The sequence below is a fragment of the Neltuma alba genome, unplaced genomic scaffold (genome assembly GCF_004799145.2).
Source record: "Neltuma alba isolate B1F8T4 unplaced genomic scaffold, ASM479914v2 tig00012002_pilon, whole genome shotgun sequence".
Taxonomy (NCBI): domain Eukaryota; kingdom Viridiplantae; phylum Streptophyta; class Magnoliopsida; order Fabales; family Fabaceae; genus Neltuma; species Neltuma alba.
The window spans coordinates 2184-146362 of record NW_021636574.1 but is presented as its reverse complement, the minus strand read 5'-3'; the positions used below and the strand labels follow the sequence as shown (position 1 = coordinate 146362).

Here is a 144179-nt window from a genome sequence, read left to right as displayed (position 1 = left end):
TGTACGCAGATGGGATCTAATAGATATAAGAAAACTTAATCATATTTTAAATCAATAATACTGAAATTTAGATTAATATATACATAGATAGTGCTGAACGTCATATATTATAATGTTGTTACCAAAAAAAAAAGCTATAAGATGAATACAAAACAATAACTGAAATTACCTAATTCAAGACTCGAAGGGGAGGAACATGAGAAGGAAAATGGAAGAACAAGTAATCGTTCTATGCGGTCTCTCATTTCTTCTATGGTATTATGAATGGCTTCAATCCAAGACCTCACTGCATCTTCCAGTTATATATCTATTTATGGAGAAGGACTTAATTACAAGATTATGGCTTTAGGAGCAAGCTGGCTCGAATGATACCAATTACTTATTGCGCATTGAAGTTTGGTATGTTAGAGAAGAGGGGTATACATATTATAATAATGAAGTGGTTGTTAGAGTTGTTAAAACAGTTGATTAAACTGTGCAACTCAACCATTTTGTTCCTCCTTAAGAATATGTTTGGTAAGGTGGAGTTATTTTCAGACAAGTGGAAAAAGGGAGTGGCAAAGAGAGCTATGCTTGTAGGGGAATTAAAGCCAATTTTAAGCTACAAATGTGTTTGGTAGATAGCAAGAAATTATAAAGTGTTAGCTTATTATTTTGATTATGCTCCTGCTGATCCTAAATGTAAGAGTTAGATAATTAATTTGTTAATATTAAGAAAATAAATTAAATTAGTTCTTTGTAAGAAATTTGTATTGATTTTTTTAAAATATCCTTTTTAATAATCTACAATGGATACTAATCCCCGGATGAAGATTTTCGTTAATACACGCAATTAATAGGAAAAGTTAAGGAAAAAAGGAATTAACACTATTGTTAATATATGAACAAAATAATGATCTTCAACGTTTGAATTCATGCTTTGAATTCTTATGTTTAGCAAGCGCAACTCTTTTCTAGCTATATGCAATATATTTCATGTTGAAAACTTTTTACACATAGTTGAGGATAGGATATAAGTAGTTGAAGAAGAGTTATGCCTATTGAGAATGATTGCACCAAGTTCTTTCGGCTAAAAACAATTTTGCCAAATGAGGACTTTCCTTAGTTTCCCTTAAAAAAGGAGAAATTGGAGTCATTATTTTTTATCTATACTTCTAAGAGGTTTTAATTCTAGTCTTTATATTTTTAATGAGTTTTTATTTTAGTCTTTATATTTTAAAGATTTTTTATTTTGTTCTTCACATACGTAAATCCAAATCCTTATAAAATTATAAAGACTAACATTTTGGATGGGAAAAACTATAGGGACAAAAACCAAAGACTTGAAAGTTGAAACTGTAGAGACTAAGACAAAAATTCCATCAAGTTGTAAGCAATAACAAAAATATTATATTTAAATCCAAAACAAACTTTTTTTACTAATACTTTCATCTAAGAACATATGCCAAACAAAGTGGGTATGAATGACCTAGGCGCTATAATGGTACCAATAATCTCACCATAACAACAAGAATGTGTGTATGTGTTAAAAGCGTCATAAATACAATAGACTCTTTCATAATCCTTTAAAAGATCTCAAGTAGTAATGATTTTCCTATGTGAAATCAGATCCTCTCTAAATGATGCTCGCATCGCTTATGTACTACGATTTTTTTAATTATTTAAATAAATAATTAAACACGATTCACTTTTAGTTTTCATGAGTCATGATGAGCTTATTGATTTTTAAGAGTATTTTTTTTTTGTGGTTCTTATATTACTTTCATTATTCATCACCTAATTATCTGAAAAAAAAAGAGCCAATAATTGAAGCTGTCTTAACTTACGTGCCTATCCACATTCCACACCGATCGAGTAGGTTTCAAGGCAGTCCCGCAAATCAAATCCAAACACCACCATCAATTTTTCTTTCTACCCAAGTCAGCCTATTTTAGTACTAATTCTTCTTTCATATGTACACACTTCATTAAGAAAAAATATTGAATGGTTGAGATTCAATATTTTATAAATTCAATTTAGTTTTCAATTTTTTGTAGTCTACAGTGTTAGTTTGTTTAGATTAAATTTTGTTTATTTATTTTTATGTAACATTATAATTGTAATTTTATAAATTATTAAACCTAACCATTCATTTGATAATCTAGTGATGGGCATGGATGAGGAGGGAAAAAAAAGGAGGAAAAAAGACGAGGAAAGAATCCAAATTCAAGAAACACTAAGAAATAATAATTATGATTTGATTTATTGATTATCAAGTGGACACTTGGGAAGAGTTTTTTAGGAAATAAAAATAAAGACTTGAGAAAAAAAATTCAATTTGTGACACACTTAATAAGAAAAAATTAAATCAAACAACTTTTATACTAAGGGTGAGGCGGGTAATTTTGACTTGCTCTTTCCAATCTTGATTATAGGACAAAATTGCAAATTTCATATTTTCCCCAGATCTTGCCCCCCTTTTATTTATTGCTGCTCTTATTATATTTAATAAAGTTGGCATGCTTTTAATTTCAATATAAATTATTCTCTCTTATTTTTTATTCCATCCAAACAAAAAATAAGAGTTTCAAATAATTTTTTAGGATTACGTTGGTCGTTATAATTTGATCTAATTTTAGTTTTAGTCCTTGTAGTTTCAAATCATTAATTTTGATTTCTACGTTTTCATAAGGACTTAATCTGAATTTAAGGATAAAGACCAAAATCAAAACCTATTAAAAAATAAACTTAGACAAAAAAATTATAAACCTATAGAAATCAAAAACCAATAGTTTAAAATTCCAGGGATTAAAACTAAAAATTTAATCAAATGATGAGAACTAATAATGATATTGACTCCTTTTTTGTTTGATTATAAAACAAATTGGCTCATACATGATAACACAACATGCAAGACATGAGCAGCTATACAACAATAGGTGGAAACCATCTTTGCTTAGGTTTACAACACTTCACATATTGTCTGCAACTCTCTAGGCAGTTCCTGATAATTCTTTTATATATGCGCGTGTGTAATATTATGCAAGTTTGTGGGGGCAATAACTCCCACAAGATTTTTTAAATTTTTTTCCTTCATACAAATAATATAATTTCTAATTATACTTGACTTTGGCTTTCATATTTAGACATATTTATTGTCTACTTTATAGTTATCTTGTGCTCTAGCTAATTATCACTCAACCTTGCTTTAAAGAGAACAAAGAACATTTTGATTAATAACACAATAATCGCAATGGATACAATGAACTCTTCTAAGGGTTGAGATTACACATGATATAAGGACCTATTATGAACCTCCCCTTTTGATGTGGACTATGATCATCCATCACACTCAAAGCCACACAAGACCTCAAATCAACTACACCGTCCGTTCAAAATATTACTTCCGGTATTTAATATTCCTCTAATTCTAAATATAAGACCTATTTTGTAATGTAATTTGCATTACAAAATGGGTTTTATATTTAGGATTTAGGAGCAGAGGAGTATAAGATTTATCTAATTAATTTATGAAAATAAAAAAATCTAAATAAATCACTTAATTATATCATATATTACATTATCTCTTTGAAATACTTATGTGCATCATTAGATTATATATCAATTTATAAGTTAGATAAATTAGTTTGGAAAAAAAGATAAATATAAATACTTTAAAGAGAATTGTAATGAGGTACCAAAGAAAGATAATAATTATTATTAAGTCCAAATAACAAAAGAACATTTGTCATTTACTGCCTTAAAACTTGTTATTGTAAGCTGCTTTGTTATCACTAAGATTTTTTAGTAAGTATGTTCCTTACTTGAAACTTCACAGCAATTCCTTCAATAGTTTAAGCTAATTTATTTGGTTTTTCTAATGTTCTCAAATTAGTCATTTAAATATTATATTAAGGACAAGAGGTAGCGTAACATCTAATTAACTTATTTGTACAAATTAAGAAGATTAGTCAAATTAACTATTTATAAAAAAAGTGTTAATTTTTCTAAATTCTTCATATAATTATTTCCATTAGAAACTACTTCTTGATTAATATTGTTTAATATGTGTAAGAAGATTTTGGAAAAAGAATAATAAATTTGGAAGATATGGTAAATTAATATCCTATAATTAAGACTAGAAAACCTCGTCTCCTGGCTCTTATATTTGAAAGGTGAGTAGCATGTTTTTTTATGGTATCAAAGATGGGCTTAGCTAGCTTGACGTAGGCCCAATTTTGACAAGTTTGTGAGGCTTCGATTCTATGGTTTCTTTAATTTCTTAACATAAAAGTTAATATTATTATTCTTTGTTTTTTCTCTAATCAAGGAGATCTCAACTCTTAACTCTATTCTAATCCGACTTAACCACCATTAGGTATAGACTTCATAATCATATGATCCTATGATGAGTCAGATACACGTAACTTTATTTTATTTTATTTTAATTCTTTTCCCCGAAGACAGACAAACGGGTTTGCTTTTGTTTTTTGCGCCTTAAAAAATAAGAGTCAACTCCCGAAACAAACCAATAAAGATCTTACACGTGTCTCACCGTATTATTGAGCAACGCGAATCCAGCCTGTTCTTGCTTAGGAAGCACCTTCTCTGGATTTCTCTCATCATTAGTTGTCAAAATTTTTTTTTTTAAAAAAACGAAACTGTGAAATTATTTGTTTTATTATTTTAACGGTGAATGTTAGGTTCGCTTTAACAGTAACGAGTAAAATTGTTACGCTTTTAAATTTCTAAAATAAATTTGCAGTCACAAAATCTTTTAAGTGTCAAGCGTTTTCAAGATAATCTTGCAACTTAGTACTTAAAAGTTTTCTTATGTATATTATATCTAGTATGCTAATATTATTCTCAAATCACCTTTAATATCATAATCTTATTTATAGTTTATTGTATTGGATGCATAATATTAAAATGCTAAATACATCATAAATAAGATTAAAATATTAAAAAATAATACAAAGATATTGAATACTATTTTACTTTTGATATTTTACCAAAAAATTATGATATTTTAGGATTTGGAAGGTGGTTATACAGCTTTGAGCCTTCTGCTTTCGCACTTTCTGTTCCCTCATGAATGTGATGCGCAGAAGATTTTACATTAGGACGGATGTATGCTTCTCCCCAGAAATTTCTGTTAACGCAAAGCCAGTCTGTTCATGCTTAAAAGTCGATCACTTCTCTCTGACGTGGCTCCCGTCTCTGCCGTCCATCTTCCGCCCACAATTCACAGCCACGTGTATGTCGCCGACAATAACAAAAAAGAAAAAGGAAAAATAAAAAAAGCTCACCAGTTTACTTACAGCCGTCGCGGAACCACATTCCATTCTGACAAGACGCCTTCCTTCCAATTTCCTTCTCTTTCTGGCATTCCAATCAGACTCCACTATCAAACCCTCACTTTTGATTTTCAACTATTCAGTTTTATCGAGAGCTTCATTGGCTTTGGCGGCGTTACTTTGGATGAATCGAGCAATGGAGGTACCAAGAAGTGTGGCTCTATTGGTTCTTCTTGCTCTGGTATCGGTGGTTGCGAATGCGGACGAGTCTAATACGAAGCCTCTGGTGAAATATCACAAGGGGAAGAAGCTCTGTGACAAAGGGTGGGAATGTAAGGGATGGTCCATTTATTGTTGTAATCTGACGATCACTGATTACTTCCAGACCTATCAGTTTGAGAATCTCTTTGCTAAGCGGAATTCGCCTGTGGCTCACGCTGTTGGTTTCTGGGACTATCATTCTTTCATTACTGCTGCTTCTGTTTACGAGCCTTTGGGATTTGGTACCACCGGAAACAAGACCACGCAAATGAAGGAGATTGCCGCGTTCCTGGGTCATGTTGGCAGCAAAACCTCCTGTGAGTGTCGATCTTTGGTCCTTTTTTCTGTCTTTATTTGGATTTCTATTTTGTCATAATTTGCTTGTGTTGTGCTTGTGTGTTGGCTTTTTTTTTTTTTTTTCGGTGATTTGGTGTGGACTTCTGTTTGGTTTGAGAAACTGTTCGAAAGGGGGAAAACATTGGTAGTCTGGCTTTTGTTTCTGTGATGTCAAGGAGAGCACTGAAATCTGCTCCCAGATGAGGGATTTTCAGTGCAATTGGCAGAAATTTTTTTAGTTTGGAACGACTTAAATGAGCCTTGACTGTACATTTTTTGGTTAAAAGATGATCACATTGGTTAGCGTTGTGTATTGGAGGAGGTTCCAATCCTCGATGTGAAGATAAATGGGATCATTGGGGTAAACTAAATGATTTTTTTATTTTCTTTTTGTATTTTTATACTTAGATTGTTTATGTAGATATGTAGAGTTGATGCTTTTGTGGTCTATTCTCATATGGGTCCTTTTCTTCGCGACTAAACTAAAATGTGGGAATACTGAATTTCAATATATCTATCTCTGCTTAACATTTCCGTCTACATCTCATTGTTAGAGACCAATGAGGTAAAATCATTCCTTGAATTCACCCAAGAAAATAAAAAGAAGAAATTTATTCGTTGCAATGTTTGTTGAGATTTGAACTATTGTTTTTATATGTATCTGTTTTGCCCTTCTGTATTTTCAGTTCTCGTGGCTAGAGTAGAATTTCATGTCCCCCATTTCTTGTAATATTTATTTCCTTGTCATGAAATTAATTTTACCAAAAACATATCCCAGGTGGTTATGGAGTGGCCACTGGAGGACCTTTTGCCTGGGGTCTTTGTTACAATCATGAAATGAGTCCAAGTCAGTCATACTGTGATGACTACTTCAAATACACCTATCCCTGTGCTCCTGGTGCCCAATACTATGGCCGTGGTGCAATTCCCCTTTACTGGTATGTCTTAGCCCCTAGAAGTAGAATAACCTTTTTCTCATTCTTGATTATGCCTGATGTACTATTCACTCTTTGTTTAGTTGTGTGATGGTAGATGACCATACTTAAGAGCTGTATTAGGTAAGGAATGGTGCTTTTATGTGTTCTGGGCAGCATGAGCCGAATGAGGAGGCTGCTAGAGGGGTTTTCTAGAATGAATTGGTTAGGCCGCAATGGGTAAATAGGGGGCTAATAGAGAGGGAGGAGAATTCTAGAGTGAGAAGAGATTGGAGTTATGTTGCTTATTTCTGCTTTTTTCTATGATAATTTCGTATGGAGACTTGGGTTCCTGCACTTTAATGAACTTAGGGATGCCATCCGTGTTTTCATTCCATCTATGTTATTTCCTAATTGACTTTAATGAACTTTCATGATAGTCTTGTGAAGCTAATATCAGGGTTAATTTCCTAATTGACTCAGGGAACTTCAAAAACAAATCTGAATGTAACTCAGATGTGAATAGGTTATTATTTCTAATTACTGATGGTTAAATTATGAATTAACCTATTTGGATAATTACATTTTCCATATCTATGAGTAGTGACTAGGACCAAGGAGAACTAGGTGAACCATGAGACCATTTTCTAGGTCATGGAATTGCTGCCTGTATTTACAAAAATCCTTTACCATTTTATGGTTATTATTGATTCGAATCCTTTCAGGGGGTTTCATCTATTGAGCTTTTAGGATTACTTCAATGTGCATGTATACGTAGCTATGATGGCATATTGAAACACGCAGATATCATTTTCCTTGTTGAATGTTGTTGTGCTTTCATGTTGGTCCCGTACAGGAACTACAACTATGGTGAAACTGGAGAAGCATTGAAGACAGATTTACTGAACCATCCAGAATATTTAGAGCAGAATGCAACTCTTGCCTTCCAGGCCGCAATCTGGAGGTGGATGACCCCAATTAAAAAGAAGCAACCCTCGGCACATGATGTAATCGTTGGGAGCTGGAAGCCGACCAAGAACGACACTTTGGAGAAGCGGATTCCTGGGTTTGGCACTACAATGAACATTCTCTACGGTGATTCTGTTTGTGGAAAAGGCGAAATTGACTCAATGAACAACATCATCTCGCATTACCTATATTATCTTGACCTCCTAGGTGTTGGTCGAGAGGACGCAGGGCCTAATGATGTGCTAACGTGTGCTGAGCAAGTTGCTTTCAATCCATCTTCTTCAGCTTCTTCTTGAACTTCGTGGTACGAATCAAAGGGCATATGTCGAGAGTGCCTCTTCGGAAGTGGGTGATGATCGAGAGTTTTTGCAAGGTACCTTCTAGAAATAATAATTCTTTGTTGCATTTATTGTGTGGGTATTGTCATGTAAAAAGCAGAGTATTTAACAGAAAATCTAGATATGCTAGATATTAAGTTATGGACCTATTATGTGTTGTCATCTATATACCCTTTTATTTACAATAATGTAATAATAATTTTGAGATAACTAGTTGTTGTCCCTTGTCAAATCTGGTGACACATGCGATTACAAGGGACTAGGTAATTTTCACCTTGTATTTGACAATTAAAATTTAGAAATGCTACTCACCTGTATAATGGGACTAGAAACCACAAGAACGTAATTTTTAATAATATATACAAAGATAGGATTCAAAAGCTCATGAAATAAGTGTCATTCCTATCATTTCATGTGAATTGTTAATTTACAAGTAATTGCAATTTTAGGTTGGGTTTAAACTGCCCATTTTGTCTTCCAATTTTAATATTTATTTTAAAAATAGAAATACAATTTAGATAATTTATCAACTGTTAATTTACAAGTAATTGCAATTTCAAAGAAAAATGAAATTTCAAGATTTGAATATTGAGTATTGCTAAACCCATAAAGAAAATCGACCAAACGAATTTTAATTTAGACATTATTGTTGAATAATGGTTAATTCATTACTTGTCGGATCGAAATATGAAAGGGCGACTCTAATTAGCATAGCCACCCAATAGCAAGTTGGCTGGTTGGACGTGCGCATTACCAACTCTTCGTGACATCATAGTAGTGATTAAAGAACTAAACCGCATTGAATACTCATATGACCACACTTTTTAATGACTTGGTTTAAACTGAACAGTCAATTTTGTAATTAATCCATATTGGATCGAAGTTGAGCCAATCATTGAGCTGGAACCTAAAGTTAGGTCAGGAACGAAACAGTTATTTAAAAATTTCTTGCCTTGATGAAAAAATCTGGAAAAAAAATCAATCCTTTTGAAAAATTCAACATATCAAAGTTTTCGTCACCATAATGTTGTTTAATTAAAAAATACATGCAATGTTAGGGAAAATCCATATTAAATCCAGTTTAAATATCAAAATCCAAATTAAGATTTACACTTTTAACAAATTCTTAATTAGATCGAGAGGCCTTGTTAGAAATTTTAAATGTTAAAAGACTAAAATCCCTTTTTTGTGGCGACTAAAATGTCCCTTTAAGTTGGCAAGTTGGTGATTGTTCCAATCAATTTATGATCTTTTTTTTTTTGGGTCTTGAGACCAGAACAAATGATCCATTTGGCTTCACACTCTCTTGCTTGTGTGTTGAATTACTATATTATCAAATTTTCAGTGAATTTCCGATAGATTGAGAGGTAATTTCGCAATTTTCATATAATTTATCCTTGATTTGCCCACTCCCACTATACTGATTAATGGCACACAGAGTGCCAAATTTATTATAAATTCTGTAGCCTTGGCTTCTGGGGTAATAATGTTAGTGACATTCATCATCTCGTGCTTCCTCTAGTCAACACAGTGCTGCAAGTGAGCTCACATGTTGTGAAATTTTTGAGAACATCTGATGTGGAAAAAAAAATCGAATTAACGCAATGTACAGGATGCTTGACTTCATTTATTTTATAAATTCTCCTTTAAGAAATTATTAATTTAATGGTGTTAGAATCAAATAATTAAAAAAGTCCTGTTCCCATAAATTTCCTATCAATATATTAAACTTAGAATAAAATATTATATTATGCATTGTGAATTTTTCGCTCCATATTTCCAAACTTTCCCCTGCAAAACATTTTTTACAAATAAATACCATATAATGTCAATTTTTCATTGTTTAACCTTTTCTTGTCACTATAATATTATTTTAAAATATAAAAAGGCATTTTAACCTTTTAATAACATTCAAAAATTTCTCATTAGGAATTTGTAGTAAGATTCTCCCAGTGTGATCATATTAACCATTAGACTCATGAATTTATTTCTTATGTATATATTGTCATACATGCGGATGATTATTTTAAAACTTTGCACCGTACCTCGCACAAAAAACAAAACTTGGCATGAAATCACATCCGTCACCATCAAAAATGCTGATTTCATGACTTCATCCCAAATAATTCAATATAAAGAATGAGAATAAAATTTTACAACCTCCAATAAGGAAGGCTCTCCAAAACCGAAAACCAAACCAATCACCTCAATTCTCCGACTCTGCTCTCATCCCAAAGGAAAGTTACAAAACCTTTTTTTTCTCAAGCCAAAACTGTGTATAAAAGAACAGCTAATACTAAACCCTCACCAAAACTTTACCAATACATGCATTGGCAACCCCGCATTGCCCATCTATGTGACGGGCTTTAAATATTACAGACTTTTATCCCCTTCTGCTCTCATCCAAGAACAGACTAGGGCTTATAAATATATTATCAACCCAAAATTTGGAGACATGAAAAAGGCTAAAAGGTATACCCAACGTGGTAGGAACAAGAAGACAATGCAGAATAGCAGGTATAGGCACTTTCACAAAGGATTCAACTAAGACTTGAGAGGAAGTGATAATCGGCAGTTCCCAAAATTCAAGATCGTCTGATTTCGGCAGTGAGAACTTCTCTGTGAACATTGAAATAGCAAGCAGACTTTCTCAGGGCACATAGAGCGCTGCTAGTGACCAATGCCTCTACTTTGTGTAACCGACACCGGACCAAATGAATAGAGTAAGCCAAGAGCCAAAAACTTCAGAAGCAAACGAATCCCTAAGAATGTACAACCAAGACCTTAAGAAGCTGTGGCAGCTGTGGCCGCTGAAGCCTTCTCTAATTTTTCCTTTTCAATCTCTGCCCTTCTCAGTTCAGCATGCTGGGCAACACCATGAGCAAGAGCTTGAAAATGGAAGTCAAGAGCCTGGGTGAGCTTCTGGAACCGTAATGGGTCTGATGATTGCATCACTACAGGAAGATTTCATGTTGTTCAGGGGCATTTCAGACAAAACAAAAATGATAAACATTATGCCAATAATGAAGTAGCCATGTTTAGGGGCGGTGTCTGCTTTACCTTTGATAGCATCCACGAAAAACACAAAAGGATCCACCTCATCAATTGGGGACTGCAATTCTTCATCATCTGTCCAGTCATCATCTGAGTCATCGTCATCCTCATCATCAGGCCGGAATGCCTTCACCTATGAACCCATAAACACAAGAAATTACAAGATTAAGATTTAACAATAGAGAACGAACGTAGAATAATCAGGACGGAGGTATCATACTTTAAATATCCAATTACAACTCTCAGCCCACTGGTTGGGGTCAGCTACACTTGAAATTTTAAAATTCAAATGCATAATTTAGTTAGTACACTACAGCTGACTTAGTCGATCCTGACTGTTCAGAAACAAATAAAACAACTTCAAGAGGGCGATGTCTGGAAAAATCATGAAAACACAGATTTCCTAGGTTAGAGGCTCATGCATAAATACCTACATCGTATAAAGCCTTATTGCATGCAAACACTTCCTAGATTCGATTAGTTTTTTGAGGCATCATATCAACATACCTTTTCAGCCAACTTTCTAAATTTATTGCTGTCAGCTTCATCGCCATCCTCAGCATCAACTCCCATTTCCCTGTCAGATTCATTTTCATCCTCATCTGCATCATCTGTTTGAAAACCATCCATATCATCATCGTCTTCAGCTTCTTCCTCCTTTGCAGCTTCTGCAAAATACGTGCAATATATACTACAAGAATTAGGCAGCTAAGAATCAGATTGAAGAGATTACAGTAAAAATGACCGATAAAGAGAATAAAATAGGTTTATATATTCTTGGTGAATATGATTGATGAGAATGAAACATCTCTAAAACAAAGAAATGAAAGGAATAGAAACCTGCAACTTGATCTTTGTATGCAACTAGAAGATCAAGCGTGGCTCGGAACACCCGATCCAAAGCATCTTCCGGCAATTGATCAGATGGAAGTGCCAGTAATGACGTCAAACCAAGACAGCAAACTTTCTTGTCATGTTCCCTGCAAAGAGATTGTCACAACTTACAATGGTACACTAAAACCTGAGTCTCGTGTGAAGACTAACGTTACTAGATGAAAGCACAATACAAGGAAACTAGAAATTAGTGAAAGCGGGAAGTGCAGGAGCACATCTTTGATGCACTTTGAATTTTTTTTTTTTTTTTGGGGTGAGTGTGTTCATTATTTTTAAACCCTGCAGATGTCTTTATTCCCCTTCTGTAACTTTCTTCGCAGGAAAAAAAAAAATCAATAAAAGATTAAAAAAAAAATACCTTTTAAAATTAGCACGTATACCACTCTTCTTGACTTGCTGCAGCATATGGAACCATAGATTGAAGATTTCTAATGCAACACCTAGCTTTTGCAATATGCCAAGAGTCAATGCTGGATTGTAGTAAAGAGCATCTGCGATCTGCATAAATATTTAGTGCAATATGAGGAACATGGCAAACTTCAAATTGATGAAGTAAACAGCATATGGTAGTAGTCAGTCAGAATTTTTCAATCTATGTTCATTCCAAAGGGTAATGTGCGTCAATTAGAGCCCTGACGGAACTGCAACCTGAATGAACTAAAGGAACTAAGAATATAAAGAAAACCAAAATAATGATAACCCTCTATCACACCATTCATAATCCTTACAATTAAATAACAGTAGAATTTGACAGACAAAAAATTGGTTCAGACCATGCTAACTCGTTTATTTGGCCTGCAATTCCAAGTTAGCAGACATCTGAAAGCTTAGTTAACAAGCTCCAGATACAAGGGCTGCAAAGTAATTAACAGCGTAAATGGACCAAAAGGAAGCCAATGAGCTTGTCAAACTCAACAAAATAACCTAGGAAGCAATAGAAGCCAATTTTCTGCTCTTGTTCATTCATACATGCTATACTGATTCTAATAACACCTTACCACTTGCATGAGAAGACATTTCAAATATGATTTTTCAGTTCTGTGCAATCGTTCAACTGTTATTCTGAGATATGGCTCAACCCAGTGATCCACCTGTCCTCTACAATTCTGAAATAGAACTTCAATAAGCTTTGGAGCTGGCTCAATGTCACTGTCCTCCAAATTTTTGTCTGCCATAATCTACAATGTGAAATACAGAGACAAAGACATTGATAAGAAGTTGTAGACGTTAACAGTGGTTTTTAATCCCTGCGCTCTGACCTAACAGACAGTAATACAAATTACTCACAGATGAAACCACATTCCATAGACTTTGTTGATAATCAGGTTCTTTGCAGTAAGGAAATGGGCAGTCCCCCTAGAAATGTAGTTGTCCAAAGGAACCAGGATATCTGCAAAGCCTTTTTAAAATTACCATCGATCCATATATGTATCAAAATGCAAGCACAAGAAAGGAGGGTTCGACTAAAATTTAGGAATATTATGTCCAAAAGCCATAGCAATAGGTCTGCCTATGTCTCATGTATTTAAGGAGAGTGGACACCAGCTAATATCAAGTAGAGTCCCAATCCTCAGACAAAAGCAACCGCAGGTGGTCTGCACCAACAATGTAGAGCGTGTCCATGCATACAGGACTACCCACATGAGTAGATAACAACCCCAGCTCACAGGATAATTACTAGAGAGAAACTCAAAACCTAACTATGAACATAGAGCTAGCTCTGACAAATTACAATTGACAACCAAGTAAATTGACATGTACAATACAGTCATAGGAGAATTACCTAGGAAAGAACCTAAAAATTAACAATTGAAAAAAAAAAAAGGGGGGGGACCAGACCAGCCAATTCAACCGAAAAAACCGGTGAACTGGTCGGTGGTCCGGTCTGGCTTAAGTCCTAAACCAGCCAAGGATCAAACCCGTGAAAAACCAGTGTAAACTGGGTAACCCACACCAATGACGTCGTGTATTTAAAAGGAAAAAACCAAAAAAAAAAATGATTGAATTCGAATGGCAGCTCTCTTCGACCATTCATTTAGTCGATGCGTTTTCTCCCCCCCCCCCCCAAAAAAAAAAAATCTGAAATCCCTAGCATCTTGACGGCAGCATCTCATCTTCAATCATCAATCTTCACTTTGTTGCCCAAATCCTTCAATCACTGGCCGGATATTTCTGCTCTGTCACAGTCACAAGTCGCAATCTTGAACATTCAATCTTCACAGTTGCAACTCGCAAGTCACCTGTTGTGTTCTTTAATCCCAGTCGCAAGTCGTCCTGTTCTTCATGGTCATAGACTCAAAGATTCCACTTTCTCCTTCTACTTGTGAAATAGCAAATCATCTCTGCGATTTTGGTGCTTTCAGGTGCCATTTGTGTGAGATTTCAGCAACAAGTATATGTTCTCGCTCATGAGAGAGAATAGAAGGGATGAATTCGAATAAAGCAATAACTAAAGGAAAAGCCAACGAAGAAAATTCTAGGAGGTTTTCGCTGTTATCCTTCATCTCAACAAATTCTTCCAGCACAAAAATATCAGACTAGTTAGCATATCAGTTAGTATGATATCTCTGATCTTTATTTTTGTTTTTTTAGAACAGAGAAAACAAAAAAACTTATATAAATTATACCACGAGTTTAAAACAACAACAATAATCCCTCAAAGCGCATGTAATTCTATTAGGCTTGAGAGAGGGAGATTACATGAACAAACCAACATGAGCATTTTCAGCCTTGATGTATTTGGTAGCTCATACAGGATGAAGTGCATCTCTTTTGACCAAGATTGTCCATGTTCTATCTCTAATGTGCAGTTCATAAGTAATGTTATAATCTATTTAATTTGTGCACAGCTGAGTTTATCCTCAGATTGGATTTGGAGATGCCAATTAATTTAAACATATATAAATTCTTAAACATGAATAAAGCAAAAAATAAATGAGATAAACTGAGAAGAAATGTAGAGGGCATCATACTTGGAAAGAAATCAATTGCCCAATCTGCCAGCGCTTCCATCATCAATGGCCAAAGATTCCACATGTCCCGTGATATTGTTGGAGAGAAAAAGGTCATATATGATACAATTTCCAAAACTTCTTCAAAAATCTCTGTAAGCAAGCACAAGAGATTAACAATTAAATAAGCAAGACGAACAAGTAAAATTAAAAGTTCAAGCTTCATTCCGTGAGAAAACTGACAGACTCCATGGTTGCAAAATGGGATTTGGAGGTTTAATAAGCAAATATTTCATAACTTCACATTCACTGACACGGAGAAGCCTAATATGAAAAATTTCTGGCACTCTGTTGCTTGGCTGCTGTATGGTTGCCTTTCTGCATTGTATTTTCTTTTTACGTTCTCCTCTTTTTGTTTTTACTCCATTATTTTAGTCAATCAGTTTATCAGAATTAGTACTATTTTATTTTTCTATTTTCATATCATGTGAGCTTTTGGGCTTGGAGTTTTCATCTCCTGTACCCTACTTCGACTGATAAATGAAACAGTCAGAATCACATGCAACCATCCAAAAATGGTTAACATAAACAGGAAACTCGTGACAAGGAAGGCGCACAGGAATGGCTGAGACAGGACATTTGTTGTTTCATTTTGTCCACATTGAACATTCAATTTTTCAAATGCTCAGTCTCCTATCCTTCTCTTCACATACTCTTCAATTATTTTTTCAAATAATAAAATCAAATCACATCTTTTAATTAAATCACATAACTGATAAAAACATTGATAAAAATCTATTCATTCATTATATTTAAATGAAGAACATTCACGTTAGGTAGACTAATCAAAATAGGACGGGAAATTAAAAAAAATAAAAAGTCCAGACGTTGTAGGCAAATACCTTGGCCATCGGTAGTCAACATCCTACGCATTATGGGAAGCAATGTTGGTTCAACCTGAATAAAAAGGTGAGGCAGCCTGCTCACTGATTCAAGTATTGTACTAATAGCACGCAAACAGCCAACCGCAGCCAGAGCACCAGTATCATCAGCTTCATCAGCTTCAGAAGTGTTCATACACCTCCAAAATGCAGCAGCCTGTTCCATAAACAGAAAAATGAGTTACTACATTAAAGAATAACACTAAAGAACAGCATATTTTTTTCTCTTGCAGACATAAGTGTGAACAATTTTACCAAATTTTGGCATAGCCCAAGTGCGTAAGGTGCCATCTCTTCCCCAAACTTGTCCACAATTGTCTCCAAAGTAAACACAAGGTCCTCATTCTCAACCTCATCCATAAGTTTGAAGAGTTCTGTACACATTTGTATTTATTTAAACACATTTGACAAGAAAACTAGATTACAATGCCTAAGATAACAACTTTCACATCCACTTACCATCAAGGAGTTGTGGGAGAATAGGACGAATTTCATCCAGTTCTGCATCAAAAACAAAAAGAAATACATATATAGTCAACATTAACCCTTGAAATTCAAATAATCCTAAACACACAAAAGAATAAGATAGTTATAACGCACCTTCGCATGCTTCAACAAAAGAACGCAAAGCAAAGACAGAATCAACACGCACAGGAAGTTCTGGATCTCGCATTCCAGAAACAACACAGTGTAATGCCTTCCGGAAGTTGTTCTTATCTGAGAAGTTGATATGGGCATATTGTCCTGCAACCCATGCGGCCTGTTTTTAACAAGCAGGAATATTCCATGATTAGAATATGTTGGAGACCACTTGTATTATTTATTTAGCTTCCACACACCTTATCTGCCCAATGTTAGTGTCCTTATTTCTAGCGACTGAGTTTGTTTATTATCTGATTTTATCTTTTCAACTTTCAGGCGGCTGATTCAATGGGATTGAATGGCGGATCAGTTGCCTTCACCCTCCTTTATATACTCATGAATTTCACCATGAACAAGCAAGCAATCAGAAAGCCATTACTCAAGATTTTTCTTTAAAATTTGAATTAAATTCAACCTGACTTTATTTGTCGCAAGACTGATACTTAGTTTGGTTAGACATAAAAAAGCAGAGGGAGAGAATCAATTGGATTGCACCATTCCCTGGTGTGGTTGCACTTTTTTAGAGATAAAAGGAAAATTTTGGATGGATTCTAATTGATGGAGTCAGCTTTTCAATACTCTCACTAGGTGAAGTATTGCAAGGGAAATCACACGAGATCAAATTTCATGGGACAGGATCCTCTTGCAACATATAGAATTCAATTATCAACATATGTTAAATAATACTTCAAATTATAAATTATAAATTACAAAAATAAAAAGATTAGGCACATATAAATACTTTCTTTTCTTCCTACCGAAACACGACAATGAAAGAACATAATCACTCCATTAACCCACAACACCTCTCCCCCATTCCTTCCTTTCAAATAGAATTAAGAATGTGAAACCACGAAGGCCTGAAAAATGGTGTCATAATCCCACGAAGAAACATATAAACATCTTCAGGTGTACATAAAACGATTCCAGACCCAGCAGCTAGCATTATGACAAGATAGCTCAATAAAACAAATAATTCCCTAGAACTGCTGCTTCACGATGCTAACCAAATACAGAGAAAAAACTAAAAATGGTCCATGTACGAGTAAAAGTAAAATATTTAGACAGAGCTTATGCCAGCCAAAAAGAAAAATCAGATTTTTCAGAGTCAAATTGGCTTTGCCTAAGCAACCCAAAGGTATGCTGAAATCCATATGCCCATTAGAAGGAAATTATAAGTGGTCAAACAGAGACTGGGCACGACTGGGCAGAACCAAAAGAAAAAATCAGTATTAAATATGCTTCACTCAAACAATTCCCAAATAAAATTTAAAAAAAAAATCCACAGAAGACACCAGCACAATAGAGCCCTGCAATGGAGTTCACATTTTGCCAAACCACAATTAAAATGCCACTTCTTTTTTCTTTTTCTGCAGACATGTTCCTAAAATACTTGATCAGATTTTGACATCACTGTAATGTACTTCTGATAAGGACATGATGCATATAGGTTAAACCATCCTGGAAGCAGGGTCTTCTTATTATTCTCACCAATAAAGGGGGAAAAAATGCCACTAGTCACATTGGCAGAGATACTTTTACCTTCGCCCTAAGGTGGCCAACTGGACTGCTGAACTCAGGAAATACATGTTGCACTAACATACGCTCAAGTTCAGATTTGTATGGCTCAGTTTGCTTTAATTTATCACAAAGTGTTCCAATAGCAAGAAGAGCACCATCTTTCTGTCTGTAGGGCTTGTATTCTGCAGGAGCTGCATCATACCTAGCACAGCAAAAACCAATATAAGGCATCTAATTCATGAATTAGCTTTTGGCTAAAAAGCCTGAATTATCTATTATAGAAATGGGCACAAAAATTACCTTTTGAAAATTTCAACTATGAACTGAATGAACTTGTGAAGATTTTCTTTTCCACGTTTTCGAACCAACTCACTCACAAAGTCCATTGAAGCAGTCCTAGGACTGTACAAGTCCTCAATTATGTCTGTCACAAAGACGAAAGATGATATAAGCAAATGTTCCCATCTTAATTCTAACTTTATACCTACAGACCCAAAATACTTACCATATCCCTTCCTAACGTATTCATGAGGATCTTCCTCCCAAAGCTTTTGATCATTATCGTTGAAACACATAAGAGGAAAAACTATCTCAAATAGAAGAATATCCACCCGAGGTTGCAGCAGAGTATACATACTATTCTTTGAAATGCTGCATATATATATATTACCCAAAAATGGTCAAAGAGAAAATCGAGTAATAATAATTCACAATAAAAAATGTGCTAACTACCAGCAACAGAAAATAAAATGTCAAAAAAGTAATTCATTCTAAATATGATCAAGCTTCTTAACAACTAAGTTGCTTCCACATCTGATTAGAAATGAATTAGCTACAACCATGACAAATCTTCAGCAGATGTGTATTGACACCAACCATGAATTTACCCTAAAATTGGAGATGAATACATATTTTCTAAGGTCTAAACCACATGAACAAAGATGCAGACATGCCAAGCAGCCACTCAACCCAAGACCTTTAGCTGCTCAATGAGAACTTAGACTTAAGAAAGGGAACAAGTAAATGATGGACAAATGCAATACTATTTTCCCCTCTTTCTGAAGAGTTTACTTTCTGCCTTATTAGTACATACCCTTAAGATTGATGGGCATTGGCCATTGTTCAGAAAAAAATCTGTTCTTTTCATCTTTCAGATAATATATTGAAAGGGGGAGATACTCTTGCTGGATTTTAAAAAATCAATTAGTGACATTCTTCTAGCAAAATATTATTGAACTTATGACATAATTTCAAAACAAGGTGAAAGTAATGTCAATCATCTGTGCATATAACATATCTGCCTAAAAATATGTTATACAAACTTAATAATACTGGTAACATTATTTTTCTGTAAAAGAAAGGTTTATGTTAAATTCAGGTTAATAATTAGGAGGACTGTTTAAGGGAGCAGCTGCTGCCTGATGTTACTCTAAATCTTTCTAGACCTACTTCTGTTACATTCTACTCCTGTAACCCCTGGATTGTTCTGAGGTGACCATTGATATCCACCACCATGTTTTAGCCACATAATAAATCATAGAGTAACTTAGAATAGGATTGACTATTACTGTCATCAGATAGAAGGCTAATATATGATTCTATTCAGTGCTGCTAACACAAGATGGAAAGAAAACTATGTTTCTAAACGGTAAGCAATACATATATCAATCCAACAAACTTAATGAAGAGTCTTCTACTTGTAGATTACAACTCTACATAAGTTTGAAATTTCTAGTGGATACAATGGATATGCAGTAGATGACAGCAAGCTTGGATATAAATTATGCAAAGTGACTGACTGATAAGGAATGACAACAGAAATATAATGAATGAATTAAAAAAAAAACCAAAACAAAAACCCAAAAACCAAAAAAACACCTGTTGCTTAGATATTGAAGAATAAGGTTGATCACTCTGTCAGGCAGATAGCCACCCAGTCGAATGATATTCAAAAGATTTAAGTGGCACTCCAAAATCTTCCCTGCATAATGCTTCTGAAACATTTGAGCAAATGGTCTGTTTGCAGGGTTTTGTAACTTCAAGTCGCCAAAACTGTGACATGATAAATTTGACACCCATAGAAAAAGAAAATAAATAATTGAGGCAGCAAAGCTCAGATATTTCCATTAAGTGATCTAAACTTCAAACTCACCGAGTGTACAGCCTATTTAGTATGTGAACTGCCCATTTCTTCACCTTCCACCAACCCCATGATTTTCTAAGCTCAGGATCAACAGGTTGACCTTCTGATGGGACGGGACTCTCCAATACATTTAAGAACAGCATCATCCAAGCATTGAAGACATTTTGATCAAACAGCTGCTTTGGAATCTCCAGCTGAATAAATATAAACAATGAACCCAAAAATGCACGTCAATTCTATGAACTTAAGTTGAGAAAACCGCAAGCACAAATAAGAAAGCCATCTATGCCATCTCAATTGTGCAAATGGAAAGAAGACATACATAAATGGAGGACCAGAATATTTTACAGATAAGCTTGATTAAATCTGCTACTTCCAGTGAAGGGTTGACAATCTGCACAAGCCTGTTAAATATATTGAGAAGTTGTGGAAAGGTCTCCTCAACTATCCGATGAACAGGTGTCCTCTCCTCATCCGACTTGAACCTGAAAAAAGCGAAGAAAAGGGGGATAAAACCAATACTTTTCAGCAACATAAAAGGGAACATACAATCTTTGTCACCCATACAATGCTTCAGCGATAAAAAAGAAGGGAGAAAAAAAAAAAAAAAGAATACCATCTTTTGTCAAACCAGGCACTGAAATACATAAGACATTAAAATTATATCGATTGAATTTCTCAATATACAATACTTTTTATATATGTATAAAGCAGGGTAATTAGACCCATTGTGTCATTCCTTTCATTTATTTCTCTTTAACAGCTCAAAAGACATTTATAATTACTGAGCAAGTATGCAAGGTAATTATATCAAGAAAGGCTACAAGATGACATCACCAAATCAATATTTAAACCCAGCAAGAGATTACTTCTGGACAGACAAAAAATAAATAAGATAAAATACAACTGTATTAACAGAAAGCTATAAAATAAAGAGGCAACCTTAACAGCACAAAATACAATAATTACAACTCAGGATAAGACTCCTGTGGTTTGGAAAACATCGTATTTATTGCACAGCATTAGCAACTCGAGGGAAACAGTCACCAAAAGTGTATACATGTTATACCCTTGTATTCTAATTGAGAACTTAAATTATAAACAATATTGCGAACACAAGGTAGGACAATGAACAAATTCTTTCAACTAAACTAAGTTTGCATTTCAGACTTTAGAAAGAAAAGCAAAAACTTACTCATATTTCCTAGAAAGAATCCGGAGAACAAATAAAGCACCATAGACTTGTTGATCCTGTAAGTTATGTTTCACCCAGTCAAGAAGTCCTGGCCACTGCTCAGGATAATCTGAATGTATAATAGTCTTCAGGCACTCACCAAGTTGCACCCTAGACAACGTGTAAACATGGATGGTCAATACAAAGAAATTCGGACATAGAATAGAAGAGAAACACAAAATCCTCAAAGTCTCTGCCCATGTGTTTAATTGAATTAAACACACTCAGAAAGTCCTACTAAAATAAATTACATGGGATTGCACGGTAAACATGTTACAAGAAAAATTAACAAAGACCACAGTTCAACTAGTGTACCTTAACAAGGGAGGTACTTGAGCCACAAACACAAGAATATGGTCCCTCACCACTGCCTTATCACTCTGTGAGATCTTCTGCTGGGCATCTACATGAACCCAAAAAAGTGTAATGAATCAACAGAGTCAATTTTCTGATTCTAACGTGTTTACAAAAGCATACCAGAATCAAGCGGAGACCAATATTTTGCAATGAAGTTCTTGAAATGAATGCTAGCAACTTGCCGCACTCCCATGTCACAGTTGTTGTCAACGATAATTTGCAGCAGCCTCACCAGATGCTGAGGGGCATACTGAAACTGTATATAAAGAAAACCATATATAAACTAGAGCACACATCAAATCATAGCACAATTATTTGCAATGACAACACAGTTCACAACTTAAGCCAAAAGAGACACTGCTGTGGAAGTCCTCAAGCTCAAGCTCTGAAAATTACAAGTGAAAATTACAAAACACACAATGTAATTGCTAAAGACGAGTCTTCCTGGAGAAAAGAAAAATTCAATTGAGTAAAAGGGTTGTGAAAAAAAAAAAAAAAAGACCAGGCACAATTCTGACAATAAAGACGAAACTGAGTGATGATAAAGCAAACCAGAGGAACTCCAATAACATAGAGATGCACCTGATCAAGGCTTTGCTCGGCTGCCTTACGTTCATTGGGATTCGGGCTAAGAGCAGCTTGAAGTATAACAACCAGACTAGGAAGATCCATAATCTCAACGATCACAACCACAGTGAATCAAAATGAACTCGAAGATTATAAAGTAAGAAAAAATATATAGGAAAAAATATCAAAAATCTAAACCCTAGTTCCAAATTGATGACCGGAGATGGTGCGTGCTCTAGGGTTTAGACCAGCTACCTAAAGAAATAGCGGATGGAACAGAGAGCTTCAGGGAGCGACAATGATGAAGGAAGGCTCAGCTGAACAAAACACTAGGGCTTACGGGTTTTAACTTTTTAACTATACTTTTTTCCATTTAACCTGAATTAACCAACTTACCTTTCTCGTCATTTTTTTAAATATACACATGATTCTCTAATTTTTATATAAAATTTTAATTTAATTTTTAAATTTTATAAAATATTTTTTTAGTCCTAGAATTCTAAGATCTTTATGGGCATTTACCATCCTAAGAGAGACAAAATTTCTTTTATATTCATAAATTTATTTTTTAAAAACTAATCAAAACGCTTTTTAATTAGTCTCAAATGATAAGCTTTTGTGATCGGTATTGTTGTATTTTAAAATTAAACCCAACAACTCAGTATTTATGAATATTTTATCAATGTTTAAAGTTTTGATGACAGCATTTTTTTTGTTAAAAAAATTTGTATTAGAGGATTAAAAAACAATTTATAAGATTAAGGAATTAAATTAGAATATTATATCAATCAATCAATTATATTACAAAAGATGTACTTTTACCTTTTTACTTTTTACCTTTTTTTTCTTTAATTTTTTTTTTAAACCAACCTACTTTTTGTTGGCCAACAATGCACCAACCTCACTGGCGGCCTGGCGCCCATGTGTTGCGAAAAATTTGAGGATTTTTGTCTATCTGTTTACGGGTCACCTGCTCCCTTCATTGACATACGAAGGACATTAAGACTTGATAATACTACCGATTTTAAATATAAAAACTAATTGATTAATTTGAGTAAATTAAAAAAATAAGTTAAATTAGTAACTTGTAATAAATATGTGTTTTTTTTCTAAAATATTTTTGTTAATTAAGTATACTGACTAAAACTACCATTATTAAAAGAACCATTCTAGATGAATAAATAAATAAATATGAAAGATAAAATGGATTAAAGTCTTATATTTAGAATTAAAATAAAAGTTATACAAATTCTTATATTAAAAATCGAAGTTAGTATAAAATTTGGAACCCTTAATAAGGTAAGCGGTTTGGCTATGCTGCTTAACGACAAAGTTGGGATTCATCCCAAAACACCACTATTGAAGCATATGGTATCTTGAGAGGCATCAAACTTTATGGGGATTCCAACATTAAAAAGTATTAGCTATATAAACCAAGGTTTATGAGAATTTATGTGTGAGTCAAAACTCCTCTCACATAATAGAGTTCATTTGGAATGACGACTAGAACCTTCAAAAGTAGCTTTGCAACCGTAATTTGGAGTGTGCAAGGCAAGTATATTAAAAAAGTTTTGTCTTGACTTACATAAATGTGCTAATATGCAGCTCCAAGCAAGCACTTTCCTTGTAAAAGGTATGTTTGAAACTACATTTATAAGTACTTATAAGTATGTTGCACGTAAGATAAATTTATTCTTACATACTTATTTTGTCTTTCATAGATCATGATTAAGAAATTGCTTATAAATTATTTCAAATAGCTCCTAATTGCTTTTGAAGGTTACCATCACCATTTTAAAAAAAAAAAAACCTGACTCTGTGGAACCCCACAATCTATTCAAGTGTGGATCGCAACAATCATCAACTTTCATTTACCAATATTGTGAGTGAAGTATGACAACTACTAATCTAACGGCATTTCAATTTGACGATGTTTCATTGTTTTGTTTGGTGGTAATACTTGTTAGCCAGGTTTTGGCTTATAACTGCGGTTTAGGCTTTCAAAATGCTAATCCAAAGGGCAACAGCAAGAGGAAGATAAAGCAAAATTCTTCCTCTCTCGCGTCTGAGTCATTCTCATCCAAAATAGATGGATTTTATGATTGCTACACAGGGACCCACAAGGATTTTGTGATTATAATGCTTTTTTTTTTATAAAAAAAAAGACGATCATAAATTTCATTATATTCCAGGGTGACTACAAGTGCTCGTGAGCTGGGAAAACTAAGGGCCCCATTTGTTGGTCTCATTGAAAGGAAAGCAGAACTTGGAGGTTTTGCTTGTTTGGTGTGATTGTAGCTAGTTCTCCTAAGAACTGTGTATTTCATAATTAAAAATAAAATAAAATAAAATAAAAGTTACTTAAAGAAGCAGGGCCCTTCATGTGAAGTAGCAACAATGATGACTATGATTGGGGCCAAAGGTTCAACAACCACAGCATCTTTCCCATTCTTCTTCTTTTTAGGGTGTTTAATTTAATTTATCAATAGCTACTTGGGAAAAATTTTGCCTCATAAAATATAAAAATGATTTTTTGGGTATTTCCAAGCAGCAACTTTGATAGTTCATTTAATGGGTTCGATTATATTTCAACTTTTTATTTGCCCCGTGATTGTTTTTTTTTTTTGGTGAAAGAAGAGGCCTCAAGCCCAAAAAAGAAAACTCAGAATTTTAAACCAGCCTCAGCCTCGCCAAATCCGAAGCTGAAACTCAACACCTTCCACCACCGGCAACACACATCTTATCCTTCTCGATAGGGGTGTACATAGGCAAGGTTGGGTAAGGCTGGACCCTAGCCCGATACCTAGCCCGAAGTATGAACGGGCTGCATTTTGCAGGCCGCTACCCGACCCTGCTTATATAAGCCTTAACCATTTTGAACTAGGCATGGGCAGGCTTTGCTGCCCAAATAGTAATGACTTACCGATATCACATGTAAAAAAACTTTCATCCCTGAAAATTACATTTGATAATTTTACATTTTCACATATTGAAATTATCCAGAAATAATTCAAAACAGGTCTTAGCAGATATCCCAATAAATAATATTCATAATCCATTTAGAACAAAACAATTCTCAAAATTGTAATTCAAGTCTTGAAATTCAAAGGTTTTGTATCAATCTCCAGAAAGTTGAAAAAAGAATAAAACATCTAAAAAAATTGAAGAGGGGTTGAAGCACATTGAGATATTTTATTGGGAGCCAGGGATGGCAATGTAACAAAAGCTTGATTATCAATTCAAGTGGCAAAAATTAAATGTTACCTAAAAGATTATAAAAGGATATTAAAACTGAAGCAATGATTAACAGGAATAACATAGACCATATAAAAATAGGGTGAAAATAATTGTAAAAAGAAAAATAAAAAATCTTATAATCTTATAATAATTTAATATAACCACTTTTAATATGTAAATACTTATTATGCAATACAATGCAATTAACAGTTCATACAACTAAAAGACTTCTTTCTATTATATGACTTGTTCATAAAAAAAATTAATACAAAATAACTAAATATAAACTAAATAAAAAATAAAACATGTAATTCAGATAATTAAACCCCAATTTTCTCTCCATGCTCCTGCCCCAATCATGCTTTCTATCTTGTATAAATATTCAAAATTGTTGATTTATACAAATATGTAATGTATGAACTCCATTCTCTAACAAAGAAAGTTGTTAATGGCAAAGAGGGGAAGATTGATTTATAAATAGTTAACATTACAACAGCAACACACAATAGAATATACCTAATAAAGCTTACGAAGAACAAGTTAAAAGCAAGATACTACTGCTTCTTTAGAAGAATTAGATCCCTTAAAATGGAAAACTAATAGACATGTAATAATAATAAATTAAATTACAAAGAGGAGGGAAATAACTTTTTTTTAGGTAAAGAAATGTAATATATTAATATTATTTCATAAATTATAATATATATAATATGGGCAGGGCCAAATGGGTAGGGTAGCATGTCCTGCCTAATGCCTAGCCCTACCCATGAAATACCCAACCCAAAGATGCCCATTCCTTTTCGGGCTCTTTTTTTTCGAGCTGGGCTGGATAATTTTTCTTCAGGCTCGGGCGGGCTTAGCAGGCGTTTGGATTTCATGCACACCCCTACTTCTCGAGCAAATCCTTCAACTAAGCATGAGTTTCTTCCCACAAACACTCTTCCTCCTTTAAATCAAAACCCAATCTTGCTAAAGCATCAACACAACAGTTGACCTCCCTACCAATTTTCCTAATACGAACAATCCACTCTCTTCCCATCAAAATCAGGATGCGTTGAAGAATTGCTGGGATAAAAATTGACTCATCCTTGTTCCCCTTTATAACTTTGAACCAAAATTTCTGAGTCAGATTCAACAATTATCTTTCGGAAGTCACAATGCCAAGCTAGCTCTAACCCTTTTCACATCCACTGGCTTTCCACCTCTACCACCCCACAAAACCCAATCTTTTTAGCAAAGCCACAGATCCACTCTCCTTTATTGCTCAGCAACAAACCTCCGCAACTAGCCATTCCTGGGTTTCCATGACAAGAACCATAATTGTTTACTGTAATCCAACCAACATCAGGAAGAAGCCACTTGCAAGGGGGATAGAACTTAAAAAAGAGGCCAAACTAGCTCTGTGGGGATAGAACCCTCCACCTCCCCTATATAAGGGGACTAGTTTGCCACAAGCAAAGACAATGTACCAAGTGCAGTGAACAATGGTTCTAAGATCTCTAAATTAGGGCTAGGGTTTTTTTTTAATAATACCATATACACAAGAATCAAATGAAAATAACACAAGTTGTTGTAGCTATCAAATAGATTTGGGTTAAAATGCAAATATACACATGAATTTTTTCCAAATATATGCTTGGTACCATAAACATATCTTGAGTGTAAAAATACACATGAAGTTTTCAAAAGGTTGCAAAAATTTTCAGACCATTAACTATTGCAATGTTGATCATTTGTTTGACTTAAGACTATGACATGGATGCTGATTTGGCTTAGAGAGTCGATAGCAAATGGGTGAAGATACAAATATAAACATTTTTCTAAATATGCCCTTGCCACCATAAACAAACCTTAAGTGCAAAAATACTAAAAGAGAAAATATTTCTTTTCCTATTCTATTTTTGTTTTCGTTTTGTTATTCCATAGCTTTCACAAACTCTTTTTTGGTCTCTGATTCTATACGGAAAGAGGAAATCTTACATTAATTACAAGACCTAGGTCTCCTAGTAGCATCTTGTTAATTTACTTTTCTCATGTAACGAAAGGAGATATGGATGTGATGCTTTTAGAAGGCATAAAAACTAATGGGGTCCTAACACCAAATGGTTTTAATCCTCAATTTTTTTCAGTCTCTATGTCATGTGTTGAGAAATGGTACTTTTGAGATGGTCCAATGTTTCTAATAATCTCAATTCCATCTCAAGTTCTACCTCTCTCCTTGAGTCAAACCTTCATCACTTTGATTCCAAAGGGTAAAGCACCTCAATTTTTTAATGGCTTCCGCCCCATTAGTCTTTGTAGTGTTCCGTGTAAGGTAATTACCATTGTCATGTGCAATAGGCTGCAATCTATAATTCAACAACTCATCACCCCATTCCAAAATCATGTCTTGAATTGAACCCAAAACCTCTTAAAACATTCATAAAGAATGTTGCAGAAGGCCACGAGGGAGATTGGTAAAATGCTCTCATTATTAGTATCAAGAAATTGTGCATTTTAATGAAAGTATAAACTTGGCTTTGATTTGGAAGTATTTCCAAGTACTTTAAAATCTTAGAGTAACGCATAATTTCATTAAAACTCTTAGTTGAGGGGAAATTAATTAAGTTTTATAAAGTATAAAGGGGAGAGATAATTCTAAGTTTCATTATTCTTGAAGTCAAAGTTTTAATTTAATTTTGATTGCAGGCAAACTTTTAATTTTCAAAATTTTCTCTAGTTTATTTAAAATTCTCAAAATGATGTTGCTTAACTTAATTGCTTTTTTTTTAACTCTTTTTTGCCTTAATCCTCATATGAATGATATATCATTTTCTTTACTACTTGTGACGACTCGTATGCTTGCAGAATACACTTAGCGGCAGAGAAAGCTCTTAGTGTTGTTGATAGGGTTAACATCAAAATCTTTTTTGGCCAATTTTTGCAATTGTGTTGTGTTGGATTAAATGTTTTGATAATGAAAAAAGGTAGACATTTATTTAAGTCGGTATTTGAATAATGGGTAGAGGATTCTTTTGCCCAAAGGATTTATTCGAGCCATTAATCAAGTCAGTTTTTTTTTTATTAAAAGCTTTTGTGTTTGAGTTATTATTTCAGTTAAAGTTTTTCTAGCCAAAGTTTAAGTACTATATTCTAGTCAAAAAACTTTTTTAAACAAACGAGTTATTCGAGTTAACTTCACTTTAACTTAGGAGGTGTTTGGTAAGCTTCAAAAAAGCACTTGTGCGCCTAAAACTATAGTTTGGTTTGGAAACTATCTAAACACCACCTATTTTAAGAAAACCATGATTTGGCTGAAAATCATGGTTTCAACCTAAGAAATTAAGGTTTCAGAAAAAGTGAAAAATTTTCGCTTTTCCATGGCTATTGGGACAAGGTGAAGAGAGAAAATGTGATCAGTATGTATAGTGCTATGTTTTTTCTTCACTATAATAGCAAGATTCTAATGCTCATGAAGGAAAAAGGAGGAAAGGCTCAATAGAATTATTCACAATACTCGGTGTCTATAATTTTGATATGGAATTATCAATTTTCTAAAAATATATTTAATTTTCTATTTTATATACCCACTAATTATTCATTTATCATATAACTAATAAATTGCTCTTATGTATGTTTATTCAATTTTTCACAAAATATTATGAGATTTCATATTTAAAATCTGTAAGATAAGATAACCATTTTTATAAAATCATATTTAATCTTATATTTTATAAATATATACACATTAATTATATTTTTCATATATGATTTACTATGTTGGCCAAAAAAAAATATTATTCGCAAATTTATTATTTCAAACAAAAATATAAATTAAAATATACTTTTTTGTAATTATCATATCAACTTATGTCCTTTTTAATAATTTGCACATAAAAAAATACTTCTAATAACAACTATTTAAATATTCTTATTTTGTCAAAATTACTTTTTTTTTTAACAAAATCTATTCTCAAAATGATTATTCTTTCTAGAAGTTATTCTCTAAATCATGGTTTGGTTCTATCTGACCACCACCTTAGTACTTTATTTTGTTGATTTCAATTAAGAGAAAAACAAGTTTTTATTCGCTCTCTTACTCGAATAAACTTCAAAGAATTCTTTATTTTTAAACATTACCGATTCGGGTGCTTATTCAAATAAACTGCTCTAGTTTGTTCAAGTCTTACTTCAAGTCAAGGCTTGAAAGTTTGTGTTGATCTTTTATGTGTCCAAGTCACTATTTGGATGGCGCCTTCAATTTTATTCGAATAATACTTCAAGTCACTATTTAAGAATTCTCATATTTTTTATGTGGGTTTATAATTAAAAAACTTGACATAATAAATATAAAAAACTTAATGTAAGTATTATCCCAAAAATAATTATCATAAGTTGATGATGTAAAATAATTATGGCCTTAAATTTATCTCAATTAACCTTATCAATGAAAAATAAAACCAATAAAATGGATTGGGACTCACGGGCCAGCTTACCAACTAGCCAGTCATAAAGAGATGGGTTAGGGTTTTGTTAGCCCGCCAAGGTATGAGCTACTCGAACTTGCACAGCATAACTTGCGTATTAGCATATGGGCCCACCTAACCCACTACTGGGGGTGCACAATAGACAGATCAGATTAGACCAGAACCTTACCCGAAATCTAGTCTAATTTTTTATCAGGCTGAGTTTAGCAATCTGTGATCTGGTTCAATCCAATGGTAACTCGAGATCGAGTTGGACTGGACTTGGTGTACTAGACTGGTAGATTGGTCCAAGTAGTTCCGGTTCTCAATTTTTTTTTAATCTTTTTAATGGGGAGCATGATTTTAATATGATAAATATAATTAAGACAATAAAAAATACTTATAGTCATATAAAACTCATCCTAAAATTTTAAAACTTCATCATAAATACATAAAAATCCCTAAAAATATTTAAAATATCTAAATTACAAATTATTAAAAATAAAAAATTCATTTAGACTAGACTCGACCAGTCTAGGTAGTCTAATCACATGGTCCGGAACTCAAGCCAGCCTAACCAACTAGTCTGGTCTAATCTAGTCTAATTTTATTGTATAGTTTATTTGGACTGAACTGGACTAGACCAGATCACTTCAGATTAGACTAAACTGGACTGGACCACTAGATTTTTGCACACCCCTACCCACCACTTCTTCTTTTTAAAAGAATTCACATAAATAATATGTTAGTGTATTTGAACAATTTCTTCTTTTATCTACATTTCAACTTTCATGCTACATACTAAACCAAAAAATATTTTAAAAAAAATATAAGCATCCTATGTTTATAAGAAAAATTAATAACTACAATAAATATACACTACAAAAAAAAAACACAATTTGTCGCGGTTAAAATTAATGATTTGTAGCCGTTTTTCAAACCCCATAGAAGGCAATTGTAGCAGTTTGAGCAACCGCTATAGAACCCAACAAAGCAAACGGTTTCGTGACAGTCTATCAAAATCGTTGTGTGAGAAGCCCAGCTGCCATAACATTTTTATCACAGTTAATTAACCACTAGTAATAACGTCATACATGAGATCACTTTGTGAACATTTGTAGCGGTTATAAAACCGCTACAAATGCAGATACAAAGCGGGAATTAAAATTTTAAACTCCGTTGTGGTTTACCAAACCACTACTAATGAATGGTGCCAAGTTCCCATTTGGCAAGAATCAAAAAATTTGCGATAGCGCCAACATTTGTAATGGGTTATATTGAACCGCCACAAACTGAAAAATTTTGAAAAAAATGCGCCAAAAGAAAATTACAATGATATCAAAACTGCTACAAATTTAAAATTTCAGAAAAAAGCATCCTTTATGTTTTTTGTAGCAATTGAAGAACCGTTACAAACGTTAAATGGATTTTTTTAAAAAATTTCATTATTGGATTTGTAATTAAATTAATAAGATAAAATATGATAAATTTAATATGCTTTATATAATTGGGAGATGAAATTTTCTTTAATTTTATGTTAGGAAATTTTGTTGACATTTTAAATATTAAATGGAAAATAGTTATCACAATATTTAGAATTTAAAATATAAATTATAAATTTAAAAATTATTGAAATGTTATTTATGAAAATAAAAAATGAATTAGATAGATTAGAAGATAACAGTGATTAAGTCCTGCATAAAAAAATAAAAAAATATTAGCAAAATTAAAATTAATAATATAATAAAAAAATAAATTGATAAGAAGAAAAACTTACAAGAAGTGGAGAGAATGGAGAGGATGGAGAGGAGGAGAGGAGGAGATGTGAGAAAGAATGGGAAGGGGGTGAGGGTATTTATAGAGGGCTAGTGTCATTTTGGAGTGGTTGTGTGTATTTGCAGCAGTTTTGTGGTTTTAAAACCACTACAAATAGGGACAGTGATTTTTTTTTAAAAAAATTAATATAATTTAGTTGCTGATTGTAAAAAAATTGTTTCGAATGAACAATTGGAAATTTTATTCTTCATTACCTTACTTGAAAAGGAGATATATAAATTCAAATAATTAGAAATAATTATAATAGATGTATATTAAAATTAAAACATATAGTTGTTAATTAATGTAACAAAAATGAACCAAAATTGTATATAAAAGAGACATACCTAACAATTGCTAACTTGTCATCTCCCTCAGAGAAGAAACTTTCAAAATTCATCGGTTCAAAGGGTTCACTGTCATAAGGGTGTCTTTGATAATTTAACTCATAATGTCAACCAACTTTCCATAGTAAGGAATGCCTCCAAATCACATGTCACTGTCACTAATACTAGCATAATTCCTCATTCCAAACATGTTGAAAACTCTATAGTTTTGTGTGAGCAAACCCCAATCACGTGCTATTGTGCGAAACTTAAACCCATTGACATTATATGCGGTAAACCTCCTGGCATCATCAAACGGACCATATGCAAGACTTTTGAGTTCAACTATGTGGCGCTTGTTGTCATTATGTATTTGGCATGTAAACCAACTTGAAAATTCTCTATGGACTTTCTTGTCAACCTTAACTGATGTTTGTGAACAAACCCGTCACTCCCGCCTAACATATGTTCTAAATTCCCTAGAAATGTGATTGGGTTTATGTGTCAGAGAAGGCAATGATGAAGAATTTTTAAATATAGAAAAGAAAATCAGTATACAATTTACTGGAGAAAGAGTTCAACTTGAGTATAATTTATCAAGACATGTATGTGTGCTTGTAACTTCTTAGTAGGAATAAGTTTGAAGTATTCAAACACTCCAATTGATTTCCCAATAGGAGGGAAGAAGTCGCTTGAATTGGAGGGACCTGGTGGACAATTATTAATGTGTGGGGGGCAGTTGAAAGATGTCTCGATGTCATTAAAGTATCTGGAACAGAAAATAAGAACCTCACCTTGACATAACGTTCTGCTATTGACTCCTTTAGCCATGCCTTATTCTTGGCATAAAATTTCAATTTTTCGAAATCCCTACATGTTTAATTAATTAATAATTGTCTGTAATTGAGATTAAAATGTGGAGAATGCATAGAAAGAGATAATATAACGTACCTCTTAACAGGATACATCCATCGATATTGAATTAGGCAAGCAAGTTTTGCTTCTCAAACAAGATGGATAGTAAGATAAACCATGACAGTGAAGAAGGACATAGAAAATATCATCTCAAAATGACAAAGCATCAAAATAATTTTATTATGCAGTTGATCCAGCTCCCCAAGTATCAAAACATTTGCACATAACTTTTTAAAACATGAACATAGCTCTACCAAAACCATAGAGACATCAGGAGGGAGTGTGCTTTTGAGTGCTAAAGGAAGTAATTGTTGCATTAAAACATAGGAGTCATGACTCTTCAACCCAGTAACCTTTCGAGCTTGCAGATCAATACATCTTGAGATGTTGCTAAAATATCCATCATGAACTTTTATTTTCTTTAATGTTAATAAGAAGATATCCTTGTTCTACTTTATCAAGCTAAATTTAACTGGTTGAAACCTGTCATTATCATTGAGCCAAGTATCTGGATGAATTCCAAGGGCCCTTAAATCTTTTCTAGCTGAGAGGTGGTCTTAGACTTTTCGGGTTCATTGAGCAATGTGTATAGTACATTATCATACACATTCTTTTTGATTTGCATGGCAATAAGACTATGATAGATCAAATTAAATTTTCAATAAGAAAGGGTGAAGAAGATACTTCTTTTCCATCACTACATTGGTTGACCATCAGATGTGTCATGAGAACGTCGTGTGGTTCATTCGACTTCATCAATCTTGCCAAACTCGACATCAACATCTTCTTGCTGTCGAAATATATCCATACTAGATAAAGTAAGAGGAGGGTCTCTTTTTTCTTGTTTACCATTCAAGCTATTCCGTTGCAATCTAAATTTGCATTTCAAATCGAGAAACTGTCAGTGGCCCATAAAGCACCATTTACAGCTATGTGGAAGGCATACAGCTTTGGAGTCAAAGTTGCGCTCAGGACAAGCCAACCTAATATACATGTTCCACATAGGTACTAGCAGCCTTTTCCTAAGTGCCATGGTCCACTTCTGAAGAGGGAGTATCAGCCAAAAAACTCCATCAGAAGCTATCCCAAACAGCCCAAACAAGCATAAATTTTTGGATTAGGCTTCTCCTTAAAATTATTATTGTGCTTGTTTGGGAGAGCTTCTAATAGAGTTCTCTAGTTGATACTTCATCATCAGAAGTGGACCATGGTGCTCAGGAAAAGGCTGCTAGTGGCCAAGTGGGGGCTTTCGCTGTTCTTTCTGTTTTCCTTGTCATGATATCTTCCATTGTCTTATCTTGAATCGTAATTTGAACATAAGAAGAAATTACCCCTAGACCAGCCATTCCAAGTTGATCAACGCAGTTAATGGGCACTGTGGTCATTTTATATTGTCTTTCAAATTACCCTTAAATTTCTTGCAATTTATTAGTACTAAAAGGAATTTAAAAAAATCTATATATACTTGCTTTCCGCACTTGAGATATAGGGGTAAGTTTCTCTTAAAATTATGTCACATCAAAGATATATATATATATTTTTTGAAGTGTGATTCACAGAGCGCTTCCTCAAAACTCTAGAACACAGAAATTATTAATCTCAATGAAATAGATTTTTCTAAATTAAACTATAATAAAAAAGTATTACCATAACTCATGTTTTATTATAGTAATTCGTTCACTTCATGAAACGTCATTATTTTGTTTTTACAGCAAAAACCACATGTCCTTGTTCATCAACTTTTCGTCTTCAATGGGAGAGCGGAAAAAATTTAATAAGTTCAATTTTCTTAAAAAATAGGAAGGAGTATAGTTGAAAGAGTTCAGTTAATTTTTCTTATGTTTATCAAATATCGCTTGTCTCGCCTTCCCTTTTTGCTTCTCCCTCAACTTCCTCTTCTTCCCACCGTAAAACACCTTTTCTTATATAACTCTACTAATTAAGCTCCTTACTTATATCTCTGGGCTTCGTGTGCCCTGCATATATGATGATAAGAAGAAATTTAAGATAGCAAGATTGTCTTGCATTGCTAAACTACAATATGACTAAATTATAATTAAGCAAAATGTTTCAATTGATCCTGAGTTAAAATTTTTTCTATGAACCATCCATGCATGTCTATGCCATGGCACGCGGCAAAGTGACACAAATGTCTGCTATGTTGGTAGCACATTTTTCTTCTCTCTTCGTAAAAAAAAAAATTGCTCCAGCAAACCAATTCTGATGAGGAGAAACATAAAATAGAAGATTTGAAACTAAAAATAAATAAATAAACAGATAAATAAAATTACCAATCCTCACCACTACACTAAATTGTTGCCTGATCTGAGGAGGAACACAAAATATTTCTCCGTAAACAAGATAACGTTGGTCAAACGAGTACAATTTTATTATGACAAAAGTTACTGCATAACACCTGTTGTCATTATCTGTTTTCCAAACATATGACATTATATTATGAGAAATCTGTGACCACTCTTCATCAAAATTGTCACCCAAATTCTTAGAAATGTCTAAATGTTTTGGTGACCTTTCTGAACCTTTTAGAAAAGAAAGCAAACTCGTTTTTTCAGAACACAACTCAAGTATGTATGCAACATAACAGAGGTTATATCACATCCCAAAAAATAAAAATAAAAATAAAAATCCTTTCAACAACGTGCACAGACAATGTACTTTATAATAAACGATTATTATATTGTACCATGCATCTATAATAAACGATTATTATATTGTGTTATAAATTTCACAATATCAGAATTAAAAAAAAAAATCCATCTTATGTCCGAATGATCTAAGATTTAAATCTCTCTATTTATTTAATTTCATGTGACTTTAATGCTTAATTAAGAAAATGTACTTTGTAACTGGGGTTCTATGCACATAATAAGTTAAATTAAATTATTAGAATGTACATACAAGTACAAACTAGGAGACTATACTCCCATTTTATCCATAGTATAATAAATTTAATTATATAATAAACCTTTTTTAAGATGTATGTCATTGTCAAAACAAGTTATAATAAGGATATGACATATGAGGGAGTACAGTATGACAGTGGGGAATGCTATGCGTTTAATTATATATTGATTTTTATACTGTTAGAATAGATTCTATTGCTGAGATGAAAATAATCACAAATAAAAATTCAAACAAGAACCCAGCTTTAAGAAGTGTTTAGAAAATCTGAGAATCAATTTAAAAAAAATTCTTTTATGTTTTACCAAATAAAATTTTTCTTACATAATTATCTTATATAGTATTCCTTCGGTCCTTAATATAAGATCCATTTAACTAATTTGATTAGATTAAGGAAGTTAGATAAGTTAGTTAATTATAAGAAATGTGACACATGTTTCCTAAAATACCATAATTATCTTTCTAAATATCCTTTCTTCCTCTTCTACTTGATTATGGTTGAGGGAGTATCTATAGAGATAATTTAGAGAAAATTTATAAATATAAGAAATAGGTTTTATATTTAGGATCAAAACTAACTCAATAATTGGGTCCTAGATTAAGGACGGGAGGAGTATAAAATTACTTTAAAAAAATTAATCCACACCTACTTCTATGTTGTTTTCTAATTTTAAGGAAGTAATTGAAAACATTCAAATATTATAGACTATATTATTATTATGGGCCACGGCCTAAAATCGACTTGGGTTGTGTATTACAAAAAAAAAAATGACAGAGAGAAAGAAAAATCTAAACAAGCGAGTTTCTTATGATACACGCACATTTAGAGCTATGACACAGATGAATGGGGCACCAAAGTGTAATTTTTGCCAAAAGCAGAGGCGCGGACGGGCGGCACATGAAGCAGCACGGCAATGCACTGCGAGGCACGACTTTGACTCGTTCACAATCACTTGGGACTTCATCACTTCAATGGCACGCGTGGACCGTGGTATAGGAATAAGAAGGAGGGTATGGAGTTTCAAAAAGTAAAATCAATTTTCATGAAAAAGCTTTTCCATGCTCATATATTCTCTTAATATTTCATTTCATTGTGATGTATTTTCTTAAAAGTTATTTGTTTATTCATTAAAATTTTCGGGGGTAAGTTTCAATATTTGCCTAATTAGACTTTTTCTTTAAAGGGTTAAGGTGCAATTTTAACAACAAAGTTTTTCCGAAAGAGCACTGGGCACCATAAAGTTTATTTGGGTGCAAAAATATACATGAAGTTGTCAAAAGAGAGCATATGGCACCATGCCGTTAATGTCCGTCAGTTTGCCGTTAGAGGGGCCCACAAAGTCAGTTTTAAGGTGCATTTTTAACAACAAAGTTTGCATCAAGGGGCATTAGGCACCATGAAATTTATTTGGGTGTAAAAATATACATGAACTTTGTAAAAGGAAAAAAATAACAAAATTCTTCAACCTCCATAAACATCCATTAATTTTATTCTTTTTGGTCTCACCAAATGCTATATTTTCTTTCTGTAAATTTCCACTTCCAAGCCGATCCATCTTTCTCTTATCATAATCAAAACACACACTCTCTCTGTCATGTTGTTTTTTGAGCCTCTAAGCCTTTTATATGTATTTAAGCAAAATACATCTTTCCCTTCTAGGATATGAGGTTTATTGCTTGCATCCAAGTACTACCTCCAGTTCTTAATATAGGATGCAATGGACTAATTTGAGGAGATTAAAAATAAATAAATAAATTACTTTAAAATATTATATTTATTGTTTTTTCTCCAAATTAATTTTCTTGGCTTGTAAACTAATATATAATTTAATGATGCATATAAATATTTTAGAGAGATCATGTACTGTATGCTATTGCGTCAAATAAATAAATAATATAATATTTAAAGTAATTTATTTATTTATTTTAATCCCCTCAAATTAGTCCATTGGATCGTATATTAAGGGTTGGAGGTAGTACTCGGGTGCAAGGAATGAACCTCATATCCTAGAAGGGAAAGATGTATTTTGCTTAAATACATATAAAAGGCTTGGAGGCTCAGAAAACAACATGACAGAGAGAGTGTGCGTGTTGACTATGATGAGAGAAAGATGGATCAGCTTGGAAGTAAAAATTTACAAAGAGAAAATATAGCATTTGGTGAGACAAAAAAGAATAAAATTAATGGATGTTTATGGAGGTTGAAGAATTTTGTTATTTTTTTCCTTTTACAAAGTTCATGCATGTTTTTACACCCAAATAAATTTCATGGTGCCTAATGCCCCTTGATGCAAACTTTGTTGTTAAAAATGCACTTTTAAAACTGACTTTGTGGGCCCCTCTAACGGCAAACTGACGGACATTAACGGCATGGTGCTAGATGCTCCCTTTTGACAACTTCATGTATATTTTTGCACCCAAATAAACTTTATGGTGCCCAGTGCTCTTTCGGAAAAACTTTATTGTTAAAATTGCACCTTAACCCTTCTTTAAAAGAAAACTTTATTTGACTAAAGTTGGTTGGAGCAAAGTCTTCCTATTGTGTTTGATTTTTAATTAATCTCAAAGTTTCAAATATTCGTCTTCTTAAAATTTGAGATAGAATATGATTAGTATGATATAAGACATTCTTAAATTAAGAGCATGAACGATCTTCGATAAATTATAAAATTATCCACCAAGGTTGACATTTTTTATATTAATTGGCAATTGATATATTACCTCTGATTTTAAATATAAAAGCTAGTTAATTAATTTAAGTATATTAAGGACAGAAGTTAACTTAATTATTTGCAATAAATAAGTGTTGTATTTCTTAAAATATCCTTACTAATCAGGTGTATTGGCTAGAACTACTATTATTAGAAGGACTGCTTTGAAAAAAATACATAAATATGAAAGACAAAATGAATTGAAATCTTATACTACCTCCGGTCCTAATTATAAGACTCAGTTGACTAATTTGAAGAGATTAAGGAAGTAAGTTAAGTTAGTTATTTGTAATAAATAAGTGTTGTCATTCCTAAAATATCCTTGCTAATTAAGTGTATTGGCTAGAACTATCATTATTAGAAGGACTATCTTGGAAAAAAATGCATAAATATGAGAGACAAAATGGATTGGGGTCTTATAATTAGGACCAAACAAAAAGTCAAATGGAGTCTTATATTAAGGACCGGAGGTAGTATTTAGAACCAAAATAAAAGTCAAACGAGGTGTTATATTAAAAATCAGAAGTGGTAGTACAAAAGGGATTGTATGTATACTCACACACTGCACATGCATACTCACGTGTTTTCATGATAAAAATTTAATATTGCAAAAAAGTACAAATTATGAAATTTGAACATAAAAAGAAATTTTTAAAAATGTTATATATGCCGGGGGTTTACTATACACTAATTTTTCCTTAAGAAAGTAGCAATTATATGAAACACCACCTCTTTCCCTTAATATAACATTTAATTAACTAATTTATAGAAATTAAGATAGTTACTCAATTACTTTAAAGTATTTATATTTATCGTTTTTCTTCAAATAAATTTGCCTCACTTATGAATTGATATATAATCTAATAATTTATTCAAGTATTTTAAATAGATTATGTAACATATGCTATAATTAAATAATTTAATAATTTTTTTAATTTCTCTAAATTAGTCAATTGAGTTTTATATTATGGATAAAAGTATAAAAGTGTGCATGTAAGTGTTCACACCGCAAGTGCACGGGTCGTGACAATCAATAAAGTGATGAATAAAATATCATTCCCATGAGGATGCATGTGGTTACAAAATCCGGTCAAGTATTGATTATCACACTTTTGCCTAGTTTGAGTTACACAAATATATCAAATGTGAAGGAAAACTATTTCCAAAATTAGAAATTAATTTTAAAAAAAAAAAGAAAAAGTGATTCTTCAACTCCAAAGACAAAATAGGTCCTAGGATTATTTATTCCATTTGTGTTTCAAAAGTACTCAAATAAATCCCCATTACATTTATTTCTTAATGGGTTAAGGTGCAATTTTAACAATAAAGTTTTCCCGAAAGAGCACTGGGCACCATAAAGTTTATTTGGGTGCAAAAATATACATGAAGTTGTCAAAAGGGAGCATCTGGCACCATGCCGTTAATGTCTGTCAGTTTGCCGTTAGAGGGACCCACAAAGTCAGTTTTAAGGTGCATTTTTAACAATAAAGTTTGCATCAAGGGGCATTAGGCACCATGAAATTTATTTGGGTGTAAAAATATACATGAACTTTGTAAAAGGAAAAAAAATAACAAAATTCTTCAACCTCCATAAACATCCATTAATTTTATTCTTTTTGGTCTCATCAAATGCTATATTTTCTCTCTGTAAATTTTTACTTCCAAGCTGATCCATCTTTCTCTCATCATAGTCAACACGCACACTCTCTCTGTCATGTTGTTTTCTGAGCCTCCAAGCCTTTTATATGTATTTAAGCAAAACACATCTTTCCCTTCTAGGATATGAGGTTTATTGCTTGCATCCAAGTACTACCTTCAGTCCTTAATATAGGATGCAATGGACTAATTTGAGAAGATTAAAAATAAATAAATAAATTACTTTAAAATATTATATTTATTGTTTTTTCTCCAAATTAATTTTCTTGGCTTGTAAACTAATATATAATTTAATGATGCATATAAATATTTTAGAGAGATCATGTACTATATGCTATTGCGTCAAATAAATAAATAATATAATATTTAAAGTAATTTATTTATTTATTTTAATCTCCTCAAATTAGTCCATTGGATCGTATATTAAGGATTGGAGGTAGTACTCGGGTGCAAGGAATGAACCTCATATCCTAGAAGGGAAAGATGTGTTTTGCTTAAATACATATAAAAGGCTTGGAGGCTCAGAAAACAACATGACAGAGAGAGTGTGCGTGTTGACTATGATGAGAGAAAGATGGATCAGCTTGGAAGTAAAAATTTACAGAGAGAAAATATAGCATTTGGTGAGACCAAAAAGAATAAAATTAATGGATGTTTATAGAGGTTGAAGAATTTTGTTATTTTTTTCCTTTTACAAAGTTCATGTATATTTTTACACCCAAATAAATTTCATGGTGCCTAATGCCCCTTGATGCAAACTTTGTTGTTAAAAATGCACTTTAAAACTGACTTTGTGGGCCCCTCTAACGGTAAACTGACGGACATTAACGGCATGGTGCCAGATGCTCCCTTTTGACAACTTCATGTATATTTTTGCACCCAAATAAACTTTATGGTGCCCAGTGCTCTTTCGGGAAAACTTTATTGTTAAAATTGCACCTTAACCCTTTCTTAATTATAGATTATACTAGCCAAGGACACTAAATTACCTACAAGTGTTCTCTCAAGTCTCTAAATAGATGTTTAGTTCAATTAATTGATTAATCTTTCAATTTATTAATTAAACCCCAATTTTTATTGCAAATCTTATTTGACTATGTAAGGTTAATGAATATATCTCTATCTCATTAACAAAACCATCCATTCAACTTGCAAACTTCAAATTCTCACACAATTTTACCTAAATTCTACACTCAACCTAGCCCTCTCAAGCATCAATCAAGTGAACCCAACAATTTCGTTGGTGGCCAATCAACAAGAAGCATTAAGCTTAGAGGAAAATCAACACAATCATATCACTAATCACAAATATAAAGAGGAAATGAGTACTAGAGTTTAAAATAATCTTAGAATCAAAGTATTTAGCCACAAATACTTATAAAATCCATGAGAATACATATAGACATTAGTACAAAATGGAACAAGAGTAGAGAAAGCAAGATAGAGACGAAAAACCGAAAAAAGAAACCCAAATTTCTTCAAAACTCCAACTTCTAGCTCAGTCTCCTCCGAGAAGCAGGCCCTAGCACAACACAATATTCCCAAGTACCACCTAGAACTGAAGAATGGCGGCCAAGGTTGAGTTTGGGGCATTAAAACTTAGAATTTTTTGACTTAGTGCTGCTGTGCTTTTGTTGTCAGTAACTATGCTACAGCCTAAAAATTTTGGGCCACAGCCAAGTTTGGCTCTATTTGAGTTGGGCTGTAGCCTAAACAGAGTACGCTGCAGCTCATTTTGCCTTTGAAAAATTTTGTTATTCTAGCTCAAATGAGAAGTTCCACTCATTGGAAGTCTATTTGTTCTACTTTGATCACCATAATGTGATTGTAAAGCAATCTTAATCCTCAAATACTTCTGAAAGCTTCCCAAGTGGTGTGACATAATTACTCTTAATGCCAAAATATACCTTGCAAAATCGACAAACTTTATAAGCTAAAAAATAACAAAGAAAAAAGCTAAAAGATGAATAAATACATTTAAGAGTGCATAAAACTCAAGAAGAAAGCGTTGAAATGACATGAAATTTTAGTGATTAACAGTAAGCCCATTCGTATGATTGTCCCGCTTGCCTGCGCGTGTTTTTGTGTCGTCCAAATTATTATTTATTGGAAGATAATAGAAATATATTTAATTCTTTTATTTATTATCTGACCACTTTTTACATATTGCTAGTTTTTTCCCCATAATTTGACCACTAGTAGGCGCATGAGGCAATTCGATGATCATCATTAGACTTGAGCAAGATAGGGATGATTACATTAACAACTATTAATTTTCAGAAGATTTATAATTTAAAATTAGGTAGGACTTTTGTGATATGTGTTACTCCTATTTTAGAAGATAAAATTAGTCTATTGAGAATTTTCATTAAGCGATATATGCCTACGCACGTGTGAGCATAACTTAACATTTATTTGAAGTACAAAATATGTGAAAATTGACGAGAAATATAATACTACTCTGGAGGAGGCACTGTGCGTCTTCCGCTGAAAGTTTCGTATCCTCTATTCTAGTGCTTGAGATTCGTGGGATGCTCCTTTTTTGATGTCTTGTAATTGGTCTTGTCGTTACTCTTCAGCTCAAGCGTTTCTTTAATTAAAATTTTATGCAAGCCAAGTGTTTAGAATGAATTTTTGCTTATACTACTTCATCTTCTTAATATAAGAATTCGTTTGACTTTTATTTTAACTCTAATTATAAGATTTTAATCTACTTTATCTCTCATATTTGTCCATTTTTTTCCTAATGTAGTGCTTGTGATAATGGTAATTCTAAAAAATACACTTGATTAGCAAGAATATTTTAGGAAAGACAACACCTATTTATTACAAATAGCTAACTTAACTAATTTTCTTAATCTACTCAAATTAATCAACCAACTCTTATATTAAATACCAGATGTAGCATTATAAATATCTGCCCATGCATATAGGCGTACACATGAGCATGTCTGCATGTTTATGATTTTTGAGAAATACATTTATTACAAGAAAAAACACGAATTGTAAGGAATTTTGAATAAAATGCATTAAGCGGTGTTAATTTGGATACTTCTAGAAGCTGATATATTTAATTGTTCTATTATATTTATGGTCATTGTTTTAGGTGATGATAATTGTGTTATCCTTGATTTGATATTATTAGAGAATTGTGGCAATTCGATACATGTCTTTGGATGCAAGTAGGATAAAAAGGATTGCGTTGAGGGCTAGTCATTTTCGAAAGATGTGTGATTTAATACTCCTTAAAGTTTACAAGTCTAATAAGAGAGAGCCTTCAAAGTTGAACATTTGCAGAGACCTGGATTATCTTCCAGAAAAATTGAAGTTTCTTAGTTGGGAAGAATATTCACTGCTATCTGTGACATTATAATTTTGTGCTGAGAATCTTATTAAACTTGAGTTGTCTGAGAGTTATATGCAAGAGCTTTGGGATGAAAACTAGGAATATATCTTTTCTCATATGTCACAATTTTGCTTGGTTTGATTCTAAAATGCCGCATCAAACATTGACCCACCCCATAATTCACAATGCAAACGTCTAATTTACTACCTTTGAATTGATGGTTTAAACAATAGTTGTAATATTTGCCGAAATCCAATTCTTCTTCTAATCTTCATGCATGAGAAAAATTCTTGATTAACTTGAACATAAGTGAATCTATCTTATTTATTTAACACTACTTGTTTTTTCAGCATTTTCCAAATCTAAAGCACATCAATCTGTTGGATTCAAAACATCTCAGGGCACTCTCGAATCTGTGTCATACCCCTGAAATTGAACATATGTATCTTGATAGTTGTGTGAATTTGGGTCAAACTCATTCTTCAACTGTCATCGAAAAGGATTTCTATTTATTCATAAGAAATACTTATGTGTTAAAGGGACAAGTTCAGGGTTAGTGATTCTGCACAACTATGTGGACTTCATGAGTTGTCATTCAATAAAGTGACAATAAAGCTCTTTGTATCTAGCAAGATCATCTCTGGCGTTCAATTTAAACATGTGACAATGCCATTGGCAGAGACGGCAGAAGTGAGAATGGGAATACAAATTTTATCGTCTTTATTTCCGCTTGTGAGGAAAGTTGATTGGTTCGAAGAACCAATTGAGTTTGGAGATGATTTTAAGCAACGTCAAACCTATAAAGTTGACTATGCTTACCATGATGTTGGTTTCGCCCCTTATGACTTTAGACTTGTTGTGACGGTGAGGGGCGATAGAGGATTCAGCCTCTGTTAGGTGTAGAACTCTCTCCAGTATTCGTTTCACGTGATCATTCTTTCTCTGCCTTTTATAGCTGCTTGGAGATGACGCCACAACATGCTCATTATTTTTGGTTCAGCAGTGAATCCTATTATTACAGGTCAAATAATTTTTCTGATAATGCCTTCTTTGTTCTGTTTGTAGAGATCGAGAGATATTAGTTAATATAAGACATATTTAGTTAATTTAATTAGATTAAGAAAGTTATGTGAGTTAGTTAATCATAAAAAATATGATTTTTTCCTACCATAATCATCTTTCTTAATATCCTCACTCTTTTTTCTACTTAATTATGGTTAAGGGAGTAGTAATAGGGATAATTTAAAAAAATTAATAAATATAAAAAATAAATATTATACTTAGGACTGTGATCAACTTAACCATTAGGTCATATATGAAGGATCGGGGGAGTATTATTTAAATTTCTCAGGTCAAAAAAATTATTATTTAAACCAGTCTCATTTATTTTTAATTGTATAATAATATTATGTTTTTATGAAATATTAATTTTTCTTTTTTTTCTTTTTATATGTAAATCATCGAGGGCCTCCTCATAACTTTATAAAATAAAATTTTTCTATGGCTTTGTAGTAATTGCTCCATTGTCATTCCCCTGATTGGCTTACAGCTATGGCCATGGATGCATTGTATTACCACCCTTTGTTTTTGGGACTGATATTTTGCCTTTTGATATCTTAACTGCGTACCCAAAAATTTGGAAGAGGTCTCATAGTTTAATTTGTTATGGGTATTCATTTTTCGAATGTAAAACCCAATTAACTTTAATTTATAGAAATTTATGGACTTTGTAAAATATTTTTTCTTTTATTTAACACCTATTTAATACTCGTACATTTCTATGAATAAAAGTTCATAAAATCAATAAATTAAAATTATGTAAACAATAATAATTTAAAATTCCTCAAATTGCACAATCCAAGTAGGAAGAAGCCTTCAAACAAAAGTGAGGTTTCTGTTTTTTGGAAAGTATTAATTTGGATACTCTTTCTTGTGCGTGAAGAATCTTGTGCATGTTAGAATGCCACAGCTATCTTTGACAACTTTGGAATGGAAACCAAAGTGCTTTGTTTTCTATGTTTAAAGATAATAATTAGTTATCCTTTTTCTTGTTCCTCGCTGGATTATATTTAAGCACCTGTTTTAGCTTTGCTGCATGTCCATAGGCACGTCTCTGTTTCAGCTTTCATGCCAAAATATCACTCTCTAGTACATCTAGCCAGGGACTTTTTCAATACTCTATAGGATACCCATGCCTGAACTCTGGCTCTTTGTGGGGTTATTTGATGGCTTCTGCTCAGCACAAAGGATGCTTATAGCCTTGGGACTTTCTAAAGTGTTATGGATTGTGGTATCTTAATTGGTGTGAGTTGCAACTCGTACTTTGGTTCGATTCTCCCTGGCTGACTTTGCATTATGAAGTCATTGCTGCACTTGTTTTTTTGCCTTAGTTTTTGGATTTGTTGGTTATTGCTTTGTTTGTTATATTCTCGGCTAACCTTCTCTTTTCAGCTCAGTTGATATTTGCTCAAATTGACTGACTGTGACTGACCGGTTTTTTCCCCCCCATATAATCGTTTTACTCATGGTGAATAAAATTGTCTTTTCATACAAAAAAAAAAAGCATCTATTTCCGTCATATATAAATCTCTTATTTTTCTGCCATCGGCGAAATTCAAGATTAAAATGTTTGGCAATCTAATTTACTTAACAATGCTCTTTTCTTTCAGCAATTTCCAAATTTAAAGAAGATTGTTCTTAGTCAGTCAGTCCAAACATCCCATAGCACTTTAGCCCCAAATCCTGAAAGCTTAGGCGTAGATGGTTTTGTGAATCTGAATCAAATTCATTCTTCAAAATAGGGAGACATGACTTGATCGCGCAGCTATTCAAAGTACTTCAATCACTTTGTTCTTGATTGTGTGTGTGTTTATATAAATATACTCCCCTAGTTATTAATATAAGATTTAATTGTTGAGTTGGTTTTAGTTTTAAATACTACCTCATATCCTTAATATAAGAACTAGTTTAACTTTTAATTTGGTCTTAAATATAAGATCCTAATCAACTTTATCTCTCATCATTACAAAAAAACAACTCATTACTGATGGAATTAGCAATAGAAAATTATTCCGTCCCTAATTTCTAACGGATTACCGACGGAAATTCCATCGCTAAATTTAGCGATGGAATTTTTTTCATTGCTAATATTAATGACGGATTAGCAACGGAATTTCTGTTTGTCGCTAATCCGTTGGTAAATATTTAGAGACGGGATTTTTTCCGTCAGAAATTTTCGTCACTAATTTTGTCGCTAATTCTATTCCGTCACAATTCTGTTGCTAATCTATCACTAATTTTAAATTTTATTATTTTATATTATAATCTTACAACAATTTATATAATAACATAATTAAGAATATAATGGTTTAAATATATTTTTAATTGTAAAATAAATTGATATATTTGTGGAGTTGGTGTTAATAAAAGTGTCGTCATTCATTTATGTCATCATTAGGCATATACTGAGAATAAGAAGATAATTTCTTAGAAAACTTGTTTATATTTCATTAAAATCAATTCCTCTTGATTATTAATAATAATTAAAAAATATAACAGGAATATTAATAACTCTTTTTTTATATACAAACTGATATAAGAAAAAAATAATTTTATCATATGTACAATATATTGAAAGACATAATATATAATAGAAATTCAAAACCAAAAAATAAATTTATAAGAACACAAACTAATAATGAACTGAATTTTGAATTTCAGTATTTGACAATGAAATTTAATCGTGATATAAAACATATATACAATGTAATCTAATATATATATATATTATAGATAATATAATATACATAATCAAATTGGACATCTTATCAAGGGAAAATTGCAAATAAAAACCTTTGAAAATATAAAATAGCAATTTGGGTACTTCAATTTACAAAATTGCTGTGAGAGACCGGGTCTCAAATATGAATTATAAAATGTAAGGAAAAAGACTAAATTGCCCTTCTTCTCTTTCTTCCATCATCTTATCTTCTTCTCTTTCCCACTGCGGTCCAATCCAGGAGTTCTCTCTTCCCTCTCCTTCTCTTTCTTCCATCACCTCATTTCTTTCTCTCTTCCAGTGTCCTCAAGGCTTACGTGGGGTGTGTGAGTTAGTGGGGATTTAGTTTAGGGAGCATGGTGGAGCGATTTTATCGATTAAGGAGAGAGATTTTTTAACTGGGAAGATTAATGGAAGGGTAATGCTCAATGGGGGCTAGAGTTATTGGGATTTATGGATGAGAAATTCTGGTAAAAATTATATCGATGACAAAGTATAGATCCCCATTGCTCTGTCACTGCATCCAACTACTTGTCCACTCTAAGTTCCACTGTGACAAGCAAAGCGAAGATGAATTCAAGGGGTGGGTGGAACTATGAATTTCACGCGCGTGTTGAAGAGCTTGGATGCAAGCCTTCTCCCATTGCACGAAATATTGACATGGAACAAAGAGAAGGGAAAGCACATGTGCGGTTTGGTTGGGAGAATTGGACCGACCCCTTCACATGTTGCTGAATCACAGAAGCTCGAATGGGGTTTTGATTGCAAGATTGGGCCCGCCCTTCGATGGATGCTGCTAGGTTGGGAAGAATGATATGAGGTTGGGGCATCCTAGATCTGCGACCATGAAAGCGATGATGAGCAATATTTTTTTAGCAACCATGGGGAAAGAATCAAAGCGGAGGAGCTTGGGCACCTAAGATGGTGTTTTTCTTTCCCTTGGTTTTGTTTCCTTGATTTTAGTTTTGCTTCTTTCTCCCCCTCACATTACAGGATCTCTTCTTTTTTTCTTATTTACTCATTTCAACAGAGAAATTAAAATTATATGAAAACCTTATCGAAACTTGTTATTAGTCTTACTTAACTTGTCATTTACCTAATTGAACTTGTCATGAATCCTATCTCAGAAGTGCTTATTACCAAGGAAATCTGTAAATTCTGATTTTAACAGAGAAATTTAAAATTGTGTCAAAACCTTATAAGAACTTGTCATTAGTCTTACTTAACTTGTCATTGGCCTAACTGAACTTGTCATTTTATAAATAAATGTGGAAATTCAGCTATTTTAATAGAAAATCTCAAATCTGTATGAGTAGCTTATCAGAAGTTGTCATTGGTCTTACTTAACTTGTCATTTCATAAATAAATGTGAAAACTCAATCATTCTAATAGAGAATCTCAAATTTGTATGAAAACCTTATCAGAAGTTGTCATTTGACTAACTGAACTTGTCATTTCGTAAAGAAATATGAAAATTCTATCATCTTAATAGTTTAAGCTCAAATTTGTATGACTAGATTATCAGAAGTTGTCATTTGACTTATTAAAGTTGTCATTAGCTTTACTGAAGTTGTCATTCATCCAAGAATGTGAAAATTGTCATTTTAATGCACAAACTTAAATTCCTATTAAATGGTCATCAGAACTTGTCACTTGCGTTACTAAACTTGTTATTCATCTTAATAAACTTGTCATTGGCGTCTCATTGGCATTACATCAACACTTGTTATTAAAAGTTTGCAATAGGAAATGACAAGTTTGTAATAAAAAAATTACAACTCTACAATAAGAAATAACAAGTTTATAATAGGAATTACAAGTCTGCAATATGGAATTACAAATCCAGAATAAGAAATAACAAGTCTGCAATAGGAAATAACAAGTCTATAATAAAAAATAATAAGCCTGAAATGAAAAATCACAATCCTGATATAGAAAATTACAAGTCACAACAGAAAATAACAAGTCCAAAATAGAGAATTATAAGTCTAAAATAGAAAATTACAGGTCTAAAATAGGAAATTATAAGTCTCTAAAAGAAAATAACAAGTCCAGATAACCATCTAACATCGATGACATCAAAGCTAATTTTGAACATTTCTTGACAATATTAGGTCCAAGCAATCATCTGATAACTGCATTCATGGATAAAGGAACATATAATTATCATTTGATAACATATAATGTCTGAATGAGGGCATGTTATTGGTAGGCTAGGCTTCATTCACCTGTTTCTCAAAATGCATCCTCTTCAAACCCTGCAACAAGGATGTTAAGAGTTGTTAGCTTATACTTGAAAGGCTTGGATTTCAACTTTTGTGCTTCTCGTTGGGCTGATTGATTATTTGTTCATCCCTTTCTAACTTTAGAGATAAAAGACGTTGGGACCCAAGCGGGTGCTTCACTTGCTTGGTTGAAAGAGCTTAAAAAAAAAAATCCTACCCACCCATAACTCAGCACAAACACAAATGAAACCTATTCGATGTATTTCCTCAAATACTTAGTTGAAATGCTTAGTTGAAAGAGAAGGACGAAGCGGGAGAGAGGAGAGAAGGATATGGGTTTGTGAGAACGAAGCAGAGGAGGATATGTAAAGCCGGTGGGTATTTTTGTCTTTTAATCAACATTTCATAATTGCAAATTAGGACCGGGTCCTCTGTAGCAATTTTTCAAATTCAGGGTCCCTGGTTGCTATTTTATATATTGGGAGGTCTTTATTTGCAATTTTTCCTCTTATCAATGTTAATTAAAAAATAAATTTTTAAAAAATATTTATGAAAAAATTATTTATGACTGAAAATTCAAAATTAGTGTAATTAGAAATTAAAAATATATTAAAATATTTTTTAAATAAAACATTATAACATAAATAGTAAAAAAAATATTTAGAAATTATTTTGTCCTTAAAATAGTTATGATTAAAATTATCATATAGTTTATTTTTAGTTTTTAATAATATATATGTATATAATATTATTTGTGTAAAAGAATATTATATATATATAATTTTACATAATAAGTCAATAGGTTCATCGCAACTTAACTAGTAAGGTTGCATACACGCACAGACGAGGTCCCAAGTTCGAGCCATAGAGAATTCACTTTGTGGAAGAATTATGTGGTGGCAACACGTGGTAGTGACATGTGGCATTACAAGGTGGCATATGAGGTGACAGCACACGTGGCAGGTAAAGATGAGGTGGCAATGACATGTGGCGATAGTGACTAGGGTAGCAAGGACACGTGGAGAGTTGGTCAACAGTCATCGCTGATGATGACATGGCGACTGGTTGAGGTGCCACGTGGCATTTTATTATTATTCTTTTTCCAAAAATTGGGTTAGTGACGGAAAAATTTAGTCGCTAATTTGTGATAGAAATTTCTGTCAATAATTAGCCACAGATAGGCGATAAAATTTTCCGTCACTGATTGCATGTTTTTTTGGTAGTGCATATTTATCCTTTTTTCTAAAAATAAGTTCTTCTAATAGTTGCACATGTTAAAAGTTCAATCAAATGGTAGTTTTAGCTAATATATGATTAGTAAGGGTATTTTATGAAAGATAATACCTAATTATTATAAATAACTAACTCAACAAACTTCTTAATCTATTCAAATTAGTCAACTACCTCTTATATTAAGAACTGGAGGTAGTATAAGCTCTATTTCTCATATTTATCAATTTTTTCTAAATTACTCTTATTGATACTCCCTCAATCATAATCAAGTAGAAGCGAAAGAAATAATATTAAGGAAGATGATTATGGTGTTTAGGAAAAACATATTATTTTTCTTATACTTAACTAACTTATTTAATTTCCTTAATCCAATTAAATTAATTAAATTGATTTTGTATTAAAAACCAGAGGGATATATGTATAATTTGCCAAAAACAGTAGAGGATCGAATTCAAGTTTGTTAGCTTGGGCACTTGTTTTCACTAGTAAATAATTTTTTAAAAAAATGAATAAAAATTTTTTAAGAGTTGTAGGCCATCCTATCCTAATTTTTTGCCCCCAAAAGCCGAGTGAGGGCGCAGGACAAATGAAATAACATAGCAACTGGAGAAAACACAAAACAACAATAAAATGACAATAACCCTTAAAGCTAGGGAGGACTTGACCTGTTGACCGCAAGAACATGTTTGATACTACCTCCGATCCTTAATATAAGACTCCGTTTGACTTTTTGTTTGGTCCTAATTATAAGACCCCAATCCATTTTGTCTTTCATATTTATACATTTTTTTCTAAGATAGTCCTTCTAATAATAATAGTTTTAGCTAATACACTTAATTAGCAAAGATATTTTAGGAATAACAACACTTATTTATTACAAATAACTAATTTAACTTCCTTCCTTAATCTCCTCAAATAAGTCAAATGGGTCTTATAATTAGGACCAGAGGTAGTAGTTAAAAAGAGAGTAGTAGTTCCTTAATTTTCTTTCTTGAGATGGAGAGAGAATCTCAAAGTGTGGCACAAACTACAAATCTATGGTAGTTATTCCCCTTGAAAACCCACTTCCATAAATTATATTTCTTTTATTAATAAAGGTGCAGATTTTTTCAAATAAATTTAATAGCATAATAAATTTTTTTAAGATGTATGAAAATATTCCAAACACTTTGAGAGTGTTTGGATAGAAACCAAACCATGATTTTAAAAATACTTTTACGGTATACAAAAAAAATATGTGGAGGAGTTTACCTCGCTTTGCAGAAAAGTTCCATATTACCAAACATCCGGGAGAGAGTACATAATAAAAGTGGTCAAGTACTATGTAAGTATGTATATTATTAATTTTTATTCCATTAAGATAAATTCTATCATTGGGATGAAAATCATTATAGCCAAAACCCAAACAAGAGGCAAGTTTCGTAAGAGTTAGGGTACCTTTTTTATTCTCACTACTTTTTTTGGTTCTTGCCCAAAGTATCTCTTACCCAAATAGTAAGAGACTAATCTTTTATTTCTTTTTTTATTCTCACTACTTTTTTTTTTTTTAATTCTCACTACTTATTTCTAATTGCTTTTGCGGTTTTGCCTGGCCCAACTTGGTTTGGCGAATTACGCCAATAAATCAACAAACCGATTGTTTGGCCAGTATAGTTAAAAATTTTGGATCGATTCACATAGAAGATTATATATATATATACTTCTATTATTTAATTTAAAACGACATTGGAGTTGGGAAACAAAAAAGTCAATCATATTTATGCTTTATTAAATTTTTGTGTGGATTTTGTATGGTTTATGGTTTATATATGAATGTTCAAATTACTTGCAAATTAATGCTTTTTATTTAAATATTATTTTTTTTCAAATTTATCTAAAAATATTTATATATATTTTTTACTAAATTGTATTATTTTAAATGATTGGGCCGATTTCATATTGATCTTAGTTAAAAACCCTTAAACTATTGTCTCCTCAACCGATTTGCTTTTGCCTTTTCATGAATTTAAACTTTAAGGCTTTTTCTTTTCCCAATAAAAAGACACAAATGCCCAAATAATGATACGCCGAAAGTGAACCCTCCAGACCAGTGTAGAGCCGCTGAGGTAGCCAACCTGTCATTTATGGGTTTGCCTGTGACCGGCTTAAGACCGATCCTAAAAAAAGTAACTTCTATCAGGCTGATATTTTATCAACCTTGACGGACCTGTCACTTTTTTTCCTTAAATTTTTTGTATTTTGTTTTTTTTAATAAAATCTATTACAATTCCTAAATGTCTAAAATAAAACATCCAAATAGAAATTATCATAAATAAAACATTCAATCTGAAATTTCAAACATCCCAAAATATTAAACATGCATGATACATCATCCTCAATGATTAAACATACATCCCAAATTAAAACATAACAAATCCAAGTAAACAATAACACAAATACAATCCCACAAATCACCATTAAGTGCTCAACCATCAGCCACCATTTAGTATTGATAGGATTCAAAGCATAGTTTGAAGATGTGAAATTATTTGGTTGAGCTTGAGAAGTAGAACCACCTTCCTTTTGCTCAAGTAACTCTCCTACAAATAAAATTCATAATACAGAGTGAAAATATATTATATTATAGTAATTTTAAATAATAAAAATGAGATAAAAAAACTAATGAATAAACATAATTATATTTGAAAGGAGAGAAAAATAAAAAAATAAAAAATAATAAAAAAGGCTGGCTCTTTGACTCTGTAGATTAGCCTGCTGCGGATTCAATTTTGACGGTTCTGAATTTAAAAGATCTGTTGTAAAACGAGTACCATTTTCATCACCCAAACTCATTATTTTTTGAGGGGTCGGCGAGATGAGTCTATGGTCTAGGGAGTCATTTTTAACAAAAGCGAAAGGGCGGTGTGGTACGAATATAAATATTCAATCCAAGACAGCACATGGAGACTATCTTGTTTCCGGAAGGCCCGGCTGAATGTCTAGAGATGCTACTACAGAATATTCAATGAAGCACCCGGCAATTCACAAAAGACAAAACTGAAGCGGGACGACTTGGCTTGACTTGTGGAACCCAAAGGCAAGAATGAAAGGGGAGGTAAGGGCCATCAAAAAGCTTTCCACTCAAAATAGCCAATTTATTTTTTCAATTAAAAAAATGCATATGCTAGTTCTTATATTTAATATAAAAATTAGTTTGATATTCAATTTGATCTTAAATATTAAATTTTAATATAATTTATCACTAATATTTATCTATTTTTTCCAAAATAGTCATTATAGTAATTGCTTATATTAAATATTTCATCAAATGATAGTTTTAGTTAATATATATGATTAGTAAATGATATCTTAAGGAAGACAACACATATTTATTATACATAACTAACTTAGTAAACTTTTTAAATATACTTAAATTAGTCAACTATACTTAATAACTTGATATTATTATAGTTGAGATCAAATTCATGACTTCTTATTTTTACAAAAGGCTTACATTTTTTTTGAACTTGTGAAAGATGAAAAATTTTATGCTCTTTATAATTTAAGACCCATATCCTATTTTTTAAAAACATTAATGTCGTTATTTGCATTTTCATTTCATCAATTCTTTTTACGTTTTTGGTAAAAAATAATCTTATGCTTAAATATTTTTTTTATTTTTATTCATCAATAGAAAACCCATCCTTTTCGATTTTAAAGTATGTTATCTCCTCCTTGGTCTTTCAATGCATTTTCCAATCTGGGTAATGGAATTAACAGAGAAAAGTTGAAAAAAGAAATAAAAAGAAAAATTTTCAAACAAATGCCTCTTACCACTTTTTTTTTAAAAACATAGACACCTAATTAAAACCGAAAATATATATAAACATCAGCAAAGTGGGTTATTTCTTTGCGAAAGACAAACCATATGATTGCCTTCTGGATGGTACTTCTTTGAAAAAATGAAATCATTGTTTAGTTAAATTATTCTATTTCAGTGATTTGGGATTGAATATAAAATCTCATTTGTTTTTATTTCCTAAATTTATAATTTTTTTTGATAATGATACATATTAAAAGAATTTTCCATCACTTAAGTAATATCTTGTGCAAATGACTAATAAATAATTCATTTAGAGAAACAATATTTTGAAATATTTATAAATTTAATTTGGGTTAATATAATTTTTTTCTTCTCAAAATTTGAGTTTATTTTAATTTTGGTCTCTCAAATTTTAAATATATAATTTTAATCCTTGAAATTTATTCTGTCTTGCAACGTCAGTCCTAGAAGGTATAACAGCGTTAAAATCTTCTGAAGCGTTTTAAACAGTGTCAAAGTGATAATATAAAACCATCAAGTAGTATCTAATTGGATATTGCATGCATGGATAACAGGGGTAAAAAAAAAAACAAAGCAGGTCCTCGAAATGTAACTCAAAGAATGACTGTGCAGAAAGGGATGAGTTCTCGATTAAAATACACCATAGCAAACAACTTTTCAAACGAATAATGAGGGAAAAAAGAGGGTAAACAACTGTGTTTTGAAAAGATGTTCTTTTTTTTTAATCCCTTGTTATTTATACACAATTTAGATAAATTTAAAAGATCTAAATCAAAATAGATATAAATTTTAAGGACAAAAAAATTATATTAACCCATTTAATTTTTATATTAAAAATTCAAGGGAATAATTTTTATCAACTCTTGGTAAAGCTGTTCAAGTCGCACGTGAAGGCAACACCATCAACACGCAAGCTTCAAACTAGAATAAGAGCCTCTAAAACACAGATAAACACACGTGAGTGAGGCATTTGGTGATCTCCGAATTTGAAGAGCTTGTTTCAAGAGAAAGCAAGCTTGCAAGTTCTGAAGGTGCCATTTTTGAGACCTTAGTTTGTTAGAGCTGTTTTCTTTCGCCTCCCTCCACATCGATCCAGGTTCATTTCCTCTCTTTTACTTGCTTTATCCCATGGATCCATCCATTGTATTGCAATCTTTTTTTCCAAAATTTTCATAGAAAAATTCTGCATTAGATATGCTGTTTTCTTCTCCTTGTGCTGGCTGTTGATTATATCAGTCTCCTCCATAGTCATAGATCTAATAAAACTTCAACATTTGGGATTTTTTTATACTTCTGGAAAACGAAGTCCCAAAACGTTCTAAGATATCGGTGGATTTTTTTTTTTAACCTTGATCTATCGACCAGCGTCTTCTTTTTATTCAATTTTTGTAAATGAAGTAAAAGGTTGATTTATTTATTATACATTAAAATTATTAAATTATTTATATTTATCATTTTTTTAGTTAATTTATTTCACTTACAAATTATTATATAATTTAATAATATATTGAACTATTTTAGAACTAAGTAATTTAGTAATTTTTTAAAAATTACTCAATTAGTTTTTATGATAATATTATAAAAGCAAAGTGCTTGTCCCCATTTCGCTATTATGCGTAAAAAAGCATCGATATAAACCAACAGGGCATATTCTCTCTCTCTCTTCCCCCCTATAATCCACTTACTTGATCCCACCGATCTTCGGTTTTACCAGTATTTTCCTAGTATTTGTGTTAATCCTAGAAAACTTCGTTATACTCCTCCAGTCCTAAATATAAGACCCATTTTGTAGCGTAAATTACGCTACAAAATGGGTTACGCTACAAAATGGGTCTTATATTTAGGACCGAAAGGAATACTAAATTATTAATTATTCGTTAAATTTGTTTGAAGAGGAGGAATTCTGCAAAGCTCGAAGTTGACATTTTTTAGACCTTGAGATCTAAGCTGACATTTAGCAGGTTAATACTTGTTATGATAGATTAAGCATTAAGCACATGTTAGTTTCTGTAACAGATTCTAGAAGTAATTACAGCTGTCATTTATGAGTTAATTGCAACTTAATCACCACTTGTATATTGATCAATGAGCCTATACATACAGAGCAAGGCCTCAATGTGTGTCAAGTCACTGAGCCTACATTCAGGTCATAATATCTTCTAACTATCCATTAATTCTTTTCTTTTTCTCTTCCACTTGCTTCATCCTATCAAAATATACTGTTTTGCAAGCATTTTCCCAAAATTTTCACTATTTTCTTCTCACGGGACAAATTTTGTAAATTTGTTAATGTCTTCTTTCTTTTAGTGTTGATAATCTCGTCCCTAGCTACCTTACTTGCTGAAGGCTGAAGCTAGAAACTGCTATCACAACCATTGTTTCAATGCTCCAAAAAGCTTTATTGATCGTATTGGGAGTATCAATTTCCAAAGCCATCAGACTCATCTCTCCTTCTCGTAATGGTAACCAACCAGTTGCTATTGATGCTAGGTAGCTAGCTTCTTCTAAATAACCTCACACTCTTTATTTTCTTGTTTGATTTGCTCTTACATATAATTTCTTCACGGTTTATTTCCGTCTGTAGTTCTGAAGACGATGTTATTTTGACTCAAACGGATTCTCCTCCTGCTACCAAGTATAATGTGTTCCTTAGTTTTCGAGGAGAAGACACTCGCCATAATTTTGCAAGTTATCTTTACAAAGGACTTCGAGATGCAGGCATTCACACTTTTATGGATCATGAACTCCGCAAAGGAGAATCGATCTCACCAGTTCTTCTAAAAACAATAGAGGAATCAGAAATATCTGTGATTATTTTCTCTGAGAATTATGCTTCTTCAACTTGGTGTCTCGATGAGCTTGTTCACATATTAGAATGCAAGCGTAAATTTGGAAGGGTTGTGATACCTATTTTCTATAACATAGATCCTTCAAGCATACGCAAACAAAATGGGAATTTTGGAAAAGGATTTGATGTATTGAAGCAAAGATTTAAAGACAACCCAGAAGAATTGCAAAAGTGGAGAAATGCTTTAATCCAATCAACAAATCTCTCTGGATGGGATTCCCATAGTACCAGGTAGCTTCAAAAATGTTCCTTTTGTTGTTGGTTTTGGGGATTTATTCAATTAATTTTTAGAATTCTAGCAAATTATTGTTGTTTTTATTTGTTGGTTTTGAGGATTTATGCGTTTTCTTTTGATTGGCATTTATGCTAGACCTGAATTCAAACTTATTGAAGAGATTGTCAAGGATATTTTGAGGAAGTTGAACTATGTGTCATCATCTCATCTTGAAGGACTTGTTGGCATTGCTCGACATATTAAAAACATTCAGAGGCTCCTCATTGAGGCCCGCATTGTGGGAATATGGGGTATGGGTGGTGCTGGTAAGACCACACTTGCTAAAGCTATACTTCAAGAGTTGAAAGCTCAATTTGAGGCTTTCTCCTTTATTGAAAATGTCAAAGAGCACTTAGCAAGAATTAGTTTGGATGAGTTACAGAAAAATTGCCTCAGAGAATTATTAAAAGATGAGGACATTAGCATCTATGACATAAAATCCCCTTTTATGAAAAATAGGCTTCAAAACAAAAAAATTCTTCTTATACTTGATGATGTTGACAATTCAATAGTGGCGGCAGATTTAACCAAGGTACTTGATTGGTTTGGAGAAGGAAGTAGAATTATTATCACATCAAGGGACATGCAAGTGCTGAAGAATGCTTCTGCGGCATTTTCAACATATCATGTTCCAGATTTGGATTTTGAAGATGCCTTTCATCTCTTCAATTTGAAAGCATTCAAGCGAAATGAGTCATCTAAAGGTTACATGGAGTTATCAAAATCAGTAGTGAAATATTGTCACGGAAACCCGTTAGCCCTAGTAGTGTTGGGTTGCTTCCTCTACAACCGACAAAAAGAAGAGTGGGAAAGTGCATTGGAAAAACTAAATCAAGGTCCACCAAAGGACATTGTTGATGTTTTGAAGTTGAGTTTCGATGGACTTGATGACAAACAACAGAACGTGTTTCTTGACCTAGCATTCTTAATTAAGCAAGGAGTTCGTATTTCTTTGAACCTAATGAGACAATTATATTGCTCTTCTATGTATATTGAGATAAATGTTCTTAGAGAAAAGTCGCTCATTTCATTTAATAATCATAATGATTTCATTGAGATGCATGATCTTGTGAGGGAAATGGGCCTTGAAATTTCAAGCCAACAGTTATTCTCTGGTCGTAAAACCCCTGTTCGACTATGGAGGCACGAGGACACTTACCACTTTTTCCACAATGACCAGGTAATACTTTACTTTTTAGTTATATTCTTTATTCTCTTAATAGTTAATATTTCTTTTCCTTGTGATGTATTTTCTTAAAGTTATTTGTTTTCATTAAATTCTTCGATAAGTTTCAATATCTGCCCAAATAGACCTTTTTTTTTTTTAAAAAAAAACCCTCCTTTCTTTGACTAAAATTGGTTGGAGCAAAGCAAATTCTTTTTATTAGTTGTTATTTTTTAAGCTTAAAATTTTAGTTTTATATTTAAAAATTTTTAAAAAACTTTTAAAAATATATTGGGTCTTATATTAAATATATTAACTATGCTAGGTGTTATATTGAATTTGGCCATAAAAATATATTATTGAATTTGGTCCTAGATATATTAGGTGTAATTTGAAGCTTAAACTTTTAAACTTTCTATTAGTTCTGAGATAGAATATGATTAGGATGATGTAAGACGTATGTTTTAAATTTAGAGCATGAACGATCTTCAATAAATTATAAAATTATTCACGGAGATTGACATATTTTATATTAATTGATAGCAGTAGCAAACCAAAAATTGATGTAGTATGAAAGTGATTGCGTATGCTCGTACACTGCACATGCATACTCACGCATTTTCTTGATAAAAATTCAGTAATATTGCAAAAAGGTACAAATTATGAAATTCAAACATAAAATTCATAGGCGGTTTTATATACAATAGTTTTAAGAATTTAAGCATGTTCGCATGATTGTCCTCGCGAGCCTGCGTGCATTTGTTTTGTCCAATTTATTTATTGTAAGATAAAATGAGTTGCTTGAATAAAGTGCACAAAGGCACATACATTGAGAAATTCCTAAAAGAAATATATTTAATTGTTCTATTTATTATTTGATCACTTTTTACATATTACCGATTTTTTCCCCATAATTTCATCGATAGGCGGCTAAGGCAATTCAATGTTCATCATTAGACAAGAATAAGATAAACAAGATTGCAATAACAATTAGTAATATTCAGAAGAATTATAATTTAAAATTAGCTAGGACATTTGTGATGCGTTATCTTAGAAGATAAAATTAGTGTACAAAGAATTTTCATTAAGTGATATATGCATACGCATGTGTGAGCATAATTTACCATTATTTGAAGTACAACAGGAAAATAAATAATAATAATTTTTTGCTTTTATAGTTATATTCTAAATATCTGCACATGTATATAGGTATACGCATCAATGTGTCTGTGTATTTATGATTGTTGAGAAATTCATATATTACGAGAAAAACATGAATTGTAAGGAATTTTGAATAAAATGGATGTAGCACTGTTAATTTGGATAAAGTTGATATATTTAATTGTTTTATGGTATTTATGGTCTTTTTTTTTATAGGTAATAATGATTGTGTTTCCCTCTATTTGATATTATTACCAGGCAATTGAGGCAATTCGATGCATGTCGTTGGATGCAAGCAAGATAGAAAGCATCACATTGATGGCTAGTCATTTTCGAAGGATGCATTATTTAATGTCCCTTCAAGTTTACAAGTCAGATCGGGAAAAGCCTTCAAAGTTGAATATTTGTGAACCGTTGGATTATCTTTCTAAAGAATTAAGGTTTCTTAGTTGGGAAGAATATCCATTGCCATCTGTGCCATTACAATTTTGTGCTAAGAATCTCATTGAACTTAATTTGCCTGACAGTAATATCCAACAACTTTGGAATCAGGTACGTATAGTTTCTCATATGTCATAATTTTTTGTTGTTGTGATTCTAAGAAACATTGCCTAAAGTAATTCACAATGCAAATGTTTGCTTTATTACTATCTTTAAATTGATGGTAGTAGTAATTGTACTATCTATGGGGAGTCCAACTGTTCTTGTAGTGGGCATGAGAAAAATTGTTGAGTAAATTGTATGTGCATGTAGTTAGTAATTTATTTAACACTACTGCTTGTTTTCTTTTGCAGCAATTTCCAAATCTAAAGAAAATAAATCTATGGTATTCAAAAAATCTCAAGGCACTCCCAGATTTGTCTCAAGCCCCTATGATTGAATGTATGATTCTTCATGGTTGCATGAATTTGGGTCAAATCTACTCTTCGACTATCCCGAAACAGCGTGTCGATTTATTTATAGGAGATTGTGGGCCGATGCAGATAAATGTTGGGGGCAGTATAAAAGGGAGAAGTTCATCAGGGTTAATGATTATGCGTAGTTATTTGGATCTTGTCGATTTGACATTCAATAAAGTGACAATGAAGGTGATGGTGTGCGGCAATATGATGTGTGGCGTTGGATTTAAGCATGTGACAATGCCATTGAAAGAGACGACAGAATTCATGAGAATGGGAATACAAAGTTTGGTGACTTTACTTCCATTTGTGAGGACAGTTGAATGGTTAGAGGGTTTGATTGAGTTTGGGCATGATTTCAACCAACATCATACTTGTGATGTTCATCATTATTACAACGAAAATGTTCCCTCTGGTATTATTGTGAGGGTGAGGGGTAATAGAGGTGAAAGGGGTGTGAAAGATGATGAAGAAGAGGATGAGGATGATAGAGAAATGATTAGTAAAGGTGATCAAGTAGTAGAGATGACATTATTATTAATGGAAGATGAGGATGATAGTAAGATGGACGATACATTGCTAACAACACTACTTATTCCCAACACCATCCCTCGCTGGTCACTATTGATTCGACTGACATTAAAAGAGGGTGATAGTATTGGGAATAATAATGCAGGTTGCAGCAGCATCCCTCAAGTTTCAATATTCCTCAAATCACTTAATGAAGATTGCAGGGCAAGGATTCAGCCTCTTTTAGGAGTACAACTCTCTTCCCCAATATCTCCTTTACCTCATCATTCTTTCAAAGTCTTTTATAACTACTTGGAGAGGATGCTACAACGTCCTCGTTTTTTTTTTTTCAACAGTGAATACTATGGTCATGACTTAGTTGTTCACTTTATGAAGTACTGCTGTTGATATTAATTATCATTTAAAGTTTTCAGGTCATAAAATTATCAGTCTCATTTATTTTTTTATTACATATTAATATTATGTTTTTATGAAATATTAATTTTTCTGTTTTTTTAATATGTAATTCATGTACGAAGGGCATCCTCACAACTTTATAGCATAAAAATTGTTAATCTTATTTTGGCTTCACAATAACTGCACCTGTTGTGTGTGTTACTCTCCATGTGATGTGAGTATAATAACTAGCATGACAAACTATTTCCTTACTAAGCAATTTTATTATAAGAAAGTAGAATGATTACTTATGAATAAGCTCAACTTGTAAATGTTAAAATGTTATAATATTTAAATTGTAAACTACATTAAAATAAAAGATATTTGTTTGATCGGCCACCTTCAATCATTCCAAGTTGATAACGTGGTTAATTGGCACTGTGGTCATTTTCACTTTTTTTCAACAAAAAAAAAATCTATTTCTACTTGGTTTTCTCACTTGAGATCTAGTAGTAATTTTCCCTTCATATTATGTGACATCAATGATATATATATTTTTTGAAGTGTGATTCATTGAGCGCTTCCTCACAACCTTAGAAAACACTAGAAATTATTAATCTTAATGTTTCTTTTCAATAATTGTTCTATCGTTTGTTACTTTCTGCGTGTGTACATTGTATAACTTATTTAAAAATAAGTGGAGAAATAATTTTCTATTGCAAAGCAATTTCCTTGGGATTATTCATTATTTACCATGCATAGAGTATCCCATAACTTGTACTTCAAAAACATGTATAGCCTGCTTGCATAACATATATTTTACCAAATTAAACTATAACAGGAAGTATTACCATAACTCATATTTTATTACAATAAGTTGTTCACTTCATGAAACGGCATCATTTTTTTACAGCAAAAACCATGTCTTTATTCATTAATAACTCTGTTTGGTTGAATGTTAATGGAAGAATGAAAAATTTAATAAGCTCGATTTTTTATGAAAATGAAGTAGGGTTGAAAGATTTTAATTAATTTTTCTTACCTCTTACTCTTCTAACTTCTCTCCATTAATGGAGGCACAATGATACCTGTAACGTCCCGAATTTTATGACCTAAGATGAACAAAAAAGAGAAATTCATTAAAATTATTTAATGACTAAATAAAATTAGAAAAAATTATAGAATATTGATTTTCAGGGTTTAGAGATATTTTTAAAAATTTATTTCTCCAAAAATGGCTTAAATAATTTTATTAGATAATTTTAAGAGAAAATGGCTTATTTTTGCAGAAAATTATGAAAAAAATACTTAGATATTTATATTTAATCTGAAAATTTTAGGATAACCAGTTGTGATGGTGAAGAAGATAACTGAGGTATAAAATCCTTAAACTGGGGTAAGGATTAATTTCTGGAATTAAATGCTATTTTCTAGAAAAATTCAAAAAAAAAAGTTCGGAGTTGATTTTTGACCTGGAATTTTTATAAAATTTAGTTTAGTGGTCGAGGAAGATAGTGAATGAGGAAAACCCGTATAGAACATCAAGGATTAATTTTGGAATTAGTTTGATTATTTCAGAAAAATAGTAGAAGGAAGAAATCGCAAGAAAGCATTGAATGTAAGGGCAAAAGGGACATTTCGTTTTTCACTTCCACATCACACGTGTACTGCCTCACCGTTTAACATAAGATAACACTTCCTCCTCATTTTTCACTCGGCCACTCGAAGGAAAAGTGAGAGAGACGAGAGCGAGACCACACGAAATGAGAGCGACGGAGGAGGAGCGGAGTTGGTGGTCGGAGGTATTTCTACTGTATGCAAACCGATCAAACTATCCAGGTGAGCTCCCTAATCCTTCTCGCACCTTTATTTTCATTGAACAGGGGCTGTTTGAGGTGTTGATGAAGATAGAAGTTTGGTTTTAGTGAGAGAAACTCCCGATTAAAGCTGAAAATTGATGACGATGAAAGAGTAGTTCTTGTTGATGATAATGGAGTATGATTTTTAGCTTGCATGTAGATTCCATGCCCCGTTTATGTGGACCGAAACAGAGGTTAAAGGGAGGAGAAGGACGTTTCATATATATATATATATATGCATGTGCCGCGGGATCCTGAAGGTGCTTGTGTGTGCTGTGTTTCTAAGCTTTGGGTGTGTGTGAGAAGTATAAGCGTGAAGTGGGTTGCTAGTGTGACTGGTTGCATGTGTTGTTTTCCTCTGTTTATTGCTGTCCGAGCAGGGGAGTGAGTCGCTGGTTTAATATGAAAACGGGTTGTGTTCATGGAGTGTCTTGAATGGGTTGCATGTGGGATTTCTTACTCTGTTTATGATTACCAAAAGCAAGGACCACAGTTGCTGCTGTAGTGCTGTCGGATTTATGGGTAAGGGAAAGATTGACAATATATACACACACATATGTATGTATGCTGGATTTTGTGGTTTTAGTCGAGAGCTTTGGTGTTGACTGCTCTTTGGTTGTTGTTTTGTGTTTGGCCGAAAGGAACTTTATATTTGTGCGTGTGAAGTTGAAGTAATCAAATAGAATAAATCTGGTGTGTGTGTGCGTGTGCGCGCACATATCCCTATGCTTGCTATTCGAATTGAGATTTGTTGATGTTGGGGGTGTGAGTCTCGAATCTGGAATTTTAAAGATGGAACATATATAGTTACTGAAAATTGAGTACGTTAGGAATGAATTAATTCCATGAAAAGTATTTCCCCATGAGCTTAAGACATGGAAAACGAAGGGAATGTAGGATTAAGGTGCTGTAATGGTGATTTCCAAGGTTGGAAGTGATTTTCAGATTTAAGTGATGAAAGGATTAATTAAGAAGTGGAGGTTGGGGAAGTGTATGAGTGGTAGGGAATTGACCGGGACGTTTGGGTGTGTTTTATGGTTAAAAGGTTGAATAGGGAATGTAAGTTTTTAAGGAGGATAAGGAGAAAAATTTAAGTGTAATGAGGTGAATAAGTATGGTCAAAGATTAGTCCTGGGTATGTGTTGAAAATCAAGAAAATTTCCAGATTTGAAGTAAAAACATTTAAAAATTGATTTCAACATTTGTATGGGTATAAAATAATTTTAGGATTTTGGAGAAGGACCCTGATGTAAATACTTGAGGTAGTTAAGTATGATTAAATATTTTAAAAGGTTTTAAAGGGAAGCAAGGAATAGACTAATAGTTATAGAATGAAAACAATGGTAGATTTTGGGGATTTAATGACTGGAATTAGAATTAAACTTGGTGGCTGTTTTGGGGATCAAAGAAATTAACCTAGGAATTGATTTGAAATTTTATTGTTGAGGTTTGTTTGAGGTTTCCAAATGGTGGATGGAAATTGTAAATGGATTGATTGATAGTTCATTATGTTTGGAAATTATTTAAAGGTATGTATTTGGAAAATTCTTAATGGAACAGTTAATGGCTAGGGTATGGGATAAAATTGGTAAATGATAGAAGTTGTTAGAAAGACTGTTGGAGGAATACTAAACCAAAGTTTAAAAAGGTCAATAGATAATTAGAAATTAAAATTGCTTGGCTTGGATTTAAATGATAAGTATTATGTTAATTGTTAATGAAAGTTAAAAAAGCTTATAGAATTATTTTGGGAAAATGAAGTTAAATGAGGATTAAAATAATATATATAAATATGTGTGTGTGTGTATATCTTTACTTTTTCCATGATACCAACTACTTAATAGTGGAACTGAAATTGGAATTGGGGACACGATGTTACCCTTAAATGTAATAATTAGAGATAATATATTTAACCAAGATGACCAGTTATTAAGTTACCTGTATGGGTTGAGATAAAGAAGGAAACCTCCATAGTGAATATATTGAATAAGGAAATTGTTTAGGATGACCAACTATTATATAAGGGTAGAATTTAAAGAAACTTGAAATTTAGAGAAGGTTAGTTAATTTATAAATTATATTGGATCAAGTATTAATCTACCCTTACCTATATAATAGGTTTTGATTTCTGTAAAAACCCACTGAGGAAGCTAAAAGAAAGGAACAAAGTAGGGTTTAATTTTGAAGTGGAAGGTTCAAGTAGTAGTTTTTTTATACCTTACACTTGCATATGATTGCTGCATGTTTGTTTATGCCATGTGCTATTTCAAATCATGAGAACATGTAATCCTTAATTCCTTGGATGAGTAATTAGCCATGATCACATGCAGTTGAAAGATATGGGGCCTTATGAGCCATTATTGGCGTGGCCTTATGTGCCATTGTATGTCCGGGTTTATGTGCCATTGATTGCACATTCAGTTCATTTATCTGACTATTTGTCATTACACTTAAATGCTTTATATGCATAGTTTGCAAGGTTATGTTTTGTTTGGCTTACTTGGCATGCTTCATGTGATTTGCATATGTGTTTGATGGAAATTACTACTACAGGGATTCTCCAAAATCTCACCCTCCCTTCCATGATGTACAACAAAAGCAAGCAGCTCCAAGGATAAGGAGGTTGTAAGAGCTGAAGGTGGGCATGTATGAAGAGCAGGAATGCCTGCTACTTTTGTACTTATAAAATAATTATTTCGATAGATAATTAACTAACTTATTAAATATTTAAGGGCAAGTAATTTCTACTTGCTTATGTATATACTATTTTATATCTCCCATAAGGAGGTATGCACTACCTGCACTCAGGTAAGGGCCATTGACCGAGATGGCCAGTATATCTACCTATATATGCAGTAGTATAAGGAGCAGGGTTCAAGTGTGAATCACTCGTCGGTTTTCTGTTAGTATCTGGGAAAAAAATTCTCAGTTTTTCCCAGGTCAAAAACCTGGTATTTAGTGATACACAGTCCTTAAAAAGACTTTATAAGAGTATTAGAAAGTTAGGTGTTGCAATACCTATCATTTTTCGACAATGACAAGGTAATAGTTTTTTTTTATAAAAAAATTACTATATTTTATGCTCTTGATAATTGTTTATTCATTAAAATTTTCAGTTAGTCTCAATATTTAACTTGAAGTTCCTCAATTTTATTTGTTTGCATGTTGAAAATTTTTTAGTTACTCAACCATTAAAAAAAAAATCCTTCTTTAAATATGACTAAAATTGTTTGGGGCATGCATTTATGGATGTGATTTATTAATCAACTTTGAAATAGTTATTAAGTTTTGAAAATGTGGTACAAGTAGCAGTAGGACTAGCAGTTAATTGACAAAAGTTCCTGTTTACATTGATTTTATTTACAGGGCTGCTCAAGCTTTCCAAGTTTGTGACACAGGTAATAACACCAATCTTTTCACTAAATTACTGAATTTTTCCTAGTTACATAAAGATTTAATTAAAAAAGTATAACATGTATGTAGTCCTTTAAATCTGCATCAAATTTTAGTTTAATCTTAAATTTAAGATATTAAAATTCAGAAACTAAAAGCACACTTTAAAAACTTATGAAATTAAAATGAAATTTGATGTAAACTTAAAGTACCAAGCATGTAAAAAAAAAGGGGAAAAATAATCACTTGCTATTAATGTATGGATCTTAAATAAGATTTATTTAAGTTACTGCATCATCCCACATAATGGAATTGCTATTCAGTATGAACATAATGGATAACTATGCCTTAGTTGGACAGATTGCTCATGAAAATATATGTTGTCCACGAAAGATAAATGCATTAAGAACAGAGAAGATTTTTTTTTTGTGGACTCAAGAACAGAGAAGATTTGAAACTGAAATTTGCTGTAAACTACCAATCCTCATCACTACATAAAATTATTGTCTTTTGAAGAGAAAAATAAAATTCCTCAATAAACAATATAATGTTGGGTAAATGAGTACAAATATATTATGACAATTTACTATGCAACGCTTGATGTCATTATCTGTTTTCCAAGAGCATGATTATGTTGTCCCAGCAGATGATCTCTGTGACTTTAATCCTAACAAATCTCCAGAAAGTTTAGGAACTATAGATGAAAGATTTATGGACTCAGGAGCCATGAAGTTTACAACTTTTTCATGAAAATTATACTTTCAATGCCACATTACACAGTATAAACACCAAATTAGTCAAAAATCTATTTTCAATTCTAGAGAATTTAGCAATATATGTGTATGTACATGTGACAAAAAGTAATGGAACGAAATAAGGAAATGCCATCTTCATCAACTAAACTTATCTCGTAACTCTTTGAGGCCTGACTATCGACAAGTTTCCTTTTCTTTGGTTGCGTCTTCTTCAAAGCATAAAGCGCTTTTTCTGTATGATTCAAAATAGCAAAAAAAAAAAAAAAAAAAGAACGTGACTTCCGCTTGCATGGCATGAGGTTAATACTGTGATTTCTAGGAAAGCAACTCGTGCTAATTCTAGGTCCATAAAATTTGATCAAAATTATTTAGATGGAAAAAATAATAAATCACTAATAATTCTACAATCTTTCTAGGAGACCTTTCACGCTAAATATCAAGTGTTATTTGCCCATAATTGCTAAGATACATTATAAGTTAAACAAAAGAGGATGTCCTGACCAGTCTAATATTTCAACAACATCATCAGAAGTAAAAATATGAATACAATATATAAAAAATGCCTGTTCGGCCAAAAACAAGACAATTATTGCTTATCGGATGATGTATGATCAATTGTCTGAAAAAACTCTTTTGGTAATTGCTGATAAAATTCAGAGTCATCTAGAAGTCCGGGATCGCCATCAATATGAGTTTCCTAAACAAATTCAAATTCATAACTGTCATGTTGGAAATAAATATTGCTCTACGTTGCTAAACACAAGCAAACAAAACAAGTAAAAAGGATATTAAAATAATAATCGACAACAAAATGCCAAGCATTAAGAGTATAAAGACTAAAAATCCATGATCGAAACACTTGAATGGCTTCCTTTAAAAATATCACATAGTACATACCAAAATGACTTGCTTTTGTCTGCACGATTCAACACGGAGAAAAACACAAAGGTTCTGTTTTAACTCAATTAGCAAAATCGTTAGTGAGTGTGGTTTGTTCTGTTTCTTGTCCATATCAAAGCTCATATATATGCGACAAAAGAAGAATTTTTTGCCAAAAAGATACATTTTCAAAGAACACCATTAAAGCACCAAACCGAACAGTCATCCCCAATGCACCGAGAGCTCTCAAAGAAGAGGCAAATAATGCTCCCTGTGTTTTGTGTAAATCCTTTTAACTTCTTTACACACACAAAAAAAAGAAAAAAGAAAAAAGAAAACTTACTACAATTCTATCTCTACTTCTTTCTTTTGAAGTGATTTTTGTGTGCGCAGTTTTTTTTTTCTTTTTGTTTTTTGGGGTGTTATATGGCAATAGTAGTTTGCAACAGAAGAATTATAACTCTATTAGTATGCTAAAACAGAGCAAAAATGAGAGAAACAATATAAGCATTCCACATGTTCTCATTCTAAGGTATGGAATACCAAATTACTACAATTATATAAAAGCTATTTTAGAAAAATTTACATATTGATCGCATATATTAAGAATATTTTTCGCAAATAATTATCTGAACTAATTTTTTTTAATCTCTTAAAATTAAAAGTAGATATGTGGTCCTTACATTTAACACGGGACAGAGAATAAGAAGGTTGGAGTATTACAATAAAAATTGGAAGGAGGTGGGATATTAGAGCCTCCAAAATATGTATTTGTATAATTGTCAAACAATGCGGTGCGCATAAAGAATGTAACGCTATGTCGGCCACGAGAGTAAAAGCTTGGAAATTTCTTTGTAGAAGAAATAATAAAGAAATTAAAGCACCAGAACCATTAAAACAACTTTAACACGCATCCTTTTTATTCCCTATAACTAGTTTTAAAATAAATAAAGTTGTTGTTGATAAAAAAAAGATGAAATAAATAAGAAAAGTTTAGAGGAAGCAACACCGCAATCCCCAGAAGTGACAAACGCGGCATGACTTGACTTGTCGACTCAGCCTTCCACCGTTAAATTTTACTTTGTCATATTAAATTAATTTAAATTTATTGTACTATGTAAATTTATTTTTTTTATAATGTTTTATTATTTATTAAAAATCATATCTATTTTGATAATTTTACAAATAAATTTACTTTTATTCAATCATAATTCAAACAATCTTTTACCCAATCTAATTTTTACAAACTAATTTTTTAAAACTCCATTCCAAACGCAATTCACCTTACTCAATTTAATCTTTACTCAATCTTATTTTTTTTAAAAGTCAGATTGAAAATAAGCTATTTTTTCTACTGCCAATCTAGACAAACCTATTATCTCAACAGTTTATAAGCTACTTCAAAAAAGCTCCCTCTCTCGGCTTAATTTCAATCATATGTTTTTATTCCTTTTGGCTCTCAAATACGGTATTCCACAAGCTGTCCCAAACAAGCACAAATTTTTGAGTCGGACTTCTCCTCAAAATAAGCTACTTATGACCCATTAGAAGCTCTGCCAAACAGACATTGGTTGTCCCGCAACTTCGTCCCGATTTCGTCCCACTTTGGAAATATTTAAGAAGAGAAAAGGAAAGGAGGGAAAAAGAAGGGGAGAGAAAAAAGTGACAAACGCGGGATGACCTGACTGGTTGACTAGGAAGGCTGAAGCAAGACATAAATATGGTAGGAATCGAGGCATTTGTTGATCTCTGTATTTGAACTATTTGTTTGAAGAGAAAGCAATTCTGATCTGCAAATTCTGAAAGCTGCCATTTTTGAGACCGAGCTTTGCTTATGAACTATTTCTTTGGCGTTTCCCTTCACATTCAGGTTCTTTCTTCTCTTTTAATTGCTCTGTCCCATGAATCCATCATCCTTCTATTCTTCTGCCTGCAAAAGATCTGTTATTCTATTTCTTTTCCTAGTGCTACTGATTCAATCTCCTCCTTAGCTCCCTTACTGTCATACATCTAATAAAACTTAAACATTTGAATTTCTTTTACACTTCAACTTCTGAAAAAACAAAGTCCTAAAACCTTCAAAGATATGGACGCACTTGATCTATTGATTAAGCTCTTCATTTATTTATTCATATTTTTCTTAATGAAGTAAACGACTGATTTATTTATTTTATTTGAAAAAGTGAAGTGCTTCTTTTGTTCACCTTAATCACTCCCCATTTCATTGTTATGCCTGAAAAAGGCAACCAGTAGGGCGTATTCTCTTTTCTCATGATCCATTTGCTTAATCCCACCAATCGCCAGTTTTACCAATATTTTCCTGCAATTTTTACATTTTTGTTTTTTTCCCCCCAGCAGAAAACAAAACAAAAAATATCAATACACATGAATTTATTCAGTCCAACTTCTTTTCAAAGAAAAAAAACCATTAACACACAGCCTGGCTAATACGCCATCAACGCGTGTACTTTTCCGCACTGTAGCTCTGCTTCTTTTAAAATAAATCAAGTTGTTGGTAAAAAAAAAAAAAGTTGTTGTGTGGACTTGACTGATAAGTTGACTTGGCCCCATGATGGAGTCTTTCTTTCGCACTATTATTCCATCCATAAATATATGCTCTTCATTTTAGCATCAATCGTTACTCTCCATCAAGTTGCTATATATTGATCGTTCTGTAACTTGTTCCCACTTGCTAAATAGTTTTGTTTGATCTTTTTATCATGTTAATCAAGAGCCAAACCATCAACACGCGAGCTTCCCGAAAACTGGAATCAGAGCCTTTGAAACACGGAGACAAATACATGTGACTGAGGCATGTGGTGATCTTTGAATCTGAACTGAACAGCTTGTTTCAACAGAAAGCAAAGTTAGCGAGTTCTGAAGCTTCCATTTTGTGAGAGCTATTTCTTTCGCTTCCCTCCACATCTGTCCAGGTTCATTTCTTCTCTTTTACTCGCTCTATCGCATAGATCCATTATCCTTCTACTGTTTTCCCTGCATCCCCCCCGGGCGAGGAATTTTCGCAAAAAAATTCTGTAAAAGATTTTCTCTTTTTTTTTCCTAGTGCTAGCTGTTGATTGATTCTCCTCCCCAACTATTTTACAGTTGTGGATCTAACGACCAAAGTCTTCAATTATTTTATTCAATTTTTTAAATGAAGTAAACTGTTGATTTATTTATTATATTATAAAATTAAAATCAAAGTGCCTGTTCTTTCTTTCATCATAATCACTCCCCATTTCCTTGTTATGCTTAAAAAAGGCATCGCTATAAACCAACAGGGCATATTCTCTTTTTTATATAATCCACTTGCTTGATCCCACCCATCTCCACTTTTACCAGTTCTTTCCCTAGTGACTACCTAGTGACTGTGTTAATCCTAGAAAACTTCATTATATTCAATTATTAATTATTCGTTAAATTTGTTTGAAGCACTTGGACGTCTACAAATTAAGTTCAAAACTGACATGTTTTAGACCTTGTGAGCTACTTAAGCTGACATCCACCAGGTTAATGCTGTCCATTAATTCTTTTCTTTTTCTCTTCCACTTGTTTCATCCTATTAACATATACTGTTTTGCAATCATTTCCCTAAAACTTTTGGTGTTTTCTTCTCACGGGCCAAATATTGCAAAAAAATTTGTTAATTTCTTCTTTCTTCTAGTGCTGATAATCTCGTCCGTAGCTATCTTCCTTTCTGAAGGCTAAAGCTAGAAACTGCTATCACAACCATTGCTTCAATGCTCCAAAAAGCTTTATTGATCCTATTGGGAGTATCAATTTCCAAAGCCATCAAATTCATCTCTCGTTCGCGTAATGGTAACCAACCTGTTGCTATTGCTGCTAGGTAGCTAGCTTCTTCTAAATAACCTCGCACTCTTTATTTTATTGTTTGATTTGCTCCTACACATAACGCAATATCTGTTCACTATTTGTTTCTTCCTGTAGCTCTGAAGACGATATTATTTTAACTCAAACGGTTTCTCCTCCTACTACCAAGTATGATGTGTTCCTTAGTTTTAGAGGAGAAGACGCTCGCCACAATTTTGCAAGTTATCTTTACAAAGGACTTCGAGATGCAAGCATCCATACTTTTATGGATCACAAACTTCGAAAAGGAGAATCAATCTCACCGATTCTTCTAAGAACAATAGAGGAATCAGAAATATCTGTGATTATTTTCTCTAAGAATTATGCTTCTTCAACTTGGTGTCTAGATGAGCTTGTTCACATATTAGAATGCAAGCGTAAATTTGGAAGGGTTGTGATACCTGTTTTCTATAACATAGATCCTTCAAGCATACGCAAACAAAATGGGAATTTTGGAAAAGGATTTGATGTATTGAAGCAAAGATTTAAAGACAACCCAAAAGAATTGCACAAGTGGAGAAATGCTTTAATCCAATCTACAAATCTCTCTGGATGGGATTCCCACAGTACCAGGTAGCTTCAAAAATGTTCCTTTTGTTGTTGGTATTGGGGATTTATTCAATTAATTTTTAGAATTCTAGCAAATTGTTGTTGTTTTTATTTGTTGGTTTTGGGGATTTATGCGTTTTCTTTCGATTGACATTTATGCTAGACCTGAATTCAAACTTATTGAAGAGATTGTCAAGGATATTTTGAGGAAGTTGAACTATGTGTCATCATCTCATCTTGAAGGACTCATTGGTATTGCTCGACATGTTAGAAACATTCAGAGGCTTCTAATTGAGGCCCGCATTGTGGGAATATGGGGTATGGGTGGTGCTGGTAAGACCACACTTGCTAAAGCTATACTTCAGGAGTTGAAAGCTCAATTTGATGCTTTCTCCTTTATTGAAAATGTCAAAGAGCAATTAAAAAGAACTAGTTTGGATGAGCTACAGAAGAATTGCCTCAGAGAATTATTAAAAGATGAGGATATTAGCATCTATGACATAAAAACCACTTTTATGAAAAATAGGCTTCAGAGAAAAAAATTTCTTCTTATACTTGATGATGTGGACAATTCAACAGTAGTGGCAGATTTAACCAAGGTACTTGATTGGTTTGGAGAAGGAAGTAGAATTATTATCACATCAAGGGACATGCAAGTGCTGAAGAATGCTTTTACGACATTTTCAGCATATCATGTTCTGGATTTGAATTTTGAAGATGCTTTTCATCTCTTCAATTTGAAAGCATTCAAGCGAGATGAGCCATCTAAGGGTTACATGGAGTTATCAAAATCAGTAGTGAAATATTGTCACGGAAACCCATTAGCCCTAGTAGTGCTGGGTTGCTTCCTTTATGGCAGACAAAAAGAAGAGTGGGAAAGTGCTTTGGAAAAACTAAGTCAAGCTCCACCCAAGGACATTGTTGATGTTCTGAAGTTGAGTTTCGATGGACTTGATGACAAACAGCAAAATGTGTTTCTTGACCTGGCATTCTTAATCAAGCAAGGAGTTCATATTTCTTTGAACCTATTGAGACAATTATATTGTTCTTCTATGTATATTGAGATAAGTGTTCTAAGAGAAAAGTCCCTCGTTTCATTTAATGATCATAATGATTTCATTGAGATGCATGATCTTCTGAGGGAAATGGGCCTTGAAATTTCAAGCCAACAATTATTCTCTGGTCGTAAAACACATGTTCGACTATGGAGGCATGAGGGCATTTATCACTTTTTCCACAATGACCAGGTAATACTTTACGTTTTAGTTATATTCTTGATTTTCTTAATAGTTAATATTTCTTTTCCTTGTGATGTATTTTCTTAAAGTTATTTGTTTATGCATTAAATTTTTCAATAAGTTTCAATATCTGCCCAAATAGACTTTTTTTTTTTTAAAAAAAAAACTTCTTTCTTTGACTCGAATTCGTTGGAGCAAAGCAAAGTCTTTTTATTAGGTCTGATTTTTTAAACTTAAAATTTTATTTTTATAATTAAAAATTAAAAAAAAACTTTTCAAAGTATATTGGGTCTTATCTTAAATATATTCACTACGCTATGTGTTCTATTGAATTTGGTCATAAAAATATATTATTGAATTTGGTCCTGAATATATTAGGTGTAATTTTAAGCTTAAACTTTTAAACTTTCTATTAGTTCTGAGATGGAATATGATTAGGATGATGTAAGACGTATTTTTAAATTCAGAGCGTGAACGATCCTTGATAAATTATAAAAATATCCACGAAAATTGACATTTTTTATATTAATTGATAGCAGTAGCAAAAATTGATGTTGTATGAAAGTGATTGCGTGTATACTTACACACCGCACATGCATGCTCACGCGTTTTCTTGATAAACATTGAGTAATATTGCAAAAAAGTACAAATTATGAAATTTAAACATAATTTTTGTTTAAAGAATTTTATATATACCGGGCGGTTTTATATGCACTAGTTTTAAGAATTTAAGCATGTTCGTATGGTTGTCCTTGCGAGCCTGCGTGCATTTGTTTGTTCCAATTTATTTATTGTAAGATAAAATGAGTTGTTTGAATAAAGTGCACAAAGGTATATTCATTTAGAAATTCCTAAAAGAAGTTATTAAAAAAAAAAGAAATTTCTAAAAGAAATATATTTAATTGTTCTATTTATTATTTGATCACCTGTTACATATTACCGAATTTTTCCCATAATTTCATCAGTAGGCGGCTGAGGCAATTCAATGCTCATCATTAGACGTGAAGAAGATAAACAGGATTGCAATAATAATTAGTAATATTCAGAAGAATTATAATTTAAAATTAGCTGGGTCTTTCGTGATGCGTTGTTTTAGAAGATAAAATTAGTGTACAAAAAATTTTCATCAAGTGATATATGCATACGTGTGTGAGCATAATTTACTGTTATTTGAAGTACAACGGGAAAATAAAAAAATAATTTTTTCCTTTTGTAGTTATATTATAAACATGTGCACATGCATGTAGGTATACGCATCAGTGTGTCTGCGTATTTATGATTGTTGAGAAATTCATATATTACGTGGAAAACATGAATTGTAAGGAATTTTGAATAAAATGGATATAGTGGTGTTAATTTGTATAAAAGTTGATATATTTAATTGTTCTATGGTATTTATGGTGATTTTTTTTGGCAATGATAATTGTGTTTCTCTCGATTTGATATTATTACTAGGCGATTGAGGCAATTCGATGCATGTCGTTGGATGCAAGCAAGATAGAAAGCATCACATTGACGGCTAGTAATTTTCGAAGGATGCATTATTTAATGTCCCTTCAAGTTTACAAGTCAGATTGGGGGAAGCCTTCAAAGTTGAATATTTGCGAACCGTTGGATTATCTTTCTAAAGAATTAAGGTTTCTTAGTTGGGCAGAATATCCACTACCATCTGTGCCATTACAATTTTGTGCTGAAAATCTCATTAAACTTCATTTGCCTGACAGTAATATCCAACAGCTTGGGGATCAGGTACGTATAGTTTCTCATATGTCATAATTTTTGTTGTTCTGATTCTAAGAAACATTGACTAAAGTAATTCACAATGCAAATGTTTGCTTTACTACTATCTTTAAATTGATGGTAGTAGTAATTGTACTATCTACGGGGAGTCCAATTGTTCTTGTAATGGGCATGAGAAAAATTGTTGAGTAAATTGTACGTGTGTGTAGTTATGTAATTTATTTAACACTACTGCTTTGTCTTTTTTTTTCCCCCAGCAATTTCCAAATCTAAGGAGAATAAATCTACAGTATTCAAAAAATCTCAGGGCACTCCCAGATTTGTCTCAAACCCCTAAGATTGAAAGTATGATTCTTCATGGTTGCGGGAAGTTAGGCCAAATCCATTCTTCGACTATCCCGAAACAGAATGTCTATTTATTTATAGAAGATTGTGGGCCGATGCAGATAAATGTCGGGGACAGTATGAAAGGGAGAAGTTCATCTAGTGATTATGCACAATTATTTGGATCTTGTCAATTTGACATTCAATAAAGTGACAATGAAGGTGATGGTATGCGGCAAGATGATGTGTGGCGTTGGATTTAAGCATGTAACAATGCCATTGAAAGAGACGGCAGAATTCATGAGAATGGGAATACAAAGTTTGACGACTTTACTTCCATTTGTGAGGAAAGTTGAATGGTTAGAGGGTCCAATTGAGTTTGGGCATGATTTCAACCAACATCATACCTATGATGTTTATCATTGTGACAACAAAGGTGTCGGCTTTGACATTTGTGTGGGGGCAAGGGGTGATAGAGGCGAAAGGGGTGTGAAAGATGATAAAGAAGAGGATGAGGATGATAGAGAAATGATTAGTGAGAATGAAAGAGAAATAAGTAGTAAAGGTGATCAAGTAGTAGAGATGACATTATTATTAATGGAAGATGAACAAGAAGAGGCCGATGAGGATGATAGTAGAATGGACGGTACATTATTAACAACACTACTTATTCCTAACACCATCCCTCGCTGGTCACTATTGATTCAACTGACATTAAAAGAGGGTGATAGTATTGGGAATAATAATGCAGGTTGTAGCAGCATCCCTCAAGTTCCAATATTCCTCAAATCACTTAATGAAGGTTGCAAAACGAGGATTCAGCCTCTCTTAGGAGTACAACTCTCTTCCCCACTATCCCCTTTACCTCATCATTATTTCGGAGTCGTTTATAACTACTTGGGGAGGACGCCAGAACATCCTTATGTTCTTGTTTTCGAAAGTGAATACTGGTCAAATAATTATGTCCGTGGTCATGACTTAGCTGTTAGCTTTACGAAGCACTAGTGATGATATTAATTATCATTTAAATTTTTCAGGTCATAAAATTATCAGTCTCATTTATTTTTTTATTACATATTAATATTATGTTTTTATGAGATATTAATTTTTCTGTTTTTTTAATATGTAATTCATGTGCGGAGGGCTTCCTCATAACTTAATAACATAAAAATTGTTAATCTTATTTTCGCTTCAGAATAACTGCACCTGTTATGTGTTACTATCCAAGTGATGTGAGTATAATAACTAGCATGACAAACAATTTCCTTACTAAGCTCAACTTGTAAATGTTAAAATGTTATAATATTTAAATTGTAAACTACATTAAAATAAAATATATTTGTTTGATTGGCCACGGGTCAATCATTTCAAGTTGATCAGTGTGGTTAATTGGCACTGTGGTCATTTACACTTTTTTTTTTTTTAAAAAATCTATTTATACTTGTTTTTCTCGTTTGAGATATAATGGTAATTTTTCCTTCACATTGTATGACATCAAAGATATATATATTGAAGTGTGATTTATTGAGCTCTTCCTCACAACTTTAGAAAATACTCTAGTAGTTATTAGTCTTAATATTTCTTTTCAATCGTTCGTTACTTTCGACAAGTGTACATTGCATAACTTATTTATGAGTACGTGGAGAAATAATTTTCTATTGCGAAACAATTTCCTTGGGATTATTCATTATTTACCATACATAGAGTATCCTCTAACTTGTACTTTAAAAACATGTATAGTCTGCTTGCATAAAATAGATTGTACTAAGTTGTTCACTTCATGAAACGTCATTATTTTTTTACAGCAAAAACCAAATGTTTTTATTCATTAACTTTGTCTGGTTGAATGATAATGGGAGAGTGGAAAATTTAATAAGTTTGATTTTTTATGAAAATGAAGTAGGGTTGAAAGATTTTAATTAATTTTTCTTATCTCTTAGTTTTATAACTTCTCTCTATTAATGGAGACACAATGATAGCTATCATTTTTCGACAATGACAAGGCAATAATTTTTTTTTAAAAAATTATTCTATATTTTATGCTCTTAATATTTCACTTGAAATTCCTCAGTTTTATTTGTTTGCATGTTGAAAATTTTTTAGTTAGACTCAACCATTAAAAAAAAAATCTTTTCTTTAAATATGACTAAAATTGTTTGGGGCATGCATTTATATTAGATGTGATTTATTACTCAACTTTGAAATAGTTATTAAGTTTTGGAAATATCGTACAAGTAGCACTAAGACTAGCAGTTAATTGACAAAAATTTCTGTTCCCATTGATTTTATTTACACAGTTGATCAATCTTTCCAAGCTCAAGACACAGGTAATAACACCAATCTTTTCACTAAATTACTAAATTTATCCTGGTTACATATAGATTTAATAAAAAAAAAGTATAACATATATGCTTAGTCCTTTAAATCTCTGTCAAATTTTAGTTTATTCTCAAATTTAAGATGTTAAAATTAAGAAACTAAAAGTACACTTTAAAAACTTAAAAAATTAAAATGAAATTTGATGTAAACTTAAAGTATCAACCATGTAAAAAAGAGGGGGGGGGGAATAATCACTTGCTATTAATGTATGCATCTTAAATAAGATTTATCTAAGTCACTGCATCATCCCAAATTATGAGATTTTAATGATATTATGAGATCAAAAAAATTCAATTAATGATATTTAAATATTATCTTGATTGAAATTTTAATATATTAAGTTAAATGGGAAGCATCATTAGTAAATGGGATTTCAATTATAGGCTCAAATGAAAAAATTAGTAATTAATTTTGAATTTGAATATATTAAATTAATTGGGGACCATCATTATTAAATGAGATTTCATTTTATGTGGGTTTAAAATTAAATGTTATTAAATATTAATATTTAAGAAATAGGACACATAGTCATATGTGATTAGAAAGTTCAACATAATGAATATAAAAAACTTAATATAAATATTGTCCAATTTTAAATTTAAGCAAATATACTAATCTTTGCGTCGCACGGAGAAAAATTTCTAGTTGTATATAGATATGACGAGAGGAGAGAACCAATTCCAAATGATCAACATGGTCCTATATACATATATGTGAAGAATAACAGTCTTACACCACAAAACCCATAACCATTGTTTCATTCACCCCTCCCTAAGTTTACATAGGGAAGTCTCGCCAATTTTATACGACCCTGCTTCAACCAAAATGTTGTGGCTCAAAGCTAAATTTGCCAACATGCCTCTCGCAGCTTCTTCACTTTTACATCCTCGTCTTCAAGGTACTTAATGGCAGGAGATCACTCTTAGCAATCAAGTTTAATGCGGACTTCTCATCCACAGGTAAATTTCACAATGCACTCATACTCTGCTCCTTTACCTATGGAAATGACGTCCACATATTCCTCAATAATCTACAGCAAGAAATATGGATAAATGCAAGTGGTCATATACCTATTCCTATACCTTAGGAGCCGAGGAAGACTGCCGCAGTAGTCTATTTGTCTCTTCTATTGCTCCGCTCTCTGACCGAATTCCTGTATAGATTGACTGAAGTTAGGGATCGCAAAATGCCCGCAACTGCTTCACATGCTAAACTAGAACTTGATCTGAGGAGGTGAATGGAAGGGTAAGAGATGCCGTGCTTCAAGTGACGAAGTGGGAAATGGAGAACATGAAGCCGGAGAGGATTGTGACGGAGAACGGAATGTCGTGCGTGCAAGACAACAGATCGTCGGGGTTTGGCAAAAACGGGATTTGAACGGACGGCTACGATTATAATATATTGGACGGTGGAGATAAAATTTTAAAAGCTAGATGATGTGTCTTTTTGTGATCCCTTAGATTAATTGGACGGATATGATTTAGAGCTTCTGAGGGATAATGAGAAAATGGCCGCTGAGAGAACCTAAACCCGGCATGCCAAACGGATATTAGGCTCTGTTTGCTGTGAGGGAAGGACAGGGAAAAAACATTAAATGAGCTCGTTTCAAAAACTTAAAAAATGTGATTAAATTTTTTTATTAATTTTAATTACTTTTTTTATTTTTTTAATCAAAATTTTATAACCTTATTTTTTAATTTTTTAAAAATGAATTTATTAAATTTTTTTTACCTTCTTTTCCCTCCATTTTTTAGTACCAAGCATGCCAAACAGGTCCTTGGAGTCTGAAGCTCAGGTAACTTTTGCTTTTTTTTTTTTTGTGGGAATAAAAAGACTGTATTTCATTAGGGAATAATATCCGTCACATCATAATAAATTGGAATCCTTCCTCAAAACCCACTTTCAGATATTGTCAAAATCCACTTCAAGACATATTGATGGAGGGTAATCAAGTACGCAAAAATTATCAGTCAAAAAATAAGAGAATTTTGCTAAAAAGTCAGTCACTCAAATCTTCTCTTTATCTATGCAAAAAAACTAATATGCCCGTTCCTATACATTAGTAAAAAAAAAAAAAGTTACTTCTGGGTCTGATGAGTCATATTTTCATTTAATATTACAATTAATAAAATTAATAATTTAATATACATGTATACACACAGTCACACACATAATATTTTGTCTCTTACTCATATGAATATGAGACACACTTGAACCCTCCTATTTTAATGCTGACAAGATGAAAGACTAAAACACGAGACTTTTAATTAAACTGTAACAATTCTTTTACTAGTTGATTCAAGTACTTGTGATTAGTTAATTCATTTTACGAATTAAAAATGGATATATTTATTGATGATTGACTGACTGTCATATATATATATATATATGCGTTGGAAAAATCTTGTCTCTTAAAAATGATTTTGATCATTTAGTTAATTAACTTATAAGCCAATTGGTCACTAATAGAAGATGCTTATAGGAGAATTACTTGAGCCAAGATATAAGACCATGTTCTTTTGTGGCCAAAAACAATGGTCATGTTCTTATTTGTCTAGTTCATTAATTGAGCTTGTTCATTTTGGCCTCTTATTAAAATTTTATATCCAAATAACTATGAAAGAGAAATTTTATGATATCTATAACTACCTAGCCAATTCACATATATTAACAGAGCTGGTTAAATCTATTACTTGTAATAATAATGGGAAAAAAGTGTGACTTAACATAAAATTACTCTTTATCTAATCATTTAAATAGGAGAGAAAAAATTATTATATGATAGTGATACTATATAGAAAAATGGAATGAGAAAAACTAGTCAAAAGGTATTAGTTATTAAAGGAAAAAATTAATGAAAGAAACCAAGAGTGGATTGAGATCTTTGCAAAATACTACCTCTGGTACTTAATATTACCTCTATTTCTTAATATAAGAAAGCTTTGACTTTTATTTTGGTTTTAAATATAATACGCTAATCTATTTTGTCTCTTGTATTCATCTATTTTTTTAAGGTAGTCTTTATAATAATGATAATTCTAACCAATACACTTGATTAGTAAGGATATTTTAGAAAAGACAATACTTATAACTAACTTAACTAATTTTCTTAATCTACTAAAATTAGTCAACTAGCTCTTGATATTAAAGACCAGAGGATTAGAGTTAGTTGACTAATTTGAGTAGAATAATGAAGTTTCTTCAGTTAATAATTAGGTATTACCTTTCCGAAAATATCTTTACTAATAATATATATTAGCTAAAACTACTACTTGATGAAATCTTTAATATGTGTAACTATCATAAGGACTATTTTTAAAAAACTGAATACATATGGGAGACAAAATAGATTAGAGAGACCAAATTAAAAATTAAATTATCTCTTTTATATTAAAAATCAGAGGAGGTAATACTATAATTATGGGATGGTTCGGATATCATATAACATAAAAATAAAAAATAGTGCTTTTTTCCCTAATATAAATTAATAAATCAAATTGTAACCTCAGCAAAACTAGTCAGTGCCAGCGGATCCTTTCTTGGGCGTCGACTAACAATTAGCACTCCACACTTGGGAGAGCTTGCCGTCGGACGCCGTCCGCTGTTACCAACCTTACATGGTCGTCTCCTGCGAGTACTGAAGAAGTTCCGAACATTGGTGCTTTGTCTACTCCCAAAATTCGGTGAGATTGATTTGTTCAGTCTGGCTTTGAATCTATACTTGAATTTGTTCCCCGCGTCGTCAGTTCCCTGCGTGGTTTTCAACCCTTTGTCGAACGCCATCACACCGTTTATTGCTTTATTTTAAAATTTTCATTTTAATTTGGCTTTCATTGTGGTCGTGTAATTGTTTGAATATTGGCGTTTTTGAATAAAGATTGAGTTTTTTTTTTTGGTGACTTTGATTACTAGTTTTTGCTTCAATTGTGTGTAATCAGCTATCATGTTTCTGCCCTCTTCATTTTGATTACTAGCGATGTATGCTTCGGATTGTTTTATTGTGCAATGTTGGATTGTTATGTATTGGCGTTCTGTTTATTATTCTCTTTATATTATCATCAATTTAGAAAATTCTCAAGCTATTTTTTATGCATGATCTGATAAATGGCTTGGCTCAAGTTGCTTTCGCAATTTAGAAGCTTGAATTTAAATTCGTCACAGTAGTCGGCAAATTCATTGTTCTCGAATTCTCCTCCATGATTGGTCCTAATTGATACGATAGAAATACCTTTCTCATTTTGGACTTTTTTAGCAAAAACAATTAATGCACTAAATGTCTCGTCTTTAGAGGAAAGAAATAAAGTCTAGGTAAATCTTGAATAGTCATCAACTATCACAAGAGTATATAAGTTTCCATCAAAACTTTTGACTCTTAATGGACCAATCAAATCCATGTGAAGTATTTGGAGTGGTCTCTTAGTTGAGACTGCCTTCTTTGATTTAAACGAGGACTTTGTTTGTTTACCCTTCTAACAAGCGCCACAGATAATGTCATGTTCAAACTGGATTTTGGATAAACCAATAACTAAATCCCTTTTGTTAATTTTGAAAGCTAATTCATATTAACATGAGCAAGATGTTTTTGCCAAAGCCAACTTTCTTCATTTTTACTAACAAAGTAGTTTTCATAGAGTTTAGAATCAATTTGAATAGTATAGCAGTCACCATCCCTTGGAGCTCTTAGCTTCACATTCAATTCTTCCTTTTTGAGTGACAGGTCATCTTTGCTAATGATCAGGTATTCTTCTGAATCGAAAATTGCCCAGTTGTTCTTGTTGGTACTCTGGCTAACACTAAGTATGTTGTGACATAATCCTTCAACATAGTACATGTCTTCGACTTTCATTCCTTTGTCACTTCCTACTTTTCCGATTCCTGCTATTCTTCCAGATTGATTCCCACCAAAGCTCACTTTACCACCTTCTTTGGGTTTGAGTGTTGAGAATTTGTCACTATCATCAGTCATGTGTGTGGAGCATCCACTATCAATGTATCATTTGTTTGTTCTGGATGCCTTGAGACATACCTGCAATAGAAGAATCATGTTTTAGGTATTCATACCTTCTTAGGTCCTTTCTAGTTAGTTTAGTTTGTCCGTAGCAAATAAATACCTTTGGGCATCCATTTTAATGTCCGATAGGTTCCTTTCTTCTTGTGATGACAAGAAGAGGTTGTATGACCCTTATGATTGTAGTAGGAACAAAGTGCAAATGGATTAGAAGAATCGACAAAGTTCCTGAAGAATGTCATATATGATCATTCACCATTTTTCTTCTTCCCTTTTCTTTTATCCTAAGTAGAATCATATCCTATTCTGGATTTATCCATAATACAACGTTGAGCTCCCAGTATCACTTTGAGCATTTCACTACCCTTTGTAAACTTCTCCAAAGTCTTTGTGAGCTCCACAGTTTTCTTTTTGTTCTGCTCACAATTTATGTAGGTTGGAGATGTAGGTTCCTTTTACTTTACTGGTTCTTCCAGGCTCTTTATCTTCTTTTTGGAGCTTACCAACTCCTTAGCTATTCTTACTAATTCAGAATATAAAGCATTGTATTCAAATTGTAATTCATCATAGGAAGGTTCAAAAATGATTACCTCATCGGTCTCTGAATCTTCATTTTCTTGTGCCACAAGACAAATGTTGGCTGTTTTCTCATCGTCACTATGATCTTCTTCAGATAAGCTATCTCCCCATATTGAAGTGATGAATGCCTTCTTCTTTCTGAATTTCTCTTTCTTTTTATCTTTGTTTTTTGACTTGGACACCTATGGCCAATCTACTTTAATATGTCCTGGCTTCTTGCATTCGAAGCATATCATAAGATCCTAGGGCTCGATTTGAGATGTTGAGGCCTTATGTTTTAATTGGAACCTTTTTTTGGCTCTATTCTTATAGAACTTCTTGAAACTCTTGATTATGAGGCCCATTCCCTAATCCTCCAGATCCTCTTCGTCGTCTTCTTCACTTTCTTGAGCTTTGAGAGCAATGTCTTTACAATTCTTCTTGTTCATCTCCTTCTTGTACTTTTACTTGCTCTCATACTCTGTCAGGCTTCTGAACAATGCAACAGCCAAGCCTATTGATTCTCCTTGTTTTCTCAATGGCTGTCACTTATGGTTCCCACTCCTTGGTAAGTCCTCTTAATATTTTCCTTACTTGATCCTCTTGATTATACTTTTTCCCCTGGGCAGTGAGGTGGTTATGAGGTGTGAGAATCACTTTCATATCTCGAGTGTTCTCTCCATCTTTCATTATGAACAATTCAAATTTTGTGGTGAGAATGTTGATTCTACTCTGTTTTACTCTGGTCATCCCCTCGTGAGCAATTTCTAGTGTTTTTCACATCTACTTTGTTGTTTTCAAGCTTGAAACTTGGAAGTACTCCTTTTGGCTCAATGCACAGGTCGACATCTTAATTGCTTTGACATTCAACAGGACGAGCCTTTTATCTTCTTTGACGAACTCCCTCACGCTTTTGGGAACTTGTTGATTATCCACAGTTTTCATTGAAATATAGTTCCCGTGCTCTATCACGTCCTATAGACCGTATTCTGTTGCTTTGATGAAAATCTTCATTCTCATCTTCCAAAATGTAAAATTTTCTCCATTAAAGCCCGGTGGTTTTGACGTCGAGCATCCTTCGGGTAGTATGCACTGCCCAAAAAAAGGCTTTTAACAGCGGTTATTAAGGGTTTTTCAAGGCAGTTTTGGAGGCGAAGTGGATACAGTCGACATTGAAAGGTAAACAAAACACGACGGTTAATAACTAAACCGCCGTGGAAAATTGAATTTCCACGGCGGTTCTGTAAAAAACCGTTGTGGAAAGTTGAACTTTCCACAGCGGTTAAATTAATCACCATGGAAAGTTGAACTTTCCTTGGTATTTTTTACAGAACCGCTGTGGAAATTCAATTTTCCACGGCAATTTAGTTAATAACTGCCATGGTAAATTATTTTAACGGCGGTTATTTGAATAATCGCCATTAAAAACTTTTTTTATAATACTGCGTGAATTTCTTTTTACCTCCTTACAGTTTATAGTTCCAAATAAATCTAGACAGTGCAGAATAGGCAGAACAATTTCAAGATGACCATATGATCAAATAATCAACTAGCTAGTTAATATATACATACAACAAACATTGAAATTTCTTTTAACATAGGAACAAAGTTTAAAATAGAGCAAAGTATGTATAAGGGAATCTGTATCTTCAAAGAATAGTAACAAGTGAATTCTATTTGCACAATAGAACTAAGGAACATGTATAGGGGGAAACTAGGAGAAAAAATCTAACAATGAATTTTTTTAGGAATGACCTAACTATTTGAAATTTTCAAAATTCTGTAGCAATGTTGGTGACAAAATGTCCCTTATCAAGTTGATGTCATCCATGTGATATATCGCAACATTTTAAAATACCCATAAATAAAAAATAACATAGTGAGCTTAATCAAAAATGTGAAATGAATTGAAGAATTACATGCAATGTAACTTATTTTTACCTTATCTAATTTCTCAGTCACTCCTGTCTTAATGATGTCATTCATGTAGTGGATGACATAATATCCATATTCAACACTCCCTTGTTGACAACAGTACTAACAAAATGAAATATAAAATTGAAAATTAGACTTTGATTATAAACATTAACTTTAATTATTGAAAAAGATTTAAAAGTATATATTTAGCTTAATACAACATACTTTTAGGAGAATCCATGTTGGTGGTTGTCTATTTTGCTTCTTCACCACAACATTGAAACTATAAAAAGCCCTATCAACAATTTAAAAAAAAAAAAAGAATAATATTAGAGCATGTTTTTATAAACTTCACATGTAATAAATATATAAACATAAACTAACTTGTCGATGACATCTCTGGTTTCTTCGGATGGACTTCCACTGAGGGAATCGAACCAGTAGACTTTGTTATCAAAAGGGGCACAAACAATTAAAGTCCAATGATAATTGCAAAATACAAACCATGTTAATTATAATCCTATACATACAACTTGTGTATCTCAAATATAATAATATACCTACCCTTCCACGTAAGGTGCAAAATATATTTGCTTTCTTGTTTGAGTCATTGTGGTCATCATGTAGATCGACCTCGCTTTCACAATATTAAATTCTTTCTGCATCCTTTGAGGACACAGAAAGCCATATGTTCCTTCAAGTCCTCCCTGCTAATAGATTTGAGTGAAGTGCCTGTTGTTCAAATAAGAAATATTAGGACATGCATAAAGTATAACATGAAATAACAAAATGATATTGTAATTTACAAAATAGCCAACTGCACGAAGACTATATCAACCTCCTCAAAGTTGATGAATTGAACGAGGTCTTTCTTCTCAATGGTGAAGTCGTATGTTACATCTGAACCCATAATCCCCAGCGGCATCTTGAAAGTAACGGGCTTATCCATATTTGCTACTATGGAATGAAGAACCTCCAAACTAGAATACATAAGCGCAACATCACCAGGAAGAGGCAAGAGTACAGGATCTGATGATACGCTCTTTGTGGCCTTTTTCGCTGTCACCTTCTTCGTCAATGGCTTTGCAACAAGTCTCTTTGGCCACAAAATGAAATGTCCTTTAGCCTGAGCCAATAGTTGAACCTCATCAGTAGGGTTGGGCACTGGTGTACTGCCTTGACCACAAAGAATCCTATCCACCGTCCCCTCGCTTGATTGCTCAGAACTTTCTTGCCATGGATCGTTGTGCCCAAGAATGCTCGACTATTAGTGATATGAACAGCTGAATCTTCATAGTCCACATAGAGAGCACACGGCATTCCATTGTCTTCGACAGGGTCAGGGTCAGACACTTTCAGTTGCTACGTCTAATTATTACTACCCTTCCCACTTTTCATCACAGGTGAACCCTGAAAAATAGTATAAAATTAGTTAAGGCGCATTAAATAAGTTTAAATGGATCAAATGAACCTTTAGAAGATTTGAAAAAATGTATGATTGTTACTTGGGAAGGTTCAAACACTCGGGGCATCTGGAATCTGGTCATCCCCATCATCATCATAGCCTGTTGAAACTTGACATTGAACTCCTCACGTATCTTTTGCATCTACACCTTGTGTTGTTCACTGAGTTTAGCTCGAACTCTCTATTTCTTCCTATATCGCTAGTCGAGCTCCTCTTTAGATACCATATTAGCAGAGGATGATCCAGTGCTTCTTCGTGAACCAGAGCCAAAAAATTATTTAATACCAATCCCTTTAGGGGCCTCTCTGACTTTGCCAGGATAGTCATCCTTTCTAATGCCAGTGGCCAAGGTATCCATCCGTCCTTGAGAGATAAATGTACCTTGGGATAATTACTCCTCAAGTGTATCCTATAACATTAAAGCAACAAATTCAATTTAAGATAATTAAAAAAAAGCAATTAATGAAGCATAATATATAAATATTACTTACAATCCTCTCAGCAACAGTAGTAGACTCTGGAGTAATGTATTGACCTTTTTTAATCGTCGTTGCCTTTCATTTTTCTTGGTGAGAAGGACGCTCAATAGGTGAAATATAGCCAGTAGGATCTGAAGTAGCAGCCATCTGTGCATTCTTCATCCACTCCTCCATCATACTTCTTTCCAACCCACTATACCCTGCACGAGAAATGGTATGTGGGTACACATTCTGCTCAGATATTTGCTTGTTCCTCTGACTCAATGCCTATGATAATGAAACAAATTCAACAAAGTTAGTTTAGTTAAATAAAATATGAACTGATTAAAAACTAAGTTTGACGAAACCAAACCTGAAATACAGGGTCTTCATGTTGCTTCGCAAAACTCTCCCATGCCTTGTCACTAATGAACTGATATCGTTTCTTAGGATGCTCACCTTTCTTTTTCTACGAATATAGTGTTTTGTAAGCATGGATTTAAAATCCCTTCACTGTTTATCAAGCTGCTTAAATAGACGGTCTCTCATTTGCTCAGTGGCAGGAATATCAAATGTCAGCTGCAATACAATAGCATAGAGTTATAAGTAAATAAATAATTATAATTAAAAAAATAGAGAAAAGAATTTGTAATGTACTAAAATATCCTCCCAAATGTTTTGTTTCAAATCTTTGTCCATCTTCTTCCAGCTAGAAATGTTAATCCCAATCTTATTATGTGCGACATAACCCATATAACTAGTAAATTGAGCTCCAGTCTTTCCTATAGGCTTCAAATCATCATCAAACTCCAATGTAATCCTTATGGCTGTGTGGTCTCACCACGTAAAGCTAAATGCCTCATACGGGTTGGCCCTCTATCCTTTCTCTGGCTAGTAAAGGAGCTGTCGTCGCCAAAACCCTGTTGATCGAATCCGTTCATTTCTCGTTCAAAGAACAACCAATTAATAAATGTAAGAATAAGAAATATCAAGTTAACATAAAACATTAAACATATTTAACAAAAAACATCATATTAGGAAGAATAATAATAAATATGAAATGAATTTAATAAGAAACATCAAATAATTTATTTAGGCCTTACAACAATTATCCTCCCAAATTCCTTCATAATGATCATCTCTAACAGCATAGTCATCATCTACCAAATCTAATTCAATTGTTTTAGGTTGAGTAGCTGTGAAAGGTAGAGTTTCATCAAGATTAAACTCTAAGTAACCATCATCTCCACCAACTCCTTACCTCTTACCTTGAAGCATGATAGACAATTTCTTCTTTGCTAGATCAGAAACATAAAACACTTGTTTCGCCTGACTTGCTAAGATAAATGGCTCATCTCCATGTCCAAACCTCTCAAGATCGATCGAAACAAATCCAAATTCTTCATCTACTTGCACAGCATTACTATTAACCCACTTGCATTTAAAGACGGGAACTTTAAACTTGGTATAACTAACCTCCCATATCTCTTCTATTATTCCATAATAGGACATTGCCACCAATGCTAGGTTTCTATCTTTAGAACTAGCAAAATGCATAGCTTCGGCTACTACCATCACCCCATTGTTTTGCATGGTACTCTTATTGTCTTGGGTTTTTGTGTAAAATGAATAATCATTTATGTCATATCCTCCTTAACACAAAATCTCAAAACAAGGCCCTGCAGTTGGCTTTTGTATTGTCTTAGAAGGATTGTCATCTTTTAACACTTCTTGCTTGAACCACTCTGCAAATGACATTATATTTATTAGCTAGTTACATATCATTCTTTCTTGGATTCAAGTTCTTCAGCATATTCTTGTGAGCATTCAAGCAAGGCAAAAATTCATCCGTGTTGTTTAAAATGTATAGATGTACCTGCATTACAACTTATCTTGACATAGACCTCACTATGACACCCCGTGTTCCCTTACTTCTCCCCTAATCATGTCGAGATTGAGGAAGACCAACTGCCTTTATCCTATCAAGATATGCGTTACAAAACTCAACTGCTTCCTCAGCTACATATCTCTTAGAGTACTCTTTTAGAGTACCCTTTTAGAATTTTCATGTACCTCTCAAACGGGTACATCCACCTTAAACACACAGGACTATAAAGTCTTATCTCTCACACAAGATGAGCTATTAAGTGGACCATAATATCAAAAAATGATAGAGGAAAGTGTATTTCTAATTGGGAGAGGATCACATAACATTCATTTTCTAATTCATCTAACTTAGCAGGATCAATGACTTTGCCTCAAATGGCACTAAAAAACATACAAAGTCTTGTAATAGTACTTCTCACATCAGTTTTCATAATACCTTGAATAGCAAGTAGAAGTAATTGTTGCATCAACACGTGACAATCATGAGACTTCATCCCTATTATCTTGAAATCTTGCATTGAAACAAGTTTAATCAAATTAGAAGAATAACTTTGTGGCACCTTAATGATATTGATAAAACCACAGAAACTTTTTTTCTTTTCTTTTGATAATATGTGCGTAACTGGATGTCAATAAACCCTCTTACCATCTCTTTCTTGTGGGTGGAGGACTTTTCTTATTCTAATTTTGATTAAGTCTTGTCTTGCATTGATTCCATCCTTAGTCTTTCCACTTATATGTAAAAGTGTACCAACAAGGCTCTCATACACATTCTTCTCCACATGCATCACATCTAGACTATGCCTCACATCAAGACTTTGCCAATATGGAAGATCGAAAAAGATAGATTTTTTTTCTATATATTCCTCTCACTAGCAGTCTTCTTCTTCTTTTTATCAAAGACCACATTAATTCCCTCTAACCTTTGATAAACTTCTTCTCCAGTTAATGGTATTGGAGCCATTTGATATTCTTGTGAGCCGTTAAATGCCTTATTCAACCTACGGTAAGGGTGGTGCCGACTAAGAAACCTTCTGTGACTAAGGTAAACCGCCTTCCTGTCATGTTTAAGTTGCATGTAGTGGGTTCCTTCTTCACATATCAGACATGCTTTATACCCCTTAACATTGTATCTTGACAAATTTTCATATGCCAGAAAGTCATTTATTGTGGTGAAGATCATGGCACGTAAATTGAAGGTCTCTTGTTTATATGCATCAAACACATCAACACCTTCCTCCCATAATTTCTTTAGATCCTCAGTTAAAGGTGCCAAATACACATCTATATCGTTTCTCGGCTGTTTTGGCCCTGAGATCATCAAAGAGAGCATGATATACTTTCTTTTCATACATAACCAAGGAGGCAAGTTGTAAATTATGAGGAGCACCAGCCAAGCACTGTGTGTGCTACTAAGATTACCATATAGGTTAATTTTGTTTGCACAAAGCCCTAGCCGAAGGTTTCTTGGCTTGCTACCGAATTGAGGAAATTTTTGATCTATTGTTTTCCATTGAGGAGAATCTGCTAGGTGACGAAGCTTTCCATCACATATTTTCTCATTGAAATGCCATCTCAAGTTCTTTGCTTCTGTGGCATTAGCAAATAGACGCTTAAATCGTGGTATTATTAGAAGGTACCACAAAACCTTTAAAGGAGAACCTTTGATCATCTCATTATAATCACCATCATCTTTCTTAACTTTGTATCTTGAAGTCCCACATTTAGGGCACTTATTCAACCCTTCATACTTATTTCTGAATAATATACAGTCATTAGGACATGCATGTATCTTCTCATATTTCAAACCTATCACACACAAAATTTTCTTTGCCTCATACATTCATTTTGGAAGTGAATTCCCTTTTGGGAAGAACATCACTCAGTAGTTCAAGCAATTCTGTGAAACTAGCATCGATCCAACCATTTCTTGCCTTCAAGTTCATCAATTTCAACACAGTTGTCAACCTTGTGTAATCATCTTTACACCTTGGGTATAAAGGCATCTCTGCATCACTATATAAACTTTCAAAAGTAGAAGAGAACTGTGTAGAGGATTTAGACCTTATGTCACGAAACATATCTAAAATTCTATCACCAAAATCTTCATTCACAGCCTTCTCCTTTCCAAACTGTGTAGTCTTTCTAATTTCTCCATGCCATATCCAATATATATACTTTAAATTTATCCCATCACAGATAAGATGTTTTTTTATCTCAAAAATACTTCACCGACTATTGTTTAAGCATTTGACACAATGACAATAATACAGTCCATCTCTTTTACTAGGGGCATTTCTCTAAGCAAACTCAAAAAACTTTTCAACCCCATCCTCATATTCTTTGCTAATTCTCTTAGCTTTCATTCAACTACAATCCATTGTTCTACAGAGTCAATGAACATAGTTATCAAGCTCAATTCTAACTCCTTAATTCAAATATTGAAATAATAAAATAATAAAATGTTAGCCAATAAATTAAAATTGACTAACACTTAATTACAAATTAAAGGGAATGTCTCTTTTTTAAAAATAAAAAATTCGATAGAATTTCCCCTTAAATATATAATAAAGAAAAAATTAGAGTGAAGGACCAAGAAAAAGTTATACTTATTATAAAGAATCTTAAAAATTAAAATTATTTAAAAGGATCACAAATAAACAATTAAATATATAAGTTTTGTAAAATAGTTAAACGAAAATTATTTTAATCAACATTAAAACTAATTTTCATAACACATTTCAACACGCATAAAGTTTTATAAAAATATTAAATTAATTTAATACAATTTCTTTTCAAACACTTGTTTCTAATTTAAAGTTATAAAAAAATAAAAATAGATTTGTATATAAAATTTAGCTTTTTGCAAGAATAAATTAAAACACATATATACTTAAAAAAGTAAATTTTTATAAAAATATTATGCCATTTAGGTCCTCCATTCTAATTTTTCCCATAACAAATCCCAAATTATTTAAAAAATAAATAAATCAATCAATCAACCAAATCAACATAACAATGTAATAAACAAATTAAAGACAAGATAAATTTGAAAAAAATATAACAAATAAAACAAAAATAAAATTCAATTTCAAACCAATTCAATGAATAAAGATTCTTAAAGCTAAAACTTCTGAATCCAAAATAGGAATACAAATGATATCCATTTGCAATGAAATTTTAAACAACACTTTATTATCAATTAAAGTTCATAACCAAAAAACATTCACAAAACACTGAACAGATTATTTATTACTAAATTCTCAAGTTTATTGCAAAAAAATTACCAAAAATTCGAAACAAATATAAAAAAATTATTAAAAAAATCAAAAACTTCAAAACTAATCAACTTTAAACATTTAAACATGTTTCTAATATCATATATAGGAAGGAACTGAGGTTTTCTCACACCAAATGCCACCAATCAACACCTCAAGCATATAAAAAACGCAAAATCAACAATGCAAGCCAACCACAATGTAAAACTAACAAACCCATTTGAAATACAATAGATTTTTATGGTCAAAACATTCAAGAAACCAAAAAAATTGAAAAGAAAGAAAGAAGAGAATACCTATTCAGTAGAGACGATTTAAATACGAGAAAATGGGCATTCAAATGGCGGTGGATGGCGGTGGACGGCGGCAAGACACCACAAGCAAAATGGAGGAGTTTAAACGGTGGGAAAGGGGGGAATGGCCAGTAATAAAAGTTTGTTGGTGGTGGGACAGAGAGGGATCACGGCGCACTAATACGAAACTGTGAAAATGAGTAAAACTAAACCCTATCGTAGGTTATTTTAAAACTTTACACGGCAGTTATTAAGAAAACCGTCATGGAAAGTGTTTTTAACCGCGGTGGAAAATCAATTGTCACGCCACTTATTTTCAAATATGTCACCACCTTTTTTTCACAGTGTTTTTCTTCTTAACCGCTATTATTTTGCAATGTTAAATATCTTTTTTCTAGTAGTGATGCTATCTCCAAATCCTACCATTGGATCCCTCTTCAGACGGTTAAGTCTTTATCGAAGAGACCTACTCTGATACCAAATGTTAGTGGCAGTTTCACCCAAGAGGGGGTGAATTGGGTAATATATAAAAATTTTAACTTAATGAAATAAATTAACCAATAAAGCAGTGGTGATAAGTTTGGAAGGATTTCACCGAAGAAAAATGACATAGGAGTTTATACTAGTTCGGTCTCAACTACTTGACCTACGTCCAGTCCTCAGAGCACCTCTAAGATTTCCACTAATTTCCAAGATTGAACAGGCTCTTGGTGCTTTAGTATAGCAATTAAGTCACTCTCAATCACTCCCCCTTACTACCCGTAAGGTTACAACCCCTTAAGTAACTCATAAATTTGAGTAAACAAAATTTCAAACTCTCTTACAGAGTAGATATTCTAAACACTAAAGTTCGGTATAAAAAATAGAGTATTGAATGCAAAGAGTAATTTCAGCAAATGGTAGCTCGTGTATTCAATACTTCATTTAATGCTCTTTGCACCTTTTATAGTTAGAGAGTTTCAGTTATTCGTTAGACACAAGAGCGTCTAGCCATTGGACGATCACTTGCATGTGTTCGGCAATTATAACGGTTGTTCGTAATAAATACTTCTGACACAATAGGTTAAGCCTATAATATATTTGTTGTGCTTCAAAATCTGGAGAAGACTCTTTACACAAGTAAGTTTTCTTCTTCAAGTAGATATGAAAGAATAACAAAAGAGATTATGATTCTTGATTTTGATACAGCAGATGAGAAACATAGAATCAATAATCAAATATTCAGAAGGTAAAACGCACCAACTTGATCGAAGTCTTGATCAATAATCCCTTGATCAATAAGGTTATCAGTTAATAGACAGAAATATACTTAACAGATGCATTCATTTATCGAGGTTATTATAGATGATTCAATTATGAAACAGGTGATCGATAAATAATGAAATGCAGACAAAGTAATTTTAGCAAGAAGAGTACTTTTGAATTCTGTCCAAGGTTTATTCTTTTTAGTTTTATAAGCCTTCGTATCTTTTCAAAAGAACATAATACGATTAATGAAGGCCGAGAAAAGCTTGAAGATAATATGAAAATATACTGTATGAAAGATCATCTTGAGGAACAATTTGAAGAGGTGAATTGATTCATTTATCGAACAAGTGATCAAAAAATGCTTGATCAAATAGCTCATCGATAATTCTAAATTATCATGAAAAACAACTTTTAAGCACCATGATATGATACTTGATCGATAAAGGCTTGATCAAACAGGTGCTCCAAAAACAGTTCAAAAAGACTTAGACAATTATGCACAAAGATAAGTTGATGATCAATTAAATGATTGATTATTGTTTGCAAAAAGCTCGATTTACAATATAACAGAGTAAAGCTTTGATCAAACAAGTTATTGATAAATTAAAAATAGATAAGATTATCAATAATTTATAAACTATTTAAAACAGTAAGTAAGTCAAGGAACCTTACCAATTATTTAAGTCATTATCGATTACCTCTTGATCGATCAAGTGATCGATAATCCTTCTGTTGTAAGTAAGGAAATTAAATCTTTTTCAAGTTAAGCCTTTTTCCTAACAACTTATTGATCAACCAATTATCGATAAAGTGATTGATAATTTCTTGGAAACATCTTATATTCAAGTAGTTATACCAATGATCGATCAGTTGATTGATCAACCCATTTATCTAGCCAGTTATCTAGCACAGTGAGTTATCTAACATGTGATCGATAAAATTTAATAGTATTGGGTTCAAAATAAACAGTCAATTATCTAACATTTATTCAATTAAGCAATGATCAAACACTTGATCGATTAATGTAACAGATATTCAGAGAATCTTAAAAACTTAGTTTGTTATCATCAAAACACTTAAGTCTAACACTAAATTCCCTGGAAATATGATTGTGGTTATGTGTCCGAAAAGGCAATGATAAGAAATTTTAAATATAGAAAAGAAAATCATTGTACAGCTTACTGGAGAAAAGGATTCAACTTGAGTACAATTTATCAAGACAAGTGTGTATGCTTATAACTTCTCAGTACGATTCAGTTTGAAGTATTCAAACGCTCCAACTGATTTGGGAAGAAGTTGCTCGGATTAGAAGGACTCAGTGGGCAATCATCAATGCGGGGGCGGTTGAAAGATGTCTTGATGCATCAAAGTAGCTAGAACAGAAAGTAAGAACATAATCTTCGACATAACCTTATGCTATGACCCCCTTGGCCATGTCTTATTCCTGACATAGAATTTCAATTTTCCTAAATACCTGCATGTTTAATTAATTAATAATTGTCTGTAATTGAGATTAAAATGTGGAGAATGCATAGAAAGAGATAATATAATTCATCTCTTAATAGGATACATCCATCGATATTGAATTAGGCAAGCAAGTTTTGCTTCTCAAATAAGATGGACAGTAAGATGAACCATGACAATGAAGAAGGATAGAGAAAATATCATCTAAAATGACAAAGCATCAAAATAATTTTATTCTGGAGTTTATCCAGATCTTTAGGTATCAAACCTTCTTGCACTGTACAGGAGGCCCCTCCTATTCTTCCAGCCCTCCCATAACTTCTTTAGCACATACGTCTTCATGTCCTCCCTAACAATAAATTTTTTTTGCATTTTTAAATAACAAAATTATAATTTTCTTACTAAGAAATCAAATTCAAAATGTAACTCATAATTATTTAAAGTCAAATATTTAATTATAAATTTCAATTACTAATTCGTTACCTTCAGCAGCTCCCAGGCATCAATTTTGTTCTTTACTGACACCCTCCTCTAGGTAGGCTTATAGATAAGAAAGAATGTGTATTGCCTAATGCCACCTAGATAAGCCAAATACCAGCTGAACAAATATCCTCCCCGCTCAATCAGTTGACTGTGGTTATTTAAAGGAACTATCACACGTACATCCTGCACATAATGCATGTCCTTCACGTTCAACCTCCTTGTAGACCTATCGCCAGCTTTGTCTGCATAGTTTAATTGATAATCAAATAATATCAATAACAATTTAATTATTATTATACATATTAAATAACATATTTGTCACTTGATATAAATATAAACTAGAAATTTCTCCCCCGTGCAATGTACAGACTAGAATATTTGATTAGATTTTAAATTCTAATAAATTACATTATCTAAGATAGTTTAAGATCGTTTCTTAGAAGAATTTAATTTTTTTTATTCATTCAAATAAGATTTGAATTAGAGCTGCAGAATTTAGGGGGAACATGTGAAAATTCAAAATTATTTATTTATTTCTCTATTTAAGCCCCCAATTGACATACTTTTCTAGTCCTATTTATATGGTAGAAAGAAAAGTTATTTTTTTGGTCATATTTATAGGGCACTGAGAGAAATTTTTTGCATGGATGTATAATTTTACCCTTCATTTATTATTGTGTTGACTTTGTTTATATGAGGTACAATGTATATTAAATAGGGATAAAATTCAAAAGTTGTTGAATTTTAAATTAGAGTTAATGAAGTTTAAGGTTTTTCTTAGTCTGTATGAAATGTGCTGGAAGTGACTTATAAATAGGACCAAAAAAGTACTATTTAATTCAAGATATTCAAATTTCAATTAAGATATCATTCATATTCAAAATTAATTATTAATTTCTTCATTTGAATGCTCAATTAAAATCTCATTTAGTAATGATGTTCCCCATTTAATTCAATATACACAAATCTCAATCAAAATATTATTCAAATCTAATTAATTGAATGTATTCGGATCTCATAATGTCATACCCGACTTGTTTTTGAAATGAATCAAGTATTATAAGTTTTCAAGAATATAGTTGATTTCATTGACCCATAACCTCCACCTCCCATCTACTCAACTAGCCACCAGGGGGACGTGGCCGATTTGCTATTGCTGCTACTCCTCCTCCTCCTCCTCTTCCCCTCGTAGATTGCCCTCCTCATCATCCTCTATTTCGTCCTCGGCCCCATCAAGGTTCATATCAAAATGATCAGCAACCATATAATCTTCCACGCTAATTATTGGCCTATCATCCTCCTTTACTGGCTCCTCGAATGGCCTATGTCGATTAGGATGTCGGGTGGGTCTCGTAGGATCAACAAGGTCTTGACGTGTTGACCAGTCATACTATTTAAACCATAAATAGTTAATCAAACAAAATAGAAAATTAAACATTGTTTAAATATGAATTTAATATATTTTATACATTTCATAATTACATTTCAAAGCATAAGTAAAAAATTAAAAAAACAAAAACTAATTCAAATTTTCTGATATTAAATAAAATACTAAAAAAATTAATTAAAATAATATCACTCATAATGTCTAATTAAATTAATTACTAAGTAAACAAATTTGATTATTAAACAATTACACAAAACATGCAAACTAAAAAAACTAAAAATATTAAAATATATGATCATGACAAATAATTAATTAAACAATTTAAATCACAAATAATTAAATAAAAATACCAAATTAAAAATTATTTAAATATGAATTTAATAAATTCCAAACATTTTAAATCATAAGTAAAAAATCAAAAAAATAAAAACCAAATTCAACTGCTTTGATATTAAATAAAACACTAAAAAAATGTAATTAAAGTAATATTACTCATAATGTCTAATTAAATTTATTACTAAATAAATAAATTTTATTATTAAACAATTTTAAAATAACATGAAAACTATAAAAATTAAAAATATTAACATATATCATCATCACAACTAATTAGTTATACAATTTCAATCACAAATAATTAATTAAACAAAATTAAAAATTAAAAATTATTTAAATATGAAAAATAAAAACCAAATTCAACTTATCTGATATTAAATAAATACTAATAAATGTAATTAAAATAATATTACTCATAATGTCTAATTATAATAATTACTAAATAAATAAATTTTATTATTAAAAAATTTACAAATAACATGCAAACTACAAAAATTAAAAACGATGACATATACAATCATCAACTCAAATAATATCAATACCAATTAAATCAAAAAATTAAATTAAATTTTGAATTAATACAACAGTAATTAAAATTTTAAATACACTAACTATTAAAAAATAACTAATACATAAAGGTACATTTGCACCTGAACAGCTAAAAGTAGATATGGAGTTGGATCTAGAGATACAATTGAATTCTCAAAAAAAAAAAAAAGGCAGAACCTGACTACTCAAATGTGGCAAAAGTAAAAAAAAAAAAAAAGGGGGGGGACAGCGTATATATAGACGTCGAGATTTGTAGCTGTTTCAACAAAACTGCAACAAATGCAAAGAAAAGCACTCAACTTTGTAGTGGTTGTCAATTTACAACCTTCGGATACATGTCGTTTCTGCTTTAGATAACGAAACACTTTGTAACAGTTTACCCCAAAAACACCACAATATGTAGCAGTTTCATACTTAATCATGATAAAATTATGTAGAATCTCCAACTTCTATAGCGGTTTACTGATAACTGTTACAAATGTCATGAACGATTCAGTTCCTACCTTGCTTTTCGTTAAAAAAACCACTACAAATTTTGGGCTAGGTTAGTAGCGGTTAGATACATTATACCGCAACTAAAAAACAATTATAAATGTGGTGCCAAGTTCATGCCATATGGTGCCACATTGGTGCCACATTTGTCACCATTATTCGCTTGCATAACCACTATAAAGTGTGACACAAAATGTTTCCTCACCAAATCGATGCATAATGCATTTCTTTTGCAGTGATAAGACAATATTTATTATATAAAAAAACTTTTTTAAAAAAACATGGTAAATGAACTTTTAAAAAAAATTAGATAGATGCATTTCTAATTTATTTTTTAAGAGAAGTTTTTTGTATCAAACATTATGTGAAAAGACTGCAAAATTTTTCACTTGATGAGTTGATATTGAATGTTAAGTATGTAAAATGTTTGTAATATATTGTTGGATTAATTAATCTACAAGTCCTTATAATTTCAACTAATTTTGAATCAAGTCCTTATAATGTTTTTTCTTTTTATCAAGTCCTTATACTTTTACTAGTTTTTAATTAGGTCCTTGTTTTTATTTTTCTTTTTATCAAGTCCTTATAATTTCACTAAATTTTTAATCAGGTCCATATAGTTTTAATTTTTATTTATTAATTAAATATAAACTTAATTAAATAGATTAATACTGAAATATAAAATATTGATAATGAAATTAAATTAACAACTATATAATAAAAAATAAGTAATATAATTAATTAATTCAGGAATTTTTTTAGAACAATTAATATTTTCTTGCTGGCAAAAGTTAAAATTATTATAATAATTCATTATTTTTAGAATATTATAGTTAATAAACTAATATTAAATAATATATATTATTTTATGTTAATAGAATAGTATTATTAGAATTTATAAAATAAAAAATAAAAAGTTCAAGGATTTAATTAAAAATAAGGTGAATTTATAAGGACTTCATAAAAAGAAAAATAAATACAAGGACCTAATTAAAAATAGGTGAAAGTATAATGATCTGATAAAAAAAGAAAAAAACTATAAGGACCTAATTCAAAATTGGTTGAAACTATAAGGATTTACAGATTAATTATCCCTATATTGTTTTACATTTGTATTGTCTATTTTGAGTGTGGTTAAACATGATTTAGATTTGTCATTACTTTTAAAATTTTGAATTACTATTTATTAATTTGAAAAATTAAATAAAAATAAGGTTTAAAATTAAAATTTTAAAAAAATTCTGGCAAACTCCCAAGCCGTCATGGCAAGTTAGGGTTAGCATTTTGCCAACCCACATCACAGAACCTGCATATTATTGGCTTTAAGAAAAATAATAAAAATATAAAGGCATATTTAAGATATATGAGAGGAAAAAAGAGTCTACTCTGGTGGCTATTTTGCATTTTAATTTTTAGTCTCGCTTTCCTTTTAAGGTCAGAGGTTTTTAAATGCCCCTCTCTAATGATTTTTAAGATATCTTAACTTTTTAAACGTTTTTTTCCTTTAATTCATTAGATTATATTTTTATTTATTTTTTGAAATAGTAAATTAAAACTGCATAATTTTTAGGCTTTTTTGGAAAAAAACATCATAAAAAAATCAAAATCACATCTTTTCATGCCCATAAAATATTAAAATTTCACTTATTTTATATAGAATCTAATACTTAAAAAAAAAAAAAACAAAGCAAACATTTAGAAGGTTGCGGCACTATAAAAGCCTTAAAAGGGAGGTAAATTCGAGGCCCCGAAACCGTCCTCTTCCTATACATCTATGTGCAACCCCTGACCTCCCGATCATATAGCGTCAACCTTACCGCTAGTTGAGACTCACTCTATGCATTGTAAATTTAATATATTCAAAATATTTGTTAACTATAAAAAAACTTATTTTCAAATCAAATTTAAAATAGAAAGACAATGGATTTTAAAATAAGAATAAGAAGAAATTAAATAAGTAATAAAAAAATATTTAGGTCAAATTTCTTATATTCATTATATTAAATTCTCCAGTCACACATGGTTGTGTGACTTGTATATTATTGTTTAATTATAATTTATAGACCTATATGATAATATATAGAATATATGACGAAGTGTGATTAGAGAATTTAACATAATAGATATATAAAATTTATGTCCATAAGTAATTCCAAAGTTTGAATTTAAGTTTACAAAATAAATACAATAAGTAATTTAAAATATTTGTTAGCTATAAAATATATATTTTCAAATAAAATTTTAAAACAACAGAAAGGATATGAAATCTTAGATTTTGAATCAACCAAATAACAAAATAGGAACAAAAAGGAAAACTTAAGTAGGAAATTACTAGGTTTGACTTCGAGTTTATCAAATGTATTAAATAGGTAACTTAAAACAATTAAAAAGGAATTGTTTAATATTTTTAAAATATTTGTTAATATTTTATTAAGGAATCTCCATATATAGAAAATAAAAAATGCTTTGTGTTTTCGTTTTAACTTTCTATCATTAGTATTTTATATTGGAACATCTCTATTAATGTCTCCCTCAAATCAAATCATTTAGGGTTTGTTTGGATTGGCGGTAGAAAAAGTAACTTATTTCCAATTTGATTTTTAGAAACGTAAGATTGGATAAAAGTTAAATTGGGTAAGGTGAATTGTATTTGGATTAGAGTTTAAAAAAGTTAATTTGTAAAAGTTAGATTGGGTAAAAGGTTGTTTGGATTATGATTGAATAAAAGTATGTTTGTAAAATTACCAAAATGGATACGATTTTTAATAAATAATGAAAAATGATTAAAAAAAGAATTTACATAATACAATGAATTTAAATTAATTTAATATGAAAAAGTGAAATGTAATGAATGAATTAAATTTTAAAACATTAGAAAAATCATAAAAAATTATTGTAAATATAAAGTGAAACATGCATAATTCAAATTCATAAATAAATCTGACAAATAAAAATTAAAAAAATTATGATAAGAGCCAACTAAATTAAAATTAACTCAAGTCTTAAATTAGAAATGAAAAATACCATCCGGGGTCTCAAACTACGATTCAAGATAAGACAATCGAATATATCACAATGAGAAAAATAGCAAGAATAGAAGAAGCCTCCATGTGGGCACCGACAGCCTTTTCCGGAGTTCCATGGTTTGCTTCTGACGGTGGAGTATCAGCCAGAGAACTCTCCCAAACAGCCTAAACAAGCACAACTTTTTAAATCGGGCTTCTCATCAAAATAATTATTGTGCTTGTTTGGAAGAGCTTCTGATGGAGTTCTCCAGTTGATACTCGATCATGGGAAGTAGACCATGGCGCTCAGGAAAAGGCTGCTGGTGCCCACATGGGGGCTTTTGCTGTTCTTACCATTTTCCTTGTCATGATATCTTCCATTGTCTTATCTTGAATCGTAGTTTGAGACCTTAGGTGTTATTTTTCATTTCTAATTTAAGACTTAAGTTAATTTTAATTTAATTGGCTCTTATCATAATGTTTTAATTTTTATTTGTCGGATTTATTTATGAATGTGAATTATGCATGTTTCACTTTATATTTACAATAATTTTTCATGATTTCTCTAATGTTTTAAAATTTAATTCACTCATTAAATTTCACTTTTTCATATTAAATTAATTTAAATTTATTATATTATGTAAATTTATTTTTTTATCATGTTTCATTATTTATTAAAACTCATATCCATTTTGATAATTTTACAAACAAACTTACTCTTATTCAATTATAATTCGAACAACCTTTTACCCAATCTAATTTTTACAAACTAACTTTTTTAAACTCTAATCTAAACACAATTTATCTTACCCAATTTAACTTTTACCTAATCTTACTTTTCGAAAAGTCGGATTGAAAATAAGTTTTTTTTTATTGTCAATCCAAGCAGACCCATTATCCCAGCGGTTCATAAGTTACTTCAAAAAAGCTCCCTCTGTTAGCTTATTTTCAATGGTGCGTTTTTACTCTGCTTGGGCCTCAAGCACGGTAGCCCACAAGCTGTCCCAAACAAGCACAAATTTTTAAATTGGGCTTTTCCTCAAAATATAGTACTTATGACCCATCAGAAGCTCTCCCATACATGCACTTAGTCGTCCCGCAGCTTCTCCCACTTTGGAAATAGTAGTATTTAAAAAGAGAAAGAAGAGAAACCGAAAGGAGGGGAGAGATAAAAGTGACAAAAGCGGGATGACTTGACTGGTTGACTAGGAAGGCTGAAGCAAAACATAAATATGTTAGGGATAGGCATTTGTTGATCTCTGTATCTGAACAACTTGCCTGAAGAGAAAGCAATTCTGATCTGCAAATTTTGAAAGTTGCCATTTTTTAGAGCGAGCTTTGCCTATGAGCTATTTCTTTCGCGCTTCCCTCCACATCCAGGTTACTCCTTCTCTTTTAATTGCTTTCTCACATGGATCAACCATCCTTCTACTATTGCTCCTGCAAAGGATTTGCTGTTTTATTTCTTCTCCTAGTGCTGTTGATTCAATCTTCTCCTTAGCTCCCTCACTGTCGTACATCTAGTAAAACTTAAGCATTTGAATTTCTTTTATACTTCTGAAAAACACAGTCCTAAAACATTCAAAGATATGGGTGCACTTGATCTATTGATTAAGCTCTTCGTTTATTTTATCCATATATTTTTTTAATGAGTTAAATGACTGGTTGATTTATTCTATTAGAAAAGGCAAAGCGCTTCTTTCTTCCACTTTAATTGCTCCCCATTTCATTGTCATGCATGAAAAAGGCATGGATATTAAACAACTGGGCGTATTCTCTTTCTCACGTCCAATTGCCCGGTGCCACCGACCGCCAGTTTTAACAGTATTTTCCTGAAATTTTTAAAAAAATTTATTAATGTATATCAATTTATTTAGCCCAACTTCTTTTGGAGGAAACAAACCGTTAACACGCTGCCTAATGTGCATTCGACACGTGTACTTTTACTCACTACAGCTGCTTTCGGAATAAATTAAGTTCTTGATAAGAAATGTCAAATAAATCAGTAATGTTGTTGGGTGCACTTGACCAGTAAGTTGACCACATTATGAATTCTTTCTTTCGCTTTATTCCATCCATAAAGACATGTTCTTCATTTTAGCATCAATCGTTCCGTAACTTGTTCCCGCTCCCTAAATATTTTTGTTTGATGTTTTTATCACGTTAATCAAGAGCCAAACCATGGCACCTTTACTTTATCATGTTAGCTTTGGGTTGGTGATAAGTTTCAAGTTAAAGCAAGAGATTACAGTCACATGGATACAACCTTTACTTTAACGCTTGTAGAAGCTGTATTGATTTTGCTGGCTATAGCAATTTCTAAAGCTATCACATTAATCTCTCCACTTGATCATAGGTAACATGTTCTTTAAATGTTCACTTTATGGTTTGTAGCCCAATATTTATTATTTATGATTTCTTTCCATCTCTAGTTGTAAAGATGCTATTGATTCGATTCCCACTGTTTCTTCTCCTCGTATCATTGTTGCTCCTCCTGCAATCAAGTATGACGTGTTTCTTAGCTTCAGAGGGGAAGACGCTCGTCACACTTTCTCAAGTTTTCTCTATGCACTTTGCAGAGCTAACAATCATACTTTCATGGATCACAAGCTCCACAAAGGAGATCATATCTCACCGATTCTCTTGTGCTTCTTCAACTTGGTGTATGGATGAGCTTGTTCACATTATGAAATGTAAGGATAAATACAAAAGGCTTGTCATCCCTATTTTCTACCACATAGATCCATCGAATATTCAAAAACAGAATGGGAGTTTTGGAGATGGATTTGTCAAGCTCAAGCAGAGATTTAAGGGCAACCAAGATAGAGTACAGGAGTGGGAAAAAGCTTTGATCAAATCACAAGTCTATCTGGGTGGGATTCAAACAATATCAGGTAGGTTTCGCTCTGCTCATTCTGCTTTTACATTTTCTTTCTTAAATTTGGGCATTAGATGTAGTCATTATTTATGCTAGGCCTGAATCCAAACTTGTTAAAAAGATTGTCAAAGATATTTTGAGCAAATTGAATCGCAAGTCATCCTTTCATGTTGAAGGATTAGTTGGGATCGGTTACAGAGTCAGAAAGTTGAAGAGCTGCTAAGTGAAGTTCGCGTTGTGGGAATATGGGGTATGGTTGTATAGGCAAGACCACTCTTGCTAGTACTGTGTTTGACAGGTTGAAAACTGAGTTTGAAGTTTTCTGCTTTGTTAATGATGTAAGGCAACTCCTGGAAAAGAATGGGTTGGTAGAATTACAAGAAATTGCCTTAAAGAATTATTAAAGGATAAGGAGATCAACACTTATAATTTAAAATCTGATTTGTGAGAAGGACGCTTCACCGTAAAAAAAATTCTTCTGGTACTTGATGATGTGGACAATTTTATAGCAGCTAAAGTTCTAATCAAAGCATGTGGCTGGTTTGGGGAAGGAAGTAGAATTATTATCACATTAAGAGACATGCAAGTGCTTAAGAATAGTTCTGCATTTATAACATATTATGTTCCAAAAATGAATCACCACCATGCTTCTCATCTCTTTAGTTTGAAAGCTTTTAAGCAAAATCAGCCATTCAAAAACTGCTTGGAGTTATCAAAACGGGCTGTGTATTATTGTCATGGAAATCCTTTAGCTCTAAAAGTGTTGGGTTCCTTTCTTCATGGCAGAGGAAAAGAAGTATGGGAATGTGCTCTGGCAAAACTAAATCATACTCTTCACAAGGACATTTTTAAGGTGTTGAAATTGAGTTTTGATGGACTTGATGACATGCATGCAGAAGAATGTATTTCTTGACCTAGCATTTTTCTTGAATGAAGGACGGAGGATTTCTGTAGGTTGCACAAGAGCCTTATATGGATCTTCTGTAGATATTAAGATAAGTGTACTTAAAAAGAGATCCCTCATTTCAATGGATGAATATGATGATATTGAGATGCATGCTCTATTAGTGGACATGGGGCTTACAATTTCTCGGCAACAATTAATATCTCACCGTGAAAAATCCATTCGACTTTGGAGGCCTCAGAATGTTTATCATTTCTTCAACAATGACAAGGTAATAATTTATTTTTCAGATTTTATTACATTATTTATTCTCTTAGCATTTCATTTCGTTGTCATAGTATTTTCCTAAAAGTTATTTGTTTATTCTCCAAAATCTTCGGTAAGTGTCAATGTACGCAGACTCAGACTTTTTTTCATTGAAAAAAAAAAAAGTCATTTCTTCGACTAAAATTGGTTGGGGTCGTATATAATCTTTCTGTTAGGTGTGATTCATTAATCTTAAACTTTGAAATATTCGTCTTCTTAAGTTTTGAGATAGAATATGATTAGTATGGTAAAAGACAATTTTAAAATTTAGAGCATGAACGATCTTGAATAAATTATACAATTATTCACGAAGGTTGACATTCTTAATCTTCATATTAATTGATAGTTCATGTCGTATATATAAAAGTGATTGTGTGTATACTCACACACTGCACATGCGTACTAACTCGTTTTGTTGATAAAAATTTAATGTTGCGAAAAAGTACAAATAATGAAATTTGAACATAAAAAGAAATTTTTTAAAATTTTATATATGCCCCCTGGTGGTCTATATGCAGTAGTTTTTCTTTAAGAATAACTGTTATAAGAAGGATTAATATAATTTTGGTCTTTCAAATTCACACGAATTTTGATTTTAATCTCTCGAGTTTCAAACAATGGGTTTTGGTTTTTTAAAAGAACCAAATGGTCCATGTTTTCATTAAGTTCTAAGAACGAATGTTTTAAATGAAAAAAAACTTGAAGGATCAAAACGTATAATTTGAAACTTGAGAGATTAAAATTAAAATAACAACAAAAGTTAAGGAACCAAAAATTATATTAACCCTTAAATAAAATATAAACATTTGCATGCAAGGCTGTTCGTAGGATTGTCCCTGCTAGGCTACATGTGTATTTGTTTTGTCCAAATTATTTATTGCAAGATAAAATGAATTGTTTGAATAAAGTGCGTAAAAGAAATTTCTAGAAGAAATATATTTAATTGTTCTCTTGATTATTTGGTCATCTTTTACATATTACTGATTTTTTTCCCCCATAATTTGATCAATAGGCGGCTGAGACAATTCAATGCTCATCATTAGACATCAGAAATAAGATAAAGAGGATTACATTAACAATTAGTGATTTTCAGAAGAATTATGATTTAAAATTAGTTAGGACTTTTGTGACAAGTGTTATTTTGAAAGATAAAATTAGTCCGCAAAAGAATTTTCATTCAGTGATTAGTGATATACGCATTCGCGCCTGTGAGCATGACTAACTGTTATTTGAAGTACAATGTGAAAATTTAAAACAAATAACTTTTCACTTTCACACTTATATTCTAAATATATGCGCATGCATGTAGCTAAGAATACACATGAATGTGTCTGCATGTTTTATGATTTTTGAAAAATTTATTTATTATGGGAAAAACATAAATGGTAAGGAATTTTGAATAAAATGCATATAGCGGTGTCAATTTGAATATTTTTAGAAGTTGATATATTTAATTTTCCTATGGTATTTATGGTCATTTTTAAGGTAATGATAATTATGTGTTCCCTTGATTTGTTATTATTACCAGGGGATTGAAGCAATTTGATGCAAGTCACTGGGTGCAAGCCAGATAGAAAGTATCACATTAATGGCTAGTCATTTTTGAAGGATGCATTATTTAAAATCTCCTAAAGTTTACAAGTTAGATCGGGGAAAGCCTTCAAAGTTGAATATTTTTGAAGATTTAGATTATCTTACAAAAAAATTAAGGTTTCTTAGTTGGGAGGGATATCCGTGGTCATATGTGCTATTCTGATTTTGTGCTGAGAATCTCACTGAAGTTAATTTGCCAAAGAGTAATATCCAACATCTTTGGAATGGATACCAGGTACGTATAATTTTTCATGTGTCATAAATTTTTTTGTTGTGATTCTAAGAAATATTGACTAAAATAATTCACAATGCAAATGTTTAATTGCTTTAATATCTTTACATTGATTGCTGAGTAGTAATTGTGGTATTTGTGGAGAGTCCAGTCGTTCTTGTTATTGTCATGAGAAAAATTCTTGAGTAAATTGTACATGCGTGTAGTCATCTAATTTATTTAACGCTACTACTTTTTCCCCCCCCCTAGAAATTTCCAAATCTAAAGAAAATAAATCTATGGAATTTAACAAATCTCAAGACACTTCCAAATTTGTCTCAAGTCTCTAAGATTGAACATATTAATATTCATGGTTTTATGAATTTGGATCAAATCCATTCTTCGACTGCCCTGAAACAGAATGTCGATTTATTTATAGAAGATTGTGGGCCAATGCAGATAAATGTTGGGGGCGATATGAAAGGGAGAAGTTCATCAAGGTTAGTGTTTATGCACAATTATTTGGATCTTGTTGATTTGCCATTCTATAAAGTGACAATAAAGGTGTTCGTATGTGGCAAGATGAAGTGTGGTGTTGGATTTAAGCATGTGATTAGAGGTGCTCATATGTGTACCCGTCCTGCTTGTCCCGTACCGGTCTCGGTCATTTAGGGATGAGACGGACTTGTCCCAAATGGGACCGGGACGGACAAAGGACCAGGACAATGAAAGGATTGAGACGGGATGGGACACGAGATAACCATCGAGATGTCCCGTCCCGGCTCCTTTATTTTTATTTTTATTTTTATTTTTTTTGTTTTATTTAATATTTATTCAGTCTCCCTCCTTCCTTCCCCCCCTTTACTCTCTTACTTTGTCACTCTCTCAAAAATTCTAACCCCAGAATGGTAGAATCGTGGTCTCTACTTCTTTCTTTCTACTCTCCAGTTCTCTGTTCACTACCAGAAAAAAGGCTTTTAACGGCGGTTAAAAGTGGCTTTTAACGGCGGTTTTGAAGGCGTAGTTGTTAAAGGCGACGTTGAAAGGCAAGGAAAACACGGCGGTTCTATAGTTAACCGCCGTGGAAAAGGGTTTTAACAGCAGTTATATGTATAACCGCCGTTAAATTTTTTTTTTTTTTAAATTCTGCGAAATTTTCGTGTTTACCACCCTGCAGTTTACAGCTCCAAACAAATGTAGGCAGTGCAGATCACGCAGAACAAGATCAATTAGCTAGTTAATATACAGCAATGAAATTTTTTTTTACACAATTCGAAAATAGGGAAACCGGCCAACATAATAGAACTAAGTGGTAACCAAGGAACACGTATTAGCTAGCTAGGTCCAACAATTCTGAAATAGAAGTAACTACTTCTTTGTACAATGGAAATCATGAACAATATAAGAGGGAACCGAGAGAAAGCATCTAACAATGAATTTTTTGACAAATAACCTATCTATTTGAAAGCTAAATTTCAATTTTTTCTACCAATGTTGTTGACAAAGTGTCCCTCATCAAGTTGATGTCATCCATGAGATATGGCGCAGTATTTTGAAATATCTGTTAATAAAAAATAACATAGTAAACTTAGTCAAAAATGTGAAATAAATTGAAGAACGTCATGCAACGTAACTCATCTTTACCTCGTTTAATTTCTCAGTCGTTCCTGTCTCAATTATGTCATTCATGTAGCGGATGACATAATATCCACACTCAACATGTCCTTGTTGACAACGATACTTAAAAAATAAGATATAAAATTAAATATTAGACATTATTGATTATAAACATTAACTTTAATTCATCAAAAAATGTTTAAAAGTTAGTTCAAAACAACATATACCTGTGGAAGAATCCATGTTGGTGCTTGTCTATTTTGTTTAATCGCCACGACATTAAAACTATGAAAAGCCCTATCAACATTATAAGAGAAAATGATATTAGAGCATGCTTGTATAAACTTCACAAGTAATAAATATATAAATAAAAACTAACGTGTCGATGACATCTTTGGTTTCTTCAGATGGACTTCCACAGAGTGAATCGAACCAGTAAACTTTGTTGTCAAAAGGGGCACAAACAATTAGAGTCCAATGATAACTGCAAAAGGCAAACCATGTTAATTATAACCCGACACATACAACTTGTATATCTCAAATACAATAATACACTTACCCTTCCACGTAAGGTGCAAAATATATTTGCTTTTTGGTCTGACTCATTACGGTCATAATGTAGATTGACCTTGCTTCCACAGTATTAAATTCTTTCTGCACCCTTTGAGGACACATAAAGCCATATGTTCTTTCAAGTCCTCCGTTTCGACAGATTTGATTAAAATGCCTGTTGTTCAAGTAAAAAACATTAGGACATGCATGAAGTATAATATGTAATAAGAAAATGATATTGTAACTTACAAAATAGCAAGCTGCATGAAGGCTATATCAAGCTCCTCAAAGTTGAGGAACTGAACGAGGTCCCTCTTGTCAATGGTGAAGTCGTATGTTATATCTGAACCCACAACCCCCAACGGCATCTTGAAAGTCACAGGCTTATCCATGTTTGGCACCATGGAATGAAGAACCTCCAAACTGGAATACATAAGCGCAACATCACTAGGAAGAGGCAAGAGTACAGGATCAGATGATGCGCTCGTTGTGGCCTTCTTTGTTGCCGCCTTCTTCACTATTGGCTTTGTAATAAGTCTCTTTGGCCACAAAATGAAATGTCCTTTAGCTTGGGCCAAGAGTCGAACCTCATCAGTAGGATTAGGCACTGGTGTACCCCCCTGACCACGAACAATCCTCTCCACTGTCACCCTTGCTTGATTGCTCGGAATTTTGTTGCCGTGAATCGTTGTGCCCATGAATGCTCGACCATTAGCAACATGAACAGGTGAATTTTCATAATCCACATAGAGAGAACACGGCATCCCATTGTCTTCGACAGGGTCAGGGCTAGGGTCAGGGTCAGACACTGTCAGTGGCACAGTCTGATTATTACTGCCCTTTCCGCTTTTTATCACAGGTGAACCCTGAAACATAATATGAAATTAGTTAAGAAACATTAAATAAGTTTAAATGGATCAAATGAATCTTTAGAAGATTTAAAAAGATGTGTGATTATTACCTGGGAAGGTTCAGATACTCGGGGCATCTGGAATCCGCTCGTACCCATCATCATCAAAGTCTGTTGAAACTTGGCATCGAATTCATCACGCATCTTTTGCATCTCTGCCATGTGTTGTTGACTTAGTTCAGCTCGAACTCTCTCTGTTTCTTCTTGTAGTCGTTGGTCGAGCTCCTCTTTAGATAACATGTTAGCGGAGGATGATCTGGTGCTTCTTCGTGAAGCAGAGCCAAAAAATTCTTTAATACCAATCCCTTTAGGGGCCCCTCGGACTCTTCCGGGATGGTCAGCCTTTCCAATAGCAGTGGCCAAGATATCCATCCGTCCTTGAGGGATGAATGTACCTTGAGATAGTTGCTCCTCAAGTGTATCCTATATCATTAAAACAACAAATTCAATTTAAGATAATTGAAAAAAACAATCAATGAAGCATAATTCTTAAATATTACTTACAATCCTCTCAGTAACAGTAGCAGACTGTGGAGTAATGTATTGACCCTTTTTAATCCTCGCCGCCTTCCATTTTTCTTGGCGAGAAGGACGCTCAATGGATGGCATGTAGCCAGTAGGATCTGAAACAGCAGCCATCTGTGCATTCTTCAGTGGTTCCTCCATCATACTTCTTTCCAACCCACCATACCCTGCACGAGACATGGTATGTGGGTATACATTCTGCTCAGATATTTGTTTGTTCTTCTGACTCAATGCCTATGACAATGAAACCAAATCGACAAAATTAGTTTAGGTAAATAAAATATGACCTGATTAAAATTAAGTTTGAAGAAACCAAACCTGAAATGCGGGGTCTTCACGTTGCTTCACAAAATTCTCCCATGCCTCATCGCTAATAAACTGGTATCGTTCCTTAGGATGCACACCCTTTCTTTTTCCATTAATATAATGTGTTGTAAGCATGGACTTAAAATCCCTCCACCGTTCATCAATTTGCTTCAACAGACGGTCTCTCATTTGTTTAGTGGCAGGAATATCAAATGTCAGCTGCATGCAATACAATAATAGCATAGAGTTATAAAGTAAATAAACAACTATAATTGAAACAAGTAGAGAAAACAATGCACAATATACCAATATATCCTCCCAAAGGTTTTTCTTCAAATCTTTGTCCACCTTCTTCCAGTTAGGAATGTCAATGCTAATTTTACTGCGTGCGAGATAACCCACATAACTAGTAAATTGAGCCCCATCCTTTCCTATAGGCTTCAGATCATCATCAAACTCCACTGTAATCCTCATAGGCTGTGTGCTCTCATCACGTAAAGCTAAATGCCTCATATGGGTTGGCCCTCTACCCTTTCTCCGGCTAGTAAAAGAGTTGTCATCACCAGAACCCTGTTGACCGGATCCGTCCATTTCCTGTTTAAAGAATAAGGAATTAATAAATGTAAGAATAAAAAATATCAAGTTAATATAAAACACTATATTATTAAGTATATTTAGCAAAAAAAATATCAAAAAATTCATTTGAGGCTTACAACGATTATCCTCCCAAATTCCTTCACAATGATCATCTCTAACAGCATAGTCATCATCTACCAAATCTAATTCAACTGCTTTAGGTCGAGTAGCTGTGAAAGGCGGGGTTTCATCAAGATTAAGCTCTAAGTCACCATCATCTCCACCAACTCCTTGCCTTTTACCTTGAAGCACGATAGACAATTTCTTTTTTGCTAGATCGGGAACGAAGAACACTTGTTTTGCTTGACTTGCCAAAATAAATGGCTCGTCTCCGTATCCAAACCTCTCAAGATCGACCGAAACAAATCCAAATTCTTCATCCACTTGCACAGCATTACTATTAACCCACTTACATTTGAAGACGGGAACTTTAAACTTGGTATAACTAACCTCCCATATCTCTTCTATTATTCCATAATAGGACATTGCCGCCAACATTGGGTTTCTGTCTTTAGAACTAGCAAAATGCATGGCTTCCGCTACTACCATCACCCCACTATTCTGCATAGTACTCTTATCGTCTTGGGTTTTTGTGTAAAAAGAATAACCATTTATATCATATCCACCCCAACACAAAACCTCAAAAGAAGGCCCTGCAGCTAGCCTCTGTATTGTCTCAGAAGGATTGCCATCTTTTAACACTTCTCGCTTGAACCACTCTGCAAATGACTTATTATGTTCATTAGCTAGTTGCATGTCACTCTTTCTTGGATTCAAGTTCCTCAGCATATTCTTGTGAGCATTTAAGTACGGCAAAACTTCATCCGTGTTGTTTAAAATGTATAGATGTGCCTGCATTACAACTTCTCTTGACATAGACCTCACTATGACACCCCGTGTTCCCTTGCTTCTTCTCCCTTGATCATGTCGAGATTGAGGAAGACCAACTGCCTTTACCCTGTCAAGATATGCGTTACAAAACTCAACTGCCTCCTCAGCTACATATCTCTCAACAATTGATGCCTCAGGCCGATAAGGATTCTTAGAGTACCCTTTTAGGATTTTCATGTATCTCTCAAAAGGGTACATCCATCTTAAACACACAGGGCCACAAAGTCTTATCTCTCGCACAAGATGAGCTATCAAGTGGACCATAATATCAAAAAATGATGGAGGAAAATGCATTTCCAATTGAGAGAGAATCACATAACCTTCATTTTCTAATTCATCCAACTCAGCAGGATCAATGACTTTGCTGCAAATGGCACTAAAAAACATACAAAGTCTTGTAATAGTATTTCTCACATCGGTTTTCATAATGCCTCGAATAGCAAGTGGAAGTAATTGTTGCATCAACACATGACAATCATGAGACTTCATTCCCGTTATCTTCAAATCTTGCATTGAAACAAGTTTGCTTAAATTAGAAGAATAACCTTGTGGCACCTTAATAGTATTGACAAAACCACAGAAACTTCTTTTCTCTTCTTTTGATAATGTGTGCGCAGCTGGATGTAAATAAGCCCTCTTACCATCTCTTTCTTGTGGGTGAAGAACATTTCTTATTCCAATTTCGACTAAGTCTCGTCTTGTATTGATTCCATCTTTAGTCTTTCCACTTATATGCAAAAGTGTACCAACAAGACTCTCACATACATTCTTCTCCACATGCATCACGTCTAGACTATGCCTCACATCAAGACTTCGCCAATATGGAAGATCAAAAAAGACAGATCTTTTTTTCCATATATTTCTCTCACTGGCAGTCTTCTTCTTCTTCTTCTTACCGAAGACCACATTAATTCCCTCCACCCGCTGATAAACTTCTTCTCCAGTTAATGGTCTTGGAGCCATTTCATATTCTTGTGAGCCATTAAATGCCTTTTTCAATCTACGGTAAGGGTGATACCGACTAAGAAACCTTCTGTGACCAAGATATACTGTCTTCCTGCCATGTTTAAGTTGCATATAGTGGGTGCCTTCTTCACATATCGGGCATGCTTTATGCCCCTTAACACTGTATCCAGACAAATTTCCATATGCTGGAAAGTCATTTATCGTGGTGAAGATCATGGCACGTAAATTGAAGGTCTCTTGTTTATATGCATCAAACACATCAACACCTTCCTCCCATAATTTCTTCAGATCCTCAATCAAAGGTGCCAAATACACATCAATATCGTTTCCCGTTGTTTTGGCCCCGAGATCATCAAAGATAGCATGATATACTTTCTTTTCATACATAACCAAGGAGGCAAGTTGTAAATTACGAGGAGCACTGGCCAAGCACTGTGTGTGCTACTAAGATTACCATATGGGTTAATTCCATCCGTACAAAGCCCTAGCCGAAGGTTTCTTGGCTCGCCACCAAATTGAGGAAATTTTTGATCTATTGTTTTCCATTGAGAGAATCTGCTGGGTGACGAAGCTTTCCATCACATATTTTCTCATCAAAATGCCATCTCAAGTTCTTTGCATCTGTGGCATTAGCAAATAGACGCTTAAATCGTGGTATTATTGGAAGATACCACAGAACCTTTAAAGGAGAACCTTTGGTCATCTCATTATAATCACCATCATCTTTCTTCATTTTGTATCTTGAAGTCCCACATTTAGGGCACTTATTCAACTCTTCATAATCATTTCTGAATAATATGCAGTCATTAGGACACGCATGTATCTTCTCATATTCCAAACCCATCGGACACAAAATCTTTTTTGCCTCATACATTCGTTTCGGAAGTGAATTCCCTTTGGGAAGAATATCACTCAGCAATTCAAGCAATTCCGTAAAACTAGCATCGGTCCAACCATTTCTTGCCTTCAAATTCATCAGTTTCAATACGGTTGTCAATCTTGTGTAATCATCTTTGCACCCCGGGTATAAAGGTGTCTCTGCATCACTACACAAAGTTTCAAAGGTGGAAGAAAACTGTGTAGAGGATTCAGACCTTATATCACGAAACATATCCGAAATTCTATCACCAAAGTCTTCATTCACAACCTTCTCATTTGCAGACAGTGTAGTCTTTCTAATTTCTCCATGCCATATCCAATTTGTATACCTCAAATTTATCCCATCACAGATAAGATGCTCTTTTATCTCAGAAATACTGTCGACTATTGTTTAAACATTTGACACAAGGACAATAGTACAATCCATCTCCTTTACTAGGGGCATTTCTCTGAGCAAACTCAAGAAACTTTTCAACCCCATCCTCATATTCCTTGCTAATTCTCCTAGCTTTCATCCAACTACGATCCATTGTTCTACAGATTATTTAAACAATACTTTACTATCAATCAAAATTCATAACGAAGGAAAAAAACACAAAATAACTAACAGATTATTTATCACTAAATTCTTATATTTATTACAAAAAATTATCAAAAATTCGAAATAAATATCAAAAAATTATAAAAAAATTTAAAAACTTCACAATTAATCAACTCCAAACATTTTAACATATTTCTAATACAGTATGTAAAAAGGAATTAAGGTTTTCTCACATCTAATGCCTACCAATTAACACCAATCAACGGTTCAACCACATAAAAATGCAAAATGAACAATAGAAGCTAACCACAATGTAAAACTAACAACCCATTTCATATATAACAGATTTTCATGGCTAAAACATTCAACAAACCAAGAAAAATTGAAAAGAATGAAAGAAGAGGATACTCACAGAGCAGAGAAGCTTCAAACGCGAAGTGAGCGGCGGCGGATGGCGGCAACGGACCGATCTTCGGTTAGATAGTGGAGGGTACGACCGGTTTTCAGTGGTGGACCACGGCTGAGCAAGAACCGACGGAAATGGAGGCGCAGTCGACCACGGCGGAAAGCGGCGCACGGCGGCAAGGCTCAAGGGCTCAATGGAGGAGTTTAAAACGGTGGGCTAGAGGCGGGAATGGCCGGTAATGGCAGTTTTACGGTGGTGGGCAGAGGGGGACCACGGCGCACTGAAGAAATGAGAAAGAAAGTGAGGAGTCGAGCGGCCGAAAGGGGGTAGAAGAACACACTTTCCACGGCGGTTTTCAATAAAACCGCCGTGGAAATTCATTACCCCTTCTACTTATTTACAAAAATGCCACCGCGTTTTTTTCCACTTCGTTTTTCTGCTGAACCGCCGTTAGTTTGCGACGTTAAAGGTCTTTTTTCTAGTAGTGATTTCTCCCTAGCATCTAAGCATGACGATGTCAACCAGTGGCTTATCTTGCTCAATGTTGACAATCAACTCTAGTTTTGCCTTGCGATTTGTGTCTGTCTCCCATTACAAATCGCCATCCACCACACTCCCCATTTCCAAATCCAGTCATCCCACTTAGTAATGTAAGTTTCTTCATCTTTCCCAGTGCTTGCCATCCCCAATACTCACTCCCTAGTCATTTGGGTCTCTTTGCTTGACGCTCATCTCTCCATGTTTCTCCTTCATTTCTCCTCCTTTCCTTATATGGCAGCTCTCTTCTTCATGTCTGGGGATGAGTGGAGAAGGGGAAAAAAAAAGTCACTATGGGTTTCGTGTTGATTCAAGCAAGTGGAAAGATCAAAAGGGGCAGGACACCCATATGCTCAATTACTCACTGAAACAATTAGCTTGTCAGGACTGGTGTTTTGTTAGTCTGTTATGCTTGAGTTGAAAAAAAAAAAATTGGTCCTTTATTATTATTATTTTTTGCCTTCCTTTAAGTGGCAATGGGATCCATTAGTGATTTGGGTTCCTTTATTCAATTTTAATGTTGCTTTTTTTACAGTATGCCTCATTTGATTGTCAAATTGAGATTTTTTTACTACTTCCCACTTTCTCCTTTTCCCTTCGGCTTAAGTGTTTTTTTTTAAAAAAATTTTAACAAGTGGGGTCTTGGTGGCACGTCTCGGTCCCATCGCGATTCCATTCCCGTCCCAATCGAGACCGAGACGGGATGAGACATAGGATAGAAATTGTGTCCCATCCTTTTTTCAGGATGGGATTTGGGATGGGGGTGTCCCCGTCTCGCCCATGAGCAGCCCTACATGTGATAGTGTCATTGGGAGAGATGACAAAATTCATGAGAACAAGAATACAAAGTTTGGCAACATTATTGCCATTTGTGAGGACAGTTGAATTGTTAGTCCAATTGAGTTTGGGCATGATTTCAAGCAACATCATACCTATCATGTTAGTCATTGTTACAAAGAAAATTACTTTGGTCTTGTTGTGAGGGTGTGTGGTGATGGAGGCGAAAGGATGAGGATGACAGAGAAATGATTAGTGAGGATGAAAGAAAAATGAGTGGTAAAGGTGATCAAGTCGATGAACAAGAAGAGGCTGATGAGGATGATAGTAAGAGGGACGATACATTATTAACAACACTTATTCCCAACAGCATCCCTCGCTGGTCATTGAGGAGAGTAACATTAAAAGAGTGATATTATTAATAATGCACATTGCAGCAGCATCCCTCAAGCTTCAATATTCCTCAAATCACTTAATGAAGACCGCAGAAGGAGGATTAGGCCTCACTTGGCTGTACAACTCTCTTTCTCAATATCCCCTGTGCCTCATCATTCTTTCACAGCCTCTTATAGCTACTTGGAGAGCACGCCACAACATCCTCGTTTTCTTTGCTTCACCAGTGAATGCGGGTCTATTAATTATTTAGATAATCTTGACTCGTTAGATTTGTGGAGCGCTATAGATTATATTAATTATCATTTAAATTTCTCAAGTCACAAAATTATTATTTAGATCAGTCTCATTTATTTTTTAATTGCATATTAATATTATGTTTTTTTTATGAAATATTAATTTTCCATTTTTTCCATATGTAATTCACGGAGGGCCCCCTCACAACTTTATAACATAAAAATTGTTAATCTTATTTTGGCTTCACAATAACTGCATCTGATGTGTGTGTGTTATTCTCCATGTGATGTGAGTATAATAACTAACGTTTCAAACAATTTCCTTACTAAGCATTTTTATTATATTAAAGTAGAATAATTACCTGTGAATTAACTCAGCTTGTAAATGTTAAAATGTTAATAGTATTTAAATTGTAAGCTACATTAAAATAAAATATATTTGTTTGACCGACCAACCATTCCAAGTTGATTAGCGCGGTTAATGGGCACTGATGTGGTCATTTTATATTGTCTTTCAAATTACTCTTAAATTTCTTGCAATTTATTAGTACTAAAAGGAATTTAAAAAAATCTATATATACTTGCTTTCCGCACTTGAGATCTAGGGGTAATTTTCTCTTAAAATTATGTCACATCAAAGATATATTTATTTTTTTGAAGTGTGATTCACAGAGCGCTTCCTCATAACTTTAGAAAATAGAAATTATTAATCTCAATGAAATAGATTTTTCTAAATTAAACTATAAAAAAAAAGTATTACCATGACTCATGTTTTATTACAGTAATTCGTTCACTTCATGAAACATCATTATTTTGTTTTTACAGCAAAAACCACATGTCCTTATTCATCAACTTTTCGTCTTCAATGGGAGAGCGGAAAAAATTTAATAAGTTCGATTTTCTTAAAAAATAGGAAGGAGTATAGTTGAAAGATTTCAGTTAATTTTTCTTATGTTTATCAAATATCACTTGTCTTGCCTTCCCTTTTTGCTTCTCCCTCAACTTCCTCTTCTTCCCACCGTAAAACACCTTTTCCTATATAACTCTACTAATTAAGCTCCTTATTTATATCTCTGGGCTTCGTGTGCCTTGCATATATGATGATAAGAAGAAATTTAAGATAGCAAGATTGTCTTGTATTGCTAAACTACAATATGACTAAATTATAATTAAGCACAATGTTTCAATTGACCCTGAGTTAAAATTTTTTCTATGAACCATACATGCATGTCTATGCCATGGCACGTGGCAAAGTGACACAAATGTCTGCTATGTTGGTAGCACATTTTTCTTCTCTCTTCTTTAAAAAAAAAAAATACTCCAGCAAACCAATTCTGATGAGGAGAAACATAAAATAGAAGATTTGAAACTAAAAATAAATAAATAAACAGATAAATAAAATTACCAATCCTCACCACTACACTAAATTGTTGCCTGATCTGAGGAGGAACACAAAATATTTCTCCGTAAACAAGATAACGTTGGTCAAATGAGTACAATTATATTATGACAAAAGTTACTGCACAACACCTGATATTATTATCTGTTTTCCAAACGTATGACATTATATTATGAGAAATCTGTGACCACTCTTCATCAAAATTGTCACCCAAATTCTTAGAAATGTCTAAATGTTTTGGTGACCTTTCTGAACCTTTTAGAAAAGAAAGCAAACTCATGTTTTTTGGGAACACAACTCAAGCATGTATGCAACATAACAGAAGTTATATCACATCCCAAAAAATAAAAATAAAAATAAAAATCCTTTCGACAACGTGCACAGACAATGTACTTTATAATAAACGATTATTATATTGTATCATGCATCTATAATAAACGATTATTATATTGTGTTATAAATTTCACAATATCAGAATTTTAAAAAAAAAATCCATCTTATGTCCGAATGATCTAAGATTTAAATCTCTCTATTTATTTAATTTCATGTGACTTTAATGCTTAATTAAGAAAATGTACTTTATAACTGGGGTTCTATGCACATAATAAGTTAAATTAAATTATTAGAATGTACATACAAGTACAAACTAGAAGACTATACTCCCATCTTATCCATATTATAATAAATTTAATTATGTAATAAACCTTTTTAAGATGTATGTCATTGTCAAAAACAAGTTATAATAAGGATATGACATGTGAGGGAGTACATTATGACAGTGGGGAATGCTATGCGTTTAATTATATATTGATTTTTATACTGTTAGAATAGATTTTATTGCTGAGATGAAAATAATTACAAATAAAAATTCAAACAAGAACCCAGCTTTAAGAATTGTTTAGAAAATCTGAGAAGCAATTTTAAAAAAAAATTCTTTTATGTTTTACCAACTAAAGTTTTTCTCACATGATTATCTTATATAGTATAAAATTACTTTAAAAAAATTAATCCACACATACTTTTATGTTGTTTTCTAATTTTAAGGACGTAATTGAAAACATTCAAATATTATAGACTACATTATTATTATGGGCCACGGCCTAAAATCGACTTGGGTTCTGTATTACAAAAAAAAAATGACAGAGAGGGAGAGAAAAATCTAAACAAGCAAGTTTTTTACGATGCACGGATATTTGAGAGCGTAGTTTTACCCATATTATGATACAGAGATAAATGGGGCGGCCAAAGTGTAATTTTTGCCAAAAGCAAAAGCGGTGGTACATGGAGCAGCACGGCAATGCACCGCGAGGCACGACTTGACTTGTTCCCTTGTGAGTTCAATGGCACGCGTGGTATAGGAATAAGAAGGAGGGTATGGAGTTTCAAAAAGTAAAATCCATTTTCATGAAAAAGCTTTTCCATGCTCATATATTCTCTTAATATTTCATTTCATTGTGGGGTATTCTCTTAAAAGTTATTTGTTTATTCATTAAAATTTTCGGGGTAAGTTTCAATATTTGCCTAATTAGACTTTTTTTTTTTTTGAAAAAAGAAGCCTTTATTTGACGAAAGTTGGTTGGAGCAAAGTCTTTCTATTCCGTGTGATTTTTTAATTAATCTTAAAGTTTCAAATATTCGTCTTCTTAAATTTTGAGATAGAATATGATTAGTATGATATAAGACATTTTTAAATTAAGCGCATGAACGATCTTCGATAAATTATTAAATTATCCACCAAGGTTGACATTTTTTATATTAATTGATAATTGATATACTACTTCCGGTCTTAAATATAAGAGCTAATAAACTAATTTAAGTATATTAAGGACATAAATTAAGTTAATTATTTGTAATAAATAGGTGCTGTCTTTCTTAAAATATTCTTACTAATCAAATGTATTGGCTAGATCTATCATTATTAGAAGGACTGTTTTAGAAAAAGAATACATAAATATAAAAGATAAAATAAATTGGAGTTTTATATTTAGAATCAAAATAAAAATCAAACGAGGTGTTATATTAAAACCGGAAATATTAGTACAAAAGGGATTGTATGTATACGCACACACTGCACATGCATACTCACGTGTTTTCATGATAAAAATTTAATATTGCAAAAAGGTACAAATTATGAAATTTGAACATAAAAAGAAATTTTTAAAAATGTTATATATGCCGGGGGTTTTCTATACACTAATTTTTCCCTAAGAAAGTAGCGATTATATGAACCACCACCTCTTGCCCTTAATATAACATTTAATTGACTAATTTAGAAAAATTAAGGTAGTTACTCAATTACTTTAAAATGTTTATATTTATTGTTTTTCTTCAAAAAAATTTGATATATAATCTAATAATTTATTCAAGTATTTTAAATAGATTATGTAACATATGCTATAATTAAATAATTAAATAATTTTTTTTAAATTTCTCCCCAATTGAGTTTTATATTATGGATAAGAGTATAAAAGGGTGCATGTAAGTGTTCACACCACAAGTGTGAGGGTCGTGACAAGTAATAAAGTGATGAATAAAATATTATTCTCACGAGAATGTGGTTACAAAATACGGTCAAGTATTGATTATCACACTTTTGTCTAATTTGAGTTACACAAATATATCGAACGTGAAGGAAAACTATTTTCAAAATCAGAAATTAATTTAAAAAAAAGAAAAAGAAAAAGTGATTCTTCAACTCCAAAGACAAAATGGGTCTTACGATTATTTATTCCATTTGTGTTTCAAAAGTGCTCAAATAAATCCTCATTACATTTACTTCTTAATTATAGATTATCCTAGCCAAGGACACTAAATTACTTACAAGTGTTCTCTCAAGTCTCCAAATAGGTGTTTAATTCAATTAATTGATTAGTCTCTCAATTTATTAATTAAACCCCAATTTTCATTGCAAATCTTATATGACTATGTGAGGTTAATGAATATATCTCTATCTCATTAACAAAACCATCCATTCAACTTGCAAACTTCAAGTTCTCACACAATTTTACCTAAATTCTACACTCAACCTAGTCCTCTCAAACATTAATCAAGTGAACCCAACAATTTCATTGGTGGCCAATCAACAAGAAGCATTAAGCTTAGAGGTGATTGATCACAAATATAAAGAGGAAATGAGTACGAGAGTTTAAAATAATCTTAGAATCAAAGTGTTTAGCCACAAATACTCAGAAAATCCATGAGAATATATATAGACAACAGTACAAAATGGAACAAGAGTAGAGAAAGCAAGATAGAGAGAAAAAACCAAAGAAAGAAACCCAAATTTATTCAAAGATCCAACTCTTAGCTCAGTCTCCTCCAAGAAGTAGGCCCTAGCACAACACAATATTTCCAAGTACCACCTAGAATTGTAGAATGGTGGCCAACATTGAGTTTGGGGCATTAAAACTTAGAATTTTCTGACTTAGTCCTACTGCAGTTATAATTTTGTGCTGAGAATCTTATTAAACTTGAGTTGTCTGAGAGTTATATCCAAGAGCTTTGAGATGGAAATTAGGTATATATCTTTTTTCATATGTCACAATTTTACTTAGTTTGATTCTAAAATGCCGCATCAAACATTGACCCACCCAATAATTCACAATGCAAATGTCTGCTTTACTACCTTTAAATTGATGGTTTAAACAATAGTTGTACTATTTGCTGAAATCCAATTCTTCTTCTAATCTTCATGCATGAGAAAAATTCTTGATTAAATTGAACATAAGTGTGTCTATCTTATTTATTTAACACTTGGTTTTTTCTGCATTTTCCAAATCTAAAGCACATCAATCTGTTGGATTCAAAACATCTCAGGGCAATCTCGGATCCGTGTCATACCCCTAAACTTGAACATATGTATCTTGATGGTTGTGTGAATTTGGGCCAAATTCATTCTTTAACTGTCATCGAAAAGGATTTCGATTTATTCATAAGAAATACTTATATGTTAAAGGGACAAGTTCAGGGTTAGTGATTGTGCACAAGTGGTTAGTGATTGGTTTCGGCCCTTATGACTTTAGACTTGTTGTGACGGTGAGGGGTGATAGAGGATTCAGCCTCTGTTAGGCGTAAAACTCTCTCCAATATTCGTTTCACGTGATCATTCTTTCTCGGCCTTTTATACTTGGAGATGACGCCACAACATGCTCATTATTTTTGGTTCAGCAGTGAATCCTATTATTACAGGTCAAATAATTTTTCTGATAATGCCTTCTTTGTTCTGTTTGCATAGATCGAGAGATATTAGTTATTCCTTATTAGTATAAGACCTATTTAACTAATTTGATTAGATTAAGAAAGTTATGTGAGTTAGTTAATCATAAAAAATATGATTTTTTTTTATCATAATCATCTTTCTTAATATCCTCACTCCCTTTCCTACTTGATTATGGTTGAGGGAGACAGGGAGTATTACCAGGGATAATTTAAAAAAATTAATAAATATAAAAAATAGATATTATATTTAGGACTACAATCAACTTAACCATTAGGTCATATATGAAGGACCGGGAGAGTATTATTTAAACTTCTCAGGTCAAAAAATTATTATTTAAAGCAGTCTCATTTATTTTTAATTGTATATTAATATTATGTTTTTATGAAATATTAATTTTTCTTTTTTTCTTTTTATATGTAAATCACGGAGGGCCTCCTCATAACTTTATAAAATAAAATTTGTATGGCTTTGTAGTAACTGCTCCATTGTCATTCCCCTGATTGGCTTAGAGCTATGGCCATGGATGCATTATCTCTACCGCCCTTTGTTTTTGGGACTGATATTTTGTCCTTTGATATCTTAACTGCGTAACCAAAAATTTGGAAGAGGTCTCATAGTTTAATTTGTTATGGGTATTCATTTTTCGAATGTAAAACCCGATTAACTTTAATTTATAGAAATTTATGGACTTTGTAAAATATTTTTTCTTTTATTTAATACTTATTTAATACTCGTACATTTCTATAAATAAAAGTTCATAAAATCAATAAATTAAAATTATGTAAACAATAATAATTTAAAGTTCCTCAAATTGCACAATCCAAGTAGGAAGAAGCCTTCAAACAAAAGTGAGGTTTCGTTTTTTTGGAAAGTATTAATTTGGATTCTCTTTCTTGTGCGTAAAGAATCTTGTGCATGTTAGAATGCCACAGATATCTTTGACAACTTTGGAATGGAAACCAAAGTGCTTTGTTTTCTATGTTTAACGATAATAATTAGTTATCTTTTTTCTTGTTCCTCGCTGGATTATATTTAAGCCCCTGTTTTAGCTTTGCTGCATGTCCATAGGCACGTCTCTGTTTCAGCTTTCATGCCAAAATATTACTAACTCTGATCCTTAATATAAGATTTTGTTTGAATTTTATTTTGATCCTAAATATAAGACCCCAATCCACTTTGTCTCTCATATTTATACATTTTTTCTAAGATAGTCCTTATAATAATTGTAGTCCTAGCTAATATAGTTTATTAGTAAGGATATTTTAGGAAAGACAACACCTATTTATTACAAATAACCAACTTAACTTCTTTCCTTAATCTCCTCAAATTAGTCAACTGGATTTTATAATTAGGACTGAAAGTAGTATTCTCTAGTACATCTGACCAGGGACTTTTTCAATACTCTATAGGATACCCATGCCTGAACTCTGGCTGTTAGTGGCGTTATTTGATGGCTTCTGCTCAGCACAAGGGATGCTTATAGCCTTTGGGACTTTCTAAGTGTCATGGATTGTGGTATCTTAATTGGTGTGAGTTGTAACTCGTACTTTGGTTTGATTCTCTCTGGCTGACTTTGCATTATGAAGTCATTGCTGCACTTGTTTTTTTGCCTTAGTTTTTGGATTTGTTGGTTATTGATTTGTTTGTTATATTCTCGGCTAGCCTTCTCTTTTCAGTTCAGTTGATATTTGCTCAAATTGACTGAATGCGACTGACCGGTTTTTTTTTTTTTTTTTTTTTCATATAATCGTTTTACTCATGGTGAATAAAATTGTCTTTTCATACAAAAAAAGGCATCTATTTCCGTCATATATAAATCTCTTATTTTTCTGTCATTGGCGAAATTCAAAGATTAAAATGTTTGGCAATCTAATTTACTTGACAATGCTCTTTTCTTTCAGCAATTTCCAAATTTAAAGAAGATTGTTCTAAGTCAGTCAGTCCAAACATCCCACAGCACTTTAACCCCAGACCTTGAAAGCTTAGGCGTAGATGGTTATCTGAATCTGAATCAAATTCATTCTTCAACAATAGGGAGACATAACTTGATCGCGCAGCTATTCAAAGTACTTCAATCACTTTGTTCTTGATTGTGTGTGTGTTTATATATTTACTCCTCTGGTTGTTAATATAAGATCTAATTGTTGAATTGATCTTGGTTTTAAATACTATCCCACATCCTTAATATAAGAGCTAGTTTGACTTTCAATTTGGTCCTAAATATAAGATCTCAATTAACTTTATCTCTCATCATTAAAAAAAAAATTCATTCTTGACAGAAAATTATTCCGACACTAATTTCTGACGAATTATCGACGGAAATTCAATCGCTAAATTTAGTGACGGAATTTTTTCGTTGCTAATATTTTTTCCGTCAAAAATTTCCGTCACTAAATTATTTGTCACAAAAGTTTTCATCACTAATTTTGTCACTAATTCTATTCCGTCGCAATTCCGTTACTAATTAGTCACTAATTTTAAATTTCTTTATTTTCTATTGTAATCTTACAACAATTTATATAATAACATAATTAAGAATATAATGATTTAAATATATTTTTAATTGTAAAATAAATTGATATATTTGTGAAATTAGTGTTAATAAAGGTATCATCATCATTTATGTCATCATAAGGTATATACTGAGAATAGGAAGATAATTTCTTAGAAAAATTGTTTATATTTCGTTAAAATCAATTCCTCTTTATTATTAATAATAATTAAAAAATATAATAAGAATATTAATAACTTTTTTATACAAACTAATATAAGAAAAAAATAATTTTATCATACGTACAATATATTGAAAGATATAATATATAATAGAAATTCAAAACCAAAAAATGAATTTATATGAACACAAACTAATATTGAAGTGAATTTTGAATTTCAATATTAAACAACAAAATTTAATCATGATATAAAACATATATATAATGTAATATAATGTATATAATATATATTATAGATAATATAATATATATATAATTAAATTGGACATCTTATCAATGTCAATTAAAAAATAAATTTTTAAAAAATATTTATTAAAAAATTATTTACGACTTAAAATTCAAAATTAGTGTAATTAGAAATTAAAATTATATTAAAAATATTTTTTTTAAAATAAAACATTATAACATAAATAGTAAAACAAATATTTAGAAATTGGTTTGTCTTTAAAATAGTTATGATTAAAATTATCATATAGTTTATTTTTAGTTTTTAATAATATATATGTATATAATATTGTTTGTGTAAAAGAATATTATATACATATATATATATTTAATTTTGCATAATAAGTCAATAGGTTCATTGCAGCTTAATTGGTAAGATCGCATAACACACAGATGAGGTCCCAGGTTCGAGCCATAGAAAAGTACTTTGAGGAAGAATTATGTGGTGGCGACACATGGCGGTGACATGTGGCATCACAAAGTGACATGTGAGGTTGGCAGTACACGTAGCAAGTAAAGGTGAGATGACAGTGACATGTGACGATAGTCATTGAGGTGGCATGGACACATGGAGTTGGTCAGTGGTCGTCGCCAGTGATGACATGGTGACTGGTAGAGACACCATGTAGCATTTTATTTTATTTTATTTCAAAAATTGGGTTAGCGACGGATTAGCAACTGAAAATTTCTGTTGGTAATTAGTGACGGAAAATTCCGTTGCTAATCTGTGGCTAATTAGCTACAAAATTTCAATTCCGTCGCTAATTCGATTCCATTACTAATTGCATTTTTTTGTAGTGCGTATTTATCTATTTTTTTCAAAGTAGTTCTTCTAATAGTTATACATGTTAAAAGTTCAATCAAATGATAGTCTTAGCTGATATATGATTAGCAAGGGTATTTTAGGAAAGACAACACCTAATTATTACAAATAACTAACTCAACAAACTTCATTAATATACTCAAATTAGTCAATTACCTCTTATATTAAGAATCGGAGGTAGTATAAACTCTATTTCTTATATTTATCAATTTTTTCTAAATTATTCTTATTGATACTCTCTCAATCATAATCAAGTAGAAGAGAGAGGGATAATATTAAGGAAAATAATTATGGTGTTTAGGAAAAACATGTTATAGTTTTTATTCTTAACTAACTTACCTAACTTCATTAATCTAATTAAATTAATTAAATAGATTTTATATTAAAAACCGGAAGGGTATATGTATAATTTTCCAGAACAGGAGAGGATCGAATTCAAGTTTGTTATTGATGGCTTTTGCTTGTGCACTCGTTTTCACCAGTAAATAACTTTTTTCAAAAAATGAATAAAAAATTTTTAAGAGTTGTAGGCCATCCTATCCTAATTTTTTGCCCCCAAAGCCGTGTGAGGACGCAGGACAAATGAAACAACACGGCAACGGGAGAAAACACAGAACGACAATAAAATGACAATAACCCTTAAAGCCAGGGATGACTTGCCTGTTGACCGCAAGAACATGTTTGATAGTTGAAAAGTGAGTAATAGTTCATTAATTTTCTTGCTTGTGATGGAGAGAGAATCTCAAAGTGTGGTACAAACTACAAATCTATGGTAGTTATTCCCCTTAAAAACCCACTTCCATAAATTATATTTCCTTTATTAATAAAGGTGTAGATTTTTTCAAACAAATTTAATAGCATGATAAATTTTTTTAAGATGTATGAAAATATTCCAAACACTTTAGGGGTGTTTGGATAGAAACCAAATCATGATTTTAAAAGTGCTTTTACGGTATACGAAAAAAATATGTGAAGGAGTTTACCTCGCTTTATAAAAAAGTTTCATATTACCAAACATCCCCTTTATATGATACATGAGGGAGTACATAATAAAAGTGGTTCAATGCTGTGTATATTATTAATTTTTATTCCATTAAGATAAATTCTATCATTGGGATGAAAATCATTATAGCCAAAACCCAAACAAGAGGCAAGTTTCGTAAGAGTTAAGGTACTTTTTTTATTCTCGCTATTTTTTTTCGGTTGGCCAGAGTATCTTCCCATCTGAACAGTAAGAGACTAATCTTTTATTTCTTTTTTTATTCATACTACCTTTTTTTTTTAAAAAAAAATTCTCACTACTTATTTCTAATTGCTTTTACGGTTTTGCCTGGCCCAACTTGCTTTGGCAAATTACGCCAATAAATCAACAAACCAATTGTTTGGCCAGTATAGTTAAAAATTTTGGGTCGATTAACCTAGAAGATTATATATATACTTCTATTATTTAATTTAAAACGACATTGGAGTTTGAAAAAAAATAGAAGTCAATCATATTTATGCTTTATTAAATTTTTTTGTTGGATTATCTATGGTTTATGGTTTATATATTTTTTTCAAAGTTATATATAAATATTTTTTTATATATATTTTTTACTAAATTGTACTGTTTTAAATGATTGGGCCGATGTCATATTGATCTCAGTTAAAAAACCTTAAACTATTGTCTCGTCAACCGATTTGCTTTTGCCTTTTCATGAATTTAAACTTTAAGGCTTTCTTTTTTTCCCCAATAAAAAGACACAAATGCCCAAATGATGATACACCGAAAGTGAACCCTCCGAACCACAGTGTAGAGCAGGTAACATGGCTAACCTGTCATTTATGGGTTGGTCCGTGACAGGTTCAAGGCCAATTCTAAAAAAACTGACTTCTCTTAAGCTGGTATTTTATCAACCCTGATAGGAGCTGCCACTTTTTTTTCTTAAATTTTTTTATATTTTGTTTTCTTTTAATAAAATCTATTACAATTTCTAAATATCTAAAATAAAACATCCAAATAGAAGTTATCATAAATAAAACATTTAATCTAAAATTTCAAACATCCCAAAATATTAAACACACATGATATATCATCCTAAATGATTAAACATACATCCCAAATTAAAATATAATGAATCCAAATAAACAATAACACAAATAACATGTTACAAATCACTATCAAGTGTTCAATTATCAGCCACCATTCAATATTGATAGGATTTAAAGCATAGTATAAAGATGTGAAATTATTTGGTTGAGTTTGAGAAGTAGAACCACTTTTTTTTTGCTCAAGTAACTCTACTACAAATAAAATTCATAATACAGCATGAAAATATATTTATTATAGTAATTTTAAATAGTGAGAATGAAACAAAAGGCTAATGGGTAAACATAATTATATTTGAAAAGAGAAAACAATAAAAAAATAAAAAATAATAAAAAGGGCTGGCTCTTTGACTGGTTAGCCTGCTGCGGATTCAATTTTGATGGTTATAAATTTAAAAGATCCGTTATAAAATGAGTATTATTTTCATCAACCGAACTCATTATTTTTTGAGGGGTCGGCGAGCTGAGCCTATGGTCTAGGGAGTCATTTTTTACAAAAGCGAAAGGGCGGCAGCACATGGAGACTCTCTTGTTTCCGGAAGGCCCAGCTGAATGCTGCTACAGAATATTCGATGAAGCACTCGACAATTCACAAAAGACAAAACTGAGACGGGACGGCTTGGTTTGACTTTGGAACCCAAAGGCAACAATGAAAGGGGAGGCAAGGGCCATCAAAAAGCTTTCCACTAAAAATAGCCAATTTATTTTTTCAATTGAAAAAATACATATGCTAGTTCCTATGTTTAATATAAAAATTAATTTGATATTTAATTTGATCTTAAATATTAAATTTTAATATACTGTATCACTAATATTTATCTATTTTTTAAAATAGTCATTATCTTAATTCGTCATATTAAAGATTTCATCAAATGATAGTTCTAGTTAATATATACAATTAGTAAATGATATTTTAAGGAAGACAACACATATTTTTTTACAAATAACTAACTTAGTAAAATTTTTTAATATATTTAAATTAGTCAACTATACTTAATAACTTGATATTGTTATTGCTGAGATCAAATTCATGACTTCTTATTTTTACAAAAGGCTTACATTTTTTTTTGAACTTTTGAAAGATGAAAAATTTTATGCTCTTTATAATTTAAGACCCAAAACCTTTTTTTTTTAAAAAACATTAATGTCGTTATTTGCATTTTTATTTCATCAATTCTTTTTACCTTTTTGGTAAAAAATAATCTTATGCTCAAATATTTTTTTATTTTTATTCACCAATAGAAAACCCATCCTTTTCGATTTTAAGGTATGTTATCTCCTCCTTGGTCTTTCAATGCATTTTCCAATCTGGGTAATGGAATTAACAGAGAAAAGTCGAAAAAAGAAATATAAAGAAAATTTTTCAAAAAGATGCCTCTTACCACTTTTTTTCAAAAAGATACCTAATTAAAACCGAAAATATATATAAATATAAGCAAAATGGGTTATTTCTTTGTGAAAGACAAACCATATGAATTGCCTTCTGGATGGTACTTTTTTGAAAAAATGAAATCATTGTTTGGGTAAATTATTCTATTTCAGTGATTTGGGCTTGAATATAGAATCTCATTTCTTTTTATTTCCTAAATTTATAATTTTTTTGATAATGATACATATTAAAAGAATTTTCTATCACTTAAGTAATATCCTGTGTAAATGACTAATAAATAAGTCATTTAGAGAAACAACATATTCTTTTATAAAAAATTAACTTATATAATTTTTTAAATATTTATAAATTTGATTTGGGTTAATATAATTTTTTGTTCTTAAAATTTGGGTTTATTTTGATTTTGGTCCCTCAAATTTTAAATCTATAATTTTAGTCCTTGAAATTTACTCTGTCTTAGAGCGTTAGTCCTAGAAGGTACAAGAGTGTTAAAATCTTCAGAACCATTTTAAAGAGTGTTAAAGTGATAACATAAAACCATCAGATAGTATCTAATTGGATATTGCATGCATGGATAACGGGAAAAAAAAAAAGGAGAACAGAGCAGGTCCTCAAAATGTAACACAAAGAATGATTGTGCAGAAAGGGATGAGTTCTCAATTAAAATACAGCATAGCGAACAAGTTTTCAAACGAATAATGAGGGAAAAAAGAGGGTAAACAACTGTGTTTTGAAAAGATGTTCTTTTTTTTTTAATCCCCTGTTATTTATACACAATTTAGATAAGTATTTCTTTGTGAGTTTACATCACCACTTTAATACTATATAACAATTTTGCAAATTTTAACACCATTATATTTCTTGGGACTAACATTTTAAGAAGATTAAATTTTAGAGACCAAAATCATGTGTTTGAAATTTGAGAGATCTAAATCAAAATAGATATAAATTTTAAGGACAAAATAATTATATTAACCCATTTAATTATTAAAAATTCAAGGGAATAATTTTTATCAACTCTTGGTAAAGCTGTTCAAAGTCGCACGCGAAGCAGGAATGCAACACGGCAACACCATTGACACGCGAGCTTCCTGGAAACTGGAATAAGAGCCTCTGAAACACAGATAAACACACGTGAGTGAGGCATTTGGTGATCTCTGAATTTGAAGAGCTTGTTTCAAGAGAAAGCAAGCTTGCAAGTTCTGAATCTGCCATTTTTGAGACCTTAGTTTGTTAGAGCTGTTTTCTTTCGCCTCCCTCCACATGGATCCAGGTTCATTTCCTCTCTTTTACTTGCTTTATCGCATGGATCCATTGCTCCATCCACTGTATTGCAATCTCTTTTCCCAAAATTTTCACAGAAAAATTCTGCATTAGATTTGCTGTTTTCTTCTCCTTGTGCTAACTGTTGATTATATTAGTCTCCTCCATAGCTACCTTACGGTCGTAGATCTAATAAAACTTCAACATTTGGAATTTTTTTATACTTCTGGAAAACGAAGTCCCAGAACGTTCTAAGATATCGGTGGATTTTTTTTTTTAACCTTGATCTATCGACCAGCGTCTTCTTATATTTTATTCAATTTTTGTAAATGAAGTAAAAGGTTGATTTATTTATTATACATTAAAAAATTAAAAAATTATTTATATTTATCATTTTTTTAGTTAATTTATTTCACTTACAAATTATTATATAATTTAATAATATATTGAACTATTTTAGAGATTATATAATATATATTATAACTAAGTAATTTGGTAATTTTTTTAAAATTTACTCAATTAGTTTTTATGATAATATTATAAAAGCAAAGTGCTTGTCCCCATTTCGCTATTATGCGTAAAAAAGCATCAATATAAACCAACGGCGCATATTCTCTCTCTCTCCCCCCCTATAATCCACTTACTTGATCCCACCGATCTTCGGTTTTACCAGTATTTTCATAGTATTTGTGTTAATCCTAGAAAACTTCGTTATACTCCTCCGGTCCTAAATATAAGACCCATTTTATAGTGTAATTTATACTGCAAAATGAGTCTTATATTTAAGACTGGAAGGAATACTAAATTATTAATTATTCGTTAAATTTGTTTGAAGAGGAGGAAGTCTGCAAAGCTCGAAGCTGACATTTTTGAGACCTTGAGATCTAAGCTGACATTTAGCAGGTTAATACTTGTTATGATAGATTAAGCATTAAGCACATGTTAGTTTCTGTAACAGATTCTAGAAGTAATTACAGCTGTCATTTATGAGTTAATTGCAACTTAATCACCACTTGTATATTGATCAATGAGCCTATACATACAGAGCAAGGCCTCAATGTGTGTCAAGTCACTGAGCCTACATTCAGGTCATAATATCTTCTAACTATCCATTAATTCTTTTCTTTTTCTCTTCCACTTGCTTCATCCTATTAAAATATACTGTTTTGCAAGCATTTCCCCAAAATTTTCACTGTTTTCTTCTCAGGGGACAAATTCTGTAAATTTGTTAATGTCTTCTTTCTTTTAGTGTTGATAATCTCGTCCCTAGCTACCTTACTTGCTGAAGGCTGAAGCTAGAAACTGCTATCACAACCATTGCTTCAATGCTCCAAAAAGCTTTATTGATCGTATTGGGAGTATCAATTTCCAAAGCCATCAGACTCATCTCTCCTTCTCGTAATGGTAACCAACCAGTTGGTATTGATGCTAGGTAGCTACCTTCTTCTAAATAACCTCACACTCTTTATTTTCTTGTTTGATTTGCTCTTACATATAATTTCTTCACGATTTATTTCCGTCTGTAGTTCTGAAGACGATGTTATTTTGACTCAAACGGATTCTCCTCCTGCTACCAAGTATAATGTGTTCCTTAGTTTTCGAGGAGAAGACACTCGCCACAATTTTGCAAGTTATCTTTACAAAGCACTTCGAGATGCAGGCATTCACACTTTTATGGATCATGAACTCCGCAAAGGAGAATCGATCTCACCAGTTCTTCTAAAAACAATAGAGGAATCAGAAATATCTGTGATTATTTTCTCTGAGAATTATGCTTCTTTAACTTGGTGTCTAGATGAGCTTGTTCACATATTAGAATGCAAGCGTAAATTTGGAACGGTTGTGATACCTGTTTTCTATAACGTAGATCCTTCAAGCATACGCAAACAAAATGGAAATTTTGGAAAAGGATTTGATGTATTGAAGCAAAGATTTAAAGACAACCTAGAAGAATTGCAAAAGTGGAGAAATGCTTTAATCCAATCAACAAATCTCTCTGGATGGGATTCCCATAGTACCAGGTAGCTTAAAAATGTTCCTTTTGTTGTTGGTTTTGGGGATTTATTCAATTAATTTTTAGAATTCTAGCAAATTATTGTTGTTTTTATTTGTTGGTTTTGAGGATTTATGCGTTTTCTTTTGATTGGCATTTATGCTAGACTTGAATTCAAACTTATTGAAGAGATTGTCAAGGATATTTTGAGGAAGTTGAACTATGCGTCATCATCTCATCTTGAAGGACTCATTGGCATTGCTCGACATATTAAAAACATTCAGAGGCTCCTCATTGAGGCCCCCATTGTGGGAATATGGGGTATGGGTGGTGTTGGTAAGACCACACTTGCTAAAGCTATACTTCAAGAGTTGAAAGCTCAATTTGATGCTTTCTCCTTTATTGAAAATGTCAAAGAGCAATTAAAAAGAATTAGTTTGGATGAGTTGCAGAAGAATTGCCTCAAAGAATTATTAAAAGATGAGGATATTAGCATCTATGACATAAAATCCACTTTTTGAAAAATAGGCTTAGAACAAAAAAATTCTTCTTATACTTGATGATGTGGACAATTTAATAATAGTGGCAGATTTAACCAGGGTACTTGATTGGTTTGGAGAAGGAAGTAGAATTATTATCACATCAAGGGACATGCAAGTGCTGAAGAATGCTTCAGCAACATCTTCAACATATCACGTTCCGGATTTGGATTTTGAAGGTGCTTTTCATCTCTTCAATTTGAAAGCATTCAAGCGAATGAGCCATCTAAAGGTTACATGGAGTTATCAAAATCAGTAGTGAAATATTGTCACGGAAACCCGTTAGCCCTAGTAGTGCTGGGTTGCTTCCTCTACGGCCGACAAAAAGAAGAGTGGGAAAGTGCATTGGAAAAACTAACTCAAGCTCCACCAAAGGACATTGTTGATGTTCTGAAGTTGAGTTTCGATGGACTTGATGACAAACAGCAGAATATGTTTCTTGACCTAGCATTCTTAATCAAGCAAGGAGTTCGTATTTCTTTGAAGCTAATGAGACAATTATATTGCTCTTCTATGCATATTGAGATAAGTGTTCTTAGAGAAAAGTCCCTCATTTCATTTAATAATCATAATGACATCATTGAGATGCATGATCTTGTGAGGGAAATGGGTCTTGAAATTTCAAGCCAACAATTATTCTCTGGTCGTAAAATCCCTGTTCGACTATGGAGGCACGAGGACACTTACCACTTTTTCCACAATGACCAGGTACTACTTTACTTTTTAGTTATATTCTTTATTCTCTTAATAGTTAATATTTCTTTTCCTTGTGATGTATTTTCTTAAAGTTATTTGTTTTCATTAAATTCTTCGATAATTTTCAATATCTGCCCAAATAGACCTTTTTTTTTTTAAAAAAAACCCTCCTTTCTTTGACTAAAATTTGTTGGAGCAAAGCAAATTCTTTTTATTAGTTGTGATTTTTTAAGCTTAAAATTTTAGTTTTATATTTACAATTAAAAAAAACTTTTAAAAATATATTGGGTCTTATATTAAATATATTAACTATGCTAGGTGTTATATTGAATTTGGTCCTAAATATATTAGGTGTAATTTTAAGCTTAAATTTTTAAACTTTCTATTAGTTCTGAGATAGAATATGATTAGGATGATGTAAGACGTATTTTTTAAATTTAGAGCATGAACGATCTTCAATAAATTATAAAATTATTCACGGAGATTGACATATTTTATATTAATTGATAGCAGTAGCAAACCAAAAATTGATGTAGTATGAAAGTGATTGCGTATGCTCGTACACTGCACATGCATACTCACGCATTTTCTTGATAAAAATTCAGTAATATTGCAAAAAGGTACAAATTATGAAATTCAAACATAAAATTCATAGGCGGTTTTATATACAATAGTTTTAAGAATTTAAGCATGTTCGCATGATTGTCCTCGCGAGCCTGCGTGCATTTGTTTTGTCCAATTTATTTATTGTAAGATAAAATGAGTTGCTTGAATAAAGTGCACAAAGGCATATTCATTGAGAAATTCCTAAAAGAAAGATATTTAATTGTTCTATTTATTATTTGATCACTTTTTACATATTACCGATTTTTTCCCCATAATTTCATCGATAGGCGACTGAGGCAATTCAATGCTCATCATTAGACAAGAATAAGATAAACAAGATTGCAATAACAATTAGTAATATTCAGAAGAACTATAATTTAAAATTAGCTAGGACTTTTGTGATGCGTTATCTTAGAAGATAAAATTAGTGTACAAAGAATTTTCATCAAGTGATATATGCATACGCATGTGTGAGCATAATTTACCATTATTTGAAGTACAACGGGAAAATAAATAATAATAATTTTTTGCTTTTATAGTTATATTCTAAATATCTGCACATGTATATAGGTATACGCATCAATGTGTCTGTGTATTTATGATTGTTGAGAAATTCATATATTACGGGAAAAACATGAATTGTAAGGAATTTTGAATAAAATGGATGTAGCACTGTTAACTTGGATAAAGTTGATATATTTAATTGTTTTATGGTATTTATGGTCATTTTTTTTTAGGTAATAATGATTGTGTTTCCCTCTATTTGATATTATTACCAGGCAATTGAGGCAATTCGATGCATGTCGTTGGATGCAAGCAAGATAGAAAGCATCACATTGATGGCTAGTCATTTTCGAAGGATGCATTATTTAATGTCCCTTCAAGTTTACAAGTCAGATCGGGAAAAGCCTTCAAAGTTGAATATTTGTGAACCGTTGGATTATCTTTCTAAAGAATTAAGGTTTCTTAGTTGGGAAGAATATCCACTGCCATCTGTGCCATTACAATTTTGTGCTAAGAATCTCATTGAACTTAATTTGCCTGACAGTAATATCCAACAACTTTGGGATCAAGTACGTATAGTTTCTCATATGTCATAATTTTTTGTTGTTGTGATTCTAAGAAACATTGCCTAAAGTAATTCACAATGCAAATGTTTGCTTTATTACTATCTTTAAATTGATGGTAGTAGTAATTGTACTATCTACGGGGAGTCCAACTGTTCTTGTAGTGGGCATGAGAAAAATTGTTGAGTAAATTGTATGTGCATGTAGTTAGTAATTTATTTAACACTACTGCTTGTTTTCTTTCGCAGCAATTCCCAAAATTAAAGAAAATAAATCTATGGTATTCAAAAAATCTCAGGGCACTCCCAGATTTGTCTCAAGCCCCTATGATTGAACGTATGATTCTTCACGGTTGCATGAATTTGGGTCAAATCCATTCTTCGACTATCCCGAAACAGCGTGTCGATTTATTTATAGGAGATTGTGGGCCGATGCAGATAAATGTCGGGGGCAGTATAAAAGGGAGAAGTTCATCAGGGTTAATAATTATGCGCAATTATTTGGATCTTGTCGATTTGACATTCAATAAAGTGACAATGAAGGTGATGGTGTGCGGCAATATGATGTGTGGCGTTGGATTTAAGCATGTGACAATGCCATTGAAAGAGACGACAGAATTCATGAGAATGGGAATACAAAGTTTGGTGACTTTACTTCCATTTGTGAGGACAGTTGAATGGTTAGAGGGTTTGATTGAGTTTGGGCATGATTTCAACCAACATCATACTTGTGATGTTCATCATTATTACAACGAAAATGTTCCCTCTGGTATTATTGTGAGGGTGAGGGGTGATAGAGGTGAAAGGGGTGTGAAAGATGATGAAGAAGAGGATGAGGATGATAGAGAAATGATTAGTAAAGGTGATCAAGTAGTAGAGATGACATTATTATTAATGGAAGATGAGGATGATAGTAAGATGGACGATACATTGTTAACAACACTACTTATTCCTAACACCATCCCTCGCTGGTCACTATTGATTCGACTGACATTAAAAGAGGGTGATAGTATTGGGAATAATAATGCAGGTTGCAGCAGCATCCCTCAAGTTTCAATATTCCTCAAATCACTTAATGAAGATTGCAGGGCAAGGATTCAGCCTCTTTTAGGAGTACAACTCTCTTCCCCAATATCTCCTTTACCTCATCATTCTTTCAAAGTCTTTTATAACTACTTGGAGAGGATGCTACAACGTCCTCGTTTTTTTTTTTCAACAGTGAATACTATGGTCATGACTTAGTTGTTCACTTTATGAAGTACTGTTGTTGATATTAATTATCATTTAAAGTTTTCAGGTCATAAAATTATCAGTCTCATTTATTTTTTTTATTACATATTAATATTATGTTTTTATGAAATATTAATTTTTCTGTTTTTTAATATGTAATTCATGTACGAAGGGCATCCTCACAACTTTATAGCATAAAAATTGTTAATCTTATTTTGGCTTCACAATAACTGCACCTGTTGTGTGTGTTACTCTCCATGTGATGTGAGTATAATAACTAGCATGACAAACTATTTCCTTACTAAGCAATTTTATTATAAGAAAGTAGAATGATTACTTATGAATAAGCTCAACTTGTAAATGTTAAAATGTTATAATATTTAAATTGTAAACTACATTAAAATAAAAGATATTTGTTTGATCGGCCACCTTCAATCATTCCAAGTTGATAACGTGGTTAATTGGCACTGTGGTCATTTTCACTTTTTTTCAACAAAAAAAAAAATCTATTTCTACTTGGTTTTCTCACTTGAGATCTAGTAGTAATTTTCCCTTCATATTATGTGACATCAATGATATATATATTTTTTGAAGTGTGATTCATTGAGCGCTTCCTCACAACCTTAGAAAACACTAGAAATTATTAATCTTAATGTTTCTTTTCAATAATTGTTCTATCGTTTGTTACTTTCTGCGTGTGTACATTGTATAACTTATTTAAAAATAAGTGGAGAAATAATTTTCTATTGCAAAGCAATTTCCTTGGGATTATTCATTATTTACCATGCATAGAGTATCCCATAACTTGTACTTCAAAAACATGTATAGCCTGCTTGCATAACATATATTTACCAAATTAAACTATAACAGGAAGTATTACCATAACTCATATTTATTACAATAAGTTGTTCACTTCATGAAACGGCATCATTTTTTTACAGCAAAAACCATGTCTTTATTCATTAATAACTCTGTTTGGTTGAATGTTAATGGAAGAATGAAAAATTTAATAAGCTCGATTTTTTATGAAAATGAAGTAGGGTTGAAAGATTTTAATTAATTTTTCTTACCTCTTACTCTTCTAACTTCTCTCCATTAATGGAGGCACAATGATACCTGTAACGTCCCGAATTTTATGACCTAAGATGAACAAAAAAGAGAAATTCATTAAAATTATTTAATGACTAAATAAAATTAGAAAAAATTATAGAATATTGATTTTCAGGGTTTAGAGATATTTTTAAAAATTTATTTCTCCAAAAATGGCTTAAATAATTTTATTAGATAATTTTAAGAGAAAATGGCTTATTTTTGCAGAAAATTATGAAAAAAAATACTTAGATATTTATATTTAATCTGAAAATTTTAGGATAACCAGTTGTGATGGTGAAGAAGATAACTGAGGTATAAAATCCTTAAACTGGGGTAAGGATTAATTTCTGGAATTAAATGCTATTTTCTAGAAAAATTCAAAAAAAAAAGTTCGGAGTTGATTTTTGACCTGGAATTTTTATAAAATTTAGTTTAGTGGTCGAGGAAGATAGTGAATGAGGAAAACCCGTATAGAACATCAAGGATTAATTTTGGAATTAGTTGATTATTTCAGAAAAATAGTAGAAGGAAGAAATCGCAAGAAAGCATTGAATGTAAGGGCAAAAGGGACATTTCGTTTTTCACTTCCACATCACACGTGTACTGCCTCACCGTTTAACATAAGATAACACTTCCTCCTCATTTTTCACTCGGCCACTCGAAGGAAAAGTGAGAGAGACGAGAGCGAGACCACACGAAATGAGAGCGACGGAGGAGGAGCGGAGTTGGTGGTCGGAGGTATTTCTACTGTATGCAAACCGATCAAACTATCCAGGTGAGCTCCCTAATCCTTCTCGCACCTTTATTTTCATTGAACAGGGGCTGTTTGAGGTGTTGATGAAGATAGAAGTTTGGTTTTAGTGAGAGAAACTCCCGATTAAAGCTGAAAATTGATGACGATGAAAGAGTAGTTCTTGTTGATGATAATGGAGTATGATTTTTAGCTTGCATGTAGATTCCATGCCCCGTTTATGTGGACCGAAACAGAGGTTAAAGGGAGGAGAAGGACGTTTCATATATATTATATATATGCATGTGCCGCGGGATCCTGAAGGTGCTTGTGTGTGCTGTGTTTCTAAGCTTTGGGTGTGTGTGAGAAGTATAAGCGTGAAGTGGGTTGCTAGTGTGACTGGTTGCATGTGTTGTTTTCCTCTGTTTATTGCTGTCCGAGCAGGGGAGTGAGTCGCTGGTTTAATATGAAAACGGGTTGTGTTCATGGAGTGTCTTGAATGGGTTGCATGTGGGATTTCTTACTCTGTTTATGATTACCAAAAGCAAGGACCACAGTTGCTGCTGTAGTGCTGTCGGATTTATGGGTAAGGGAAAGATTGACAATATATACACACACATATGTATGTATGCTGGATTTTGTGGTTTTAGTCGAGAGCTTTGGTGTTGACTGCTCTTTGGTTGTTGTTTTGTGTTTGGCCGAAAGGAACTTTATATTTGTGCGTGTGAAGTTGAAGTAATCAAATAGAATAAATCTGGTGTGTGTGTGCGTGTGCGCGCACATATCCCTATGCTTGCTATTCGAATTGAGATTTGTTGATGTTGGGGGTGTGAGTCTCGAATCTGGAATTTTAAAGATGGAACATATATAGTTACTGAAAATTGAGTACGTTAGGAATGAATTAATTCCATGAAAAGTATTTCCCCATGAGCTTAAGACATGGAAAACGAAGGGAATGTAGGATTAAGGTGCTGTAATGGTGATTTCCAAGGTTGGAAGTGATTTTCAGATTTAAGTGATGAAAGGATTAATTAAGAAGTGGAGGTTGGGGAAGTGTATGAGTGGTAGGGAATTGACCGGGACGTTTGGGTGTGTTTTATGGTTAAAAGGTTGAATAGGGAATGTAAGTTTTTAAGGAGGATAAGGAGAAAAATTTAAGTGTAATGAGGTGAATAAGTATGGTCAAAGATTAGTCCTGGGTATGTGTTGAAAATCAGGAAAATTTCCAGATTTGAAGTAAAAACATTTAAAAATTGATTTCAACATTTGTATGGGTATAAAATAATTTTAGGATTTTGGAGAAGGACCCTGATGTAAATACTTGAGGTAGTTAAGTATGATTAAATATTTTAAAAGGTTTTAAAGGGAAGCAAGGAATAGACTAATAGTTATAGAATGAAAACAATGGTAGATTTTGGGGATTTAATGACTGGAATTAGAATTAAACTTGGTGGCTGTTTTGGGGATCAAAGAAATTAACCTAGGAATTGATTTGAAATTTTATTGTTGAGGTTTGTTTGAGGTTTCCAAATGGTGGATGGAAATTGTAAATGGATTGATTGATAGTTCATTATGTTTGGAAATTATTTAAGGTATGTATTTGGAAAATTCTTAATGGAACAGTTAATGGCTAGGGTATGGGATAAAATTGGTAAATGATAGAAGTTGTTAGAAAGACTGTTGGAGGAATACTAAACCAAAGTTTAAAAAGGTCAATAGATAATTAGAAATTAAAATTGCTTGGCTTGGATTTAAATGATAAGTATTATGTTAATTGTTAATGAAAGTTAAAAAAGCTTATAGAATTATTTTGGGAAAATGAAGTTAAATAAGGATTAAAATAATATATATAAATATGTGTGTGTGTGTATATCTTTACTTTTTCCATGATACCAACTACTTAATAGTGGAACTGAAATTGGAATTATATATAGGTTTTGATTTCTGTAAAAACCCACTGAGGAAGCTAAAAGAAAGGAACAAAGTAGGGTTTAATTTTGAAGTGGAAGGTTCAAGTAGTAGTTTTTTTATACCTTACACTTGCATATGATTGCTGCATATTTGTTTATGCCATGTGCTATTTCAAATCATGAGAACATGTAATCCTTAATTCCTTGGATGAGTAATTAGCCATGATCACATGCAGTTGAAAGATATGGGGCCTTATGAGCCATTATTGGCGTGGCCTTATGTGCCATTGTATGTCCGGGTTTATGTGCCATTGATTGCACATTCAGTTCATTTATCTGACTATTTGTCATTACACTTAAATGCTTTATATGCATAGTTTGCAAGGTTATGTTTTGTTTGGCTTACTTGGCATGCTTCATGTGATTTGCATATGTGTTGATGGAAATACTACTACTACAGGGATTCTCCAAAATCTCACCCTCCCTTCCATGATGTACAACAAAAGCAAGCAGCTCCAAGGGTAAGGAGGTTGTAAGAGCTGAAGGTGGGCATGTATGAAGAGCAGGAATGCCTGCTACTTTTGTACTTATAAAATAATTATTTCGATAGATAATTAACTAACTTATTAAATATTTAAGGGCAAGTAATTTCTACTTGCTTATGTATATACTATTTTATATCTCCCATAAGGAGGTATGCACTACCTGCACTCAGGTAAGGGCCATTGACCGAGATGGCCAGTATATCTACCTATATATGCAGTAGTATAAGGAGCAGGGTTCAAGTGTGAATCACTCGTCGGTTTTCTGTTAGTATCTGGGAAAAAAATTCTCAGTTTTTCCCAGGTCAAAAACCTGGTATTTAGTGATACACAGTCCTTAAAAAGACTTTATAAGAGTATTAGAAAGTTAGGTGTTGCAATACCTATCATTTTTCGACAATGACAAGGTAATAGTTTTTTTTTTATAAAAAATTACTATATTTTATGCTCTTGATAATTGTTTATTCATTAAAATTTTCAGTTAGTCTCAATATTTAACTTGAAGTTCCTCAATTTTATTTGTTTGCATGTTGAAAATTTTTTAGTTACTCAACCATTAAAAAAAAAATCCTTCTTTAAATATGACTAAAATTGTTTGGGGCATGCATTTATGGATGTGATTTATTAATCAACTTTGAAATAGTTATTAAGTTTTGAAAATGTGGTACAAGCAGT

At 32.3% G+C, this 144179-nt stretch overlaps 6 protein-coding genes and 1 pseudogene across 6 annotated transcripts; 6 read left to right on the top strand and 1 right to left on the bottom strand.

The window, feature by feature from the left end:
* Positions 1 to 5337: 5337 nt before the first annotated feature.
* Positions 5338 to 8304, top strand: LOC114720854 (chitinase-like protein 1). Its single transcript, XM_028906570.1, has 3 exons — positions 5338 to 5854; positions 6652 to 6811; positions 7644 to 8304. Exons 1-3 carry the CDS (start codon positions 5461 to 5463, stop codon positions 8050 to 8052), a joined length of 963 nt encoding a protein of 320 aa, XP_028762403.1. The 5' UTR covers positions 5338 to 5460; the 3' UTR covers positions 8053 to 8304.
* Positions 8305 to 10143: 1839 nt separating this feature from the next.
* LOC114720860 (importin beta-like SAD2) lies at positions 10144 to 22548 on the bottom strand (annotated as a pseudogene).
* A 35636-nt stretch (positions 22549 to 58184) lies between these two features.
* On the top strand, positions 58185 to 62095 carry LOC114720859 (disease resistance-like protein DSC1). The gene is made up of 3 exons (XM_028906577.1): positions 58185 to 59132; positions 60537 to 60830; positions 61073 to 62095. The coding sequence occupies exons 1-3, from the start codon at positions 58206 to 58208 to the stop codon at positions 62093 to 62095; spliced, it is 2244 nt and encodes a 747-aa protein (XP_028762410.1). The 5' UTR covers positions 58185 to 58205.
* Positions 62096 to 72412: 10317 nt separating this feature from the next.
* On the top strand, positions 72413 to 73331 carry LOC114720872 (toll/interleukin-1 receptor-like protein). Its single transcript, XM_028906594.1, has 3 exons — positions 72413 to 72816; positions 72918 to 73140; positions 73259 to 73331. The coding sequence occupies exons 1-3, from the start codon at positions 72710 to 72712 to the stop codon at positions 73313 to 73315; spliced, it is 387 nt and encodes a 128-aa protein (XP_028762427.1). The 5' UTR covers positions 72413 to 72709; the 3' UTR covers positions 73316 to 73331.
* A 30-nt stretch (positions 73332 to 73361) lies between these two features.
* LOC114720858 (disease resistance protein RML1B-like) lies at positions 73362 to 76853 on the top strand. Its single transcript, XM_028906576.1, has 6 exons — positions 73362 to 73412; positions 73552 to 73721; positions 73968 to 74635; positions 76082 to 76375; positions 76624 to 76818; positions 76845 to 76853. Exons 2-6 carry the CDS (start codon positions 73709 to 73711, stop codon positions 76851 to 76853), a joined length of 1179 nt encoding a protein of 392 aa, XP_028762409.1. The 5' UTR covers positions 73362 to 73412; positions 73552 to 73708.
* Positions 76854 to 76858: 5 nt separating this feature from the next.
* On the top strand, positions 76859 to 119385 carry LOC114720871 (uncharacterized). Its single transcript, XM_028906593.1, has 2 exons — positions 76859 to 77727; positions 119340 to 119385. The coding sequence occupies exon 1, from the start codon at positions 76859 to 76861 to the stop codon at positions 77693 to 77695; it is 837 nt and encodes a 278-aa protein (XP_028762426.1). The 3' UTR covers positions 77696 to 77727; positions 119340 to 119385.
* Positions 119386 to 135869: 16484 nt separating this feature from the next.
* Positions 135870 to 138034, top strand: LOC114720857 (disease resistance protein LAZ5-like). The gene is made up of 2 exons (XM_028906575.1): positions 135870 to 136340; positions 137714 to 138034. The coding sequence occupies exons 1-2, from the start codon at positions 135870 to 135872 to the stop codon at positions 138032 to 138034; spliced, it is 792 nt and encodes a 263-aa protein (XP_028762408.1).
* Positions 138035 to 144179: the final 6145 nt, after the last annotated feature.

What these genes read in the sequence shown, in the direction of transcription:
- LOC114720857 (XM_028906575.1), top strand. Translation starts at nt 135,870, where the DNA reads ATGGAGTTATCAAAATCAGTAGTGAAATATTGTCACGGAAACCCGTTA. An exon ending in ACTTTTTCCACAATGACCAG is followed by an intron (nt 136,341 to 137,713) that starts GTACTACTTTAC and finishes TATTATTACCAG; the next exon opens with GCAATTGAGGCAATTCGATG.
- LOC114720872 (XM_028906594.1), top strand. Translation starts at nt 72,710, where the DNA reads ATGCTCCAAAAAGCTTTATTGATCCTATTGGGAGTATCAATTTCCAAA. An exon ending in CCTGTTGCTATTGCTGCTAG is followed by an intron (nt 72,817 to 72,917) that starts GTAGCTAGCTTC and finishes TTCTTCCTGTAG; the next exon opens with CTCTGAAGACGATATTATTT. An exon ending in TAGAGGAATCAGAAATATCT is followed by an intron (nt 73,141 to 73,258) that starts GTGATTATTTTC and finishes TCTATAACATAG; the next exon opens with ATCCTTCAAGCATACGCAAA.
- LOC114720859 (XM_028906577.1), top strand. Translation starts at nt 58,206, where the DNA reads ATGGGTGGTGCTGGTAAGACCACACTTGCTAAAGCTATACTTCAAGAG. An exon ending in ACTTTTTCCACAATGACCAG is followed by an intron (nt 59,133 to 60,536) that starts GTAATACTTTAC and finishes TATTATTACCAG; the next exon opens with GCAATTGAGGCAATTCGATG. An exon ending in TCCAACAACTTTGGAATCAG is followed by an intron (nt 60,831 to 61,072) that starts GTACGTATAGTT and finishes TTTCTTTTGCAG; the next exon opens with CAATTTCCAAATCTAAAGAA.
- LOC114720854 (XM_028906570.1), top strand. Translation starts at nt 5,461, where the DNA reads ATGAATCGAGCAATGGAGGTACCAAGAAGTGTGGCTCTATTGGTTCTT. An exon ending in TGTTGGCAGCAAAACCTCCT is followed by an intron (nt 5,855 to 6,651) that starts GTGAGTGTCGAT and finishes AACATATCCCAG; the next exon opens with GTGGTTATGGAGTGGCCACT. An exon ending in GGTGCAATTCCCCTTTACTG is followed by an intron (nt 6,812 to 7,643) that starts GTATGTCTTAGC and finishes GGTCCCGTACAG; the next exon opens with GAACTACAACTATGGTGAAA.
- LOC114720858 (XM_028906576.1), top strand. An exon ending in ACTTTTTCCACAATGACCAG is followed by an intron (nt 74,636 to 76,081) that starts GTAATACTTTAC and finishes TATTATTACTAG; the next exon opens with GCGATTGAGGCAATTCGATG. An exon ending in TCCAACAGCTTGGGGATCAG is followed by an intron (nt 76,376 to 76,623) that starts GTACGTATAGTT and finishes TTTTTCCCCCAG; the next exon opens with CAATTTCCAAATCTAAGGAG.
- LOC114720871 (XM_028906593.1), top strand. Translation starts at nt 76,859, where the DNA reads ATGCACAATTATTTGGATCTTGTCAATTTGACATTCAATAAAGTGACA.